Source organism: Eutrema salsugineum, unplaced genomic scaffold, assembly GCF_000478725.1.
Source record: "Eutrema salsugineum unplaced genomic scaffold, Eutsalg1_0 scaffold_9, whole genome shotgun sequence".
Taxonomy (NCBI): Eukaryota; Viridiplantae; Streptophyta; class Magnoliopsida; order Brassicales; family Brassicaceae; genus Eutrema; species Eutrema salsugineum.
In genome coordinates, this window is record NW_006256342.1 from 5,375,043 (window position 1) to 5,491,997 (window position 116,955).

The 116,955-nt window shown below is 38.5% G+C and overlaps 16 protein-coding genes, 1 non-coding gene and 1 pseudogene across 19 annotated transcripts; 12 read left to right on the forward strand and 6 right to left on the reverse strand.

Annotated features, from left to right (window-relative positions):
* Nucleotides 1–12,975: 12,975 nt before the first annotated feature.
* Nucleotides 12,976–14,888, forward strand: LOC18007820. Its single transcript, XM_006391001.2, has 6 exons — nt 12,976–13,503; nt 13,581–13,687; nt 13,854–13,951; nt 14,212–14,408; nt 14,507–14,571; nt 14,664–14,888. Exons 1-6 carry the CDS (start codon nt 13,038–13,040, stop codon nt 14,718–14,720), a joined length of 990 nt encoding a protein of 329 aa, XP_006391063.1. The 5' UTR covers nt 12,976–13,037; the 3' UTR covers nt 14,721–14,888.
* A 57-nt stretch (nt 14,889–14,945) lies between these two features.
* On the forward strand, nt 14,946–18,479 carry LOC18007840 (protease 2). Its single transcript, XM_024159567.1, has 11 exons — nt 14,946–15,378; nt 15,466–15,623; nt 15,707–15,929; nt 16,025–16,169; nt 16,259–16,465; nt 16,543–16,677; nt 16,774–16,893; nt 17,014–17,441; nt 17,600–17,816; nt 17,904–18,097; nt 18,201–18,479. The coding sequence occupies exons 1-11, from the start codon at nt 14,987–14,989 to the stop codon at nt 18,391–18,393; spliced, it is 2,412 nt and encodes an 803-aa protein (XP_024015335.1). The 5' UTR covers nt 14,946–14,986; the 3' UTR covers nt 18,394–18,479.
* A 69-nt stretch (nt 18,480–18,548) lies between these two features.
* Nucleotides 18,549–20,755, reverse strand: LOC18007822 (transcription factor BIM2). Of its 2 annotated transcripts, none has more exons than XM_006391003.2 (7): nt 20,511–20,755; nt 20,236–20,320; nt 19,913–19,982; nt 19,730–19,825; nt 19,172–19,536; nt 18,950–19,079; nt 18,549–18,866 (listed from the first exon to the last, which is right to left on the reverse strand). In XM_006391003.2, the coding sequence occupies exons 1-7, from the start codon at nt 20,617–20,619 to the stop codon at nt 18,768–18,770; spliced, it is 954 nt and encodes a 317-aa protein (XP_006391065.1). In that variant the 5' UTR covers nt 20,620–20,755; the 3' UTR covers nt 18,549–18,767. The 2 variants fall into 2 exon arrangements, with proteins under 2 accessions (XP_006391065.1, XP_006391066.1); XM_006391004.2 differs by having other exon boundaries at nt 20,236–20,323; nt 20,511–20,708.
* A 1,618-nt stretch (nt 20,756–22,373) lies between these two features.
* TRNAM-CAU lies at nt 22,374–22,445 on the reverse strand. The gene has a single exon. It is a non-coding gene; the product is annotated as a tRNA-Met (tRNA).
* A 184-nt stretch (nt 22,446–22,629) lies between these two features.
* Nucleotides 22,630–28,638, forward strand: LOC18007819 (DNA-directed RNA polymerase 1, mitochondrial). The gene is made up of 19 exons (XM_024154117.1): nt 22,630–23,567; nt 23,688–23,921; nt 24,036–24,169; nt 24,276–24,342; nt 24,506–24,564; nt 24,714–24,831; nt 24,933–25,046; nt 25,219–25,350; nt 25,438–25,854; nt 26,145–26,195; nt 26,319–26,389; nt 26,478–26,562; nt 26,740–26,892; nt 27,020–27,094; nt 27,216–27,305; nt 27,414–27,461; nt 27,636–27,750; nt 27,836–27,939; nt 28,047–28,638. Exons 1-19 carry the CDS (start codon nt 22,821–22,823, stop codon nt 28,155–28,157), a joined length of 2,925 nt encoding a protein of 974 aa, XP_024009885.1. The 5' UTR covers nt 22,630–22,820; the 3' UTR covers nt 28,158–28,638.
* Nucleotides 28,639–28,722: 84 nt separating this feature from the next.
* LOC18007818 (pentatricopeptide repeat-containing protein At1g68980, mitochondrial) lies at nt 28,723–30,897 on the reverse strand. The gene has a single exon (XM_006391006.2). It carries the CDS (start codon nt 30,855–30,857, stop codon nt 28,959–28,961), a length of 1,899 nt encoding a protein of 632 aa, XP_006391068.1. The 5' UTR covers nt 30,858–30,897; the 3' UTR covers nt 28,723–28,958.
* Nucleotides 30,898–39,977: 9,080 nt separating this feature from the next.
* On the forward strand, nt 39,978–46,782 carry LOC18007799. Its single transcript, XM_024156787.1, has 3 exons — nt 39,978–40,064; nt 45,626–46,332; nt 46,425–46,782. The coding sequence occupies exons 1-3, from the start codon at nt 39,978–39,980 to the stop codon at nt 46,780–46,782; spliced, it is 1,152 nt and encodes a 383-aa protein (XP_024012555.1).
* A 1,035-nt stretch (nt 46,783–47,817) lies between these two features.
* On the forward strand, nt 47,818–51,878 carry LOC18007832 (putative U-box domain-containing protein 42). The gene is made up of 4 exons (XM_006391008.2): nt 47,818–48,177; nt 48,315–49,487; nt 49,652–49,961; nt 50,117–51,878. Exons 1-4 carry the CDS (start codon nt 48,172–48,174, stop codon nt 51,718–51,720), a joined length of 3,093 nt encoding a protein of 1,030 aa, XP_006391070.2. The 5' UTR covers nt 47,818–48,171; the 3' UTR covers nt 51,721–51,878.
* On the reverse strand, nt 50,956–55,181 carry LOC18009239 (putative pentatricopeptide repeat-containing protein At1g68930). Of its 2 annotated transcripts, none has more exons than XM_024150598.1 (5): nt 52,771–55,181; nt 52,581–52,680; nt 52,218–52,258; nt 51,932–52,077; nt 50,956–51,036 (listed from the first exon to the last, which is right to left on the reverse strand). In XM_024150598.1, exon 1 carries the CDS (start codon nt 55,173–55,175, stop codon nt 52,944–52,946), a length of 2,232 nt encoding a protein of 743 aa, XP_024006366.1. In that variant the 5' UTR covers nt 55,176–55,181; the 3' UTR covers nt 50,956–51,036; nt 51,932–52,077; nt 52,218–52,258; nt 52,581–52,680; nt 52,771–52,943. The 2 variants fall into 2 exon arrangements, with proteins under 2 accessions (XP_024006366.1, XP_006391071.1); XM_006391009.2 differs by having other exon boundaries at nt 52,581–52,683.
* Nucleotides 55,182–55,595: 414 nt separating this feature from the next.
* Nucleotides 55,596–58,588, reverse strand: LOC18007834 (transcription factor bHLH49). The gene is made up of 10 exons (XM_006391010.2): nt 58,482–58,588; nt 58,245–58,366; nt 57,071–57,969; nt 56,762–56,983; nt 56,614–56,679; nt 56,449–56,517; nt 56,298–56,369; nt 56,052–56,216; nt 55,890–55,983; nt 55,596–55,788 (listed from the first exon to the last, which is right to left on the reverse strand). Exons 3-10 carry the CDS (start codon nt 57,836–57,838, stop codon nt 55,751–55,753), a joined length of 1,494 nt encoding a protein of 497 aa, XP_006391072.1. The 5' UTR covers nt 57,839–57,969; nt 58,245–58,366; nt 58,482–58,588; the 3' UTR covers nt 55,596–55,750.
* Nucleotides 58,589–63,946: 5,358 nt separating this feature from the next.
* LOC18007825 (WPP domain-interacting tail-anchored protein 2) lies at nt 63,947–67,130 on the forward strand. Its single transcript, XM_006391011.2, is given in 6 exon segments — nt 63,947–64,078; nt 64,739–65,241; nt 65,332–66,464; nt 66,546–66,698; nt 66,822–66,965; nt 66,968–67,130. Coding segments are annotated over 5 exon segments (1,956 nt in total). The 5' UTR covers nt 63,947–64,078; nt 64,739–64,745; the 3' UTR covers nt 66,998–67,130.
* A 245-nt stretch (nt 67,131–67,375) lies between these two features.
* LOC18007817 (putative defensin-like protein 263) lies at nt 67,376–67,716 on the forward strand. The gene is made up of 2 exons (XM_024151877.1): nt 67,376–67,437; nt 67,527–67,716. The coding sequence occupies exons 1-2, from the start codon at nt 67,376–67,378 to the stop codon at nt 67,714–67,716; spliced, it is 252 nt and encodes an 83-aa protein (XP_024007645.1).
* A 2,003-nt stretch (nt 67,717–69,719) lies between these two features.
* Nucleotides 69,720–70,261, forward strand: LOC112082874 (probable helicase MAGATAMA 3). The gene is made up of 3 exons (XM_024150517.1): nt 69,720–69,758; nt 69,877–69,963; nt 70,061–70,261. Exons 1-3 carry the CDS (start codon nt 69,720–69,722, stop codon nt 70,259–70,261), a joined length of 327 nt encoding a protein of 108 aa, XP_024006285.1.
* Nucleotides 70,262–75,619: 5,358 nt separating this feature from the next.
* On the forward strand, nt 75,620–75,968 carry LOC18009481 (putative defensin-like protein 263). Its single transcript, XM_024156728.1, is given in 2 exon segments — nt 75,620–75,677; nt 75,769–75,968. Coding segments are annotated over 2 exon segments (258 nt in total).
* Nucleotides 75,969–83,572: 7,604 nt separating this feature from the next.
* On the reverse strand, nt 83,573–83,968 carry LOC112082878. The gene has a single exon (XM_024150523.1). The coding sequence runs from the start codon at nt 83,966–83,968 to the stop codon at nt 83,573–83,575; it is 396 nt and encodes a 131-aa protein (XP_024006291.1).
* Nucleotides 83,969–108,238: 24,270 nt separating this feature from the next.
* LOC18009389 (putative defensin-like protein 262) lies at nt 108,239–108,609 on the forward strand. The gene is made up of 2 exons (XM_006391015.1): nt 108,239–108,296; nt 108,371–108,609. The coding sequence occupies exons 1-2, from the start codon at nt 108,239–108,241 to the stop codon at nt 108,607–108,609; spliced, it is 297 nt and encodes a 98-aa protein (XP_006391077.1).
* A 4,578-nt stretch (nt 108,610–113,187) lies between these two features.
* On the forward strand, nt 113,188–113,548 carry LOC18007808 (annotated as a pseudogene).
* Nucleotides 113,549–114,495: 947 nt separating this feature from the next.
* Nucleotides 114,496–114,829, forward strand: LOC112086731 (putative defensin-like protein 263). Its single transcript, XM_024156273.1, has 2 exons — nt 114,496–114,553; nt 114,630–114,829. Exons 1-2 carry the CDS (start codon nt 114,496–114,498, stop codon nt 114,827–114,829), a joined length of 258 nt encoding a protein of 85 aa, XP_024012041.1.
* The last annotated feature ends 2,126 nt before the right edge of the window (nt 114,830–116,955 follow it).

Here is a 116,955-nt window from a genome sequence, read left to right on the forward strand (position 1 = left end):
GAGATAGCTTGTAGTATTTTGATTTTATGGGAATAAAATTTGTACATAATATGTTAAAATGATTGATTTGATTATATGTATCACAAAATATTATATTTTCTGTTTTACTCATCTCCGATATATTTCATAATAGACCTTAAACCATTATCGGATAGTATTTGGACTTCTCCTGATAATTAAGTTTTTTAGTCCAGTCTCATTGTTCATTTTAAGTACAGCATTAGAATTGTTTGAGGGATATATTGTTTTCGTCCCCTAGAGATTGTTTTGAACGTAACATGTTAGTGTTGACAATATTTGTCATTTATAAAGGTAGACACAGCCCCAAGATGACAAGTATTTCAAATTTTCCGAAGCGGTGAACGAAAAGAACTGAACGTGAAGGTCCACAAATGGTGGTAATCGAGGTGTTTCATAACTAGCATGTGAGTTGGATTTAGCAACGATTTTTTTCTAAATTGGTTTCTACTACTATTGTTTTAAATAGAATAATTCTGATATACATCGAGTCAATCAAGAGAGGCTAAATTATTGGTGTAATCTATGCTCAGAATTTTATAGAATCCTTTATTACTTTTACTGTGTAAATGACAGATATATTTGCCCACATTGTCGCAATTCAATACGACACATGGTTAATAATATCTACTATGATTGGCTTCTATAGGTAAGGAAAAATAAATAAAAATTTACATGGATTAACGGAGTGACGAATAGTGAAATAGTTGCCAATATACTATTTATAAAACCCTGTATTGTGTGTGTGTTCGAGGTCGTTGGTCCAAAAGGTTGCTTTCGGAGATCGCAGACAAGGGTTTAGCTAAAAAGAGGATATTTATAAAATATATATAAATGTCCTCCGAATCGAAGTGATGTGAAGGCACCATGTTCCTTATAAGTTCATGGTTTTGTCTTGTCGAGATTCAAGCGCGGGGCTCTATATATCTACACACGTAGATGGCCTAGTCACTACTTAGTCACCAAACTTGGATTTTCCCTATTGTCTTTTTAATTAATCTGGTCAAACTTGAGATTATCTTCTATTAGGTTAATGTTCGTGCATTGTTAGTCTTACTTAATGGTGGAAGTAAGCCTGGGCAAAAAACCCGGATCCGAATATCCGAACCGGAACCGAACCGAAATAGAGGTACCGAATCTGAACCGAAATTTTTAAAAATATGCGATGGATCTTAAACTCTTATACCCGAAGAACCGGAACCGAACTAGTACCGAACCGAGAACCGATTGGGTACCCGAATTATCCAAAATATAATTATATATCCTTTTAAATATTAGTTTTTTTTTGATATTTTTGATATTTGGTATATATTTCTGGTTTTACAGATATATTTTCTTTATTTTTGGGACTTTTGGGTATATTTTTAAGTTTTGATATATATATTTTTGAATTTTTGTTATTAAAAAAGTGTGAGTCGAATTAAAAATTTGAGGCAAAAGATCCGGATCCGATTATCCGAACGGGAACCGAACCGAAATAAAGGTACCGAACCCGAACCTAAATTTATAAAAATACCCGATGGATCTTAACTTCCTCTACCCGAAATATCTGGAACCGATTGGTTCCAAACCGAAACCGAACCGAATATCCGAATGCCCAGGCTTAGGTGGAGGCATGCAGTAGAGACTAGAGAATAGAGATTATTTTTATTTTATCATCTGCTAGAGAGTAGATATTATTTTAACGGTAAAAAATGCAACATGGTTTGAAACCATAAGACAACGGCAGGACAAAAAAGATAACAGAGTTTTAAAAAATTAGTTGATACTAGTATAACAGTTTGAATAATAATAAATAAAAAAAGAAATGGAATTGTAATTGAAAGTTGTCTGGTTACTTATGCCTTTGGTAAAAATGAAAATAAAATTGTCTAGTTACTTCCAAATATTGGTTAAATCAAATAATTATTCAATTAGGTTGCTCTAACTAGAAAAGATAAATGTACAAAAAGGAAGATTCTTAGCGTTACCAACCAAACAACGGCCTTTAGAGTTGAAATGATGAAGAAAATTCTCAAAATGTGTCATAAAAATCAGCTACTGCAAATGGGTTAACATCAACTTCACCAACTAAAACAATCTATTTGGGAAGGCGATAAAACTATGAAGTGACAATTCATAACTAATTTCGAAACCACACATGAATTTTTTTTGAAATTAGTTATGAATTGTCACAACAAAATCACACATGAGAAGTTTTTGAAATTAGTATGAAGAGGAGTAGGTATGGTTGAAGTGTTGAACCATTGTTTCTTACATATGTTTGAATATATCGCCAGATTGTTAAAGTTATACTTATGATCAGTTATAATGTTATACAATAATTATTTTCGCATAAGGAAAAAGGTATTTGGTTTTTGTTTTAACAGCAGAAAAGGGGATTTGGACAATGAAATTAAGGAGCAAAATGTTTGTGGCCGACCTATGCAACATAATTTCCAACCGAATTCATGCAAGTGTGTCACTTAGACCGGCTGTAGTCAAATAATGCAAATACAATAATATACTTAGAGCGACTCGTTTTTTTTGTTTGTTTGTAATGTTAGTATTTAATGGAGCGTAAATTTCATACTGTTTATATGAATTGAGGTGAATCATATTAACACTGACGATAATTTTTTTGTTTTTTTGCGTATTTGAAATGCTGATTTAGATTGACTTTTGTGTATTTTTTCCTGTCAACATTAACTTTTTCCTGTATCTTTAGAAAATTTTGAATTTCTCTAAATTATTTGTCTTAATGACTTGTTATGTGATTGCAAAACATGCTTACGAAATAAGGTGTTTTAATTTTGTTCATTTATATATATATATATATATATATAAACGTGGAATGGTTATGTAATACAGTAAGTTCTGTTTCTTCTAATAAAAAGTTAAGAAATGAATGTACATATGTAAAAAAAAGTTTTGTATACTGCATACCTATAAACAATTCAAAAAAGAATCTGCGCAAAAAAAAAAAAAAAAACAGTTTAGGAAAACAACAATATTTTCATTTTTTTTCCTTACAAACGAGACAGACAAAATGTGAAAATTAAAGACGCCCTACTATATATATTACAAATCCTTTATATTTGACATCTCTAAATCCCTTTTAAAGTTTGAATGTATATGTTTCGATTTTCTTCTAGTACTGAATGTGTGACCGTTCAACAGTTTTCGACAACGGTAATCATGAAGATTTGTTTTTCAATTCGTTATAAGTTATATAGACATTAATTAATTACAACCTAAACTGGCATATGGGTTACATTTATATAGCATGGTCCCCAATCCTAATACTAGGTCACATCAGATCATAGCCTTTTAGGCCTATGGAATCCACCGGATTCTTGGTTCAGTATTAGTAAGTTTTACCAAATATTCTAATTAGCATTTCAACTTATTAATCTTTAACCTGTGAGTTAACTACTAAATAACTGTCTTCCGTTACACTATAACCTAGTTAAGCCATGTTGTGTAGTAGTTAGTATTAGTTAATCAATTTAAAATTTATCTGAGTCAACGGTCAACTACACGGAGACACAACACCGCCCTCTTTTCCTACCTAACTGCATCAAATAACTTCTTTACTAACTAACATAATAGTACTTCTTAAACAAGTAAATTAAGCTGTAATTAATAAATTAATCTGTTAAACTGTCAATAGTTTTAAACACAAAATTTTCCGGGGTTGTGGTTTGCGTCTGCGTTTACAAATTTATCCATAAAAGTTTGACAAAAAAAAAACAAAAATTTGTGATTTTATTAGGAAAAAAAATATTATTATCACAACATAAATACAACCGCTAACAATCAATCAACTAATTAAAGTGCTAAAAATGAAGTTCAGAAACATATATATTTCCCTCTAATTCATATGTGGAATTTGTTAAACTCAAAAACAAGTCTTTCTGGGTTATTGTTTTTAAAATTAATCATTTCCTTTTACTATAATTTAAGCTTTCTTTTTAAAAGACAGAATTAGCGGAAAATTTAAAGCGAAGTTGCACGCGACGTGAGGCAGACCCGTGAGTCAGATTTTCATGTGGAGACAGAGTGGCAGTCACGCACGTGTCACGTGTCTTTCATTTATTTTTCAAAATTTCATTATTTTTAACTGTTTTTTTTTTGTTTTCCCCTTTGTTACTTTCTACTACTATTTTTTTTTTTCTGTCGTACGTATTAAAAAAGCTTCGTAATTGCATTATACACGACTGCTGAAAAAGAAAAGAGAGAAAAAGAAACTAATTCATCAACAAAAGAAATATTCGTTAAAATTAAGAATCCTCAAAAAAGGGAAGAGAGAGAGATAGAGAGAGAAGTCTCTTGAAGAAAACGAAGGGACGTCCGGTACGAGACTAAGGGGTCCACGTCAGACGGAGCTGTAAAAGTTTGGGATTCTGATTTTTTGCTAACGTGCACACTTTCTTCCCCGTTAAACTTTTTGTCTCGTTAAAAATTATTTGTTTGTCTTTAGATTTTAGAAACAATTGTTGTCGTAAAAGTGTTACGATTTAATACACGTATAAAACTAAGGCTTCTGTATTATTCAATTCTGAAATGTTCCTCTCATCACCACCTTTGACACTTAGCTTTAGTGCATAAACGTGAGACCATTATTTATGCGAAATGCCAAAATGTTGACCATTAATGACTAAGGAGTTGTCTCTTGACGTACTTTAATGCTCAATCAATAACCAACTTGTATACACAAAACAGTAAAACGTTGTAAATTACACACTTTTATTAGATTTTTTTGTTTTTGTTTTACTAAAGAGTCGTCTCTTGACGTATACGCACTTTAACGGTATACGGTTCAGAATGGTTTCTTCTTCAGTCTAAAGTTGTCTAGGGTTTGTCAAGTTTTGGCTTGCGATTCTGTTTTTGCCAGTGCTCCGATGTTTATATGCCTTCGGATTTTGAATTAGCTAAATCGCTACTATCTTCTCTGATCTATAGAAAATTCTTAGTTCCAGACTTCTAGGTCTTTAATCGGTTGTTTGATCTAGGACATATCAAGTCGCAAGTCATTTGTTTGGCTGTGTTTTTACAACTTTAGTATTCTTAATTTATCGTTCATGTCTAATTTAGGTTTTATTTCTCTTTTTTTCTTGGGTTGTTGGTTCTTTTTTTTTGGCTTTAATTTCTCCTTTTGGAATGTTTGTTTTGTTTAAAACAATTGCTCTATACTATCATTACCTTAAGGTAAAGGACTATTGATACTTCACCACTACAGGCGATAAATGAAGATTTAAATACATCTTTTTTATATAGCAAACGTAATTTATTATGGTAAAAAAAAATATAGGTCACTTATCAAGAAATGCATTCAGACATAAAAAAAAGTATGAAAACGTAGATTGGAACGACAAGGTAGCGACTGCTAAAATTGAAGTGTACATAACAAACATGTAGCAATCAGAAAAGATTTGGATAAATCTCCAAAGGGATGGGCAACTTGGCTCGCTTCACAATCTGACATCCACCAAAATCTACAAAAACATTAATGGTCCACCCATCATCAACCACGTATAGTGTATTCATCTTTAAACTCGATTCAAATTTATTTATTTATTATAAACTATATGTTTGTTGGCTAATCATGTAAATTAGAATATACGTTTACACGAATTAACACGACTTTATCAATAAAAAACAACATATAAGAAGAATAAGAAAGAGCTTTGCACAAAAAAGAGAAAAAAAAAGAAGAAGAATAATTAAGAAAGAGTCATTGACTATGACTCATAGTTTTGGCGGAGGAGTGGTCCCTTGGGGGCAGAGAGTGGTCTCTTGCTGAATACAAAGATTCGACCACACCCTAACCATATATTCTGTCGTACGTCTCACTCTCAACATCTATCTTTTCTACTATATTCTCAAGTACCCCAACACTTGTTTCTTTTTTATGGTCTTCATACTATTCACCATAACTATTTTGGGTTTGATTGGATACACAAATCGGTAAAGGCTTTTTTTTAGCAGAAAGAGAGAACCATAGACAGTAAGGAGTTGCCAATCAAACATTTCGTAATGTAACATTTTGTTGTTGTTGTTGTTAAAATTAACAAATACATGTAAATGTTGTTGTTGTTGTTGTTGTTGTTCTCATGGTATTGTGTAAAATAGTTTATAATGAAACAAAGAGATTTATAGACATTATGTTGTAAATAGTAGCTTATTGAAAAGAGGAGATCAATTAGTTTGTTGAACTTTTTTAAAATTCTTTGGCATTTATAGTACCAAAATCAACTAGAGAATATGATTTTCATGAGATTATTGTGGTGGTTAACATAAATGTAGAAAATTCGCCATACTATATGTTTAAAAATGATAGTTTTAAACTCACACTTTATTCTACAATCTTGATAAATCAAAACCAAACTTAAAAAAAGTTGGACTAATAGTTCAAACAACCAATTTTCACAGGTTATAGATATGCGGAATTTTGATAATTAGGCAATAATATTAAATTAGAAAATATGATACATTCGCCTCTGAATTAATAAATGAACTTTGGAGCTTTGTATATTTTAGGCTGTCTACGATTTAAATACGGAGTTAACGTGTTATACTTTTGATTAGCTCCTGTGATGTGAGTCAGCACATTAGTTTGTTCGATGATATCATCATATTAACTGAACGAATTGTTGTATGCAGTACCATATATAATATGTTGAATTAGTATTATAGTGCATGTATAGACAGACCGACCATTTGTTGTCATCTAATACGCTCTTGTAGTATGAGAAAACTTACTAACTCCACTAAAATTGAGAATGCTGAAAAAGAAATTATGTAAATGGAATTGTATCAACTATTTATTCGTATTAAATAAATTCACAGCAGCCAAAGGGGATATGTCAAAGAAAGAGCAAATGGTGGGGATAGTTATTTGTACCACATCTCTGATCATTGTTCCAGAGAACAGTTCCTTAATTAGAAGTCTGGCCATCATATATATCCCATTATAAAGTTGATGGATGGATTTTAACTAAATCTGGACAAAATATCGTAACATCATACGTGACAAATTCAGCTGACTCTGTAGCATATGCTAAATTCGATGTGATGCATATGATATAACGTTAAACCATGCAAATTTTGAATGCTCTTCAGTTTTATAAAAGTTTGATACTCCTAATGAACTACTTGTACTAGAGACCACCTTAGGTTAATCGAGTAGAATCCTATGAGGACCATTTCCATTAGATTATCTTGGTTTCTTGTGAATAAGGACTGATAAACTCTTCTAAGGCATTAATTGCTCTTATCCAGACATTCTAAAACACACATAGATAAAATGTATTGTCATGATTTATCGCAAAGCAACATATTTTCTCAGCCCGTCATTTTAACCAATAGATGTGTACGTAATACAACATCTCAACCGAGAGATTTTAGCCTCTTAGATGGATCTTGGAACTTGGAAGACACAGAGGCTGGTTAAGGTTTAACAAAGTTGGACAAGAAAACCAAATCAGCATTATAAGGAGATATGATGGACAATGGAGCTAGCAAACTTTGTTGGCTCGCATTTTGATGCAGTGTGCTTCTACTTTGATTATTCCCTTTTATTAAGTCTTTTCCTTTTCTTAGATAAACATTGGTTTTGTTAGTTTTCCTTTTCTTTCGGGTGTTTTGATTACTTTTAGGAAAATGATTTCATATTTCTTTACCTATATATAGTCGATGCTAAGCCCTTTGTAAGGCACGACTTATTTTGATTTATAAAACAGAGCTTTAAAACTCTATCTTCCTTGTTATCGGCTAGAACAGAGCGTTCTCAACGACATCAAGAAGGCATCATTTCTTAGGTATTCTCAGACTAAATAAGATCGATTGCGTTATCGTAGCTGTTGCTACATCAGTTGGTATCAGATTCCAGCAGCTTTAGTTTCTCAATTAAAGCTCGATCCCTTTCTTCCTTTGCAATGGCTCCACGAAAACCCACAGCTGAGGAACAACAAGACGACCTCCGATGCACGTTGGAGACGTTCACAACCGGATTACAGGAAGCGTTGCTTCACGCAGTTCAAACCGCACTCACCACCGTGCTCCAGCAACAACAGGAAGCTCCTTTTGTTCGCCAACAGCAACGCTCACGCGAGCAGATATTCGACGAAGAAGAAGACGACCTCGCCGAAAATATCTTCGCAGACCCTGATTTTGACGATCACCACCGTTTTAATGCTCGCCAACAACATCCTCGTCACAACAACCGTGACGAACACCATCACGACGGTTTTGATCGCCACCGTCACGACCGCGACGTACGCGAAAACAGAGAAGTGGCCAATCCCTCCTCTCGCTGGGATTCAGGATTTAAGCTTGATATTCCTGATTTTGCTGGTACCCTTAATCCTGAAGAATTTCTCGACTGGCTTAGTTCTGTTGAAGAAATTTTGGAGTTCAAACGTGTTCCTGATGAGATGCGCGTTCCGTTGGTCGCCACACGGTTTAAACAGCGTGCAATGGCTTGATGGCAACAACTCAAAGACTCACGTCGTCGATCTGGCAAACCTCGTATTGAGTCTTGGGAACGTCTCAAAAAGCATATGCGTCGTAGTTTTCTTCCTTACAACTATGAGCGTACACTCTACAACAAACTTCAAGCTCTTCGTCAAGGAAATCGCTCTGTGGATGACTACGCCATTGATTTTTTCTACATGATAGCTCAGACAACGCTTATGGAAACAGAGGAACAATTAGTTTCTCGATTCATTGGTGGACTACGATATCAGCTACAGATCGCACTACAACAATTCAATCCTGTTTCAGTGTCTGAAGCTCATCAGCGTGCTCTGGCCATGGAAATTAGTATCGTACATCTTGGGCACCAACTGGCTCTTGTTCTCGTTCTCAAAATCAGAACGTTGGTGACTCTTCTGCAGCACCACTCGTTGATTCATCCGTCTCTAAACCTGTTCATCCCAAGAACGGAGCTGCCGCGGATTCGATTGCTGCTAATCGTATTCCCCGCACTAATGCACTTCGTTGTTTCACTTGTGGAGAACAGGGACATCGATGACAGACCAGAAGAACTCATTCAGGGGGACACTGGACATCTTTTAGTTCTCCGACGATCTTGTTTCATGCCCCGTGCTTCACAGGAATCTTGGATGCGTTCCAACCTATTTCGCACTACTTGCACCATTAAAAATAAGGTCTGCACCTTGATCATAGATTCAGGCAGCTGCACTAACGTGATTTCGCAAGTGGCAGTGCAGAAGTTGGGTCTTACTACAGCCGCTCATCCTGCTCCTTATAAGTTGTCTTGGTTCAACGATGGTACTGAAGTGTCAATCTCACAACAAGCGACTGTAGATTTCTCAATTGGCTCCTACAACGATTCTATCTCTTGCGATGTCACACCTATGGATGCCTGTCACCTTCTTTTGGGGCGTCCATGGCAGTTTGACCGTGATGCTACTCACAAAGGACGAAGCAACACCTACAGTTTCTCCTTTGACAACCGCATTGTTACTCTCCTGCCGTCACAAGACTCCCCTGATTCCAAGCCAGCGTCATCGAAGCAATCTTTACCGCAACCACCAGTGACTTCGGTTAAGTCTTTGTTGACCTTGTCTAAAGCAGCATTCGAAGCAGAGTTATCTGCGACACAGATGATTTGGGCACTTGTCTCTACCCCCGCAGTTTCTCCTCCACATATGGACATTCCTCTCGCCTTTGAACCTGTTCTTTCCGAGTTTGCTGATGTCTTTCCAGACGATTTGCCTAGCGGATTGCCTCCTTTACGAGATATTCAGCATCATATTGATCTTGTTCCTAATGCGGTTCTGCCAAATCGACCTCACTATCGTATGAGTCCGCAGGAGCATGATGAATTACGTCGTCAAGTTGAAGAGTTGCTCCAGCGTGGTCATATTCGTGAGAGTTTAAGCCCGACAGCTGTTCCTGCTCTCTTGATCCCCAAAAAGGATGGTAGTTGGCGTATGTGTGTTGATAGTCGTGCTATCAACAAAATCACAGTACGTTATCGTTTTCCGATTCCTCGTCTTGATGACCTGCTTGATCAGATTGGGCGTGCGTCTCTATTTACGAAGTTGGATCTCAAAAGTGGTTATCATCAAATACGTATTCGTCCTGGTGATGAATGGAAAACAGCTTTCAAGACTCGGGATGACTTATTTGAATGGATGGTTATGCCCTTTGGCCTCTCTAATGCTCCCAGTACGTTTATGAGGGTGATGAACCAAGCTCTCAGGCCTTTCATTGGTAAATTCGTTGTTGTCTATTTTGATGAGATACTTATTTTTAGCCATGATTTAGCAAGCCACTTAGACCACCTTTCTGCGGTTCTTACTGTTCTTCGTCGCGACAAACTCTTTGCTGCTCGGACGAAGTGTGTCTTTGGTGCTTCAGAGGTTCTCTTTTTGGGCTATTTGATTTCATCGCAGGGTTTGAAAGTTGATCCCAGCAAAGTTGAAGCTATCAGATCTTGGCCGACTCCGCGTTCTATCACTGACGTTCGTAGTTTTCATGGTTTAGCCTCGTTTTATCGCCGTTTTGTTCATCATTTTAGCAACATTACTGCACCATTGACGGATTGTATAAAAGGAACCTCTTTTCTTTGGACCCCGGAGGCGGATGCAGCTTTTGAGGCGCTCAAACAGAGGTTGAATTCAGCTCCTATACTAGCTCTTCCTGACTTTTCTCTGTCGTTTGAGTTGCATTGTGATGCCTGTAAGTATGGCATTGGGGCTGTTTTAAGTCAAGTAGGACGCCCTGTTGCTTTTTACAGCGAGAAAATAGCCGGCTCTAGAGCTCGTTACAGCACTTACGACGTTGAATTTTATGCCATCGTTCAAGCAATCAAGCATTGGCGTCATTATCTTTTTCACCAAGAGTTCATTCTTTATACGGATCATGATGCTTTAAAGCATCTGAACAGCCAAGATAAGATCTCTGCAAGACATGCCGCGTGGATAGCTTTCTTACAGCAGTTTACATTCGTGATCAAACATCAGTCTGGTCGAACAAACAAGGTGGCTGATGCTCTAAGCCGTCGTCACTCCCTTTTCACGACCCTACAGGCTTCGGTTCCAGGCTTTGTGGCATTTTCGGAGTTGTATCCCCTTGATCCTTTTTTCGGCAGGATTTGGTCAACTTTACAAGATGGCCATCTTTCCGACTATGTGCTTCAAGATGGTTTTATATTCCGCGATACTCGCCTCTGTGTGCCTGATTGTAGTTGGCGGTTGCAGATTATCAAAGAATTACATGGGGAAGGCCATATGGGCCGTGATCGAACTCTGCAACTGGTTATTGAGTCTTACTTTTGGCCTACTGTTCGACGTGATGTTTCTCGGTTTGTTGAGCGCTGTAGTGTTTGTCAGCTCAACAAAGGTCATGCGTCAAATGGTGGTCTCTATTTACCTTTGCCAATTCCCACTCAGCCTTGGACAGACATCAGCATGGATTTTGTTTTAGGACTTCCGCGCACACAGCGTGGGTTTGACTCCATCTTTGTTGTAGTTGATCGTTTCTCCAAGATGGCACATTTTGTCCCTTGCAAGAAGACCACTGACGCCTTGCAAGTTGCTCAATTGTTTTTCCGAGAGATATATCGCCTTCACGGCTTACCTTTGTCTATTGTCTCTGATAGAGACTCTCGCTTTTTAAGTCACTTTTGGAGGTCTCTTTGGAAACTTCTGCGTACAAGTCTTGACATGAGTTCTGCTTATCACCCCCAATCAGATGGCCAGACAGAGGTCACCAATCGTTCTTTAGGTAACATGCTTCGCTGTTTGGTAGGCGATAATATCAGATCTTGGGATGCAGTTTTAGGCCAAGCCGAGTTCGCCTACAACCATGCTGTGAACAGGAGCACTCATTTTTCTCCATTTCGTGTTGTTTATGGTCTTGTACCTCGTGGTCCTCTTGATCTTAACAATGCCCCTGACCTTGTCCGCGAACATGGAGATGCAGTTGATTTTGTTGGTTCTCTATCGTCTATTCATGCCCAGGTTCACGATAACTTGCAGGTTTCTTCAGCAAAGTACAAAGCCGCCGTTGATAGGCATCGGCGGGATGTACAATTTTCTGTAGGAGACTTTGTTTGGGCCGTTTTGACAAAAGACAGATTTCCAGCGCGTGAGTACAACAAGCTTAAAGCACGCAAACTTGGACCATTGGAAATAGTGGAGAAGATCAACGCAAATGCGTACCGTGTCAAGCTTCCTCCTGGTGTACGTACTTCCGACGTCTTCAATGTTAAACACCTAGTCCCATTTCAGGCGCAAGATGATGTTGAAGATTCAGGGACGAATCTTTCTCTACCCCGGGTGACCTGATGCAGCGTGCTTCTACTTTGATTATTCCCTTTTATTAAGTCTTTTCCTTTTCTTAGATAAACATTGGTTTTGTTAGTTTTCCTTTTCTTTCGGGTGTTTTGATTACTTTTAAGAAAAAGATTTCATATTTCTTTACCTATATATAGTCGATGCTAAGCCCTTTGTAAGGCACGACTTATTTTGATTTATAAAACAGAGCTTTAAAACTCTATCTTCCTTGTTATCGGCTAGAACAGAGCGTTCTCAACGACATCAAGAAGACATCGTTTCTTAGGTATTCTCAGACTAAATAAGATCGATTGCGCTATCGTAGCTGTTGCTACATCACATTTCCCTTCATAGACGTCATTGTATGATATGCTGATTGAATAATAGACTAATAGTAGAAGAAATGCATTTGTTGAAAGAAAAAAATTAATTTTTTTTGCAAGGCTTCATACTAGGTTAAGCTCTTTTGTAAAACGGTAAAACCTCAACTTTCATTCCTTAATGATGTTTACTCTTAAGCAAGAAAATAAAATCTATATTATTATTTATTAGTATTCAGTCCAATAGCGAGGGTGCGAGTGCGACCAATAAAAATGTAGTGTGTTAAAAATTGAAAGTCTCTATGTGATCGAGAGGCTTTCTCGGTGTTTTTTGGCGGAAGGGGTGCCTTTAATTTCGTCAGTGACGCTGAAATAACAAGATCGGGAAAAATTATTTTGCGCCGAGAAAATGGAGGATCTGTGGAAGAGAGCGAAATCGTTTGCGGAGGAAGCAGCCAAGAAATCTCAGAACATAACCTTACAATCTTCTTCCACGACCTTCGCTAATCTCGTCTCCGAGACCGCTAAGAAATCCAAAGAATTCGCTCTCGAAGCCTCTAAGAAGGCCGATCAGCTCAATGTCTCCGATCTCGTCGCCGAGACGGCGAAAAAATCGAAGGAGTTCGCTGCTGAGGTTTCCACCAAGGCGGATCAGCTCAAAGTCGTCGCGTTGAAACAAGCCGATCAGATCCAGAATATTAAGTCCATCGCCGACATTATCCCTCCTCAGCTTGCGTCGTTTGGGTCCGGATCGGGATCAGGATCTAGCTCTGTGATCTCCGAATCTGAGCTTCTTAGCTTCGGTATCACGGATGATCTGAGAGAGTTCGTCAAAGGATTGACCTCTGCTACATTCCAGGCTTTCCCTGAACAAGGTATGGTTGGGTTGTTTGGTTATCCTTTTTTGGGGGTGGTTCTTAGTTTCGTAGTAAAAAATTTGCAATGTGTATAGATGAATCGTCGGAAGTTTCTGATACGGCAACAACTGCGTCGAATGTTCGGAAGGATCTCTCGGAGTGGCAGGAGAGACATGCCACTCTTGTTCTTGGCTCTGTCAAGGTATACTTGCTCATCTTTCAATTTAGGTTCGAGATTGAGAATGGAATTAGCTTTATATGTTGTACATTGTGGTAAAGCGGATCTTGCATTCTTGTTAACTTCTGGATTCATCTCTTCTATTTTGTTCTTTCCTGTTTAATGTTTGGATTTTGTGTATATGTTGCAGCAAATTTCGAAGTTAAGATATGAGTTATGCCCGAGAGTCATGAAAGAAAGGAGATTCTGGAGGATATACTTCACCTTAGTGAGCACTCATGTTGCACCGTAAGGCTCTATCATCTTTTCTCAAAGTCTACTTTTTAAAAAAAAAGTGTAGGCACTTTAGTAGAGTAATGAGTAAAGACTCAGATTGAGAATCTTGTTAAGTGCATAGGAGGTGGTAAAGATAACTCAAGATTTCTATTATTTCCTAAGACTTAAGTCTCATAGCTTAAGACAAGTGATTAGTGAATTGAGACTATATAGCTGCAGTAATTACCATTTACCCATGTATTAAGCCAAAAGGGTTTGTTTTTTTGGCTCAGATATGAGAGAAAGTACATGGAGGAACTTAGGAGCAAAGCAGAGAGTAAAGATGAAGAAGCTAGGAAGACTCCAACGGTTGGAGGGACAGAAATAGCTGAAAACAGTGTGACAAAGAATAGAACATCGACTGCATCGTCTGAGCAAGATCTTGATACATTCCTCTTGGGAGATCTAGAAGACAGTGACGAAGCTCCTGGTGAGACCCTGACTTGTTGCTTCCCAAGTTTTTCGCTGTGATTTGCTTTTCTTAAATATTGATTTTTGTCTGTGTATTGTAAAACTAAAACCTTGCAGATGATGGTGATGGTGATGGTGATGGAAGCCTGGATGATGATGACTTTGACAAGATTGGCAACTCCGTAAGCATTTCTTTTACATTTCTTCTTTCTGGTCTTGAGAAGATACAACAAGAGAATATTTTGGATTAAATTCTGTTTTAACCTGTTTGCAGGATGTTGAAGAAGAGAAAGAGAAAGTGAAAGAGAAAGAGACAAATGCAGCAAAGTAGAAATATATATAGTTTTGTACAACCCATTTGAGGGAAGTTACCGATGGTATATGACCTTGTCTCATCATCTGTGTATAGCTTTTGCTTATAGCGAAGATGCAAAAGAAGACAGATTTTATTCATTCGATTCGCAGATTATATAAAAAACGAGACTTTATTTTTGTTGTAGACTTGTAGTAAAACAAAGCTTACAACTTTGAAGGTCTCTCTTTGTCTTTGATAAATACACGAATGTCAAATCTTTTTTCCCAAACTATGTCGCCTTTATGGCAGTAACATCTCTTCTCCGGCGTTTCAAGTCGCCGACAATATCGTCTGTTTGGTCTCTAGCGATATGGAAGTCAAATTCTTCTTCCTCCTCTTTCTCGACGCAATGTTTTGTTCGAAGAACGGCCTCACTCACTATTCCGACGGAATCTCCACCGGTTCCGAAGAAGATCCCATTCGCGGTCTCAACTCATGGGATCACGAGGCAAGATCCTTACCGTTGGATGCGTAATACGGACGACGCAGATTTCCTCGAGTTCCTCGAGCGTGAGAACTCGTACGCTCAAGCTTTCATGGCTGACACAGAAACCCTAAGGCGTGATTTGGTCTCCGAGATGAAAACCCGCATGCCTGCAGAGATTTTCACTCCTCCCGAGCGTTGGGGACCATGGTTCATCTCTCTCATCCTGCAACATTTCTGAATTGAGGCAAAAAAAGAGTGAGCTTGATCAATCGGGTTTAAATGTCAATTGAGCAGGTTATATAGGCAATACATACCCAAAGGAAAGGAATATCCTCTTCTCTGTAGGAGACTGGAGAAGTTGGGAACGAATTGGTTCGCTGGTCTATTCAGTGGAGGACATGAGGAAGAAGAAGAAGTTGTTCTTGACTGGAATCAAATTGCTGAGCAGTATGGTAAGTTTCTTATTGGTTCCTTAGGACAATAATGTTGCAGTATTGGTTTGCAGTGAAGGCAAATTCATGTGTGTGTGCTTCAGGTTATGTTCACGTTGGTGTTTGTCGGGTTTCACCTGATCACAACTATCTGGCGTACACGGTTGATCCTACAGGAGGTGAACGTTTCCTTCTCCAAATTAAGGATCTGAGAAGTGGTCGTTTAGTACCGAGGTTGGAAGTTGATGGAGTTGTAAGCCTGGCATGGGCTTTAGATGGAATCACCTTGTTTTACACTGTTACAGATGAGAACCAAAGACCTCACAGGCAAACACAGTGACTCATAGAAGTTGATAACTTTGTCGTTTTTATGAAACGTTGAGGAGGCGTTTGTTCAATTCAGTTGTGGCGTGTTTTTGCAGGGTTGTTGTTACAAATGTTGAATCAGACGAGACAGATGATACCGTAGTGTTTTCCGAAAGAGATTCAAGCTTCTGTGTAGACATAACAACCACAAAAGATGGCAAGTTTGTTACTATCAATTCGAACTCGAGGACTTCATCTGAGGAATTAACCTGTTTCAAACTTTCAGTTTAATTTTCCATTTTAAAAGTTTTCTACCTTTACTGGATGCTCAAGTTGGGTTATCTTTTCAGGTTTATATAGTAAATGCTGATAAGCCACTGACTGGTATGCAAAGAGCTCGTGAGCGAGTCCCCGGCGTGCAGTGCTTTCTTGAACATCACAATGGGTTCTTTTACATTCTTACAAATGCTCCCACAAATGCAATCAACGAGTGGTCTGGTGAAGGCTATTATTTGACTAGATGCCTAGTGGAGGAAATTGAATCATCTGAGTGGCAGGTTTTTGTTCTTTACACTTATCATTTTCTTTAACTTTTTGCAGATAGCGAACGAACACTACTGAATTTTCTTGTCAGATTGTTTTCTACCCAGATGATGATGTTGTGATACAAGATATGGACATGTTCAATGACTACCTGGTGCTTTTCCTTACTAAGAAGGGCTTACCTATGCTATGTTCAATTGATATGCCCATGAAAGCAAATATAAAGGTGTTTAAAGACTTGTGATTAATACTCTTTGTTTATTCATACGCTATCAGCTATTGCTTGACTAACGTATACGCTCCATTCTGCTCTATTTTGCAGCACATGGAGGATCTTAATCCCTGGCACTTTCCTCTTCCAGCTGATCCATGCAGTGTCGCACCGTGTTCAAACCACAACTTTGAAAGCTCAATATACCGAGTGGTGCTTACATCTCCTGTGGTATATAAACCTCCTTTAAGAAATGGGTTCCTCTGTTTGTTGTAGCTTAGATGCCATAAGATAGTTTATTTTCACTTGTACTATTTCTCTGAGTACTTGACTGTTATATTGGGATTGCAGATTCCTGACACTATCATCGAATATAATGTGTCAAGAAGATCATTTTCAATAGTCCAGCAGGAGGAGGGAAGGGTTATAGATAATTCTGATAGTAGTAAGCCATGCTACTCTGCAGATCACTCTACAGACAATAGCAGTGACCGCAATAATAGAATTAATGAGGGACAAAGTGGTCAGTTAGACTCTCAAAAGCCTAAATGGGAAGACTTATCTGATGCATATGTTTGTGAAAGACGAGAAGTTTCTTCGCACGATGGAGTTGAAGTCCCTCTTACAATTCTGTATTCACGAGAATCGTGGAAGAAGAGTGAATCCCCGGGAATATTGATAGGTTATGGTGCATATGGAGAAGCTTTGGACAAAAGCTGGTGCACAAACCGATTGAGTATGCTTGATCGTGGTTGGGTTATCGCCTTTGCTGATGTGAGGTAGTTATAAAACATAACAGAGTCCTCACCTTATCATTTTTGCATAACATGTGATATACTGTTGTCAACTATGAATATGCTTTGGTTTGTCATAACTTGTCATGATTGAAGTGCTTGTTTTGAATGTGCTGCTATAAGAGTTTCATTTTTGGCCTCAGGGGAGGAGGTGGTGGGGAATTTTCATGGCACAAATCTGGAACAGGATCGTTGAAACTAAACTCCATCCAAGATTTCATATACAGTGCCAATTATCTAATCGACAATGGATATGTTCATAGACATCATCTTGCTGCTATTGGGTACAGCGCAGGATCTATTCTTCCAGCTGCAGCCATGAATATGCATCCGAGTCTATTTCAAGCTGCAATTTTAAAGGTTAGAGTCTTAGAGCGTTACAAATGCATTCAGTTGTTTTTTTTTGTGTGTCCATAATAAGCAAAAGCTCGTATCATCATTGGACAGGTTCCTTTTGTAGACGTGTTAAACACATTATCGGATTCAAACTTACCTCTTACACTTTTGGACCATGAAGAATTTGGTAATCCAAACATCCAAACCGACTTCCGATCCATCCTTAGCTATTCTCCATATGATAACATACGCAGAGATGTTTGCTATCCGTCGATGCTTGTCACAACTTCGTTTCATGACTCAAGGCAAGCTTCACTACCTTAACTCCGTGCCTTCTATATATATAATTTTTTGTATAACAAGAATATTAGGATCACAAAGCGCGACTTGCTTGTGTTGTTGGGTCAGGGTTGGAGTATGGGAAGGTGCAAAATGGGTGGCTAAGATACGGGAGAGTACATGCCATGATTGCTCACGAGCTGTGATTCTGAGAACAAATATGAACGGAGGCCATTTTGGTGAAGGTGGTCGTTATGCTCGATGCGAAGAGACTGCCTTTGATTATGCTTTTCTTATCAAAGTTATGTCATCACAACAGTGAATAGATAAATCAATCGTCTATGGTTTTGCTTGAACTGATTTTAGTAGAAAGTCTTTCACGTAAAGTTACAAAACCAGTTTTAAAGATTACCCTTCATCTAAGTCTCTCCTACAAAAAAAAGATAAAGGGGAAAAAATGATTCAATACCTTGAAACCCAATCTGATATTCCACAAGAGATTATAATGATACGTTACATGAATGATGCGTAAGATGGTACAAACTCAAAACCACGAGTACGTAGATTCAACTAACCATAAATTTATCTTAACGACTATAGGAAGCCTCTAGAAGCCGAACAAATGTACACAAAAGAAGAATTCTGTCAATACATTTATATATTCCAGAGCAGTGGAGCCTAAAGAGAGAAGAACTGTCACAGCGTTTTCATCCGCTTTTGAGAATGTTCAGATTCTTCCTCAACGTTTGGATCCCTTATTTGTGTGGCGCCTTCAATATCAGATGATGATGGATTCTGCTTTTGAGAAAATGTAATAAGATCATGATATATAGTTCCTCTCACACTAAACATGAAGCATTTCGAAAATGAGAGAGAACCTTATTCGATGGATTGTCACGAGTTAGTCCTTGATTCGCTCGCTTTCCAAGATCGATCTGCACAGAAAGTTTAGCATGCGACAGATCAATGCCTGCGTTCTGGAGTGCTTGTGTTAATGAGCTCAATAACCTGTTCATATCAGAAGTAATGTAGCGAAGATTAGTAGACATTAATAAGAAGCAGAAATGACGAATAGCTAGAAAAAATCAGGTTTAACTCACTCATGCGAGTAGACAGTAGAAATGCTAATGGTTCCACCTTCAATGACCATGTCATTACTTTGGCCTAGCCCATCATTAGTTGCAGGGCATTCATTATTAGCTTGTTCACCATGTACCAATGGAGGTATTGGTTGTACAGGCGGTAATCCCTTGTCGTCTAACTCAGGTTGAATGTCTATTGGTTTGCAAACCATAGCTCTTCCTTTGTCAGATTCAACCGGATTTTGCATTTCTGCAATAATTGCAGGTGTGGAGACCACTGTGTTTTCATCAAACTTTCCAGGAAATGGTATCACTGGACCAGATCCATTACTTACAGCTACTGGATGGTTGGCTAAACTCTGAACTCGCCAGTGATTATTCCTCTGTTCCAATCAGAAATACGTAAAGATTCAGCTACAAGTTATACAAAACTCGCAGCAGAAAAGACTTTCAGGTGCAAATGGCAGTGGAATGAAAATAGTCAGGGCACCAAAAGAATCATCGGAGATTTTGTGAGAAACCGAGATATGCAACAGCAAAAAAGGGTATAAAGTATAAGAAAGGTGAAAATTTTACCCATGGTGTCAACTTTGTTGGTTCTTGACTCCATCCTGGATATGATCCTTCATACTTTTGCACCTTCTCTTGTAAATACTGGACATAGTCTATCACCTAGAATTGAATAGCAGCATTTAGGCTAACAAGATCTAAACGCCCGAATCTTCACATAAAACATCATCAAAAATATCCATGTGATACCTCTAAAAGGAACGAAGCGGTATCTCTTTTCTGTTCACTGTTGGGAATTAGCTCTCTCAATATCTGAAATCTGACAAGAGATTTACAGATTCAGCACTCACAAGAATAACAAAAGATGATAATGTAACTAAGTCGAATAGAAAAACATGGAAGTGACACACTGATTGTTTTCAATACAACACAAACTGAGGCCAAGCAAATTCCCAAATACAAGTCCTAAGTAAGAGTTTTGGTAGCAAAGTTATTGAATTTCGGGTCAGTTATTGTAGTTCCAAATCAAACTACCTATAAAGCTTAAATTTTTGCTGTTTATTCAACAATACCTTTCATTGATTTTGCTTCTTCTCCGCTGCTCAGTGACCGAATGTTTAGAACGTATCGCACTTGCCTTATCATTTTCCTTTGAATCTGCTTTCAAAATATAAACACCGAATCAGAGAAACCCAGAAATTATTTTCCCTTCCGGATTCATCATCCCAAAACTCTTGAAAACAAATCCATCGCGATTCGAATCGGCATAGCTACAATCAAAACCAAATCGAAGAGCTAAAGCTATGAAAAATGTAAATCCCACAGAATTGGGATCGAACAATAATACCTCTGCTCGCGGCGGTATTACTATTGTTGGAAGAAGGACCTTCCCGTTTCGAGCCAAAGTCTTCTTCTCCATAATCTTCCTCCTCTAGATTTCCCTTTCCGGTTCTCATCTTCGCCGGAGAATTATGCAAAACAAGTGTTCAACTTCAACAGTTATTGTTTATAATTCAAGCTTTTCCAAGTTGTCTTTTTTTTTTTCTCTTTACTTTCCCGTCGACGAGCTATTGCGTTTTTTTTTTTTTTTTTGGCGACTCGTGACTCGGGTGAGCTGTAATTACCTGCGGCAGAGACTCGTGAGCTCACCTCAAGTTTTAGCCGTACGTTTCCTGATTAGGACACGTGTACGAAGCGATGTTGAAACCCGGTTATGCCCAGTTAACGAACCGTAAGTCGTGACGACACGTGGGATTCACGTGATAAGACGGGTTTCTAACCTATCAGGATAAAGACTGTCACGTGATGCACGTGGTCTCAATGTCTCATGCGATCTATTAATCAAATCCCCTAAACAATTTTATTTTTAATTGGAACGGTAAGTTAACACATTCAATTGAACAATCTAATCAAATCACGTGGTTTATGTTTTTTACTGATTACTGATTAGTAAGAGTATTACTTCGAAAGTATTTATCAAATATGAACGTAAGTTTTGAACCTAATTCAAAAGGATCTCCATTGAAGGCTTGAAGCACATTGTTTCCCAATTTTTTAAAATATAGATTACATGTCTCTATACTAGTATACTACACATATTATATATGTTTATTTTGCTAATAACTAATATCAAACATTAGTCAAATTCTGATTTGTGACTATCTCTATCTTCAACCAGGATTTTTTTTGTTTTACATCAACAAACTTATATTGATAAAGCCCGCTTGGGCAATTACAACAAGTGGAAATCGGAAGCCTATTGAAATCCAGTACAAGACCATCATTATTTCCAAAATACTTTAGGTTGAAAACGAAATAAGTGGTTGCTGACATCATCGCCGTCGAACATCATCGCCGTCGTGCTTCACCGCACGGGCACGCTAATTTTCCGAACAAGTCTTCAGTACCACTCCATCTCTTTCTGATTGCTTCCACCTTGATCTTCTCATAGACCTATGGTTCTAAGAGATTCTTCTTCTCCTTAAAGTTGCCGCTATTCCACCAAACTTCATGACCTGTCTCCCTTTGCCATGAAAGGCTTCTTTATCAGGGACAATTAGAGAGATAAAACTCTCGGCCGAAATGAGCAGATGAAATTAGAAGATGAAGAAGTTGAATCATAATTGAACCTCCATGAAATCTAAGAAGATCTACACACAAACCAAATCCGTTAAACGGAAATTTATTAATCCAACTAGATGATATATGAACATGATTCACTAGTTGGAAAGATAGATCCGATTTAGATCGGAAATACAAAAAAAAGAAAATACTCTCTCTCTATGAAAGATTTTTAGAGAGAGAACAGAGAGAGAGAAAAGTCGCCAATCTTCAACCAGAATTATAACGAGAAATTTGTGATATATGAGGGGAAAAAAAACGAGACATTTGTGAAAATGAAAAAATGGTATGAAATGATAGTATGGATGGTCCTTAAATCGAAACTATTCATAAGTCTATAAGCATTGTAAATTTACTTTTCTACTTCAGACTGAGTAGATAGTTTTGTTATCTATAAATTCACATTTTAACAAAAACAAAGGTTGAAAAGGCATCTGATATCATAAAATGAAGGGCAAATGCTCAAGGCAGAGGTGGACTTGATATCAAGAGCTTATGGGTTTGATCGATTTTGGACTATGCTATATGGGTATGGATTTGATCATATTGGGCTGTGCAAGCCCAGAATTTATAAAAGCAGAAAAAGTTATATCAGAGCCAGGTTTCGATCCTGGGACCTGTGGGTTATGGGCCCACCACGCTTCCGCTGCGCCACTCTGATATTGTTGTTAGATCGGGCTACTGTATAACTCTTATTATTACTTCACTAAGAATTGGTGCTAGACTGGGCTTTGAGCCCAAATTAGTGCGACAACGGATCTGATAACCGGGTCGGGTTTGCAAAGATCCATTGAAAATTATGAGGCAGAAACCGAAGGTTTTATGAAGGGTTTATTTGGCGGCTGTACCTCACGGCGCCTACTCTACGTTTCTCTGTTCTCCAGATCTCTCATTTCTTCTCCCAAGTCTCGGTTTTTAAACTTTGATTCTATTTATTTACCCTTCGATTCCTATGCTTGTATCGATTTCTCTGGAAAATCTATTAGTGAAAGAGCCGATTGTGCTCGTTTAATTCTGAGCCACGCGCGAATAAAAAATGTGGAGGAACATTTTCGGGAGAGCTCCTCTGAGAAAGATTAAATTTTTCTCTGCTTTTAGCTCCGGTAATAGAATTCGCGGGATCCTATCGTCGGTTGATCTCGGTGGTGTTCGAAAGGGATTAGCGATAAACCCAGTTAACGAATTGGTGAGATTGAGCTCGGTTCTCCACGGTCAACATTTTGCGTTTAGAGGGTATGCCACAGCTGCGGAAGCGATCGATTCGACTGACCCTGAAGATGATTCCTCTTCAGGGTTTGAAGAAGTCAACGAATTGATGATGGAAATGGAGAAAGAGACTGAGAGAATCCGTAAAAAGGCGAGGCTTGCAGCGAAACAGCCGAGGAAATTAATGGCGGGAATGGGAGAGAGGAAATACTACGCGCTGAAACAAAGACAGGTGAAGCTGGAGACTGAAGAATGGGGAAAAGCTGCGAGAGAGTGTAAAGAGCTTCTTGAAGATATGTGCGAGCAGAAGCTTGCACCAAATCTTCCTTATATGAAGTCTCTATTCCTCGGCTGGTTCGAGCCTGTTCGCGACGCCATTCAAGCTGACCTTGATGCCTTCAAAATCAAGAAAGGGAAAATCCCTTACGCGCCTTACATGGAGCAGTTGCCTGCTGATAAGATGGCTATTATCACTATGCATAAGATGATGGCGTTGTTGATGACGAACGCTGAAGGCGTTGGCGTTGTTAAAGTAGTGCTTGCTGCTACTCAGATCGGGGAAGCCATTGAGCAGGAGGTGGGTTTGATATTCTCGGTGGTTTTTTTATGTTGTTATTCATGATATAGAATCTTTCATTGATACAAAATTTTGTTGGTCCTATGGGTTAATGGTATGTGTATCTGGTTATTGGATCAGGCCAGGGTCATCAGCTTTATGGAGAAACCGCAGAAGAAAAACAATGCAACTCCCAAGACGGTCAATGATGAATCAGAAGCTGTGGATGCTTCAGAAGAGACTTCGACCAAAGAAACGGAAAGGCTGAGGAAACAACTTAATAAACTGATGCAAAAACAAAAGGTCAGGCAAATAAGAGGAATTGTGAACACACGTGACTCATTCAAGTCATGGGGTCAAGAGGCTCAAGCGAAGGTTTGCTTATTACTTCCACGCTTGTTAATGCAAAACGCTTTAAAATATTTCTCATCTTGCTTCTCCTTTTTTTTTTCATCCCTGTGATCTGATTTTTGGGTCTTGCACTTCTAGGTTGGCGCACGTTTGATTCAGCTATTGATGGAAAATGCATATATACAACCTCCAGCCGAACAGTTTGATGATGGTCCACCTGACATCCGACCTGCTTTTAAGCAAACTATGAAAAATGTCACATTAGAACATACGTAAGAGTCTTGTAATTTTGTTTATGCTCATTCACATGAATCTGTCTATGTCTCTCCATCTCCTTGTCCCTGTGCTTATTTACATTCTGTTTTATTCTTTCCTCAGAAAATGTAGCAGGAGATATGGTTGCATCGAATGTGATCCTCTGATCCTAAAGGGCCTTGACAAATCAGTAAGCAGAATTTTGGACCACGTTTTTGCTGTTCTTTAACTGATATCAGCCATGTACCTTTGTGATGTTTGAGTGTGAACAATCTTTTACGAGTATACATCAAGGTATATCGATTTGAGTCTAACACAACCTCTTTTCTCACTATTTTCCTTTGTCTAATCAGGCTAGACATATGGTCATTCCATACTTGCCAATGCTGATACCTCCGCTGAACTGGACAGGGTATGATATGTTTTCGCCAGTAATTAGGACTTGTATTGTTTCCTTGCTTACTACTGCTAGATCCCCTGAAAATTTATCTCATACAAGGGATATCTACTTGGGTTAAGTAGGTTCCTAAAATTGCTATGTAACTTGACAGTATTTTACAGGTATAATCAAGGGGCACACTTTTTCTTGCCTTCGTTCATCATGAGAACACATGGAGCTAAACAACAACGTACTGTAATAAAAAGAACTCCCAAGGAGCAACTGAAGCCAGTATTTGAGGTCTGAGTTCCTTTACCTGTATTACGAGTTAATGTTGCTTGAGCTTAAATAATTTATTGGATGCTTAAAGCAGAAATAACAGATGAGTTCCTTTGTTTCAGGCGTTAGATACTCTAGGAACCACCAAATGGAGAATAAACAAAAAGGTGTTAAGTTTGGTGGACAGAATCTGGTCCAATGGAGGTCGCCTTGGCGGTCTGGTTGACCGTGAAGATGTGAGATCTCTCTCTCTCTCTCTCCCCGCCTTCCTTTTTTTGATCTACTTCTGGATCTTGTCCACCCTTCTTTTGCCATCTACTTCAAAGGACGTTACCTTTGTTCCTACTTCTCATTTACAAATTTTGAGTTCATTTTGATTTTTTCTCACCTCCTTACAAACTCTAAAAGGTACCCGTTCCAGAGGAGCCCGACAGTGAAGACCAGGAAGAAGTAAAGCAGTGGAAATGGAAAGTTAAGGATGCAAATAAGGAAAACAGCGAGAGACATTCGCAAAGGTGTGATGTAGAGCTCAAACTCGAGGTGAGAGAAGACTCCTTGTTGCACTCCTTTTTGCTGCTCTGATTTATGGAACATCATTTCGTTTTGTACATTCATTTGATTGAGCAGGTGGCACGTAAAATGAAGGACGAGGAAGGTTTCTACTACCCTCACAACGTTGACTTTCGTGGCCGAGCATATCCCATGCATCCATATCTTAACCATCTCGGGTCTGATCTCTGCCGTGGCATCCTTGAGTTTTGTGAGGGAAAGCCTCTTGGGGAATCAGGATTGCGGTGGCTGAAGATACATATAGCAAACTTATATGCTGGTGGTGTTGATAAATTTGCTTATGAGGATCGGGTTGCATTTACCGAGAGTCACTTAGAAGATATTTTTGATTCTTCCGATAGACCTCTGGAAGGAAAAAGATGGTGGCTTAATGCAGAGGATCCCTTTCAATGTTTGGCTGCTTGCATTAACCTTTCAGAAGCCTTAAGAAGCCCCTTTCCTGAAGCAGCTGTTTCTCATATCCCCATCCACCAGGTACCTAATATATTTTATCATCAGAAGTAAACATCATGGTGGTAACTGGCTTTTTAAAAACACTGTACATATTATATTGTTGGTTCTGTGGGTTAGAAAAAGGTTTCACATCACAGTGTTTTCTTGTGTAATGTTTTTTTTTACCTGTGCGCATTCATTTTAGCAGAGCCATGCTTGAACATGAACAACTTTCATGACATTCCAGTGAAATTAAAATTTGCTCTGAATTTATCATCATCTATGCTCTTTAAGTAGAGAATCTTACTTTCTGTATTAATCTGTATTGCAAGGATGGTTCATGTAATGGTTTACAACACTATGCCGCTCTTGGTAGGGATCAGGTATGCCATCTAGTTTTACCGTAACTATAGTTTATATATTTCTATACATCCATTCGCACATAGGAAAATATATTTCTCCTCACGGTTCTCTGATTCAGTTGTTGCGATTGGTTCTGTTCATAGTTGGGAGCAGCTGCTGTCAACCTTGTTAGAGGTGAAAAGCCGGCAGATGTTTATGCAGGAATTGCTGCTAGGTACTTTTTCATCTCTCTATCCCCTAATCTCTCTGGCTACAGTAATACTATAATCAGACAATTTTTTATTTGAATAAACTTTAATCAGGGTTCTCGAGATCATGCGGCAAGATGCAAAGGAAGATCCTGAAACATGTCCAAATGCCAGATATGCCAAACTTATGCTCGAGCAGGTTTTTGACATCTCTTACTTGTTAAATTGGACCACCTTCTGCGAAACATATTACCTGATATCCAATTTTATCCTATTACCATACGGATCAAATGTACTACTGCTAAGTAGTTTCACTTTTATACTTGTTTTTGAACATACGATATGACAACAGTACTCTACTATTGAAATTCCTTAGGTTGACAGGAAGCTAGTGAAACAGACTGTCATGACATCAGTGTATGGTGTTACTTATAGTGGCGCACGTGACCAAATGAAGAAGAGGTTAAAAGAACGTGGTGCCTTTGAGGACGATTCACAAACTTTTCATGCAGCTTGTTATGCAGCAAGAGTAAGGAAATGATAATTTATCTGCTTAGTTTAGGAAACCATGTGCTTTGTGTGGTTATGCATTTTTAACCTGTGAATTATTTTTGGAATTTGGTATCAACTATTCACTCTATTGGTTCTGTTTCTAGATCACTCTGAAAGCATTGGAAGAGATGTTTGAAGCTGCTAGAGCCATCAAGACTTGGTTTGGTGAATGTGCAAAGGTCAGTTCTTATATCCGTGACTCTCTTGTTGAGACCTCTGCTTAAGAAATCACAAGTTACAAAGTAACTTCCACTTGACAATTTGGTTACAACAATGAGAGCTGTCTTCTGTGGTGGACAGATGATAGCTTCAGAAAACAAAGCAGTTTCTTGGACAACTCCTCTTGGACTTCCAGTTGTACAACCCTATCGGATTCCTGGAAGACACTTGGTAACGCTCTTAACTTATTGATACATGAAGAAGCACAAATGATCAGCTTCAGAAATGGATTAGTGACTGTTGAATGTGACTGAAATTGAGAGGCATCAATTTTTGCAGGTTAGGACTACCCTTCAGGTGTTGACTCTAGCACGAGAGACTGATAAGGTAACCCAACCAGATTTCATTCACAATCACTTTTCTCCATATTTTCCACATCTTATTTGGAGAAAGAGTAGGGTTTAGCCTTTATCTTATCCTAATGTAGCATTTCGATAGATTTGGAGATTTGATGCAGAATTGTCTTATATTTTTGCACCATATGCTGTATTCTTGGTTCAGGTCCTGGCGAGGAAGCAGATGACAGCTTTCGCACCAAATCTTATTCATTCCCTTGATGGGTCTCACATGATGATGACAGCAGTTGCCTGCAACAGGGCGGGTTTGAGTTTTGCAGGTCAGCTCAAGCCTTTCCATGTGCATTTACTGATAGATTTTTCATGCTATCTTCTTTACCCTTAATGCCAATTATTAATTTGTAGGGGTGCATGACTCATTCTGGACGCATGCCTCTGATGTTGATACAATGAACAAAATACTCAGAGAGAAGTTCGTCGAGCTCTACGAAAAGCCAATCTTAGAAAATGTAAAAGAACCTGCTTATTATATCTTTCAGGGGCACACAATTACCAATTATCTCTTCATTTCTTATATCTAAAATCGTGATGGATGGTTTTGTCTGTGTATTGATAGTTATTGGAGAGTTTCCAGAAGTCCTTCCCAGGCCTAAATTTTCCACCATTGCCAGAACGAGGTGATTTCGATCTGAGGGAGGTCCTACAATCGCCATACTTCTTCAACTGAGTTGCAGTGCACATTCAGGTTACTGCATATCGGAACCTCTAGTACTCCATCTAACATTCAGGCCAGAGTAAGTTTGCTTCTTCATGCCAATATAATAGCCACATTGATCAAAGGAAAAAAGATTCTTTGCAATCAGCAGCAATGAGGAATGTTGATGGTTAACCTCAACTCAGAGGTGGGCTTAGGGTTACTTGTAAATAACAAAGAAAAAGAGTGTTTCAAACCTTGGCATCAGGGAGGGCGTTGGATCGGAGAGTATCGAACCAGTGGCGTGGCACTCCAGACAACTTGCAGTTTCTCATAGACCACAGAAAGTTACCAAAAGATTCAGTTTCAGCCTGAGGAGTAATTTACGGAGTCAGTGGTGTAAAAACTAAAAGCCAGTGCTAAATGAAAATCATTTAGCTGGTCTTAGTAGACAATCAATTTTCGATTGACGTGTAAGATGTGTTTTAGATTATAGAGACACATTATAGTTGCTCACTATGCATTTCATGTTCAAAATGTGGGATCAGCTGAAGGAGTTTAATAATAATGAAGTATATCTATCAACAGTGGAGTTCTTATGTTATTTGAGAGGTTTTCGTAATAATAGAGAAGGTACAAAGTATAAAATTTGAATGATTCAGCTATATGCAAGTTGATCTTTCATTTCAGATTTTCTAACCAATGGCACTACAATTTCTGTCTTAGCCGCTTTTCTAATTAAAAACAACAAAAAAGAATGACCACTCTTGCACTGTGAGATGATGTCCGAGAGAGATCAACAGATAACTTTTGGGTCTGTCTTTTGAGAGCTTTTCATGTGGTAAGACCAACCCAGTTCTTAAAGGCATCAAGGAATAAAATTTTCCTCATCTTCTTCTTCCTCAGCTTTGGCAATCTGAGATTCTTCAGTCTCTCCATGAACGCTGCCTTGTACCTCCACTTATCCAAGAATATCTTCATCTCCTGACATTTCTCTACCACTTGCATCGCCGTGCCAAAGAACCCTCCTTTAACCAACGCATTCAAAAACGCATCCGCAAGAGCATGGTCCAGTTTTGTTTTCCTGTCTTTGAACTCTTTCCACAAAACAACCACCTCAAAATACTCTTCGCAGTTCACATATCCATTGATCAACGACAAGTACGTCTGGTGATTCGGCTCATACCGAAGGAAAACCATTCTTCTGAAGGTCCTCTCTGCGTCTTCTATGCGCCTGGATTTACAGAAGGCATGAATAATCGAATTCCAGTCATGTGACTTCACTTCCACGCGAGGATCTTCCAAAACTTCCTCCACAAAAGCTGCCATTAGCTCAGGTCTCTGATTCTCAAGGAGACCTGTCATTATCGTTAAGTAGCTCCCTTTCAAATCCGATACTCTTGTTTCTCTCATGTCCCTAAACAACGCAAGCGCAGATACAAAATCCTGTTTCGTCATGGAAGCTTCGATCAAAGCTTTGTAGGTCTCGACATCTAGCTGAACCCCAGCGCTGCTGATCTCTTTAACCAGCTGAGTAGCTTCAGCTGTTCTGTTCTCTTGGCAATACGCCTTCAAGATCGGTACATAAACTCCAATCCCACCAGATCCTCCCTGAGCACTCATTTCATCAAGAATACTTTTACCCGAAAATCCAAACTTGACACAAGCATTTACAATACCAAACCCAACTGACTTGTCAGATTCAGTACACAAAGATTCCAACTTGTGAGCTTCAATTATCAGTTTTGCTAAACTCTTTATCCCTTTGCTGTCGATAAACCCTTTCACCAATTCACAGTAAGTTTCCTCACCGAAATTAGAGTCTTCTTTTCCATCTCTTTTAAGACTATGCAGTATAACATCAGAAACACGATCTAAATCACCCATCTTAACATACCCACTGATCATATTGGAATAAAGGATTCTCCTACTTGCAAACCCAAAACCATCCATCGCATCCTCAAGCTCACTTATCTTCTCTCTAAGTCCCTTTCTAGCATACAAATAAGCAAGAAACCCAAAGCTGGACTCGTCAGGCTTCACACCCAAAACAGCCATAGATTCCATCACATTTTCAGCATCAGCTACAGATTCCATCTGCCAACAACACGCTTCAAGAGCCGCGTTACTCGCAACCAAATCCGGTTTCATGAAATCGAGCTTCTCGTCGACTGAAATTCTGCAACTTTCTCTAAACACCTTAAGAAACGCAGCCAAGGTGCCGTTTTCGCGGCAGATATCGATGATCAAATGCCCCCAGAGATCAAAAGGAACGAAATACCTGTTCTTGAACATACACTCCACCAAAGCCAACGCAGGCGCGGCTGCTTTCGCCAGCTTCATGGACTCCAGAAGCGTACGGAGAGTTTCGAACTCAAGCAAAATCGGATCTTTCTCGATGACGTAAGCAGCGGAAACAAAGGCTCGCTTGAGTCTGTGCCTGAGGGAAGTGTCTCCGGCGTGGAAGGAGGACATGTGGGTGATTAGGGAGTTGAGGAGAAGCTTGTCGGGGAGAGAAGAAGCGGCGGCGAATGATCGGAAGGCCTTCCATGCTTGATCAGTGTCGTGGGCGGTTAGGGAATGGCGGAGAGAAGATTCAAAGGAGGATTTTTGGAGTTGGGTTAGGGTTTTGAGGGTTTTGGGCGGCGATTGGGTGATTGGTTTTGGGGAAGTCGCAAAGGAAGAAGAAGAGAAGGGTCTTGGTGAGATTAAAGTTAGAGTTTTTCTCAACATTCGAGGAAGAAGGTATCGTCTTCGTCTGTAAACATAAACATAAAACATATAAATCTTGATCCTTTATGCTAACATGTGCCAATTTCAGCTTCATTTTAGCGTCGATCTCGCAAGGTTTTTTAAATAGAAACACAAACATTTTCTGAATTAAAGTCCAAAAAAGAACTTACATATAGCGGGGATTGCAGATGGGAAGTGTTCGATTTCCGCTCACCGCATTCTTTCGAAGTTTATACAGTACTAGGATTATACCCGGTGCTACGCACCGGTAAAAAATTATTTAATATATAATTTTAGGTGGCCTTGTACGTTTCATTTCCTTATTACATACTACAGCTCAAATATTGACAATATAAAAAACGATTTGATCCAAAAAAAAAAAAACTTATTAAAACATGATCGTTAATTTGAAGAAAGTGACATTATAAAACAAACAAACAAAAGTATCAGATACAAACTTACGATTGTAAATATTGGAGTGGCTTGTTGTTAACTCTTCGGTTTGAATGTTACATGCATGAATCTGGGCTGCCTCTCCATCTTTGTATTCACCACCTTATCTTGCCTTTAGCACCATCTCTGATCTCTTTCGTCAATGTTCCCATGATCTTGTTTGCTTCTTTCATATTTACACATCTATACTTGTCTTCTGAATCTAACCAACCCTTTCCATTTTCACAATGTTAGTTTACTCACAGAATATATACATGGAAAAAAAATTCAGATTCTAGAAAAGATACCCAGAGACTCACACGAGGGACCAATCCAAGCTTCTCAAAGCTTCTCATCCACATCAAAAAATTGCAACTTTCATTGAAGTTTTCGTCGATCACTTTGCATGTCAAACTCGTCCTTGCTCGTGGGACGCCCTTGCTTTAGCATGAAGGAGTTGATGACCTCTTTTTTTTTTCAACAAAAACCTCCGTATTATTAAGTTTGCGGTAAAAGACTCTCCTCAAGAGAAAGCCAGACCGGAACTGAAAAGTTTACATAGGAAAATCTTAAACCTCGTGTTCTTGCACTCTTGGCAAGTTTATCCGCACGGACGTTACAAAGACGAGGAATATAAACTAATTTAAAGGATCTAAATTGGGAAAACATAGTTTTGAAATCCCCAAGTTCAGCTGCAAATGTAGGCCACTCAGCTGGGGAATCCGTCATAGCTAGGAGGTCAAGGCAATCCGTCGCAAAAGTTTCACATTGGATGTTGGCCGAGAGAATGCACTTCATAGCCCAAAGAAGAGAGTCTAGCTCGGCATGGAGGGGCGATAGACTACGCGACGAGCTTCTAAGTCCAACTCGGAGTATTCTGTCTCCCAACGATACCAGCCAACCGTGGCCACTGAGAGGATCTGAATCGTGCCAAGAGCCATCAAAGTAACAGGTCGTGATGGACGTCAAAGACGCACTTCCAAGCTCTCGTCTAACTCCTGTCACCTCTAAGGTATAGTCCTCCTCGTTAGCATTTCTCCAAGTTTCCTCCTCATGTATTGCATGCTCCAGAATATCTGGGGGAAGATCATCTATGTTGTCGAAGACTTTTTTGTTCCTTGACTTCCATAAGAACCACATAATCCAAGGGAAGATACGTAGATTTTCTTCAGATGTTCCAAATTCTTTAGCTCTCCAAAACAGGTAGTCAAGATTACCAAAGATAGAAGCTTGGGGGAAAATGCTTGGTGCCGAAGGGATAGGTGAGAGTGCCCATACTTGCTTCGATGGTGGGCATTCAAAAATAACATGGTTAATAGACTCTTCCTCTGCACCGCACCGGGGACATCTTTTATCCCTTCCAATATGGCGGGAAGCTAGACGTTGGCATGTCGCCAGACAACCCGTAATACATTGCCACACGAAATGTTTAATTTTTCGCGTGGTTTTTAACTTCCAAGCTTGCGCCGACAGTACCGTAGTACTAGGTCCCTGAAGAGGGGGGTCACAAGCAAGACGAGATAGGGATCTCACAATCCAATAGCCTGATTTTACCGTATAATTACCGGATTTAGTGAGGGACCAGCTGTATCCATCTCTCGAGACATTTTGACTCGGACGAACCCCTAGGATAAGGGCTATCTCCTCGGGCGGGAAAAGCTCCCGAAGTCGGGCTGATTTCCATTGTTTTGATTCAAAATCAATCAAGGAGTTGACGAATAGAAGAGGATCTCATTCAACATGTAGTTCTACAGGAGGTCGGGGCGGGTCGTCTGGGATCCACGGATCTGACCACACCAGCGTTTCAAACCCCGATCCAATGTTCTTACGAAGGCCCGAAGCTAGAAGGGGTTTAGCAGCTAAGATGCTTCGCCATCCGTATGACGGACGGTTGGAGACAGTAATCTCTCGGGGACTACAGTATTTGTAGTATCTTCCTTTTAAGACCCGGTTCAGTAGGGAGTCGGGGAACCGAAGGAGGCGCCACAACTGTTTTGCTAGGAGAGCGAGGTTGAATTCTTCAAAAGTCCTGAACCCGAGACCTCCCTCTGCGAGATGGGTGCAAAGGGAGTCCCAAGATACCCAATGGATACCTCTGCTTTCCTCCTTGGAGCTCCACCAAAAATTGGCAATTGCACTTCTAAGTTTGGAGCAAATAGCTTTCGGGAGAAGAAAACACGACATAACATATGTCGGAATCGTTTGAGCTTGGGATTTAATCAAGATTTCTTTGCCCCCTTTAGAGAGGAGTTTTGAGGACCATGAATTAACCCGGTTTTGGAGCCTGTCCCGGACAAAAGCAAAAACTTGTGCTTTGGAACCGTGGAGTTTCTCTGGGAGCCCAAGGTATGTGCCCATGCCTCCTTCTTGGTAGATCCCAATAGTGGTCTTGACTTCTTGACGGGTGATAGTTGGAACATCGTTGCCAAACATAATAGATGATTTCGTAAAATTAATCTTTTGCCCTGAAACCTCGTCGTAGGAGCAGATAATGCCAATAAGTTCACGACTTTGTACGAGTTCAGCCTTACATAAGAAGAGACTATCATCTGCAAATAAAAGGTGAGATGTGGTGGGACTAGCCCTAGCGATCCGGAGGCCTTGTAGTTTCTCTTGTGCTTCGGCTAAACGGAGTTGAGAGACTAAGGCTTCGGTACACAAGATGAAAAGATACGGTGATATGGGGTCGCCTTGTCTGATTCCTCGAGATGGTTTAATACATCCTCTCGGTTCTCCGTTTAGGAGGATCTTGTAGGATACTGACGAGATACAATACATCACCCATTCAATCCAGCGGGGAGCAAATCCCATCTTTCCCATCAAGGCACGGAGGAACGACCACTCCACTCTGTCATATGCTTTACTCATGTCCGTTTTTACTGCCATGAATTTCTTCCGGCAAGCAGGGTTAGAATGGAGGGCATGGAAATTCTCTTGTGCAATAAGGATGTTATCCGTGATCAATCTTCCAGCTACAAAAGCTGATTGGGTCTCAGAAATAAGATCTGGAAGGAACTTTTTCAGCCTAAGGCTGAGAATCTTAGAGATGATCTTGTAGCTAACGTTGCACAAGCTTATGGGTCGGAAACCAGTCATCTCACGTGGCTTATCTCCTTTCGAGATCAGACAAATGTTTGTCTCATTTAGTTGTGCGTCAAAAGTCCCCGAAGAAAACAAATCTCTAATCGTCTGGAGGAGATCCATCTTAATTGTACCCCAAAATTTCTGATAAAACAGTGTTGTTAACCCGTCGGGTCCTGGAGCTTTTCCGGGGTTTAGGGAGAATAAAGCTCGTCGAACTTCCTCTTCCGAGATCTCACGGGTAAGACTTTCATTCATCGCTTCAGTAACCGATGCCGAAACCCGGTGGAGTACCGAGGATGGATCTTGAGGGCACGAAGAAGTAAAAAGGCCCTCGAAATACTGCACGGCCAATTCTTTAATGCCTTCCTCAGTATCAATCCACTCTCCCAAATGGTTGAGCAGACCCAAGATCTTGTTCCTTGCTCTCCGTTGTTTTGTGGTAGCATGAAAAAAACCGGTGTTCTTATCTCCCTCCTTCAACCATAGAGCTCTACTTTTTTGTCTCCAATATGATTCTTCTTCCCGATATGCTGCAACTAACCGCCATTTCAGATCACGAAGAGCCTCTGAGGAAATATTCTCATCTTCTTGGGCTTTATCAATTTTGCTAACAAACTGATCAAATGCATGTTAAAGAGGTCATCAACTCCGGAGCTTAGTCACTAATTCTGAGTTGATGACCTCTTTAACATGCATTTGATCAGTTTGTTAGCAAAACACATGAAGAAGACATAAAAAAATATTAAGAAAGAGATTATTGATGACTTCATGGTACTTGTGAAGCAGGGTGCCTCTTCTACTGTCTAGCTCCTATTATACACAAATCTTGTGATAAGGCTCTGAGAATCTACCAAATTCCTCTAAAACTAACATGTCATTCAGGAGAAAGGACAGATCTAATTAATGAAATTTGACAAAAGTAAATTGTGTTAGCTGTTGATTATCTGGTTTAAATTACGTGATATATGTTTTAACGCAGTAGGCCACAACCGTAGAAGTGGAGAATGTGGGCAGTTTTTTCCACAAAAATCGGATTAAATTGATATTTTTTTTTGTCTTTGATACATTTATTTTTTTTCTAATTTTATTTTTTTCATAATTGGAAAATACTTTCCATATGTCAACATTTAATTGCACAAATGATTTGTGCTTTAGTATATTAAAAATATTTACTTGTCTTTTAACCTAAAAAGCCAAGCGTTATACTATGGTCTATGGCCAAAAAATAATCGTAATTGGACGAAAATAATAAATATGTATAAAGTTTAAGAATTTACAACTAATCTATCAAGTGATTGTGCTCAATATTAATATGTATTTTTCAACATATATAACATTTTTTTCCCGCTTAAGGTTTCAATAAGTCTGTATCTAGTCCGTACATACTTTCAGAACATCTGGTTCAGTTATCAAAAATAATTTTTATTAACTCAAAAAAATATATATATATATATATATATATATTATCCTTATTTATGCGGTAGATTCAAAACGAATGTCAGGCGTAATAATTAACCGTCTTTGATTTTGTGTCAGTTATTATCCTTAGTTCTATGTGGTAGCATCAGAAGAATATCTGTTTGTACTTGTATTGTAGGTTTTATGTACACAGTTAGTAATTGCGTACACAGCTGCACTACATAGCACATATGTTGACTAGGGGAAAAAAGGAAGCTTCATCATAGCGTCGATCTGGCAAGAGCTGAGCATAGTTCCTTATAACTATTATGACTATTAAATTTTCTTTATTGTTTGATCATACTTATTACAACTTAGCTAATTATGTGTAAATACGAATGTGATGTGTTTAAGTTAACAAAAGAAAATTGAAGTTTCTAAGTTGACTACGACTTCAACTGAAAATCTGGAACTTTATATAACTGGAAGATTTTTAACAACTTATTTCATAGTGACACTAGATCAGAACGTATAGTTCCAGACTTCCAGTTATTATTAAAAATAGTATCCTGATTTTATGTCGTAGTAATAGTATTCGACTCGTTTGTACTTATTTATTACATATCGTAGTTATTACTTATTACTACACATTAAAGGCAGCTGCATCCATAACCTAGTTAATATCTCTTATTACTATTCCTTCCGTTTCAAAATTATTAAAAATACTATTTTGCTTTTTATTAATGCATTAAATAACTTTTTTTCTTTAATTAATACATTAAATCAATAGGGTCAAAACTAAAATATTGTTTAAAATTCTGCATTGAAAATATAAAACGACACTCTTTGTGAAACAAAAATAAAACCTTAAAACGACACTTTTTGTGAAACGGAGAAAGTATTAATTGTTTTTTTTTGCTGATAATACTTACTCTTATTTTTCAGGGTGTTTAAGTTTTCAGTTTGTTTCATAATATAAGATATTTTCATTTTCTAATGCAAAATTTAAATGTATATAATAGTTTTTGACTATCTATATTCTGCAATCTTTTTGATGATTGGTTAGCTTGTTTTAAACTAAATATTTTATTTCAAACAATGATAAATTGTTTTAGTCTTTGTACTTCAACACAAAACATTTTATATTATTAAAGAACAGAGGGAGTATTTAGAGTAAAAGCTACTACAACTTAGCTTCTACATAATAAATTATAAATACAGTAAGAATGTAAGATAGTGACACGTTTTGTAACAATACGATATGTTTTCGTGTTTATTTCGAAAACAAGAACTGACGACAGTAAAAGAAATCATTTCATTTAACGAGCTCTCATTTTTAGTTTCAAGTTATCTCACGACTTCTATTATTCTATTCTACATTTTGTTTTCAGGTAGTATTTCAATGTTTCAACTTTCAAGATCCAACCTTAGATATAAAATAGTTATTTTCTTACCTGCGATCATATTCATATCATATATGTTTTGTTTTTATTTTTCAAGTATATAACCAAAAGAAAAAGCAAATTAAAATGCTTAAAACAGATTTGGCTGGTCAACACCTACTACCTTTATTATGCCATATCTTTAGGGTACTCATTATGCAGTAGAAACTTTATAAATTAATATTCGATAAATTAATAATCACTATAAATTAATAAATTTTGCTGGTCCCAAGTCGAGCCAATATAAAAATCCATCAAATTCGATAAGAAATAAGATAATAATTTTTTTTGAAACCCTTATGTATATGTAAATACATGGTCCCAACAAAAATATAAATTAATAATTATATAAATTTATGTAAATACATGTAATTTAATATTCTAAAATATGACTAATGTGTTTGTTTTTAGTTAAAGTTGAAATCTCATTGGTTCTCATCTTTCTAATTATTATATCAGTAGCTCTTATTGCTGTTTTACTATATACATTCAAAATTTATGATGATTTTTTATGTGATAATTGATTTTCTTACATGTAAATATTTTTAAATGCATTGTAGTGTTATTTTCAATTTTATCATCAATGATACTGATAATAACCATAATTTTTTTTATAAATTTTCAACTTATGAACATGTATATTTTTATATGGACAATCCAATATGATAAAAATTATTTTATTGTGATAGTTATGATTTTTAATCATAATATATATTATGAGATTTGTTAAAATTTTAAAATATAACATTATTTCAAATAAATTTTTAGAAAATTATATGCGGAAAGTAATTTTTCTTTATAAATTAATAATTATTAATTTATAGATAAATTAATATCATGATAAATTAATAAAATATCATAGTCCCAACAATATTAATTTATATAATTTATAGAGGTTTACTGTATCTCTGCCATGATTATATCTCTCACTTATCCTCTTAAATTTAAAAACAAAAATGAAACTACATAAAAGAAGCATTAGAGCCGTTTGACTAAGAGATTCCACACACACATTATGTATGTCTGTAAAGATATAAAGAGAGCAAATAGACGTAAAACATATAAATGAAGCAAAAAATACAAATTTGGAGTGTTTCAAAGGCTCTGTCATCGAGTTTGTACCATTTCCGATTATGGAAACGGTGGCCACAACTTTCGTCGCCTGTCTATATAAGAAGGAAGTGTGTGGTTCATCAATGTGTGCAATTTTCTTTTTTAAAAATCACAAATCTTGAAGTTGATTTTGCCTTCGACACCTGAGATAAAAATGAGGAACGCCATAAGTAAGATCACGGTTGCACGGTTTGCTGGTCGTCGACAGTTCTTTGGTGGCCTTCCTCCCACGCCAGAGGGTGACAAGGATGGCTCGAAGGATGGTGACAAGGATGGTGACAAGGATGGCTCGAAGGATGGTGAAGAACAAGACGGTGACGACCACGATGGTGGAGAAGCGAGGAAGACTTAAAGGAGTTCCATGAAGTCCGAGACTTTATTATCATGTTTATTTACATTTCCCTTAAAATATAAGCTCTGTGAGAGAGAGTTTATGCCGTGGTGTTCAGTGTGTGTGTTTTTATTTTATTTTTGCGTTAGTTTTCTCTTTTGGATGTTGTTCTTAGAAATGTTGTAGTTTCTTTCCTCGGACTTATTAAAAGAACAAATGGTGTCTTGTGTTAGTTATTTCTCACCGAATCTGTTTTTTTTTATCTTTGTTGTGTTCGACCATATGGAGATGAATGGAGATAACGTCTCCCCCATGGTAGAGTGATCTACATTATAAACCCTTTTCTTTTTGTATTTTTTTCCCTCACAACAAACCCTATAAATAGTTGCACAACTGATCAGACATTCTCATATTCTTCGGTTTTATCCCTTACAATTTTTCAGGTTTAATTGTATCACTATACTTTTCTAGGTTTTAAAAGAGTTCATAATTTTTTTTATTAGATTTATGGGTAGGCCGAGGGAGAAAATCATGTTTCATCTTCCTAATTAAATAGAGATTTTTTGTTTTGATTTGGGTCAAGACTAATAAATGAGATTATGGAGTACAAAAGAAAAAAGAAAGAGATTATGGATATTTTTGTACGTTATTTACCGAGTCAGTTGTACCCACACTTTACAGAGTTGCCCTCTAGGGCTCTAAATCTTATACAATTTGATCATTTATATATTAGACTTCTTATACCTTAAATACCTTAATTATAAGTAGTGAGTAACTAGAAACATAATAGAAATATGGAGGGAAGCGAAGCAACAGAAGTGGAGCCTTTAGACAACGCCGGAGATTTGTTGGTGATGGGTGGTGAAAAAACCGCCGGAAAGAAGAACGCCGTCGACAGAAGTTTCGATGGTGATGCAGCGTTTCATCTTCAGTGTTGCTACGTGCCCTTGTTTCTTTTCTGTTAAAAACACGTGTAATTGACGTGTATTGTCTTTTACTTGGTGTTGATCTTATTATTGTATTGGGTTTTTAGTGGGCTCGAACACTTTCTGTATTCGCATTTGGGCTTCCAGAAATGGAATGTTGACACAAAAAATAATTATGGAGGGTATTCTAAACTTTTCTTCACAGACTTGCATTTCCCGGATATAGAAACTTGACTTTTTGACCCCTCCCCCCAAAAAAAGAAACTTGACATCCTCTTGGATCTACAATAAATTTGATCCCAAGGAAAGAGCAGCGTTTTGGTGTGTAGGGTTTTATTACTGTCTTTGATTCTCTTCTCTTTCTCTCCATAAGCGATTTAGGGTTTACTAAACAATGTCTCAGCTTTTCTGCCGAATCTCAAAGAAGCTTTCATCAGCCCCAAACAGGAGCCTCTGTTTCCGGCGGTCGGAATTCTCGACAGCGTCGACACCTTATTGAAACAGTAAAACCCGATAAGATATAAAACCCAATCCAAAAGCTCACCTAGAGCTCGGGGAAAGGAGAATAAGGGCTAGAAGATGATCTCAGAAAGAGAAACGATCATCTCGGAGCTCCAGATTCAGGGTGGAAAGGACGATGATGATATGAGAGAGAAGAAGATAAGATTGAAGAATAAATTGTTCTGGATAGATCTTCCAAATGACCGTTAGAGTCGTACATAAGGTGTGACTAGAGCACATGGTCTACACGTGACCGGTACAACTTTACAAACCAAGAGAAATAATCAAAAGGAAACAAGCTAAATAAACCGAGAGTTCAGCTAAACATTATTCGAATAAGAGTAGAAGATAGGTGAAGAGAGAATCCGATATCAATACTCCCCTCTTGACAGCAAGCTTGTCCTCAAGCTTGAAATGTAGGGTACTTGGCCACGAAATCCTTGTAAAACTCCCAAGTCGCTTGTTCAGGAGGGAAACCTTTCCACTGCACAAGGACCTTAGTGACGGCAGCATTCTGGCGCTTAATCATCTTTTTCTCCAAGATAGCTTCCGGTTCCTTAGAGTTACCAACATCGACCCAAAACTGAGGCAAAACAGGGCCAGCAGATGGTGGGTTAGGACAGAGTTTGAGCTGACTCACATGAAATGTATTGTGGATTGCAGCTGTGGGAGGGAGTTGGAGCTTGTAAGCTGCAGGACCGACGGTGTCCTCGATGCGGAAAGGACCATAGAACCGAGGTGAAAGCTTGTGTGGAACCTTTTTACCCTTGAGAGAATTCTGACGATACGGCTGTAGCTTCAAATACACAAAATCCCCGATCTTGAATACTCTGTTAGAACGGTGGGAGTCAGCGATCTGCTTCATTCTGTTCTGAGCTCGCAACAAATGGAACTTAAGAAGATTGATGATCTCCTCTCGCTTCTGCAGATTCCGATCAACCGCTGCAGATGAGCTTTCCCCAGGTAGATAAGGAAGATGGAGAGGAGGGGGTTGACCATAAACAATCTCATATGGGGTACAGTTGATGGCAGAATGGAAGGTAGTATTATACCACCACTCGGCGAAGGAAAGCCACTTACTCCAGGTGTGAGGAGCGTCGGATGTCATACAACGGAGGTATGTTTCGAGGGTGCGATTGGTGACCTCCGTCTGGCCATCCGTCTGGGGGTGGTAAGCGGTGGAGAAGCGGAGATCCACACCGTGAACCCTGAAAAGCTCTTTCCACACATCACTAAGGAAAGTTGGGTCTCGATTGCTGATAATATCTTTAGGCATCCCATGAAGCTTAAACACCTGATCCAAGTACAACTGAGCCACATCCAAAGCGGTATAGGGGTGAGACAAAGGTAAGAAATGCGCATTTTTACTGAGCCTATCGATGACCACAAGGATGCAGTGTTTGCCATAAGAAGGAGGAAGACCCTCAATAAAGTCCATGCTGATGGACTCCCAGACGCCTTGCGGGATTGGTAAAGGATTCAGAAGACCAGGCTTGGCTGCAAGATCATATTTGCTAGTCTGACACACTACACAGTTCCTCACATAGTTTTGGACCTCAGTACTCAGCTTTGGCCAATAGAACAAAGACTTCACTCTGTGTAAAGTCGCATCTCTTCCCGAGTGGCCTCCAATAGCAGAGTCGTGCAACCACTTAAAGATATGGAGTTAAACCTCTGTGCTATTGCCAACCACCAATTTCCCCTTTCTGCGTAACTCGCCATTACAATACGTGAAAGATGGATGAGATTTCAGATCTTTCCCCAAGTCAGTAATGATACGGATTAAGGTGGGGTCAGTTTTCCACAGGAGTTGCAGAGAATCATAAAAATCCTGGTGAGCCTGAGACAATGTAATATGAAGTAGCTCCGAACCTGTGACCCGTGACAGAGCATCGGCTGCAAAGTTCTCCTTACCTTGCTTGTAGAGAATTTCATAAGTATACCCCATCAGCTTGGACAGCCACAACTGTTGAAACGATGTGGAAACCTTCTGCTCCAAGAGATACTTAAGGCTCTTTTGGTCAGTTTTGATCACAAAAGGGAGGTGAGCTAGATAATCATTCCAAGACTGAACAGCGTGGACAACAGCCATGAGCTCCTTCTCATAGACGGATAAGGCTTGATGACGAGGACCTAGGGCACGACTGATATAGCAGATCGGATGGTTCTCCTGCATGAGAACTGCACCTATTCCGGTATTAGAGGCGTCTATTTCCACCACAAAAGTCTTCTCGAAGTCAGGTAAGGCAAGGACTGGGGATGACGTGAGAGCTGATTTTAGAGCAGTAAACGCTGTTGTGGCTGCAGAATCCCACGTGAATCCGTCTTTTCTTAGAAGATTGGTAAGTGGACGAGCAATCACACTATACCCTTTTATAAACCTGCGGTAGTAATTAGCTAAACCGAGGAAACTCCTGAGTTGCTTCTGATTAGTGGGAATGGGCCAGTTCGCAATACACCTGATCTTTGCAGGATCGGTGCTCACCCCTTCTGCTGAGATGAAATGCCCCAAATACTCGATGACCGTGGCACCAAAAGTACATTTGGAGGACTTGAGGTAAAGCTGGTTCGCCCGTAGAATAGAGAAGACCTCCGCTAAGTGAATGAGATGAGATTCCCACGTAGAGCTATATACCAAAATGTCATCGAAGAAGACAAGGATGAACTTACGCGCGACATCACGAAAAACATGATTCATTAAGTTTTGAAATGTAGAGGGCGCGTTTGTCAACCCAAATGGCATGACCAGGTACTCATAGTGACCAGAATGAGTCTTGGAGGCTGTCTTGTAGACATCTGAAGGACTCATGCGCAATTGATTAAAACCCGCACGCAAATCTAGCTTGGAGAAGTATTTGGATCCTCCTAGTTCATCAAGTAAGTCTTCAAGCAAGGGAATGGTATTTATCCTTCACAGTTTGCTTGTTAAGACCCCTATAGTCCACGCATAGTCTCCAAGTACCGTCCTTTTTCTTCACGAGGACCACCGGTGCTGTGTATGGACTGTTGCTGTATTGGATCACCCCTTGGCTGAGTATATCTTGAACCATCTTGTCAATCTCATCTTTCTGGAGTGATGAATAACGATAAGGGCGAAGATTGACCGGATTAGCTCCTACTTCGAGTGGGATTTGATGATCAAAACCATTCCTAAAGGGTGGAAGGCTCGTTGGAGTTTCAAACAAGTCATTGTACTCCCGCAGCAGAGGTTGTATGGAGCTGTCAATGGAGGGGTCGGTACTACCAGCGGATAGGTGAGAGAACATCATATCAGGTGGAAATGGCGTCTCATCGAACTCTCTGACCTGGAGCATGGCAATCTGGGGCTCTTGCAGCAAGAGTTTATTTAGACAACTTCCTTTGACGACCTTCAAACCAGCTTTTGTGACACCACGAAGCTTGTGTCGGATCCCATTGTACGTGAATTCCATCCGTAGGTTCAAGAAATCCCACAAGATAGGTCCAAGGGTGCAAAGCCATTGAACCCCGAGCACCAAATCACAACAGTCCAGAGGAAGAGTGCGGACCTCGGTGGTGAATGAATAGCGTTGTACCCCCCAAGTAAAATCGGTACATTTGAAGGTGGTGAGCAAGCGGTTTCCGTTTGCTGCCGCTACTGTCATGGGTTTGATTTGTTCCAAAAGACATCCCAACTCGTTAGCGACTGCGAGATCTAAGAAGTTGTGAGTACTTCCTGGGTCAACAAGAATGTGGATCTTGCGTTTCCCATACTCACCCACCACACGCATACAATGGAATGTAGAGGTATCACTAAGTGCGTGCACGGAAATGACAGGTGGTTTCTCATTGGCATCGTCGACTTCCTGCACCTGCACTTCAACGTTCTCCTCTTCGTCATCAGAAGGTTCTTCCTCATCCTCATCGCATTCCATCATCGAGATGCGAGCCTTCCTGTGCTTGAGATGATGACCTGGGGTATAAGGCTCCTCACAGAACATGCAAAGCCCCTTATTGCGACGTTCCTGCATCTCATCATACGACCAGGTGGTGGTTCGGGTGGGTGTCGTTTGGTTGTAGGCAGGTTTATAGGTAATAGTCTTCTGGTTATCCGGTTTGGTAGGGGCCGGAAGTAGAGGAGTGGTAGCTGCAAGTTTGTAAGAGTTGGAGGAGTAAGATTTTTGGTATTGTGGATTGAAGGGAGCTCTAGTAGCCTTCACCGGTGTACAAAGGAGAGCCGATTCATGAAGTTGAGCGATTCGAGCTGCTTCTGAAACGTTAGACACCGGGAACTGCCGTGTGTGCAGAGACAAATGTGGTGCCATATTGGAGAGAAAGATACTCAAAGCGTGAGCGTCTGATAAAGGAATTCCAGATGAAGCAGTCTCAAACTTCTCCAAATATACCTCAACCGAATCACTACCTTGTTTCAGAGCAACTAACTCAGCCAATGGATCATCATACAACTTACTAAACCTCTTTGAAATGGCAGCCACATAATCAGTCCAGGAAGGGAAAATACCGAACCTGGTAGCCATGTAGTTACTGTGCCATTGCCAGGCTCTACCCTGCATATGCACAGAAACGAGTCTGACCTTGAGTTCAGGAGGAGTTCCATCAAGGCTGAAGAACTGCTCACAGCGATCGATCCACTCGCGTAACCTGGTACCATCGAAGATCGGAAACCCCACCTTAGTGAGCCGAGATGATAACCCAGCAGGAAGACGAGAAGACCCTTCTGTCGCCAGATCTGTACCGGCCGTGTTTTGAACCCCACTCAAACCCCGAGGATCTGGTGACTGGAACATCTCATGGGATGAGACTCCAGCTGGAGGCAACACGGATTTACCGGTAGAGAAGCGACCCACCCCACTCAGATCTGGCGGATCTGGTAACTGGATCATCCCCGACGAGAGGACTCCAACGGGAGGTGGTGAAGAGCTGGATCCGTTGAGTTGTTGGGAGCTAGATCCTTGGATCTGCTCACGATGAAGATGTGGTGACGCATTATGAGCGAAATGGGTGAGAATCAGAGACTCGAGCTTGCTGAAACGAGCTTCGAGTGTCTCGGTCCTCTGTTGCTGATCTGCGAGCTGTGTATCCTGAAGCGAGCTAAGATCGGTGGTTTGTTCAGCTAACGCTTGCTTCTCCATAGCTTGTTTCTCCTGCAATCTCGTCTCCGGAGGCATAACCTGTGGTTCCCAAAACCGTTTGCTCTGATACCAATGAAACAGTAAAACCCGATAAGATATAAAACCCAATCCAGAAGCTCACCTAGAGCTCGGGGAAAGGAGAATAAGGCCTAGAAGATGATCTCAGAAAGAGAAACGATCATCTCGGAGCTCCAGATTCAGGGTGGAAAGGACGATGATGATATGAGAGAGAAGAAGATAAGATTGAAGAATAAAATGTTCTGGATAGATCTTCCAAATGACCGTTAGAGTCGTACATAAGGTGTGACTAGAGCACATGGTCTACACGTGACCGGTACAACTTTACAAACCAAGAGAAATAATCAAAAGGAAACAAGCTAAATAAACCGAGAGTTCAGCTAAACATTATTAGAATAAGAGTAGAAGATAGGTGAAGAGAGAATCCGATATCACTTATCTGCTCCTCGGCAGCGATGTTGTCGGAGATTCTCCTTGTGGCGATAAATTCGTCAAATTTAACCTCTACGTTCTGAGGAAGCAAGAGCAAGTGAAGAGCGAAAAACAGATTCTACCAAAGGAGCTCCATAAATCTCGGTGGATTGGATCATCAAGAGGATGGTTAGCTTCAATGAACAAGAACGATTCCACTGTGAGTCTCACTAACATTTTCAACAAACCCACGAAGAGTAAGAGGACCATATCTCTACCTCCATTGATCAGAGACAAATTCGAGCATCTTGTCAATGTCTCTGTTTCCTCTCCAAATGAAGAAGAAGACTGTGTAATTGCTGTCAAGTTTTACGGTTCTCGAGTCAACCTTTGTCGACTCGGAAGTGACTCGGAGTGGACTCGCATCGACGTGCCTTGCCCATCTTTCCACTCTTCCACCGTCATGTTCTCGGAGAGAGACCGGAGATTCTACTTGAACAATTGCAATCCTGACTACACCGGTCCAACTGAGTTCACACTACATTCAAATCCCGTTTTACTCACTCCGGTTAGTGGCTACAAGAGATTCGTCTTCTCTAAATTCCTAGACGAGATGCCAGAGTTGGAGAACGAAAAGCGTCTCTCTCGTTTCAAGATCCAACAGCAACTAGTCGAGTCATCTTCTGGCCAATCCTTCATCGTTTGTTGGTACTTCCTCTGTCTTTCTCTCTCTCTCTCTCTCTCTCTTTTCTTTAAACTTTGACGGATTCAAGAGATGAGATGTGTGTTGTGTTTGTCAGGTTTGTGGAGAGGTTTACAGACAAAGGAGAAGCTGTGCCATGGGGAGACACAAGTTATAACAACAAGGACCTTTGCAAGAAGACCCACAAGATTATGGTGTTTAGGCAAGACACAGAGCAAGGGATTGGTCCTTACACTGATGACATTGGCGATCTCTGCATTTTTTTGGGAGACAATGAACCCTTCTGTCTCTCTGCCAAGGACTACCCTGGTCTTAACCCTAACTCGGTCTACTTTGCCGGCCATGGTTCTGGTTTTGGCATCTGCGATCTCGCCTCTCGTACCATACGATATCTCTCCTCTGACTCTACTCCACCACCCGGTCGAATGTTCTGGATTCCTCCCACATCCCAATAGGAGCTAGAGGAAGTTAACAAATTATATCATCTATGATCTCATTCATTATTTAGGTTTTTTTTTTATGTTGTTGGTCTGGTGTTTTGATGAATATCTTTCGAACTTACTTATTAAGTATGAATTTTCTGTCATATCGCTGATTTGGTGTTTGGAAAATCTCCCGAATTTAATGGATTTTTGGTTTTTAGTTACCAAGCCTAAGTCATATTCCTTGCTTTTCAAGAAAAGAGTCTAATCTTTATTTTTAACTAGGTGAATTAAAGTTTAAACTTATCCATGAATAATGTAAATTTGACATGTTCAAAAGAAAAATTGTAAATGTGACATGTAACTTGCTTTTTTCTCGTTATAACTTTTGTTTCTTCTTGATCTTCAAGATGAGTGTTAAAATCCATAAGCAATTTTGAGTTAATCCGTGAGTGTTCAACCAATAGAATGGACTTGCATTACCGACCATAAGTAAACTTTTGTTTTTTGTTTTTTTGTTAAACGGTTTTTTAAATTAATTTGAAACATAAATACTATGTTTACGGAAAACTTCTATATATATATATATATACTATTTTTGCGAAAAACTTAGGCCTTACAAGAATTGAAGAAACAAATTGAACATGCATGCTCCAACAATATCCCTGTGGGAGGTAAAACAATGGAGAAAATTAAGGAAGTAGTTCGACTGATCACATAGGTTTAAATCATGTCAAATATGTATGTATTTTATCCTCAAGTGCTAATGAAGAACCAACGACTCGATCATATATATATAACGCACAAGTGGGAACAACATGGAAAATATATTAATCAATGGCACACCTTACCAATTCCAAAAGACGACTTCTTCTATCATTAAACAAAACCCATATAATAAAAGAAATCAAGACAATGACATTGGAAAATAACCTACCAAATCCGTCTTTTATTACGAAAATGTCAAGAATTGGAACAACAGAAGATTGAGATCAATCTTTTTCTCATCATCATCATCTTCATTCTTCACTTACTCTTTTGTGGGGTTGTGATCCAACCAATCTGTAGAAGAGAATAGAGTGCAAGCAGAACCGAACAAAGTCAACAAAAATCCAGACACGTGTTTTGGTAAAGCAAATGTTTGGTGCTTTATATAGACCAACAAGGCAAGGCTTAAACAAAGGACTCTCTGATTTGACTACTTCAACATCTTTACAGAGTCCCATGGAATCTGACGGTGTCCCCACTTCCTGCTAAAAAGTCTTATCCTCTATCATCACCAGCACAACCAATTTACCTTTAGTGGGTTCCAACTTCTCTGAAACAGAGGACTAAGTGTGCTTTTCAAGTCTTTTGCTAGATGAAGTATTAGTTTGAGACTTGGTAAACAGAGTGAGATAAACCCAGCTTTGAACAAATGGGATGTCGGTAAGACTTTTTTTTTCAATCCTCTCTTGTTTCCTTTTGCACCTTCAAAAAAATTCTTGATCATTGCTTTTTTTGAATCATCTCGGTTTCTCAAGCCAATCAAAATAACTCCCTTTCCCTTTCATTTACGATTTCAGACTCAAGAAGATATCGACACAACTGATTCACTGATTGGATCGTTGTTGGGGTCCATTTCCGAGGTAATCAGATCTTTGGGGTCCTTACAAGCAGAAACAGAGAGCTTCCTTGACTGCGCATGCTACTTTTATCGAGTTTCAGTGGTGTTAATGGAGATCCAGACAGGAGAGAGCGCCGTCATATGTTCAACTGATGTTCTTGAATCACTATCCGAAAGTATAGATGCAGCCAAGAATCTTGTTGAGATATCTCAAGAAAGCAACGGACCAGAGTCAACTACTGATCTGAGAAGCGTTGAGGCAGGTTTGGGAAGCGTTGTGAAGCAGATGGGTGACACTTTGCAGTCCATACCTGAATCAACAATCGACGAGGAAGAATATATAGGAGTGATTATCGAGACTCTTTCAAATGAGATGCAGAATGCTAACATTGGAGATGGTTCTAAAAGTGAGATCATACAGAATGCGCAGCTGAAGATTTCTGCAAGGCCTCCACCGGAATTGGTGTCAGAGCAGATAGAGACAGATCTCTACCCTACTGATCCTGAGTTTTCCTATGAAAGTTACCTGAGTGAATCACAATCACAAATGAGTGAAATACCAGATATCCCAAGCCAGAGCACAATTGCTAGCAGCCAGAGAAAGTATGGACATCTTAGCGAATCCTTGTCAATGTTACCACAGGTGACACAGTTCATGGAGCCTCCATACCAAGCTTTCATCTGCCCGTTAACCAAAGAAATAATGGAAGATCCAGTCACCACAGAAACTGGAGTAACCTGCGAAAGGGAAGCAGTCACAGAGTGGTTTGACAGGTTTGGAGACTCCGATGAGATTAGCTGTCCAGTGACGGGGCAAAAGTTGACCACCGGGTTAAGTCCCAATGTTGTCTTGAAAACCATCATTCAGGAATGGAAAGTGCGAAACGAGGCAGCAAGAATCAAGGTGGCTCACGCAGCTTTATCCTTAGGCGGTTCAGAAAGTATGGTTATCGATGCATTAAGGGATCTGCAAATGACCTGTGAAGGGAAAGAGTACAACAAGGTAAAAGTCCGTGAAGCTGGGATCATTCAGTTGCTTGACAGATACCTGACGTACAGAAGTAAAGATGTGAGGTATGAACTGCTGCAGTTGTTAAAGACACTGGCAGACGAAGACACTGATGAAGGAAAGGTAGGATCTCTTTCATTTTCCTCTTATGCAAGAGCACTATCTTACATGATATGCACTGGTTTATAGAGGTTCAAGATACCAACTACTTAAAACTTGTAGCTTAGACACAGAGCTTTACTAGATCTTGTTTCAATAGACTTTTATATCTCAACGTTATCTTACAGGAAATGATTGTGAAGACGATAACTATGTCATCCGTAATCAAACTTTTGGGAAGCAGTCACCAGCCTGTAAGACATGCAGCACTAGTCTTACTGCTTGAGCTTTCAAAATCTCAACATGCATGTGAGACGATTGGGACTGCTACAGGGGCAATACTGATGTTAGTGACCTCAAAGTATAACAAAGAGTTGGATGCCTTTGCATCAGAAACAGCAGACCAAATCTTAAGAAATCTAGAGAAGATCCCTGATAACATAAAGCAAATGGCAGAGAATGGGCTTTTGGAACCTCTTCTCAGTCAACTAGCAGAAGGTAATTCTCTACTGACTTTTCTATGATTATCCAAACTTTATGAAGCCAATTTGCTACAAAAGCATAAGCTGGAGTGATAAATTAAACAATAAAATGATGTTCATTAATATTGGTTTAATTGGGATTATATAATTGGAGTTCATCTAAAATTGCAGGAAGTGAAGAGACCCAGGTGGCAATGGCTGCATACCTTGTGGAAATTGATATCGGACATGAGAAGAAAACTTATGTAGCCGAGAAGGCTTGCCCTGCGCTCATTGTGCTGGTGAAAAGTGAAAATACTGAAGCTAGAAGAGCAGCGTTCAAAGCACTTGCTCATATTTCATTGTATCACCCAAACAACCAAATACTGGTAGAAGTTGGCATCATCAAGGTCATGGTCGAAGAGATGTTCACCAAGCGAGTTTTCAGTGATCTGATGAACTCCAGGAATGACGCTGCTACAATACTAGCAAACATTTTGGAGTCTGGGGTGGAACATGAGACCTTTGAGGTGAATACACATGGCCACACATTAGGCTCGGATTACTTTGTATACAACATCATCCAAATGCTCAAGAACTCAAGCCCAGATGATCTAAACATTGATTTGATCAGGATTCTCCTATCCTTATCAAAATTACCCAGAGCAATGGCAACTATTGTTTCAGTGATCAAAGAAACCGACGCGAGCTTTGCCATGATAGAACTCATCAACAATCCTCACGAAGAATTGGGGGTTGGAGCATTAAAACTTCTCATAGAACTTACACCCTTCATTGGTCACACGCTATCCGAGAGACTATGTAAAACTAGAGGCCAGCCAGAGAATCTTATCCAGTGCCCAACAGAAGCAAATCAGATAACAGAAAAGCATGCTGTTTCAGCTAAGTTACTTGCTAAACTGCCTCATCAAAATCTCACTCTTAACCTGGCACTGGTCAACGAGAGCATAGTGTCTGAAGTTCTACATGCAATCCATCTGATTCAAAGAAGTGGAACACGAACAAGCAGGTATGCAAATGATTTTCTGGAAGGTCTCGTTGGCATCTTAGTGAGATTCACAACTACACTGTATGAGCCCCAAATGATGTACCTGGCCAGAAACCATGATTTGACATCAGTGTTTACTGATTTATTGATGAAAACATCAAGCGACGAAGTTCAAAGGTTATCAGCGACTGGACTAGAAAATCTATCATCTACAACTATGACTTTATCGAGACCACCCCAAGCTAGGAACACGAAATTCATGGGATCACTGAGTATGCCTAGGTCCTTCTCACTCCGTTCACCAAAAAAGAAGCAAATAGAGATATGTGCAATCCACAGGGGGGTATGTTCTGCAAAAACCACATTTTGTTTGGTTGAGGCAAATGCAGTCACACAGCTTCTAGCATGTTTGCAGAGTGATAAAGTGGAGGTGGTGGAGTCAGCATTATCTGCTATATGCACGCTATTGGATGACAAGGTCGATGTAGAGAAGAGTTTAAGCATGCTGAGTGGAATGAATGCAGTACAACTTATTCTAAATGCAGTCAAAGAACACAAGAAAGAGTCTCTATTGCAGAAAGCATTTTGGATGATTGACAAGTTCTTAATTAGAGGCGGCGAAAAGTATGCCTTTGGCATATCACAAGACAGGATGCTGTCAGGTATGTTGGTTAGTGCCTTCCATCGTGGAGATGGCAACACAAGGCAGATGGCAGAAAATATTTTGAGGCGTTTGGACAAGATGCCAAGTTTCTCTATCTATATGACAGAAAAAAATGAAATGTAACAAAACCCGTAAGGCCGTGAATATCATGATTTATTGCTCTCTTGGTGCTCACTGTGTATAAAGTTTTCAGTTTGAATGTGATTTAACGTTATTATCACAAAAGAAAAACAAGTACTTCATGTAGAGAGTTCTAGATTAACATCCTCCTGACAGCCAGATTTTCAATTCATATATATACCCATATTCTGTCTTCATTACAAAAGGGTCTCACCTCTGTTTCTTGTTCCTTTGTGAAATCTCATCACGCTTGAGTTAGGCGTTTCTGCCTCCAACCTCGCATGCTCGTAGACCTCGGGCATGAGTCTTTGAAGAAAGTGAGAAGAGGGCAAAGTCTGTCCAATTGTCAAACATGCACTCCTTCCCATCACCAATAGAGCATTTGAGGAAATGAAGAAATGTTTCAGCAACATTCTAAATAAGAAAACACTTTGATATCCGTTGTTCACTTTATCGTATGCATCTTAAATGAAAATTTCCATACCCAAATGTAAGTCTACCTTTATTCTCCGTTCCCTTCAACACTGGATGCCTCAAGATTCTGAAGGTGGACAAGCACAAAGCTCCACATTAATTTCTGTGGAAATTAATAGACTAAAATGTAAAAAAAATGTTTGTTTTATCTTTGCTAGAAGAAAAAACAAAATGATAACAGAAATCATTTGTAGTTGATGAAATAAAGTGACAAAAAAATATTATAACCTGACAAGCATCTTAGGAAATCCAATTTGACTATCATCTAAACCCAACGTTAAAACGAAAAAAACTTTTAGCAAACCCTTAACTACTACTTCATCAATGGTTTCCTTGGGAGCCAAAACGAATTCTTGTGTCACCATGATCACAAATCGGATAGGTCTTACCATCTATGTTCTCCATCTTTTTGATCTTGTAGTCGAACTATATGGCCCCTTTAAATTTTCTTAGCCAATTCACCCAATTGGAGTTTAATGCTTCAGAATCCTACTGACAAAGATCGGCAGGCTAAATAAAATTAGAAGCCTAGGATCGGAAACCGAGAACATATTGGAAGCAAAGAGAGAGAAGTCTTACGTGTTCCTCAACTTTATATTAAAGTCTTCATAATAGGTGATGAAACGGCTCCTTGTTCAAGTAAACTGACTTGCAGTAAACTGAATCTTCCCTACTCTGTTCTGATTTTGTCAGACTCGCAATGGAGAATCATCATGCTTAGCTCTGTGTGTCAGAAAAGTCCCAGACGAAACCTACCAGAAGTCTCCGCATGAGCAAGTTCCATCTTTAAAACGGTGAAACCTAACAGCATCTCTAACAATTATCTCTCGACCAGTGACACTGGAGATATGTTTAGTGGCAATGTGGCAATCCCCACACACTCTAAGATTTTTTCCTACTCTAATAGGTAGGCTTGAGGGTACAAATATTAATCCAAAAGCAATTGCGAGTCTTTCACTGTGATATTCAAGCATCTTTATTTTAACTGCTTCCTCGACATCATGGTGAACAAAACTAGTATCCGGTTTATAACCATTATCTATGATTCTTTGGTTCAACTCCTCGAGCTTAGCGTATATCTGATCTAAATATGGACTTGACTCATCATCCGCTGAGAAACTGTACAATTTTCCTTTCCATTTGATCCAGCTCTGTCCAGGTTCTTTTCTCACTTTCTCCTCTTTCATTCCCTGCCTTAACTGTGCCACACAATCCCATTTCCCTTTTGAAGCATATATGCTTGATAGTAAGATATAGCCAGCAGGATGATGAGGATCTAGTTCTATTAGTGATTCAGCCGCCTGTTTACCTATTTCCAAATTGCCTTTATTTCTACATGCGCTGAGTAACGTGGTCCAACCAATTGCATCTGGAGGAAAAGGCATCCCATTTATGAAACTCATGGCTTCCTCTAACCTTCCAGATCGACTAAAGAGATCAATCATGCAAGAATAGTGACCACTACTCGGTACTATTCCGTGTTCATCTATCATTAACTCAAAATATCTTTGTCCTTTCTCTACTAATCCTGCCCTACTACAAGCTGATATAACACCGGTAAAAGTCACTCCGTCAGGTTTTAGCCCATGTTGCACCATTCTGTCAAACAAATGAATGGCCTCCATGGCCTTTCCAAATTGAGCATACGCGGAAACCATTGCTGTGTAAGAGACTACATCCCTGACATTCATCTCGTTGAATATCCTAACAGAATCATCAATATCTCCACATTTTCCATACAGAGTCACCAATGAATTTGAAACAGTGACATAATGTACCAGGCCCGAAATTATAGCTTTTCCATGAAACTGTGAGCCCTCTTCTAAGCTAGCTATGTTGGCACACGCACTGATCGCTTGTCCCAGAGTATAATGATCCGGGTCAATTCCACTTCTTTGCATATCAAGGAATATTTTAACAGCCTCTTCAGCACGGCCGGTCTGGCCATAACCCACAACCATTGCTGTCCACGACACGACATTCTTCTGCTTCATTCTATCGAAAACAGTCTTTGCGTAGTCTATACACTTACACTTGCAATACATGTCAATGAGAGCACTGCCTACATATACGTGATCCTGAAGATTGCTCCTGATTATAGAAGCATGGATTTGTTTCCCTTCCTTTATAGCTCCTAATTCCCCACAAGCAGGTAGTACACTTCCAAATGTATATTGATCAATCGTCAAGCCTTCCGATTTCATCTCTCTGAAAAGCTCAATAGCCTCCTTTTCAAGTCCGTTTTGAGCAAGCCCTTGAATCATCGCTGTCCAAGAAACCGAATCTTTCTCCATTCCTTGAAAAAGCTGTTGTGCATCTTTGATCATTCCACACGCAAGAAGTCCTCCCATCAGCGAGTTGTACATAACCGTGTTTCTATCGTCCAGACCGTAAAAAACTTTCTTTGCATCAGAGATGAAACCAGCTTTTGCATACATATCCAACAGTGGGCTCCCAACTAAAAGATAAGACTCAAACCCTCGTTTGATAACCTGCACGTGAATCTGCTTGCCGAGACCAACATGCCCATTGGTGGAAGAAAGTTTTAACATTGTCATCAAAGTAACCCTTTTCAAATCACCAGAACCATCTCTCATCATCGTATTATAAGCCTTGACTGCTGCACCCACCAAACCAGTCAAGGAATAGCCGGAAATAAGCAAGTTCCATGTGACACCGTCGCGGATTGGAATTCTCTCGAAGGTACGCTCCATCTCCGAGAGGTGCCCAGATTGTGAATAAGCCATGAGGAGGTTGTTCCAGGAGAAGGGGTTTGGTTTGGGAATTTCATCGAACACTCGGCGAGCATAAGTGGAGTTTCTGGTTTTCGCATATCCGTGGACGATGTTGTTAAGCAGAATCGTCTCTACAATGGAAAGGGTTTTGATAATATGCCCGTGGATCGTCTTCAAATGGCGACTCTGACTTCTAGCTCCAGACTCGATGCATTGCTTTATCTGAGCAGAGTAGTAGTTCGACGCCATTGTCTTTCCTCGGACAAGAAAATCAAACGAAACAAAAACTATTTCTCATGTATTAAAGCTCGTCGCATTTATATATTTTCATAGTATAAAAACATAAAAAGAAAGCTTACTGTTTACAGAAAAAAAATATTAATTAGTAATAATATTTTTAGATAAGCAATTGTTATTCTCGTCACAGATTATACTAATTTAATTTAAACCCCGATTATGGGAGAGACCAAAAGGTCCAATATCCACATTATTTTCAACATTCATTTCGAATTTTTTTTGAAACGAGTTCCAATTTCTTACTTAAACAAAAATCAGGAATCTTCGGTGGTCACAAGGAATCCACAATACAAGTAGTCAAGTACTAACTAAAAGAACTAAAAGAAACTAAGAGATTATATAGAACAATTTGGCATTGTTGATGTACACAAATTTTACTCTTCTTTTCCTAATTTTTTAAATGCTTAGTAATAGTAGTAGTTTCGTATTCGTTAATAGTAACATCATTATCATATAGTACAAAGTAACATTAAAAGAAAAAAAAAAGATTACAAGAATTTAATATTTCTATCTAACAAGAGGAAATCTCAAGGCTCAATCTTCATGTTTGCAGCTGGAAGAGATGCTGTAATAATAATAAAAAAAAAGACAAAATTTAGCAACACAAATTATTATCTTCTGGTGAAAAAAAAAAGTTAAAAAAAAGAGGTTTCAGTTTTTTTTCACCTGTATCTGCTGCTTGAGGGTCAGGTGGCACATCACCAGCTCCATAGTTAATGTGGATCACATTTTGCAGATCACCTTCCCATCCATTTGTTTCCTAATTTACAAAACATAATCAGATTATGATCTCGGATTTCTTCGTTTTCCAGACTCGTTTACACGTACCTGTCGCTTGAATCCACCATTCATAGGAGACAATGGAGAGCTAATGGTTCTTCCGATGTTGGAAAGTGTCTGTTGCATGAATCCATGTGGTAAAGGAGGATAAACCATTGACACATTTTGCGGAAATGGTGCTGCAGATGACGAACCAGCTCGTAGTTGAAGTGCCTGTGTACAGAATTTGGTTTATAAGTAATCCTATGATGACTTAAAATGATTAAGGAAAGAATTTTAGTAAAAATATCTTACATCTTTTGCAAGAAGACCTTCAAGATTAAAGTCCATTTGTGGGTTCACGGTTGCAAGTTTCATTGATAAAAACTGTTTTAAAACAGAAGCAAATTGATTACAAAGCAAACACAAAAGAACACATAGTTGAGAGAATAAGGAAATTTCATACCTCTACTTGGCGTTGTAGCGATTGCACATAGTTTATGATTTCGTCAAGCATAACTGCCTTCCCAGTCACCTGCACACACACACACACAGAGATCCATTTCTGCAATTAGCTTTGTTTCTCTTCTTTAAATATTCATATTCAAAGGCACTTTATAAAAGACTCTACCTTGTTGCAACCCGGTACAAGATCTTGGAGAAACTTCATTCTTTCACTGATTTTTTCTCTCCTCACCTATAATCACAAAGTTAATTAAAAGAAAACACCAGAAGAGACTGCTTCTATGAAGCTTCCAAAATGGTTACAGTAATCGTACCCTTTCTGCAAGACTATGGCTGTTTGTGGCCTGGCCTCTACGTGCCCGCACATGAATATATCCATCTTTTGGATCAGACGTTTGTTTGCCCTGTTGTTTCCCACTATTTGTTTTGTTGCCAGGTGAGTTTGGACTTTGCTCGTCATTCCCCTTTTTATCACCATTGTTGTCTGGTTCTTCCTCAGATTGCTGATTTCTGTGTTGTTGATCTGCTTCAGAATTCTACAAACAGATATACTAACAATGTTAGAAGGAAGATATAAAAAGGCCAGAGAGAAGAGTTAAGAGTTCACTTCAAATCTTCTTCACCTGTCTATTTCTTTTCCTCTTCTTTGAGTCAAAGCCTTTGGAAGAGGTTTCTCCGCCTTTCTGACCATTACCACCACTAGACTGAGTATCCTCGGATACGTTTCCCGATCCAGGAACATTCGGTTTAGCTTGTTCACTAGATCTAACATTTGGTTCTTTCACTGCTCTAGATGCATCATTATGAGCTTCACCAACATTTATTTCATTACTACTTGGACACTGACCTTGCACTTGCATAGCTCCACCACCTTGAAGAAACAACCCAATTGACTCTGGATTCCCAAGTGGTTGATTCACCATATCACTAAAGTTCCCACCGCTAAAGAGAGAAAACCTCGCAGCACGCTCTATGAAGCCTGAATCAGCCGGGAACTGAGCCATGCTCGGAGGGAGAAAGCTACCAGCGTTTGGCAAGAAAAGACCATTATTGCCTTTAGGAGGCAACAAAGTAGGCAGATTCCAACTCATCTCAAGAGATCTATCGATATTACCCCTAAAGGAGGAAGAGGAGGCGTTACCACCACCATTGAAACCTCCATAACTCTGAACATTTGTGGGATCATACCAAAGAGTTTGCCCAAACGAATCCATCATCTGAGATGGAGAACAAGATGAGGCACAAGCTGAAATCAGATTCTCTTGAGGATACGTATTAGAACCAGAGACTCGCCAATCTGTTTGCTGATTATTAACCGAATCATAGTTCACAGTAGTATCATCACGATTCCTCTTCTCTGCTGAAAACTCATCTTTCTCACTTATATCCATCTCTTCTAAATCCGATGAACAGCACTAATCTAAGCCTCCAGGATCAAATTCAAATCACTACAAAGCAAAACGACTTGCCACACAAACACACTCACTTTCGTCTTCAGAGATGCAGTGAAGGCACAATCCACCTGGAATAAAACCAAATTGATTTCAATGAAGGAACAAGAGACAGACCAATCAATAGATTTGATGGTACAAACACACATCTTCCTTAAAGACGAGTCAAGTACTGAGAAATCAAACTTAAGGAATCTCAGAAGAAAAAGGAGAAGAATCAGTCAACGGAACAGAAAGTAAGAAAGGATCATGATTTTTCTCCGTACAAACCCCAAAAACAGCTTTTCAAAAACCCTAACCCAGATTTAAGCAGATAATCGAGTGAAAAGAGTCAGGAGAAAGATACCCATTTACAGAATCTGTGCCACTTTCTGTACAAAACTTCAAACTTTTCCTCAATTTCTCACTAAAAGCTTTATTGAAATGGGTCCTTGGGTCAGATAATAAACCCCTTTCTCTGTTCTTCCGCTGCAGAGAGAGAGAAAGATAGCAAACGAGTGGCTTTTTAGAAATGAAGAAAAAAAAAAGGAACTGAAGAAGAAGAAAGGAGAAAAAAAAATCGCAAAAGGTTCTGGATTTATACCCACGCTTGCATGAAAAACAGAGCTTTTGATCATTAAACATAAACACCGCCATAGCCAAAGTATCCAAGCATTATAATTTGCAGGGGAATTGTTTTTTTTTTTAGAGTGGTTTAGTAAGATTGGTTAAAAAATTTTAATCGATTTGTATAATTAAATCTATATGGTTTAACACGTAATTATTCTAATTTGAGCAATCGGCTGACAGTGACAACTTTCATTTTGGGTTATCTTATTCTTTTTCTTTGCTATATATTAAAATATCGAAAAACACAGGCTTCCATGATTTTCTTTCTTGATTTTATAAAATTAATGAACTAGGTTTGTCTGGTAAAAAAGCTTCCCAAAATCCATCTAGCTTAAGCCTAATTTATAAAATTGTTAATTTCTATCTTTTGTATATCACATACAGTATATTGGAATTTACCGACATAAGTAATCATTAATTCACTTCTACTATTATTATGGAGTTCAGCTTAATGTTTGACATACTTATTTTTAGTCAGTCATGTGCATACTTTTTTATCAGCTAGTTTCAATGTTGAATAAGTTCAAGTTGCCATATTCAAATATTTTATATATATTAAATATGTTAATCTTTCCATTGTCCAGTGTTTATAAATTATATGGTATAATGCTTGCGAATAATCATAACAATTATTGGTTTCATGTTCAATGTTTTGGATTTTGTACCGAATCATAAGTAATTCTTTAAACAAATGTTTTTATCTCATGCACGGTTTGTTAAAGATTTATTAAATAGAAAAAAGTTATTTTTGTGTCTTTTGACCGCTTGCTTTCGCTCAGGAATATTTTTGCAGCTCAACTGTAGTTTGTAAACCGTACTGCTAAGACTTACTAAAAGATTCATAGCAATTATAATAATATATCGATAAGAAAAGCTGAAAAGAATATTTCAATATTGGACATAAAATTAGATCTTTCACTGTCGCTTGGAATAGTTTAACTAGATATTTCAAGTTGTTCGATTATGTCAGCTTAGGCAACTTGAGACACTTTATTCAAATAAAAATTGTTCGTACATCTTGGTTAGTCAAATAATCTACGAGATATCCGTGATTGATAGTGGTCTTAAGTTACAATTATTTTCTCGACAAGAAAAAATTTACTATCTTTTTTTTTGACGTAAAATTACTTCAGGCAGCTGTTCAAAAAAAAAAAAAATTAAGTTTTTTGGAATAAATCTTTAGGCTTTCTTAAAAACTGACTCTTCTTTTATGGACAAGTAGTGAAAATTTTCCACGTTCGTGTTGAGGTTTTCATCACTGATGATTCTTTTTTTAAATGGAATGAGATATATAGACGTTTGTAGTGTAGTCAATATCTAGTGTTGTCAAAATATCAATAACATACATTTTTATCATTCAATAAATAATATAACTGAATTTTCTAATCATTTACTTATATTTTAGAATAGTTGAAGTTATGTATATGAAGCTATGTAAACGCTAAGATGACTGACTTGATCATTCTCCAATTACTTAGTAACCGAGCTTAAGTCTGCTCATAGTTTAATCAAAAGATCTAGTGGCGTTCTCGATATTGGAATCTTCTGCATTTTCACTTCCCTTTGTGTAATGATATCTTTGTTGAATCGCAGTTCATATATGATAGTGTTGTGCTGTTATCAGTTATTCGTGTCTATTGTTGAGTCTAGGTGTCTTTAAGTGTTTTCATAATTTAAATATGTGTTAGTGTCGACAAAAAAATTATATGAGTTGAGTAGATTGTTAAATTTAGTTTTAGGGCTTTCATCAATGGATAGGTGGATTTGATGTTGGTTATGGTGAATTATTCTTGGCTCTTAAACCATAGTACATAGGTTTGCTTAATGCTAAATTGTGGAACTTATAAATGGATTACAAACGAATTTGGAACTTGCGGAAAATGACACAGCTGAAATGTTAAAAAAGCAAACTAGCCGATTTTTATTTTTATTTTTTGGTGGTGATTGGGTGAAAACAAAAAAAAATCTTCGACCGTCATACAAATGCAATAAATGGCCTAATAATTTTAGCCTACCAATTCTATTTTGCATATTCCAACGCTCCTGCGTATGATACCAATGAACTGATAACGATTTAATTCAGTGCATTTATACTAGAGCTAATCTCTTAATTAGCTTGCGATGGGGTCAAAGATCAAAGCACACGCAAGATCTGTCCCAAAAGCTAAAAGAGTACATTGTTAATTTTCTAACAATAATACTATACTAGTACATTGTAAATTTTATACAATAAATGTAAATAAAAAACAAATCTCTATAAAAAAATATTAGAAAATGAATTGAACAGTCTGTTACCTCATCCAAAAACTACCATTCAATGGTCAAATTAACTTGAATTTCGTTTAATAAAAATAACAACTTGATGCATTTTATAAACTAGGTAAATGATTATTGATGGAAATTGTTTATACTTTTTTCCTAACCCAAATTAACTTCTTTTTATTTTGTATTGGTCAGGAACAAGTGTAAACGTAGGAAATGATTAGAGTAAAATATTTAGGAGGAAAATAAAGGAAGAGTAGATGGACGGTCTGGTTAGCACAAGGATCGAGGTCATTATTAGTTGGCCTCGGGACTTGCAATTTTCCAAAGACCTAAGAAAGAAACCTTTATAATAATAGAATCTCCAGCCCACACCTTCGCTTTATCGTTTCTATTTTTAATTCCCTAATTATTATCAACCTTAGTTTTACACTTTTTTTTTTCTTTTCCTTACAACAGCCATTTTTTTATTTTCTCTTTTGACCGATAGCTTAACCCTATGCTATGTCAAATATTATACGTTTGTTTATTGCTACTATGTACCAACTTCCTTTTATTAATTCAACATATATATAAGAGCTCGAAATAATTTGAGTTGATCGAGTTCATTTTACGAACTAAACTCCATCCATCATCACCACATGTGTAATACTTTTTCCATTTCAACTTATTTGAATACGCCTATACTATTAAAAAAAATATTTTTTATGTCCAACTAAATTTTCTTTCATTTAAAATTATTCTGTTTTTGAATAAATATTATTTCTATAGCCAAACAAATTAATTTAATATAATTTTAATAAAAAATTATATTCTAATTTATATTTGAAAATAATTCTAAAAATTTTCATTTTAATTTAAATTAATTTTGATTTCAATAAATATAGATTAGATTAATTATTAAAAATCATTAAATTAGTTATTATTATATATATATATCTTTTAAAAAATAATAAAACATAACATTAGTTTTGAATTAATTTAAATATTCAAATTTAAATAACATTTTTATGATAATGGATGATAAACGATATGTTATTGTAATATGAACGGATGAATTAGAGTTATGTTTTTATAATCACAATATTTTTCATATTAATAGAACAGATGGATTATAGTTATACTTTTATAATTATGGTCATATTTAATATTAGAATTTAAAAAAAAATGCATAAATCTAAACATAAAAATAAAATTTATCACTTATTGAAAAAATTATATCTATAAAAATATAAATTATATAATAAATTTTGATTATAAAACATAATTTTCGTGCAGATGCACAAAATAAAATTTAGTTCTAGCATTATTTTGGACTTTGTATTAATAATTTAGGTGAAAACACATACTGAAATACATATGAACTTTTTTGATATATAACGACCAAATAATTATAGTTATTGTTTTAGTAATAACACAAGTAATATAATTTCTATTTAACGAGAATATAATTTAAACACTATTAAAAACTCTTATTACCAAATTTATCAGCAATATTTTTTTATAAAATCTGTAAAACGATTTTATTATAAACACAATTTAGACACCCACGTAGATTTTTAATTATGCTCTAAATGGTGTCAACTAGGATTGAATAATTCAGTTTACGGTTTAACTCTGGTCTAGTATATATTTTGGGTTTTATTTGATCGAGTTTCTAAAACTGAAGGTACATAGTAAAACGGTGTTTTAATTATTAATATTAAAAATAGAAGTGAATATAGTGGGGAGCTAGCAAATCATTGGGTAATTATCTTTGTATATACCGACATGAAAACATTATCTTTTCGAATAGTAGACTAATTGACATTATATAGTCTCTCTGACTAATTAAAGCAAAGGCTTAAGAGAATCCCGAACATGTCAAGACCGTAATCATTTAACGTACTATTCTCGTTCATTTTTCTTAGAAACGCAACATTTCTTTACGTACCATAAAGGCATAAACCAAAACTTTAATATAAAATAGAGGTGTACGACATAAAATTAAATCAGCTAGATCATCTCAAAGCTTATAACAATTGTACATGTTTTTCCTGGAATCTGAGACAACCTTGACACGTCCTATTGTCCTAATAGTTTTGTAACTCGTGCGGATAGAGATATCGACCGTCATATACTCATATTCTTAACATGCAAGGTCATAAGCTAGCTAGCCAAAAAACAATGCTTAGTGAGACGATCATTATTAATATCTTTAGCATATAAAAGTTGTATAATACAAGTATACAACCAATCTAGTTTACACACATACTGATCACATTAAGTAAACAATCAAACTAGCATGGTTCTTATTACTCTACACATTTGCGATTCCATTGATAGCTAGTACACACGGTCAATCACTCTTGTAACAACCATATGTCCCCAAATATTAACAAAATAATTGAATAGCTCATTTATTACGCGTAACACTTACTCGTAACGCGAGACCACGCTATGATGTCTTAGAACTTGGATTTTGATGTTACCTCCTGTACGATTACCATCACAATCAAAACCATGGTTAATTAAACTATTTGTTCTTTATTTGAATTAGAAACACGTTGACACTTTATAAATACAGGGTTCGTATACAACATATACTGTATACTGATTTAAGTTACCTTTCTGCATATTCTTAACATTCACCACACTATGAATATGAAATATGAAAATGTTTAGTAAGAAGACAACCACTCCCAATTCATTTTTACTATACACAATTAAATACGCTACTTAAGCATATAGCTGACCATTATTAATTGAAAATAGACTGAAATGAAATTATAAACATGCCATTCTACATAAATTTGTTTCGTGCATTACAAAATATCACTATTTATAAATAAAATCATAATCTTAAATGCGAGTGTATCATGTTATCTAGACGTTAAAGAACAAAAATATTCTACAATCAAATATTTGTTTTAAATTTTAAAAATCTGACTCTTAAATCGTCTAACCAAATATCAAGGTTTGTTACTGTTATCACGAGAGGAGAAAGATTTTTGTCATTTTTAGGCCTTTTTGGCTGTAACCAAATAAGAAGCTGAAAAGTTGTTCTTCTGCCTCCAATCATTCAACGTCCACCACAAATCACCCACACTAACGTGCGCATGACCCCACTCTCAAGTCTACAACTATCATGCGCGCGTTCTTTTTAATCGTTAGCTGACCTGTAAACAACCCGCGCATTTTAGCATATCATTCCGGACTCTTGGAATTGGAATTTGGAAACCCCCAAATTCAAGTTCGTTGACGGAGAAAGGCTCTCTGTTTTCTCTGCCTAATCGGTTTATTCATCTAAGCTCGTCCAGATTTTCGTCGGTAAGTTTTTTTCTTTCCGGATCTTATTTGACATCGAAGAACTCTCTCTGTCTTGTCTGTTTCAAGTAAACGAGATCGACCATTTTTTTTTGGTTTGTTGTTGTTTGTTTCGCTTGTTGAATTTTGATCTTCTATGGTAAAGTTTGAATCTTTGTGGTAGTAAATTAGGAATAGTTGTGGGTGGATCTCTTTGAAATGCTGAGTTTTACTAGTATATAGCAAGATTACAGTATCTGACAAGTGAAACTTACTTCTCAAGTTGAGTCTTTGTCCTAAAGTAGGCATCTTGATTTGATTGCGCATGTACTATAATGTGTTTTTCTTTGGAAACATTTTGAGTACCCGGATAACATTTCCAATTATGGGATTAAGTTTCCTTATTTACTTGGATGTTCTGGTTTTAGATGATGAATGATTGGTTTCATTTAGAAGATATAAACTTGTGGCAATTGTGTGAGAGAAAGAGAGAGAGAGAGGGTCTTAACTTGCTAGAGAGAAGAAAAGTGTTTATAAACTCCACTGGAAAGATAGTGCCTTTACTTGAGTATCTATTTTCTTATATAGTCACAAACTCACGATGTAATTGTTTTTGATTTCCACTTTCTGGATTGAATATTTCCTTGTTCCTAAGCAAAGCTTTGAAATTTTTTGAATTTCCAGGCCAAGAATGGAAGAAAGCATTCGGGAAGATGTGGATAATCACGGTGAAGCCTTGTGTAGTAGGAGTGAGGAGGAGCAAGAGATAGATGGGATGTTGAAGATGCTGACAAAACTAGAGTTAGACTCGGCTTATACTAGTGAAAAACTGCTGAACCTGCATGTTCTCCTTATGCACCTTTTGGCTTGGGATAATGATCTTGAAGGGATGGGGACACTTGATTCTTCTGCAGCATCGTTTGAAAAGGCTTTGACGTTTGATCTGTTATGCGGTGTATTGGAGTCTGAGTTAAAGGAGGTAGACGAGGTTTTGGATGAGCTGGAATCCCAAATCGTTGACACTTCTTATAAGTTATCTGCTTGCAAGCACGCAAATTATATCGTTATGGAAGGAAAGTTGGGTGAATCTGCAGAGTCATTGAAGCAGTCTAGGGGGCAAGTCTCAGAGATCACTTTGCAATTAGCCCAGCTCCGAAGAACACTTCATTACATAAGAAATGGAACAAGTAATCACTTATGATTGATGGTTTTTTGTTTTAAGTTTTGTGCTTTGAATCTCTTAGCTTTGTGGCTATTATTGACAAACATGTTGGCAGGTGAAAACGAGGAGTCAATGGAGCTTTCAGGAAACAGTCAAGATTTAAGGCAGAAATATGCGTTGAGACCATCGGATTTAAGGCATAAAAATGCTCTGAGGATGCTGGAGAAGTCATTGTCAAGAGAGCTAGAGCTTGAGAAGAAGTTGATGGAATTCCAGCAAAATGAAGAACAACTGAAACTCAAGCTACACTACACAGAGGAGGTATCTTCTCGGATGGAAGAAGCATCAGAGTTTATATGGGGACGGTTTTTAGAGGCAGAAAATTCTTCTGAGGTGTTAATGGGTATTTCAAAGGAACTTGTTGGTCGTCTTCAGATCATCCAGTTTAGTCAGAATGGATCAGCTCAACGGGAATCCGAACTTAAATTTAAGCTTAAAGACTGCACTGTACAACTCGAAGCGAAAGATCATTTGGTGCAAGAGCTTGAGGGAAGAATTGCAGAAAATAGAGAGATAGTCTCAGAAGTACTCTCTTTGAGGGAAAATGTGAAATCAGCTGAACAAAAGCTGAAGAATACCGAGCTTGAGCTGAAAAGTGTCAATGCATCTAAACAAGAAATTCTGGTACATCTTGCTGAAATGGAAAATGCGAATGAGTCGGTCAAAGAAAACCTTTTCGAGGCTGAAAGCAGAGTTGAGAGTGGAGAAACTAAGATTCAAGAGCTAACTGCTGCAAATCTTGAACTTACTGAGGAACTTGGTTTTCTCAAAGACGCTGATGACAAAAAGACAAAGAAGGTGAATTCCCTCGAGAAACAACTCAGGGAATTAGAAGTTCAATTACAAAACTCCAAGGTATCATCAGAAGCAAGTCAAGAACAGCAGAACATGTTGTATTCAGCAATATGGGATATGGAGACCTTAATCGAAGATCTGAAGTCTAAAGCCTCTAAAGCTGAGAGTAAAACGGAGACAGTTGAGGAGCAATGCATTGTGCTTTCTACCAAAAACTCTGTACTTAACAAAGAAGTGACCTTTTTGAGGCAAAGAGCTAAATCCTTGGAAGCATCATTGGATCTAGCAAACGATGAAAAAGAGAAAAATGCACAAGAAATAACTATGAGGAACAAGCTTTTGATGGATATGGTGATGCAATTATCAAGTGAAAGGGAACGTATACAAGAACAGGTACTTTTGGCTATGTGCCTAATTGTTTTCTTTATACAAGCAAAGGGACACACAAGCCAACCATTAATGTCGTTTTTGCAGCTACATTCTTTGGCGAAGGAAAATGATAAACTGAGAGTGAGTCAATGCTTAGCGGGAAATAAATACCAAATAAATGGACCTTATGCTGGTGAAAAAGAGCCGCCTCTTCACACAGATGGTCCCGAAATCGAGGCATTTGCTGAAAGTCTGCAGGCAGGTATTCAGTTTTTTGCTTCAGAAGAATGATGGACGAAGCAAAATGTAGATAATTATGGGATGTGAAAACCAGAACATCTCTTGTACTAATCTTATGTGTTATTTGCTCTCTTTGAACAGGGGGATGAGAGAACAAGGGAAGTACCAGAAACTGATGTTGAACCAGAGGACCATTATACGTCTGAAAATAGTAGCATGAACGCAGAGATGAGAAGAGCAAGCAAAATGAGATGGATAGCAGTTTTGGCCACAGCTTTTGTGCTGTTTCTTTCATTCTTTGCTATGGCTATTGTTAAAGAAAAATATAGTTCAATTTGAAGATATGTTTATCTCTCTCTTGGCAATAGCATTAACCATTTGTATATTGTGTTGTAAATACTCATTATGGCTTGTATTCATTTCAAGCAATGTATCTCCACTGTTGGTTTATTTCCCTCTATAGAAACAAATCCGTCACCAATGAAGTTTTCCTAAAATTGAGAGATCTCAAGCTGGAGTAGTAACGCACAATGCGTAATCAAATAGTATCTGACTAAACTTGGTAATACCTTCAAACAAAACATTTGTTTTCGTTTAAATTTATTCTATAAAAGAAGAAGACAATCCGTTTCTCTTATCATCATCACTTACACAATCAAATAATAAGTAAAAGATTTTGAGGTTCCAAATTAGAAATGGAGAAAACGTCTCTCAAGCTTGTCTTCTTGTTCTCCCTCACAATCATATTATTTTGTATGCTTCTTCTATGATGACTTCTTCTTTACTATATATAGTTTTTGCTATGGTCTTTTTTTTTGATGTTGTTGTGGTGTGTTTTTGCAAAAGTTCATCTTTGGGTGATGCGAGAGAGATGGTGAATTGCCTTGGTGGTTACTGCTTGCTGCAAGTAGCACATACAATGGACATTTATGAGACCAATGCATCTTGCCATAGCGACAATGACTGCATCCAGTATTGTCCTAAGGGCTGCAAGATTGTTAATTGTAATTTTGGAACTTGTTTCTATAAGTGTTAAGAAATTGGAAACCACCATAATTTCTACCTATAAGACAGAGAGGAACAAAAGATTTCAAATAGATATATAAAATTGTTTAAATCTTACTATTCTCTTGGAAAATAATATCTCTGCACTACTCAAAACAGTTGGGATTATTATATACAATTAAGTACTGAAGGCCTGAAACATGTTCCAAAACATGTTTTCTTGTGGCCACAAATATCATCTTTTTGGGAGGTAAATTTCAAATCATCATTTAGATCAACTAAATTACTAACATTATCCCTGTTGACCGATTGCCACATGGGGTCAATCGTTCCTAAATTTTGGTTTCTTAGCCGCATGCAATACCCATGTATCAGAGAGAATTTTAATTCCTCACTATAGCCATGTTATGGCTTTAGCTGACAGCACGCTTCTTATATTTGGTGGGATAAACGGTAAGAATATCTATGTTTTCACCGTAGATATTCTTACTGTTTATCCCACGAATATGAGAAGTATGCTGGCCTAAACTCGATTTCTTTAGGCCTAAAACTCAAATTTTTTTGAAAAAATTGTTGATTTATAATTGAGCCCAATAGTAAGCCTACAATTTCTTTGAGAATAAAGAGTGGATGATGATTCTTATTTATAAGCAATTTTCCTTCTCATTTTTTTGATTTCATCGATGTGGGATAAAGTTTCATACAATTTTTTTTATAAAAAATTGGGTTTTTTTCGCTGCCCCTAAAAATATTGTTATATGGGCTGTCGTAAAGCCCATGAAGCATGGACTTTAGCCTAGGGCCAGCTCTGGAGAGAGTCACCGAGATTTTTACCATCTCAAAAACCTTAAAATGCGATTAGAGGCAAATCTTCTTTGGAATCTTTACCTCAGGAACTTTAGAAATCGGGATGTTACAGTTTTGATCTCTATCAATTTTGGGAAGACCTTTACTATAAACGTAGCTCCTTAGATTCTAGAGCAAAAACCATCAAGACGTTGAAGCTCTTCGTCTTTGGAGCTAAGATCAACCACCTCATTTTGAAGTCCTATGTATGTACGCCGTCTAGAATATGGCTAAGTCTTTGTTGGCTGCAGAACGCTCCTCCATCCTCTTTAGCAACATCATCTTGAACTGCTTCGAGTGCTAACAATTTGTTTCTCATGACCGGAATATTCTCCTCTAGCTCACTTATACGTTTTCTGATAGACTCCAAGTCCCAATGGCTTTTATGTGAAGGAAGAAGAGAATTAAGAGTAGAGGAGTCGAGAGAGAGCAGAAGGTGGTTGAAAGTGGCTTAAGTGTCGTACAAGGGTTTTACGTAAGAATGACGATTTAATACACTAAATTATTCTCAATACTATGTGGTTTAATTTCAAGAATACTTATGAGTGTGTATTTACATTCCCATTTTAGGGTTCCTTATCTAATGTCCAGAACACTCTAACCTCACTCTCTTCTTATTCTTCTCTTCTCTCTACAAATATTCTTATTTGTTTGGCTTGATCTAACATTTTGCTTTTCCTCATCTTTTCTTTTGACAAAAAAACTCATGTTGTTTTTTTCTTTTAGAACCAATAGCTTGTTTTCTTTCTTTCTATTATATAGTTAAACAAATTATTTTGTCATGCACTATAATGTTCAAATATTTTGAAGATTCGTCACATTTTACTTAACCAAATACTTTATTTTGGTAGTACTCCGCCATATAAGCGTTACTCTGGCTCAGCTTTGATCCAAAATCTGTGGGGGGGCCTTAATATTTTCACATACCCAACAAGGATTCGACTGAAACGTGTGAACCATCTACTAGCTTGCTTCATAAACTCTAACTGAGGAAGGGCTCTTTTCGCCAGTTTTGAATAAGATCAATGGTGCTGATAAACAAACTAGATTGTGACTCAGCTTGTAAAGAAGACTTACAGTTTTCATTGTTTTTCATGGTGAAAGGGAAGGGAGAAGGAAGTTGCAATATTTTCATGCGTCAGAGCTAATGATAAAGGAGAAATCGGATTTCCCTCTAATTCTCGGCGGATGAATGTTGGAATTACACGAGCTAAGTCTTCTGTATTGGTAAGAAAACATAAAAGAAACATTTCATAGACACTTTTCTCTGGCTTCTCTGCATATTTTATACAATCTTTCTATGTTATATTTCACTGATACATTCTCCACTGAAACTTGCAATCAGGTCGTTAGTTCAGCTGCAACATTAAAGAGCGATCCGCTATGGAAAAACCTCGTAGAAAGTGCTGAGAAGAGAAACCGGTTGTTCAAGGTAAAAACCTTCATTGCGTTTATGTTAAAAGTATCAACCTTGCTGCAACATATAGGGATTAAGAAAGAAGAATCTTTTTTTTTGGGATGTTTTGTAGGTATCAAAGCCATTGACCATTTTCTTCAGCGAGGAGAATCTGGAGACGATGAAAGTGACGGAGAAGGACATGGAGATTCCTGATGCACCAGGTTTTGAAGATGAAGCTTCTCCAGTTGCAAATCACGGTGGAGATGATGACAACGACTTTGGAGATGGTGATGCTGATCAAGACGATGCAGCTTTCGCGGAAGAAGACTAAAAAGCTATAAAGACGCATGTTGGGTTCTAATTTTTGTATGGTCTTTTTGGTTTAGATTAGTTAAGTTGACAATAAATATCTTTACTTTCTGCTACAATGATCTCATTATATTTTCACTATTTAAAGAACACATGCACAATTATTTTAGGTATAGAAAACAAAAAGATGATATTTCTAGAATCCATTATCATAATTTGGATAAAACTATAAGATATTATAACAGGTTTTTTTTTTGGGTATTTTACAAGAAAATCTGTTTTATTACTTCAAGTTTTCTATACATTTTTAATCTGGTTTCACATATATAGAAGAGAAACCAAACTGCATATATACCATCATATTAAATGAGATGTTTTACGATTCCAGAGCTAAAACGTTGGCTGAGGAACTAGCTGCCAAAGTAAGTCGAGCAATAAAAACATTCTTCCACCAGTAGAGATAATTTTTACTAAACATCAAATAAAAGATAACTAAGACATTTTGAAAAGCATTTCCATGGAGTATCCACAAGCCGCCTCTATATCTCTTCTCTCACAGAGACAGAGTTAGGTTTTCTCCTGTTCCCACATTGTAATGTGCAAGTGACATGTTCTCGTCCTCTAAAAACCCTTCCTTTCCACTTAACTTGAGGCTGTCTACAGGAATTTGGATCTCCCCAGCTATTTTCTCCTTCAAACTTGCCACGTTTTTTTAATAAAGACTCCACTGTGATCCAGTGGCGGAGCCAACCCAAAATTCTACCAGGGTCAATTTAATTTACTCAACTGATTAAACAAATATTACGAGGGTCAATAAACTGATTTTACAATATTTAACTAATTTTTCTTTTCAAATTACAAGTAAATATTTTTGGTAACAAAAATCCACATAGGTCATTTGACCCCCCTCCAGAAGAGCTACCTCCGCCACTGCTGTGATCTCAATGACATTGGAAACAGACACCCTAATTGTAGTTGGACCCTGAAAATGTAAACTCCAAAATATTAGATCCAACTCATAGACGAAAGAAAAAAAAATGACGTACAAGAAAACATCACCGAGTGTTGAGCAAGAAACTGATTTTCTGGAACAAGGCCTAGCTCGTCAAACTTTTGTCTCTTTGGCTCTAGTAATTCATCCTCAGTTCCAGGTGGTGACAGGTCTTGACCAGCCTCCTTGCTAGCAAAACCCTTCTCCACAGAAGCATGCCAATCAGTCATAGCCTTCTCCACTCCCTTGGTCTGCCAATCAAACTCTTGGGAAGCATCCCATTGAAGACAGATGAGAAAACCATAAGTAATGGCCGCCATATAAGCATTACTCTGGCTCAGATTTGGTCCAAAATCTGGTGGGGGGGGGGGCTTAATATTTTCGCATACCCAACAAGGATTCGACTGAAACGTGTGAACCATCTACTATCTTGCTTCATCAACTCTAACTGAGGAAGGGCTCTTTTCGCCAAAATAGTACTTTATTTTGGTAATACTATTGAATAATTTATGAAAGTAGATATAAGCGTATTATATAATACATGACATAATTTTCATAGTTAGGTTTATAGCATACACATAACATTATATGGATTATATATTATGCGAGAGACAAAGAGATATGAAGCAAACCTAACTTCTGAAAACCTAGAAAATAAAAAAAGATTTGACTTATTTTTCCTATTTTGTTTTGACCAAAAAAAAACTTGCATTGCTTAATCTGTCTTTTACAAACAATAACTTGTTTTTGCTTCCCGCCCAACAAATGTTTTGTTTCAATTTAAGTGTCAATATCTCTTTCTCCTTATTTATTATTATTATTAATTACCAAGTGGTTGATCAATGCTTTTAATTCCGCTCCAATTCGAAGCTTTAGAACTTGTCGTATTAGATCATTGAACCTTGTATCTTCATTCGTTATCTTTTGAATTCACATCTAGGATTTTTCTCTGTGATTGTATGAGCTTTAACTCGTCTTTTTGTAAATCTCTTGAATTATTATAAATTGATTTCATGAAAAAAATATCTCAAGTTGGATTAATTAATCTATATATTTATTTGTATAGTGATTTGCTTATGTGTTGGGTTCACAGCGAGTTTAACAACCTTTCGCTTACGTGTCAGCTTCAAAATAATTTTTGGCTGTAAAAATACCATTTAGCCCTATTTTGCAGTTACATGTCTTTTTTTTTTATTGGTTCTTATGTGAAGATGTGTAAAAAAAACTTAAAACCAACCAGTCTAAATTGTTATGATTTACTGTTTAATTTCATAGTCAATCAAACCGTTTTTAAAATTATATTTAATCGAAATTATTTTTTTTAATAAAAACGTTTATTAATAAAAAATAGAATTTATATCTCTTAGTGTTTACCATTTCTTATGTTTCTGAAATTTAGAAAAAATCTAACAAAAATATTAAAAATGACATACAAGAAAAAAATGACGTACAAGAAAACATCACCGAGTGTTGAGCAATAAACTGGTCTTCTGGAACAAGGCCTAGCTCATCAAACTTTTGTCTCTTTGGCTCTGGTAATTCATCCTCAGTTCCAGGTGGTGACAGGTCTTGACCAGCCTCCTTGCTAGCAAAACACTTCTCCACAGAAGCATGCCAATCAGTCATAGCCTTCTCCACTCCCTTGGTCTGCCAATCAAACTTTTGGGAAGCATCCCATTGAAAACAGAGGAGAAAACCATCAGTAATGGCCGCCATATAAGCGTTACTCTGGCTCAGCTTTGGTCCGAAATCTGTGGGGGGCCTTAATGTTTTCGCATACCCAACAACGATTCGACTTGTGAACCATCTACTATCTTGCTTCATAAACTCTAACTGAGGAAGGGCTCTTTTCCCCAAAACAGCTCCTTCGATCTATAGAACAACATCCAAATTCCATTATCCACATTATTAAACAATGTTGAGTTTATGACAAAGGGAACCCACCTTGTTGCTACACCTCAAAGCTATGTAAAGTGCTATTTTTGCTCCCATGGAATACCCAACTATGGTAACTTTCCCAGGAGTGATTTCGTCAATCAACTTATACAGTGTCTTTGCTATCATATACATTGAGAAAGTCGGAACCTTCAGGGTCTCACTAGCATGACTTTGTACCCTTGAGTTTCCGTGGCCAGGATTATCAACTGAAATGCATCTCGCGGATCCCGAGATACCTTTCATGATGGGGATCCATTTTTCACCAGTTCCAAGAAACCCATGAAGAAACAAAGCTACACCTCCTTGAAATACATTGCATCAGAGTGAAAAACAAGGGAGAAATGGAACAAGAACAACAAGTTCACAAACAATGACAAACTTACTTCTGCATTCTGCCCAATGTCATGGATTCTTATAAAATGAGATTAACCATCTACATCAACTCTCACTTCATATCTCCGGACAGGAACTCCTTTACTGGTTCTAAAAATAACATCGTTGTTTATCTTAACATCCTTTAGATTTTTACTAGCATCGGAAACAAATCCTTCCTCAAATCCACTGTACGGGCTATGAAATATTCCTCGACTATTCAACATTACGTTTTCATGAAGCCATCTGTAGGTTCCAAGACCATGGGCTATAAGAGGGGCCATCCCTTGCTTTTTCTCTCTAGTTGTTTTGACCTTCTCCATCTCCAAATATGGTGCAAACAAAATATATGCTGATAAACCTAGGCCACTTTCGTATGCGACACTTATAACAGCCATCTTTCCATGATGATGTGCCCAGCGAGCAATCAGTGCTGCATTCTCAAACCCTCCCACAACACTTGGTTTAATAACCTTAGGAATTTATAGTTTAATAACCACTAATAAAGTTTTCCTAAAATTGAGAGATCTCAAGCTGGAATAGTAACGCACAATGTGTAATCAAATAGTATCTCACTAAACTTGGTGAAACCTTCAAACAAAAGATTTGTTCCGTTTTAACTTTCTTCTATAAAAAAAGAATGAGTCGGTCAAAGAAACCTTTTCGAGGCTGAAAGCAGAGTTGAGAGTGGAGAAGCTAAGATTAAGGAGCTAACTGCTGCAAATCTTGAACTTACTGAGAAACTTAGTTTTCTCAAAGACGCTGATGACAAAAAGAAAAAGAAGGTGAATTCCCTGGAGAAGCAACTCAGGGAATTAGAAGTTCAATTACAAAACTCCAAGTTATCATCAGAAGCAAGTCAAGAACAGCTGAACATGTTATATTCAGGAATATGGGATACAGAGACCTTAATCAAAGATCTGAAGTCTAAAGCCTCTAAAGCTGAGAGTAGAATGGAGACAGTTCAGGAGCAATGCATTGTGCTTTCTACCAAAAACTCAGTACTTAACAAAGAAGTGACCTTTTTGAGGCAAAGAGCCAAATCCTTGGAAGCATCATTGGATCTAGCAAAGGATGAAAAAGAGAAAAATGCGCAAGAAATAACTATGAGGAACAAGCTTCTGATGGATATGGTGATGCAGTTATTAAGTGAAAGGGAACATATACAAGAACATGTACTTTTGGCTATGTGCCTAATTGTTTTCTTTATACAAGAAAAGGGACACACAAGCCAACCATTAATGTTTTTTTTGCAGCTACATTCTTTGGCGAAGGAAAATGAAAAATTGAGAGTGAACCAATGTTTGGTGGGAAATAATTACCAAAGAAATGGACCGTATGCTGGAGAAAAAGAGCCGCCTTTTCACGCAGATGGTCCCGGAATCGAGGCATTTGCTGAAAGTCTCCAGGCAGGTATTCAGTTTTTTTGCTTCAGATGAATGATGGACGAAGCAAAATGTAGGTTATTATGGGATGTGAAAACCAGAGCATCTCTTGTACTAATCTTATGTGGTATTTGAACAGGGGGATGAGAGAACAAGGGAAATACCAAAAACTGATGTTGAACACGCGGACCATTCTACGTCTGAAAAGAGTAGCATGAACACAGAGATGAGAAGAGCAAGAAACTTGAGATGGATACCAGTTTTGGCCACAGCTTTTGTGCTGTTTCTTTCATTCTTTTTTTTGGCTGTTGTTAAAGTAAAATACAGTTTAATTTGATGATATGTTTATCTCTCTCTTGGCAATAGTATTAGCCATTTGTATATTGTGTTGTAAATACTCATTATGGCTTCTATTCATTTCAAGCAATGTATCTCCACTGTTGGTTTATTTCCCTCTACAGAAACAAATCCGCCACTAATGAAGTTTTTCTCAAATTGAGAGATCTCAAGCTGGAGTAGTAACGCACAATGTGTAATCAAATAGTATCTGACTAAACTTGGTAATACCTTCAAACAAAAGAATTGTTTCCGTTTAACTTTCTTCTATAAAAGAAGAAGACAATCCATTTCTCTTGTCATCATCACTTAAACAATCAAATAAACAAGAAAAGAATTTTGAGGTTACAAATTAGAAATGGAGAAAACGTCTCTCAAGCTTGTCTTCTTGTTCTCCCTCACAATCATATAATTTTGTATGATTCTTCTATGATGACTTCTACTTTACTATATAGTTTTTGCTATGGTCTTTTTTTTTTGATGTTTTTGTGGTGTGTTTTTGCAAAGGTTCATCTTTGGGTGATGCAACAGAGATGGTGAAAGAAGTGAATTGTCTCGGTGGTAACTGTTTGCCGCAAGTAGCACCTACAATGGACACTTATGAGACCAATGCGTCTTGCAATAGAGACAACGACTGCATCCAGTACTGTCCTAAGGGCTGCAAGATTGTTAACTGTAATTTTGGAACCTGTTTCTGTGAGTGTTAAAAAATTAGAAATTATCATAATTTCTACTCATAAGAGAGAGAGGAACAAGATTTCAAATAGACACAGGAATTTTTTAAATCACTTTACTATTCTCCTTGAAAAGAATATCTCTGCACTACTCAAAACAGTTGGAATTATTATTTACTATTGAGTACTGAAGGCCTGAAACATGTTCCAAAACATGTTTTTTGTGGCCACAGATGTTGGAGGTAAATTTCAAATCATCGGTTAAATCAACTAAACTACTAACATTATCCCTTTAGCTGATTGCCATATGGGGTCAATCGGCCAAAGGGGATAATGTTAGTAATTTTGGCCTCAGCTTTTGTGCTGATCATTAAATCATCTGCACATTGCTCTAATAGGACAAACAATTTTTTTTTCCTAAAATCAATTCTTTAAAGCATGAAATTGATTTTTTTTTAAAAGAAATTATTGAATTATAATCAAGTCCGATAATAGGCTTACATTTTCTATGAGAATAAAGAATGGATAATGACTTTTATTTATAATATAACTTTTCTTTCTTATTTTTTTTTGATTTGGTCGATGTGGGACAAATAACATTACACACTTATTTAAAAAAAATTGTAAACTTTTTTTGCTGCCCCAAAAAATATTGATTTTTGGGCTACTGTAAAGCCCTTGCTTCATGGGCTTTAGTCCAGAGCCGGTCCTGCTTCCCAAAACTGCTTTTTCTTTGCGATCATTTTTGTTATATAATAAGTTTTCCTTTCTCAAGTTAGCCTCAAAAGAAATGTTAGGTTATAGCATTTGTGAATATACCATATGAAAGAGCAGAAAAAAGCTCCTGAGTCTCCAGCGTTTTGGAGGTATATATCTCGACGCCATGAAACGTTTGAAAAAAAAATCTTCTGAGTCTTTTTTTTTGTGATCTTGTCTACAAAAGGAGAGAGTCACTGAGTTTTCTACCATCACAAAAACCTTAAAATGCGATTAAAGGCAAAGCTTCTTTGGAATCTGTCATTTAGGTAGAATCGAGAGGAAGAAGACGAAGGAAAAATGATTTGTGTTATTCATTATTATCAAATGTTGTTACAATGTGGGTTTATAGTACATATGACTCCGGTACAATCCGGTCTAACAAAATAACCGGTATATCTTAATATTCCCCCTCAAGATAGTGAGAATATAGAATTTAAACTCATCTTGTCAATAAGAGAATGAAACTGAGTAGAAAACAGAGGTTTTGTAAAAATGTCAGCGAGCTAATTTCCCGTCTTCACATGCAAAAGCTTGACCAACCCATTCTCCACTCGATCTCGAACCATATGGCAGTCTAATGCTATGTATTTGGTTCTTTCATGGAACACATAATTGGATGCTATATGCATTGCCGCTGTTGAGTCACAGTAAAATGCCACTGATTGAGCTTGAGGAGCATCAAATTCGTTGAGCAAATGATCAGCCACGCAATTTCTCGAACTGAAAAATCCATAGCATGATACTCCGATTCAGCCCATGAGTGAGATACAGTCGACTGTTTATTTGACTTCCACGATATCAAAGAAGAACCCAAAAACATGCAAAAACCAGATGTAGAACGCCTAGTATCAGCACACGAAGCCCACTCTGCATCTGTGAAACCTTTGAGTGTTAAATCAGAGTCCACTGAATAGAACAAACCAAGTCCAACAGTGCCTTTCAAATAGCATAAAACTCTGTAAGCAGCTTGGAGATATGAGTTCTTTGGAGAGGAAGCAAATTGGCATAATCCGTTGACAGCATATGTGATATCCAGTCTCGTTATAGTTGGATACATAAGCTGGCCAACAAGTCATCTGTAAGCATAAATGTCATCAAGAACAGGTTCTGGAGAATCCTGGCAAAGCTTTACATTAGGATCTGTTGGAATATTAGATGGTTTGCAAGCTAGAAGAACAGCATTGTCAAGAAGCTCCAAAATATACTTCCGTTGACATACAGAAATGCCTTTGCTCGAGTGAGCTATTTCTAATCCAAGGAAATACTTCAGAGAACCTAGATCACGAAGTCGAAAAGCAGCTTGTAAATCAGACTTCAGTTTTGCTACCTCATCATCATCATTGCTAGCAATAATAATGTCATCCACGAAGACTAAGACAGCAACATACTTGCCAGAAACATTTCAAATGAATAAGGTGTGATCAGCTTGAGAGTTTCGAAAGCCAAGACGAAGGAGTGTTGAGCTGAACTTCAAAAACCACTGACGAGAGGCTTGTTTCAGACTGTATAGTGATTTTCGAAGCTTACAAACAGCATTTGGTGGAAGTGATTCCCCCTGGGTGTATATCCCAGTGGTAAGTCATGTAGATTTTCTCCGTGAGGTCACCTTGTAACCTGCAGGGTAACCAAGAAACACACAAGGTCGTGAGCGAGGTTGAAATTTATGGCGATCCTTTGAAGAAGTAGAACAGTAAGCCAAACATCCAAACACTCAAAGACCATTATACTCTGGCCATTTAGAAATTAATACTTCATAAAGGATCTTGTCTTGTAGCAATGGTGTGAAGAATCTATTTATGAGGAAGACTGCTGTTAAAACACTGTCACCCCAGTATTCAAGAAGAATATGTGATTGAAACATCAACGATTTGGCCACATTGAGGATGTGTTGATGTTTTCTCTCCACAACTGAGTTCTGTTCTGGTGTTTCAGGACATGAATGATAAGCAACAATGTCTTTGGTCTTGAACAGATCAACAAAATTTAGCTCCGGTGCATTACCAGACCTCACGCCTTTAACAACTGCTTTGTATTGTTTCAACCATCTTCAAATAATCAGGAAACACTGTTAAGACGTCATCCTTTGTTCGTAATAAGTAGACCCATGTAACTCTTGTGTGATCGTCCACAATTGTTAGAAAATATCTGCAACCCTCAACAGTTGGCACAGAAAAAGGATCCCAGACATCTATGTGGAGCAAATCAAAAGCATTAGCACAGAGATTATTCTTGGAAATGAAAGGTAAGTGCTTCTGTTTTGCAAGGGGACAAATAGCACAATGAAATGAACCTTTATTTCTTATTTTAATTCCAAGTACATGAGTATGAGTCTCAGTCTTTTGAATAGACGGATGACCTAGCCTACTGTGCCAGATGCCTGAATCTACTATTACATTCGAAACAAGAGGAGAAGATACCAAAGCAGAAGCTTGAAAAGATGAATAATCCAGCACGTAGAGATTTGAAATGACTTCACCCTGACCAATCATCGATCCCCTGGTAGGATCCTGTATCACACAAGCAACCTGATCAAATATCACACCGAGTTGATAGATGGTTTTAGCTGAGCATTGAAATAGGCAATGACTTCTTGTATCTGGTCCTTAGAGATTATTCACTACATCTGTAGGAGACTGAGCATTCGGGGATGCATCTGTGAGTGAAAGCTGAATAAAAACCGGTTTAGATGATCTAGTGATTTTGTCTGCAGCTTTATTCTTGTGCTTAAAACTCAGAGGATAACCGTGAATCTTGTAGCATTTGTCGATGGTATGACCATTGTAGCCGCAGTGAGAGCAGACTGGTCGGTTTTTTTTTGGAGTATAAGAAGATTGAGCAGCATTGATACTGCCTTGATTAAGATCAAACGCAGAGACAGCAAAAGCCATGGCATTCTGAACCAGACTGATGTTGTGTTGGCTATGGTCTTGATCGAGAAGATTGTAGATCTCTGATAGGTCTGGAACATGTTTCTTCATTATGATTTGGCTTATAGTGGTGGCATATGAATCATTCAAGTCGGCCAAAAACTTAATGACTTTATCATGTCCAGCCTTATTTTCCATAGCTTTGCAACACGAACAATTGTGACAGGTCTTGATGCAATTAAAACAATCTAATTCATCTCTGAGAGTCTTCAATGTGGTATAATAGGTGGCTAAATCCATCGAGCCTTGACCTAATGACCAAATCTGCTGAGACAACTGGTACGAACGTGGTAAATTGGTGATGTGAAATCGGGTGTGTAGATCTTTCCATATCTCCGATGCATCATTAAAACGAAGAGTACTTTTGTAGATCTGCTTTGAAACCGAATTCAGCAGTCAAGATTTCACCATTGAACTGCATCTAGACCATATCCTAAAGTTCTGATGAGATTTACTAAGCCTAGCAACAGATCCATCGATAAACGCCATTTTATTCTTAGCATCTAAGGAAATGGACATCGCTAGGCTCCAATTATCGTAATTCGTACCATCAAGAACTTCGGAGATGAGAGAAATACCAGGATTGTCACCGTTCGTCAAATAGAATGGGGAATGTATACTATCTGGCGATTCAATCAGTGAAACTGGAGAAGGTGGAGGAGAATCTTCAGGAATAGAAGATCTACGAGCAGATGTTGTTCCTCTAGCTTTGCGACGCGTAGATTGCGAATAACCACCATTGTAGAAGATGTGAAGCTCAGATTTTGAGACATTACTGATTCTTGACGGAATGACCAAAAATTGATCTACGAAGTCGGGAAAAGAAGATTAATCGTGAGAAACAACGATTAATCGAGGTCAAAGAGAGTGGAAGAACGAAGAAACGAGCTAGAGCAATTGAGTTTCGCGACTCAAAAAGCTCTAATACCATGTCTGTTAGGTAGAATCGAGAGGAAGAAGACGAAGGAAAAAGGATTTTTGTTATTCATTATTATAAAATGTTGTTACAATGTGGGTTTATATATGAGTACATATGACTCTGGTACAATCCGGTCTAACACAATAACCCGTATATCCTAATAGAATCTTTATGCTACTGTACCGGTAGGAAGCAAAACCGATCGGTGGTGAAGAAGCGTTTGGAGATTTCAGCGACGGGAGGTTCTAAGCGAGACAAAATCCGTGCGATTCCTTAAATATCGTTGGCTAAAGTCGCTAACAAGGTTGTTGAGACAGAGATGAAGAAACGAGTCGTTTCTTGAGATATTTGGACTGTGGATATGTCAGTGGAATCTGCCATGTTTGAGAAGTTGATCTGCTCAAAGTTTAATCCCTAAGCTACTCTGCAAGAGCATAGACGTGCAGTTGTAGTATTGCAGGGGTCGAACCACAGAGACAAGAAGTCACTCAATAAACCTATTAGAATTCGAATTACGCTAAGCAAAACAATGAGAAATAAAAACAGCGATGGAGATAAAATAAATAAGCAACAGAAAAAGGATGTAAGTTCGATTGGAGAAAGATTAGGTCTAGGGCGTTTTTCAGGAAATCAGTGAATGCAGATCAACTTGACTAATCAGAGTTCAGGTTTAAACACGGTTCTAGAACTCGAAACACAGAACTATAACTAACCAACTTCCGTTGTGAAAATTATCTAAGTTAAAATCCTAGAATTCCAAATTCCTTTGCAAATCCTACAGATTTAAACCAGCTTTAATGCACAAGTTCGATATGTTCACAAAGCATCTAAACTAAATTCTTTTGCGAATTGCTGCTTTGCTCATCCTAGGTTCTTTCCAGTTATTCAATTACACTTCCGTGTCAATTAAGCAACCTCAGATCTAAGTTATAGGTGATCAGTCCAGAATTAGCATTAAGAACAACCTAAGATGAAGAACTAACAGATACGAACCCTAACTAGCAAGTTAATCAAACATTCAAAGAAAACCCTAATTAAACCCTAAACTTAACAGGTGATCTACTCAGACATGATTATTGGAACAACAAACATGATGAATAGAAAGCAATAGATTAAATCGAAATAGATAAAGGGGTTCGAAATCTTCTCTCTAAACGGACAGAGTTCAAACTTGTCTCCCCTAGCTCTCAAAATCGCCCAAAGCAAAAAATCAGAGTATCTCTCTCTCAAAAATCTAAGGTATCGATAAAAAGGGAATAAAAATCTTATATATATATCTCTAAAACACGTTCTGGGCCTTCTTGGAATTATTTGAGAACTTCTGGGCCCAACTCCTTCTTCAAACAGGAAACAAAATCGCTTTTTCCTTATTTTTTTGACAAGTGTCGAGCGTCACTCTTCATGGTGTCGAGCGACACCGCGAAACTAAATCACAAAATCCATCCTTGACGAATTTGATCCTGATTAAGCTCCAAAGTGCTCCAAAATCTTCAGTTAAGCTCCAAACGTATCTAAGACCTGTAAAGACTCCAAAAGACTCGAACAACACTAGAAAGACTCTATAAATAAGACCTATACCATGGTTTAAAACCATAAAAACCATGATATATCAACTCCCGCAGACTTAGCATTTGCTTGCCCTCAAGCAAACAGAATACCAAATAAGAGAAAGAGGTTTGAAAACACGGAGACTCAACCTTTCACTGGAACATCGCTTTTGACAGATCACCCTGCAACTCAACTACTGCTTCATCATTCCAAATCGAACCACCATGTACTTCTCCGCAGATATTCACAGCTTCCCAGATTAAGTCCAAAATTCCACAACATTGTCCATAAACCCTCATCGCTGGGTCTCACTGATGATTCAGATGCCAAGAACCTTCTAAACTCTTTCCCGTACTATACTCAAACAAATCAGCCATACACACTTTGATACTTTTTCTCTCCCCCAGACTTATTCTTTTCGCACACTCATCATCTTTTTTTTATGGCATATACTCGATAAGGGTAAAGCTGCGAGTACTGATGGTGTTTGCCATCAAGTCCCCGAGTTGTCCCCTTACCTTGTATCAAAGGTTTTCAGCGAATAGTGGGGTCATAGGAAACTTTCCTACCCCTCGCTTCCTTCCTTTGTGTGATCATTCCAACTTAGAAGTGAAATAATGGGATCCTTGGAAATTTTCCTAACCCTTCACTCCTAAGAGAAAATCATCTCAATCTTTTCGCCCTTTTTCTTTCTTTCTTCACTTATTAGCTTGTCACAGGGAGAGAAACACCAACATTAAATTTCACACAGGCTTTCATTCGTTAAGTATGAACGAGTAATCAAGCTCTATTAACATCGGTCACATCAATGAGGTAAAAGAATGAGTTCAGAAATTAGCTCAGGTTAGTGGATTCTGTTGGAAACATGGACGCCTCTAGTCAACTGGTCAGCCTTTGGATTTTTCATTCGTCGGATCTAGACTGAATCTGCAGTAGTGGTCACTTAGATGAAAGGTCAGCACAATAATTCCAGGAAAAGCATCATAATCTCCATCAAGTTTTAACTCAAAAACGTTTTGACACGACTGAATCTTACGAAAAACAAGCACAATGTCAGCGACTACCTCCCCCAGACTTGAACAACACTGTCCCCAGTGTTATCGAATCCGAAGTTGGTGAAACAAAAGAAAAGAAAAAGAGAAACACAGGAAAAACGGAGAACTTACCTGGCTGCAATGATGGTGTCGCGCGACACTGATGATGGTGTCGTGCGACACTTGTTCTCTTCGTACCAAATTGCAGCAGACCAATCCGAATTTCTGGTTTGACTCCGGTTCCCTGATTTCCTAATTTTTTTTTTTCACAGAAGCAAATGACAAGCGACACCACAATCGGTGTCGCTCGACACCAGCCTCTGCTTCACCTAAAACACGAAAGCCAAAAACAAAAATTAGCTGAAACAAAAAGACTTATGTACAGACTTACCAGTGGATTGCCTTCCACCTAGCGCTTGTTTAAAGTCATTAGCTTGACTTGATGGTGATTCAGGCAGGAGGTGCACCATCTAGAGGAACGATGTGTCCATCTGGTATCTCAGCTTTGGCCCAGTAGTGTTTCACCCTTTGTCCATTCACTGTGAACTCCATGCTGCCGTCTGGTGTGAGGAGGACGATGGCACCATAGGGTCGAACTTCCTTGACTATGAAAGGACTTGACCAACGAGAACGCAGTTTACCAAGAAACAATTGCAACCAAGAGTTATACAGAAGTACCTGGTCATTTGGTTCGAATTGCCTGAAGAGGATTTTCGAGTCGTGATATGCCTTGGTCCTCTCTTTGTACAGCTTCGAATTCTCGTAGGCATGATGCCGGATATCGTCCAACTCATTTAGCTGTATCAGTCTCCTCTCTGCAGCAGACTTGATGTCGAAGTTCATCATCTTTATCGCCTAAGCTGCCTTGTGTTCGATATCCACTGGAAGGTGACAGGGCTTTCCATAGAGCAGGTGGAAAGGCGTGGTGCCTAGAGGTGTTTTGAACGCTTTCCTGTACGCCCAGAGTGCATCGTCCAACTTCGCAGCACAGTCCTTCCGAGTTTTACCCACTGTCTTCTCCAAGATCTCCTTGATCTGTCGATTCGAGACTTCGACCTGTCCACTTGTCTGAGGGTGATAAGGAGTTGCAACTCGATGATGAACTCCATGCTTTCTCAGGAGTTTTTAGAAAACCTTGTTAATAAAGTGAGAACCACCATCACTTATAACAATTCGAGGCACTCCAAATCGAGGGAATATGATGGTCTTGAACATCTTAAGAACCACTGAAGAATCGTTGGTGGGGCTGGCAATGGCTTCGACCCATTTAGAAACATAATCAACAGCAACTAGGATGTATTTATTCCCATAAGAAGAGGGAAAATGACCCATGAAATCGATACCCCAGCAATCGAATACTTCAACCTCAAGGATGAAATTCTGTGGCATCTCATGTCGCTTGATAATCTTCCCTCTCCTCTGACAAGCATCACACTGCGAGATAAAGGCATGCGCGTCGCGAAACATTGTAGGCCACCAAAAGCCTGTTTGAAGAACCTTAGACACTGTTTTGAAGGTCGCAAAGTGTCCAGCATATTCATATCCATGACAATGAAACAGCACCTCTGGAACTTCTGACTCTGCAATGCATCTTCTGTAAATCCCATCAGAACAGTGCTTGTACAGATATGGCTCGTCCCAGTGATATCTCCTCAGCTCTCTCAGGAACATTTTCTTCGCGTACCCCTTAAAGTTCTCTGGTTCAGCCTCTGCAGCGAGATAATTGGCAATATCAACATACCAAGGACGTTGGGTGGCAGATACAGCAGCTGAACTGATCTCAAGAAGTCTGCTTCGAATTTGAGAAGTCTCTGTGTTCTGCTGCGCAAGGTGTCGCGCGACACTAGTGGTGGTGTCGCTCGATACTAACGTTTCTTCAATTCGAAAAGCCTGCAATTCTTCGCCAAATCTGCTTTGAAACCCAGTTTCCACATAGTATACATTCTCCTCTGGCAGAAAATCGTCTATGGGTACGTCTCTTCAACCCTGATGCGTGAGAGATGGTCTGCAACACCATTCTCAACACCCTTCTTGTCTCTGACCTCTATATCGAACTCCTGAAGAAGTAAAACCCATCGCAGTAACCTTGGCTTTGCATCCTTCTTCTGCATCAAATATTTGAGTGCAGAATGATCTGTGTGCACAATAACCTTCGATCCCACAAGGTAGGGTCGAAATTTCTCAAAAGCAAAAACTACAGCCAACAGCTCCTTCTCAGTAGTGGCATATTTTCTTTGAGCATCATCCAGAGTTCGACTAGCATAGTAGACTGCATGAAGCTTCTTGTCCTTCTTCTGTCCAAGAACAGCACCAACAGCAAAATCACTAGCATCACACATCACCTCAAAAGGAAAATTCTAGTCAGGAGGCTGCACAATAGGGGCGCTTATTGATAACACCGGATTTTGACCATTTTTATGGATCACTTTAATATCTTTTACAGGTGTTTTAACTCCATTTTCAAAGGTTTTCAAAGGATTTCTATGTTTCCGGATTTTAAAAGACTTTTCAGGTAATTTTGGATAAAGAGGCACAAAATGGAACAAAAAGACTCTTTTGGATAAATGCAGACCGTCAGAACTCTCATGGAGAGATGAAGACCTTCTCACCGTCTGATCACCCTCAAAATTGGATAACTTATAGAAGAATCAACCAACTTATCGACATACACATCTAGGACGTCTTTTACCTTCACTTTTACCACTCTTTGTCGTCCTAGATGACCAGTTATCTTTATCTGGTACCATACCCTAAACCCGAAATCCTTGTTTTCAATCTTCATGCATTCTCTCTTTAGTTTATATCAGCAGATATGTGCAAAAACGTCGGAGAGAAGAGGAGCGACGCAGTTTTCAGTCACTCACAAAGGAGACTGAATGGAACTGGGAAGGAAGAGTATCAGAAACATCATGAAGCTTTACAAGACAGATATTAACTGGTAATATCGTGCTCTCTAAGACTCTATATCTAAATGTGTTCCCTTTCTTTAAAAAAAAAAAAAACGAATGAAAGAGAAAGGGAGACAAAAAGCCTAATGAGTCTTAGATTGTCGAAATTTGTGGAGCAATAAGCAACCACTATTCGTTTAAGGAGCTATGATTTTGAAAGATTTACAAAAATCTAAGTCTGGGGGAGTTAGGAGAGAACCTGAGGAAGAAGACCAGGAATCTATGGCAAGAAGAAAGTGACTGAAAACTGTGGATACCAACAGCTTCACTCTCTCTTGCGGTTTTGCATAATATCCTGCATCCGCCAGATCTTCAGGTAACCCGTAAACACTTTAAGCCTCACCCCTAGAATAACCTTTTTGACACCTAGCCTAGATTGCCTTGCCTAGACTTTCTTTGATGAAAACCACCGAGATTTTTAATGAATGCTAAGAGCTAGTTGACTGGAAGTTAGATCTTAGTGCATAGATTTCTGCATGACAAATTAACGGACTAGTTATGCCTGTATTGCTAGTGAGAATTTTCTATGCTATTCCCGATTGATGCACACTGATCGATATTGGTCTAGAAGTTTGGTCTCTGAGATTTTGTTTAGTTCCTGCGTTTTCAAACCTCTCACCGAGATTTAGCCTTTGTTTTGTTTGAAGACAAACAAAAGACTAAGTCTAGGGGAGTTGATAACACCGGATTTTGACCATTTTTATGGATCACTTTAATATCTTTTACAGGTGTTTTTACTCCATTTTCAAAGGTTTTCAAAAGATTTCTATGTTTCTGGATTTTAAAAGACTTTTCAGGTAATTTGGGATAAAGATGCACAAAATGGAACAAAAAGACTCTTTTGGATAAATGCAGACCGTCAGAACTCTCATGGAGATATGAAGACCTTCTCACCGTCTGATCACCCTCAAAATTGGACAACTTATAGAAGAATCAACCAGCTTTCAAATGCACTTGGTTTGGAGACATTCCAACGGTTAGATCTCAAGATATTCCATTAGCCCCGGAGCCACTCGAAGTCGGCCAGCAAGTCACGCGACTGCGGCCAACAACCTATTTCCAGCGGTCAGAAGCTTCCCGACCACGGCCAACCAACCAATCCCCGCGGTCACGACACTCCCGACCGCGGCAATCAAACTCCAAATTAAAGCCTATGTATCTGAAGCCCAAAGTCATTTTCAGCCTCAATTCAGGAACCCTAGAGACCATGGAGTATTGGAGACTATAAATACATGTCATTTAGGTCGTTTTTAGAAAAGAACCCTTCATACTTTACATAAACCCTTTTCCTTTAGCCGTTTTTATGAGATTTTTGTAGAAGATTGTTCAAGTCCGAGTTCTTCAATAGAGAAGATTTCTTTATCTCTTTTCTTTACTGTTTTTAATTACTTTTATTAAAACCGATGATGATGTCGACCTGAGCCATATCTGAATAGATCCCGAGTTGGGCTTAGGGTTCCCAAAAGGGGCTCTCATAATCGATTAAGACATATAGGTTTATAGATCTGGGATTTCGACCTGTTCTCTGTTTATTCTTGTTCTTATTGCATGTATGCTTGATTGATCACCTAGTATCTGATCTAGATAGTTAGTGTTGCGAAAGTTTTCATTAAGTATCAGCCCTAGAACGAAACAGGCGATTTTTTCGTAGGAGTGGAAACCTACCTGCGGCGAGATCGTGAGTATTGACGAGTCTTGTGCAGCTCTTGCGTTCTCTCCCTTCCAGGGCCAGAGTGGAAACCTACTGGTCAGGGTTGCGAGAAACAGTTGGTTATGATCACGACAGTGACGTAGTCATACCGCCGTACTCTAGCTCTAGAACCCATATATTGTTATCCGTCAATCCCAATCTATTTACCCTAGTGTTAAAACCGATTATGATCCCTTAGAGTCCCCAAAAGCTCAGCGTTTTTAGCCATAGTTTACAATTCCATCGATTTTTATTTGCTTACTTAAACCTGCATTTCAATTCCCTTAGTTCGATATTTTACTTGCTTTACTAGTCTTTCATTCGATATTTTACCTGCTTTATTAGCCTTTCATTCGATTTCTATACTTGTTTTTAGGATAGATTTATTTGCTTTCTTTTGTTTTAGTTTAATTCGTGACAAACAAACAACCTTTAAAAAAAAAAATCTAGTCTAGACATAAAGTTAAAAACCGTAGAAGAATACCAGGCACACAAATCTCTGTGGATTCGATCCCTAAATACTACAACTGATTAGCTGTGCACTTGCGGCTTTCATTTGTTTTGTTAAGGGTAAAACTTGTTCCCTCACGCAGTTGACACGACATCAAGTTTTTGGCGCCGTTGCCGGGGATTTGTTTCGCTGCCTTTTGCTATTTTTCTTGTTTTAACTTCTGTTTTAGACACCTGATCTCTAGTTCTTTCTTAAAATTTTGCTGAATTATATTTCCCTTCTTTTGTTTTTCTCTGAATTGCATGAATACCAGGCGCAGACCTGTAGAAAACATTCCAATTCTAGACGAGATAGACAGACACGAAAGAGAACTTCGATGACTTAGACGAATGCAAGGAATGGCCAACGACGACCAGCCTGGAGATCCTTTTAACCGAGCTTTAAATATGGACCAAGACGGGTCCGAACATGGAAAAAATGAAGAGAATGATCACAGAGGAGGTGATCATGCTCGACAAGATGGAGAGGAGGATGAGGTTCCTCCAAGAAACCACCAGAACCGCGAAGGAGAGGAAGTAAAACCTCCAGCGACGGGAAGAGATAAAGGCACATCGAGTGGAGTGCCATTCAAATCAGCCTGATTCTTCATGCCTACGTCAAGCTAAACGACTTAAAACAAAAGCGCTTAATGGGAGGCAACCCATTTAGGTACTCTTTATTTTAGTTTTCTTTTCTTTTTTACAATTTATGCTTTCTTTTTCTTTTAAGTTTCAGATATTTTATAAAACAAAAACACAAAAAAATCAGAAAATTAGTAAAACCAAGAAGAAAAAGGTAGGTTTTTAGCTGCTCGGCCCGGCAAAGACGAGAAGATTGGACAAAGGCCGCAGGAGGAAGAGCCGCAGTCGCGACCGACCGACCCGCGGCCAAGGAAGCATCGACCGCGGCACCGTGAATGTGACCGCGGCCGACCCCTCGATCACCGTGGTCGCGCGTCTCCTGACCGCGGCCGTTGGTCGTTGAGGCAGAGACTCGGATTTCCGCCGTTTTGCAAAAGGTTCCCGGTGTTGCCTGGTGATTCGCGGTGTTGCCTGGTGATTCCCGGTACTGCCTGGTGATTCCCGGTGTTACCTGATGTTTTCCCGGTGTTGCCTGGTGATTCCCGGTGATTCCCTGTGTTTCCTGAAATATTCCCGGTAAAACCCGTAAAGATCCTCCGTAAGTTTTAAACTTTCCTAACGTGCAAACAAGAAAGGTACGTTCCCAGAAACTTAAAAATTTCCAGAAATTTTCCGTTTTTGCTACAAAAACGCTTTTTAAAGAAAAGAAACAAACTTTTTGGATCAAAACTCCATCTTCTCTTCTCTTCCAAAAGACTTGGAGATTTAGGAGAAATAACACATTTTTCAATTCTTAAGCTTTTTAAAAGATTCTTGGCTCAAACCTCACTCTTTTTCCAAGCTGATTTTAATTCTGCCATTAAATCTCTCTTTCCAGCAAGGTATGAACCTCAAACTCGCCATTTTTAATTGATTTCAGAACTTAGGGTTTTCTTAAAAAGCCCAAATCGCTGTTTATTGATGGTGGAAATAGCTTAAGAACAATAGATTATCCTTTTAGGTTATCTAAAACTCGTTTTTAACAGCTAGGTTAAGAGAAATAGAGATTTTTGAAATTTGGATTCTACATGCTTCATAAAATCGAATTTGGAACAGCAAAATTGATGAATTTGAATGAGTCTTGTGTGATTAGTGATTAGTATTGGGTAATCTTTAGAATTTACATGGAAATTGCTCATCAAAACCGATTTTTAGAAGATTTCCATGTTAAGAACATCAAATATCCAAAATTTAGTCATGAACTACTTGAATTCTCTGATTCAATATCGATTCTGCTTGCCAATGGTTTTAATTAATCTCTTTATACTAGTATTAGTATAACAGATCTTAATGTGTTAAAATCAGCATCCATATTTACTCTTTTTTCAAGAATCATTTCGTTTTGCAGAAAAATGGAACAAACCATATCCCGAAGAAGCCGTCGCACTGGTGGCAGCTCTGAGGACATTCCCGATGATGCTACTCTAGGAGAGTACATGCTGAACCAAGCCAGACCGAGATGAAGAAACTATGTGATGAGATTGCTCCAGCATTCAAGAGAAACACGAGCAGCTCCTGAGCTACCACAGATTCGATACATTGGGAGGGAGACAAACCCAAGAGTGGACTATGCAAGACGTTTCAAGAAGCTGAACATCAATCCCACGCCCTGCATTGATTATCACACACTCGAGATGCTTGGAATCAGAGAGGATGTGATCTGGTACATCGATGCACTTAAGCTGAGACCCTACATGGAGCTGAACCTTCCGACTTATCCTGAGCTAGTCCGTGAGTTCTTAGCGACTATTACACTCCACCACACGAAGAGGAGGAACCCTAGAGCATCAGATGGCATCTTGTCATTCTCTATCCACGGACAGCCTTACTCTCTCACCATTTCTGAGGTTTGTGAAGCTCTTAAGCTTCCATACACTGATGGCATTTACCTTGAAGATGAACCTGATCTTAACCTGTGAAGAGAGATGGGTCATGGAGTCTATGATATCGGAAGATCGAAGTCAGCCCTTCTTACTCATCCAGCAGTGAGAGTTGTGCACAAACTCTTAGCACACACGATCTTCTCTAGAGCCAACATGGGAGGTGTTTTGAAGACTGAGCTCATTACACTTCAGATTCCACGACTTGCCTGCTTTACCTGGATCATAGCGCAGAATATGGTAAAGGTGAAGCATGATTTACATGGTTGCGAGGACGCTACTCCAGCTTACGGGAGTGCTATTACAGCGATACTACAGGCTGTAGGATTCGATTTCTCATCTGATGAGCCACTTCCCGATGTCTGGTATGACCTACTTTATCTCTCTCGCGATCACACTATCTCTCGTGCCGCTTTCGATCCAGACAGGTTTGGTTACAAGTATTACACTGGCACTGAGGAGCACCGAGTCAGCCTGCCTTCAGCATCTATTCCGAGATTGTGTAACGGAGGACGTCCGCGATGGACTCCGGAATCCGATGATTTTCTGCCATCTGTACCTCGACTACCATTCACCATTGTCCAATACATAGTGGCCAAGGCGAGGCGTGATGCAGCTGCGGCCCGTGCTCACTTTCAGCCATCTGTTTCGACCGGCCACACCTCATCATCTACATCATCGCACACTCATTCCGATCTGGAGCGCAGAGTTGAGAGACAGGGACGACGCTTTGAGCGCGTTGTCACCTTCCTACAAGAGCAGCACCAGTTCGCAGACGACACATCGGAGGATGAGTGATTGATCGGCACTTCACTACCATCACGGATCTATCATCATTTTCTTTTCTTTTATCTTATTTTATTTCGCTTTTATTCACCATCTTCTCACCAACTTTTTCACACTGGAGACAGTGTGATTTAAGACACCGTACTAATCATTTTCCTGCTTTCGCTTTTAAATTTCAAGTACTTTTTGAATTTTAATATGTAACCTATTCGACATTAAGTATTTTTCAGGAATGTTTGACACAAAACTATGATGATTTAGACCTGCATACTTCTACACTATGCATGATAGCTCATTTGTGGTTAGCACTAGACTAGGCGGTAGCTAGAGTACTGGCACTACGAACTCCCACGAGAGGACTTTTATTCATGGAGATTCTTTCTGACAGGATATACTAACTCATTTTATTTGACCTTAATATTGACATTTAATTTTCTCATCATTGATTTTAGGCAGGCATCAACATACACATCTAGGACGTCTTTTACCTTCACTTTTACCACTCTTTTTCGTCCTAGATGACCAGTTATCTTTATCTGGTACCATACCCTAAACCCGAAATCCTTGTTTTCAATCCTCATGCATTCTCTCTTTAGTTTATATCAGCAGATGTGTGCAAAAACGTCGGAGAGAAGAGGAGCGACGCAGTTTTCAGTAACTCACAAAGGAGACTGAATGGAACTGGGAAGGAAGAGTATCAGAAACATCATGAAGCTTTACAAGACAGATATTAACTGGTAATTTCGTGCTCTCTAAGACTCTATATCTAAATGTGTTCCCTTTCTTTAAAAAAAAAAAACGAATGAAAGAGAAAGGGAGACAAAAAGCTTAATGAGTCTTAGATTGTCGAAATTTGTGGAGCAATAAGCAACCACTATTCGTTTAAGGAGCTATGGTTTTGAAAGATTTACAAAAATCTAAATCTGGGGGAGTTAGGAGAGAACATGAGGAAGAAGACCAGGAATCTATAGCAAGAAGAAAGTGACTGAAAACTGTGGATACCAACAGCTTCACTCTCTCTTGCGGTTTTGCATAATATCCTGCATCCTCCAGATCTTCAGGTAACCCGTAAACACTTTAAGCCTCACCCCTAGAATAACCTTTTTGACACCTAGCCTAGATTGCCTTGCCTAGACTTTCTTTGATGAGAACCACCGAGATTTTTAATGAATGCTAAGAGCTAGTTGACTGGAAGTTAGATCTTAGTGCATAGATTTCCGCATGACGGATTAACGGACTAGTTATGCCTGTATTGCTAGTGAGAATTTTCTATGCTATTCCCGATTGATGCACACTGATCGATATTGGTCTAGAAGTTTGGTCTCTGAGATTTTGTTTAGTTCCTGCGTTTTCAAACCTCTCAGCCTTTGTTTTGTTTGAGGACAAACAAAAGACTAAGTCTGGGGGAGTTGATAACACCAGATTTTGACCATTTTTATGGATCACTTTAATATCTTTTACAGATGTTTTTACTCCATTTTCAAAGGTTTTCAAAAGATTTCTATGTTTCCGGATTTTAAAAGACTTTTCAGGTAATTTGGGATAAAGAGGCACAAAATGGAACAAAAAGACTCTTTTGGATAAATGCAGACCGTCAGAACTCTCATGGAGAGATGAAGACCTTCTCACCGTCTGATCACCCTCAAAATTGGACAACTTATAGAAGAATCAACCAGCTTTCAAATGCACTTGGTTTGGAGACATTCCAACGGTTGGATCTCAAGATATTCCATTAGCCCCGGAGCCACTCGAAGTCGGCCAGCAAGTCACGCGACCGCGGCCAACAACCTATTTCCAGCGGTCAGAAGCTTCCCGACCACGGCCAACCAACCAATCCCCGCGGTCACGACACTCCCGACCGCGGCAATCAAGCTCCAAATTAAAGCCCATGTATCTGAAGCCCAAAGTCATTCTCAGCCTCAATTCCGGAACCCTAGAGACCATGGAGTATTGGAGACTGTAAATACATGTCATTTAGGTCGTTTTTAGAAAAGAACCCTTCATACTTTACATAAACCCTTTTCCTTTAGCCGTTTTTATGAGATTTTTGTAGAAGATTGTTCAAGTCCGAGTTCTTCAATAGAGAAGCTTTCTTTATCTCTTTTCTTTACTGTTTTTCATTACTTTTATTAAAACCGATGATGATGTCGACCTCAGCCATATCTGAATAGATCCCGAGTTGGGCTTAGGGTTCCCGAAAGGGGCTCTCATAATTGATTAAGACATCTAGGTTTATAGATCTGGGATTTCGACCTGTTCTCTGTTTATTCTTGTTCTTATTGCATGTATGCTTGATTGATCACCTAGTATCTGATCTAGATAGTTAGTGTTGCGAAAGTTTTATTAAGTATCAGCCCTAGAATTTAACAGGCGATTTTTTCGTAGGAGTGGAAACCTACCTGCGGCGAGATCGTGTGTATTGACGAGTCTTGTGCAGCTCTTGCGTTCTCTCCCTTCCAGGGCCAGAGTGGAAACTTACTGGCCAGGATTGCGAGAAACAGTTGGTTATGATTGATAACACCGTATTTTGACCACTTTTATGGATTGTTTTGAAATACTTTTTCTATGTTTTTAATTGCTTTTAAGTACTTTTATTACGTTTTTCTAGTATTTGTAGTTCCAAAACTCTTTTCAGGTAACTTAGGGAAAAGCTTAACAAAATGGATAGAAAACCAGATTTTAGCTCAGAGTCAAACCGTCAGAATTTCACCCCTGATTGAAGGCCTTCTCACTGTCTGATCCAGCTCAAATTTGGAGACCTTAAAGATGGAAGTATCAGCTTTCCAGTGCACTTTACAGCTTGGCAATCCAACGGTTCAATCAAAAGATCACGAAGAGCAAGATGTCCCGTAAACCAGCCGGCAAGCACTTCCACCCGCGGCCAACAGACAATTTCCCGCGGTCAGGAGCATCCCGACCGCGGCCAAACACCTGTTCCCCGCGGTCACACTTGTCTCGACCGCGGCAAGCCAACTCCAAGCCCAAAAAGCCCATTTCTGAAGCCCACATTTGGAGAAACCCTAAGTGACGTCCAGAGAGGTCTTGAGCACTATAAATACATGTCTTAGGAACCCTAAATGATAGAGAACGGATCACCACCGAAATATTTACTTCATACTTTTATTGTTTTTGCTTTAGCTTTTAGGGAGAGAGAGATTTGTTCTCTTGAACCCTTGTTCTTTCTTTTTCAATTTCGGTTTTTATTATACTTCTTAATATTATGTCTTTGATTTCGTTCATTATGTCTGAGTAGTTTTATTGTTGGGATTAAGGGATTTTCGATGGGGATTTATATGTTCGATGAGGATTCCATGAGCTTTTGAGCCGAATCTTAGAACTTTTTCTTCTGAATTCGTTTTTACTGCAAGAAGGTAGTGTCATGAACTACAATCTGATCCAGATGCTTGGTGACACGAAAGTGTTCATCAGGTATCAGATCTAGTTTGGGAGAGCAAAACAAACATAGGAGTGGAAACCTACCTATGGGCGATTTGTGAATTAGGACGAGTCTTAAACATAATGCATCTCTTCTCTTCCAGGGCCAGAGTGGAAACCTACTGGTCAGGGTTGAGAAAGATAGTTGTCTATGATCACGACAGTGGCGTATTCATACGTCCGTGATTCCAGTTCGAAAAGTTTAAGCTAAGATCTTATCAATTTACTCTCTAGCAATGTTTTGAATCGTTCGTACCCCTGAGAAAACTTCCCTGAACCCCAACGCTTTCTTCCTTATTGATTTACACCGATTTTCTTTAAGCTCTAGTTCAATATTGTCTTTCCTTTTTAGTTCATTTTCATTTAAGCAATTAGAATATCCGTTTTTATCATTTTTAGTCATTTTCGTTAAGTTTAGTTATTACGTCATTTAATTCCCGTATTCTCTTTTAATATTTCGTTTTTAGATTTTAAACACACTACCAAACCCCTACAAAACCGTTTTTGTTCTAGACTTCCTTACTTTAACTTATTTCAAAGGCTTTTTGCAGGAAAAGATCCTCCTTCCCTGTGGATTCGATCCCTAGGTACTACAATTGATCAGCTGTGCACTTGCGGCTATTGATTTCAATTAGGGTAAAACTTGACAACCCTCGACACCACCACATCAAGTCACCACACGATCAAGTTTTTGGCGCCGTTTCCGGGGAAGGCACGCGTTTTCTTTTCTGCAAAACCCCGAGAAAGGTTAGTAAATCGACTCTAGAACCCCCTTTTCTGCAACTTTCCATTTTTCGGTTATTTTGTTTCCATTTCAGAAGATATGGATCCTATAAATCGAAATATACACTATGAGAAAGGTTTCTATAACACTCCTCAAGCCACAAGACGCAGAGAAGAATACCAAGGCCGAAATCTTAGCTACATGGATCATACAGCCAGCCAAACCACCCTTACCAACGGCGCAGAGAGACTGTTCGACGCCGGGAAGATCCTTATGGCCCTCCTCCAACCTACTTCGAGCCACACGCCTATAATCCTCCACTTCAGAACCCTAGTCAGCAAGAGGATAACTTGAGGATCAGCAGACGTTTGGGACGCCTCGAAGGGATGATAAACCAATTCCTTGATCAGCAGATTTTCACCGAAAACACCCTGCTCAAGAAAATTGATTCAATCTCTGAAGAGTTCAACAATAAATTCGATGATATGGCCAACCATGTTCGAGTTTTGGAAGAGCAAACCCACAAGGACTCACAAACACTAGCTGGGATGATCCACCAAGTCGCAACAGAGCAGACAAGACAAGGGTATGACATCATACAAAACTCGAGTGATATTGTCGAATCAAAACAGGAGATTAAAGAAGTCAGAGAATCCGCCTCCTGGTATAGAGAGAAGACAGATGAAGAGTTGCAAGAGATCGAGCACAGGCTGAACAAACTCGAGCTCAAAGCACGGGAGATTGATGCAAGAATGGAGCAGATGCCCAACATTGAGCAAATTGAGAGATTTTCTAAGAAATCTCCCAAAAATCCTGATGAAGATGCACATCAACGCCTAGGTATGAGTTGATATGATGCTAGTCTACCCAATAAAGAAGCTGGAGAGTTTCGTATCAAGTACAAGAAGGAAGAGACGGACTACGAGCAGGTTACATCCGGTGCCGCGGGTCCAAGCGTTCCGACCGCGGCCAATGCCTTCTTTCCCGCGGTCACGACCCCTCTGACCGCGGGAGTTGGTCGTTCAGATGCTCCTCCGGGGTTTGAGAGGAAAATAGTACACCTTCTGTCCCAACTTCAGCCTCCAGCACCTAAAAAAGCAACTCAGGAAGAAGAAAACCAAGTTTCAGATGAAGAACCAGATTGGCATGAATCATTACCTTGTATGATGGCAAAGGAATGTGTTGAAGATTCAGCTGATTCTTCAATCCAAGAAGACCAGACGTGCAGCGAGATAAAGATGCCATACATTGATTCAATCATTGAATATGACGCTGCAGCTTTCTTTTGTGAATCCTATTCTGCGTTTGAGACACCAGCCAACACCTACAGAGAAAGGCAAGTTCGAATTTTCCATAAGGTCAAGACTGCAGGTCAGTTTCTTATCTCTTGTTCTATTAGAGGAGAAATGTTTAAAAACGTGCTATGTGATTCTGGAGCTTGTCTTAACATGATGTCCAAGGCAATTGCTTTGAGACTTGGTATTAGACACCTGCGCAGGACTAGAGCAAAGATTAGCCTAGCTGTTGATTCCAATGCAACACCTCAAGGAATAGCTCATGAAATTCCTTTGAGAATAGGAGATTGCATAGTGCATGTCGACTTCTACATTGTCGAGACGAGAGATGCAACATATCCAGTGATTGTGGGATGGTCTTTTCTAGCAACTTCCGGAGCTATAATGGACTGGCCAAACCGGAGGATTTCATTTGCTAATATCGACAAAGATGTCTTCACAGAAGCTGTTCCATACAACAGCAAAGCAGGAAAACCACCTGCAACAGAAGAGTTTGAAGAAGAACTTTGGAGTGACGAAAGAACCTGCTAAGCAAAGCAAAGAGATGTCGAAAAAGACTTGTCTCAGGACAAGGTCTTCTTCATTGGAATAAGTCACGTCCAACACCAAAAGTCGAGCTAAACGACTTAAAACAGAAGCGCTTAATGGGAGGCAACCCATTTAGGTATTGTTTTCTTTAGAATTTTTCTTTCTTTTTCTTTTGATCTTTTTCTTTTGATCTTTTTCTTTTTCTTAGTTTCAGGTGTTTCTTATAAAACAAAAAAGCCAAAAAAATCAAAAAACCCGAAAAGACCAAAAACAAGGATGGTACCTGACTGCTCGGCCCAGCAGGAACCAAGGAGAAGCAGGAAGAGGCCGCGATATAAGCCCCCGTGGTCGCAGACGTTCTGACTGCGGGAAACGTATGATCGACCGAGGTCGCGTAGTCCTGACCGCGGCCAAGCAATGGTTCGCCGCGGTCGTGCAGCCCCTGACCGCGGCAATTGGTCGTTTCGATCAAACCCGACCCCAAACCAACCACTTCACCCCATTCCACCTCACCAATCATCCTCCACCTCATTCATCACCCTCCACCACCTTCATCACCACCTAATCACCTTCCCAAACCCCTTCGAATGAATCCGGTTTATCTTCACCAGCATCCCGGATCCAGGTAAGTTCTCTTTGTCCTTACCAATTCGATTATCTATGAATTTTTCTCATCCAATCTCGACTTGTTTCACACTGAGGACAGTGTGATTTAAGTCTGGGGGAGGATTTCATCCCTTTCTAACCTCCTTTCTTTCATGAGTCTTGCATTATCTACATTTTTTCATTTTCCTTAAAGTTTTTCAAAATCGGTTTTCAAAACAAAATACGTTTTAAAGGGAATGGTGAACATGAATCAATAATAGTTGACTGTGTGCTTTAGACTGTTCCTAGTGACATGCTCATTCATGATTTAGGACTAGACTAGGCGGTAGCTAAGCACATTTGAAACAAAGTACCCCAGAGGAATTTGAATGATTTTGATTTAGATGAAGGGATCACTAGCTCTGTTTTATTTGGACTTAATTTGGTACTTAATTTTCTCATTGAAGCATTAGACTAGGGAAACGAATCATACATTCAGGACTCCTTTATCCTTTTACCACTTTCTGTTGATCCTGAATGGCTAGTTCATCTTTAGATAGTTCCCCATCTTAACCAATCCTCTTTCAAACTACATGCACTCTTGTTTTCTATTGTCTTATATGCAGATAAGTGCAAAAACGTTGCAGAGAAAGAGGAACGACGCAGTTTTCAGTCACTAAGGACAGAGACCTGCGATTTGCAGGAAAAGTTCCCGGAAGGATTCAACACAAGAGGAAGCTAAGTTTGCCTTAGAAAAATCTCAAATTTTGGTACAATCTCGTCCTCTAGTCTCTCTCTCTTTAAAAGGCATTTCCTTTCCAAAAAAAAAAAAAAATCCGAAAATAAGAAAAGAAAAGAAATTAAAGCCTTAGAGAGTCTAGAGAGGTCGAATTTTAAGTCCCAAGGCAACTGGAGTTTGATTTTATGGAGTTTTGGAGATTGTTTTCTGATTCCCGGAAAGAATCTAAGTCTGGGGGAACAGTTGTTTACAACAAATGAGGAAGGATTATGCAACAACCTTTGGCAAGAAGAAGTGACTGAAAAACTGTGGTCATCAACAGGTCCTTATCTCTCTTGCGGTTTTGCATATTATCTTGCATCCTCCAGATCTTCAGGTAATCCGAAACACTTTAACCCCACCGCTTAAATAGCCCTTTAATGCCAAACGCTGTCTACCCTGGATGATGTCTTTAATGAGAACTCACTATTGAACTTAATGAATGTAGAGAGCTAGTTGACTGGAATCAAGATTTAATTTGTTTAAGTTTTGCATGACGGAAAAAGTGGACTAGTATCTCTTGTGCTTTGTGAGAATTTTCTAGACTAAGTTGTGGATTGATGCACTATCTTTGGTCCTAGTTTATGAGTTCATGTCTATGAGATTTGTGCATTCCCTATTTTTGTTGTCACTTAACCAGTTTAGGCTTTTGTTTTGTTTGAGGACAAACAAAGGTTTAAGTCTGGGGGAGTTGATAACACCGTATTTTGACCACTTTTATGGATCGTTTTGAAATACTTTTTCTATGTTTTTAATTGCTTTTAAGTACTTTTATTACGTTTTTCTAGTATTTGTAGTTCCAAGACTCTTTTCAGGTAACTTAGGGAAAAGCTTAACAAAATGGATAGAAAACCAGATTTTAGCTCAGAGTCAAACCGTCAGAAGTTCACCCCTGATTGAAGGCCTTCTCACCGTCTGATCCAGCTCAAATTTGGAGACCTTAAAGATGGAAGTATCAGCTTTCCTGTGCACTTTATAGCTTGGCAATCCAACGGTTCAATCAAAAGATACACAAAGAGCAAGATGTCCCGTAAACCAGCCGGCAAGCACTTCCACCCGCGGCCAACAGACAATTTCCCGTGGTCAGGAGCATCCCGACCGCGGCCAAACACTTGTTCCCCGCGGTCACACTTGTCCCGACCGCGGCAAGCCAACTCCAAGCCCAAAAAGCCCATTTCTGAAGCCCACATTTGGAGAAACCCTAAGTGACGTCCAGAGAGGTCTTGAGCACTATAAATACATGTCTTAGGAACCCTAAATAATAGAGAACGGATCACCACCGAAATATTTACTTCATACTTTTATTGTTTTTGCTTTAGCTTTTAGGGAGAGAGAGATTTGTTCTCTTGAACCCTTGTTCTTTCTTTTTCAATTTCGGTTTCTATTCTACTTCTTAATATTATGTCTTTGATTTCGTTTATTATGTCTGAGTAGTTTTATTGTTGGGATTAAGGGATTTTTGATGGGGATTTATATGTTCGATGAGGATTCCATGAGCTTTTGAGCCGAATCTTAGAACTTTTTCTTCTGAATTCGTTTTTACTGCATGAAGGTAGTGTCATGAACTACAATCTGATCCAGATGCTTGGTGACACGAAAGTGTTCATCAGGTATCAGATCTAGTTTGGGAGAGCAAAACAAACATAGGAGTGAAAACCTACCTATGGGCGATTTGTGAATTAGGACGAGTCTTAAACATAATGCATCTCTTCTCTTCCAGGGCCAGAGTGGAAACCTACTGGTCAGGGTTGAGAAAGATAGTTGTCTATGATCACGACAGTGGCGTATTCATACGTCCGTGACTCCAGTTCGAAAAGTTTAAGCTAAGATCTTATCAATTTACTCTCTAGCAATGTTTTGAATCGTTCGTACCCCTGAGAAAACTTCCCTGAACCCCAACGCTTTCTTCCTTATTGATTTACACCGATTTTCTTTAAGCTCTAGTTCAATATTGTCTTTCCTTTTTAGTTCATTTTCATTTAAGCAATTAGAATATCCGTTTTTATCATTTTTAGTCATTTTCGTTAAGTTTAGTTATTACGTCATTTAATTCCCGTATTCTCTTTTAATATTTCGTTTTTAGATTTTAAACACACTACCAAACCCCTACAAAACCGTTTTTGTTCTAGACTTCCTTACTTTAACTTATTTCAAAGGCTTTTTGCAGGAAAAGATCCTCCTTCCCTGTGGATTCGATCCTTAAGTACTACAATTGATCAGCTGTGCACTTGAGGCTATTGATTTCAATTAGGGTAAAACTTGACAACCCTCGACACCACCATATCAAGTCACCACACGATCAATGATCACGACAGTGACGTAGTCATACCGCTGTACTCTAGCTCTAGAACCTATATATCGTTATCCGTCAATCCCAATCTATTTACCCTAGTGTTAAAACCGATTATGATCCCTTAGAGTCCCCAAAATCTCAGCGTTTTTAGCCATAGTTTACAATTCCATCGATTTTTATTTGCTTACTTAAACCTGCATTTCAATTCCCTTAGTTCGATATTTTACTTGCTTTACTAGTCTTTCCTTCGATTTTTTACTTGCTTTATTAGCCTTTCATTCGATTTCAATACTTGTTTTTAGGATAGATTTATTTGCTTTCTTTTGTTTTAGTTTAATTCGTGACAAACAAACAACCTTTAAAAAAAACAATCTAGTCTAGACATAAAGTTAAAAACCGTAGAAGAATACCAGGCACACAAATCTCTGTGGATTTGATCCCTAAATACTACAACTGATTAGCTGTGCACTTGCGGCTTTCATTTGTTTTGTTAAGGGTAAAACTTGTTCCCTCACGCAGTTGACACGACATCACTTATCAAAGCTTGTTTGATTTGTTCAAACGCAGCAAGGCATTCGTATGTAAACTCAAACTTGACATCTTTGCATAGCAGAGCAGTAAGAGGACGTGCAATCTTGCTGAAGTCCTTGATAAATCGACGATAGAACCCTGCATGACCCAAAAAGCTTCTAACCAACTTCGCAGAATCAGGTGGTTGCAGACTCATCATAACGTCAATCTTCGCACGATCCACTTCGATACCAGCTTCAGAAACTTTGTGCCCAAGAATAATCCCATCTCTGACCATAAAATGACACTTTTCTCAGTTAAGGACCAAGTGTTTCTCTTCACAGCGAGCCAGAACCTTGCAGAGATTGTCCAGACAGTCTTTAAAAGTTGATCCGTAAACTGAGAAATCATCCATAAAGACCTCCATGAAATCCTCAATCATGTCAGTGAAGATGGACATCATACATCGATGAAAAGTTGCAGGAGCATTACAAAGTCCAAAAGGCATTCTGCGAAATGCGAAAGTGTCGTATGGACATGTGAAGGTGGTCTTCTCCTGATCATCTGGGTGAATCGGGATCTGGAAAAATCCTGAGTACCCATCGAGGAAGCAGTAGTAGGGATGGTTTGCAAGTCTCTCCAGCATCTGATCGATAAAGGATAGTGGAAAGTGATCTTTCCTGGTTGCTGCATTCAGCTTCCTGTAATCGATACATATCCTATACCCAGTCACTGTGCGCGTTGGAATCAGCTCATCCTTGTCATTCTTCACAACTGTAACTCCTCCTTTCTTAGGAACCACGTGCACAGGACTGACCCAATCACTATCTGAAATTGGATAGATGATCCCAGCTTCCAACAGCTTCATGATCTCCTTCTTGACCACGTCTTTCAAATTAGGGTTTAACCTGCGCTGGTGTTCGATCGATGACTTCGACTCATCCTCCAGGTGAATTCGATGCATGCACAGATCTGGTGAGATACCTGAAATATCATCAAGAGAATAGCCAAAAGCTTTGCGATGCTTGCGCAGCTTGCTCAGTAGTAAGGTAATCTCTGCATTGTTCAAAGAAGAATTGATAATGACTGGATAAGTGGAATTAGATCCTAAAAATGCATACCTTAGTCCTGCAGGGAGCTGTTTGAACTCGATCTTGGGCGCCTTCTCCTCACTCCAGTCGGAGAATTGCTTGGCCTTTGCAGGAGCCACAAGATGATCTATCTGCGCTGCCAACTGCATTACATGCTCACTGGAATCCAACATCTTCAAGTAAGATGTTGAAATTTCGTTCAAGTGCTCAGCTTCGGTTGCATATGTGGTCAAAGCTCTCTCCAATGGGTCTGTGGGTAGCATCTCATGGAAGATCTCCTCTGCAAATTCTGTGAGTGTGTCGACGTAGAAGGTCTGACCATCGATGGTGGGCTTCTTCATCAGCTTGTCCATGTCAAAGTTCATCACCAGATCTCCAACATTCAGAGCGATCCTGCCCTTCCTGACATTGATGATAGCACCTGCTGTAGCTAGAAAAGGTCTCCCAAGGATAAGAGGATCCTTAGACTCCTCTCCATACTCCAGAACCACAAAGTCAGTCGGTATCATGCAGTCTCCAATCTTGATTGGAACATCTTCCAACACTCTTTCAGGTATCCTTGTCGATCGATCAGTTAGGATAAGAGATATCTTTGTTGGCTTGAAGTCAGTCATGCCGAGATTGACAGCGACTGAATATGGCATGAGATTGACACTTGAACCTAGATCACACAGCGATCTCTTGAATCTCTCCGTGAAGATGGAGGAGTCCAAGACAAAGCTTTCTGGATCAGACAGCTTCTCTGGAATTCGGTTCTGAATCACAGCACTAACTTGCTCAGAAATCATCATCACTCCTTGTTCATGGCTGAGATTGTTGGTCACCATTCGATTCACATAACGCCTGATAACAGGAGTGATTTTCACAGCATCAACCAAAGGGATTTCTATCACAAGCTTTTCGATCAAAGCTTTGCACCGTGCATCATCTAGTTCTTGCTTGGACTTCCTAGGGCTCCTTGGGTAGGGGACCTTAGGTTTGTAGACCTTCTCCTCAGCAGATTTCGGACTTGGAGCAATAACAGCTTCGCTCTGCGATTGCTGACGCCCGACACTGGTTGTGGTGTCGCTCGACACCGGCTCAGCAATTTCAGGAATTTCTTCAAGATCTTCCAAATCCACGACTTCAGCTGCAGGAGGCGTCTTCTTGGGCTCAGAACTCAGATTTTTACCACTCCTCAACGTAATGGCACTGCAGTGGTGTCTTGGATTGGTGTCAGTCTTCCCACTTCTTGCCTTTTAACAGAACCTGCAGTTTGAGCAACCTGCGTATCGAGCTGCTTGACATGGGTATTCAAAGCTTTGATTTTTCCATTCAGATCAAGGTAGAGAGCATCCATCTTTCCATTGAAGTCCACGGTGAGCTTCTGCTGTCCTTCCAGAATCTGTTCTAGCATAGACTTCATCTCATTGTCAGAAGTTTAAGGTTGAGCTGAAAGAGTGCCGTAGTTTCTGGAAAAACTGTTGGTGGAATAAGGCTTCTGGTATTGAGGCTTAGGCGTGTAACCAGAGAAGTTCTGATTGCTGTTGAAGGTGCTTCTCTGATTGTTTCCACTGTAACTTATGTTACCTTGCTGATTACCAAACCTTTGACCCTGAAACCCTGATCCATTGACAAAGTTGAAATCTTCCTCCTCAGCTTCATCCTCGGGTTCGAAACTCTCCACTTCCTGTGCGAATCTAACAGACTTCTTACCCACTAGAAGGCTATGCACAGAGTTAAGCTTAGCTTTCACCTCAGCAATCTGCGATCTATCCATGTTCCCAGCTTGCTTTTTCCGCTCAAGATCAGCATTTTTGGTGCTATTGCTAGACGCCAAGTTTTCGATGAGCTCAACAGCTTCGTCTGGGTATCTGGTGTTGAAGTTTCCATTGCTCGCTGCATCAAGAGCCATCTGATACCTCCAATCAATACATCTGAAGAAGATACCTAACAGCTGCACATCGCTGAAGCCATGATGGGGGCAGTCACCCAAGAAGCTTTGAACGCCTCAATTGGTTCTTGAGAGAATGTCGAGATTTTTGTTCTCAATTCCTCAGACCTAGCATCATCGAAGAAGTTGTGCAGGAAGGCATTCCTGGTCTCCTCCCAAGTAGTGAGTGATCCTAGTTCCAACTGCTTCAACCAGTTAGCTGCTTCTCCAGCAAGAGAATAAGGAAACAGCTTGTAGAGGAGGAAATCATTGGACACTCCATTGTATTTGATGCTGGTGACCAAGTCCTCAAACCTCTCGATGTGATCCATAGGGTGCTCATGAGAGTGACCATGAAAGGGATGCTGACCCACAAGAGTGTAGTACACATGTTTCAGCTCAAAATTGTTCATTTGAAACACAGGGGCGTGAATCACAGACCGATTTGCATAGAACTGCTCAAGCCTGTTGTAATCTCCAAGTGTTCGTCCACGGCCAGCTGCAGGTGCAGATTCCCTCACATTCTGATCTTCTAGAACGTTCCTCTGATTTGGAACAATCACAGCATTACCACGCGGTGCAGGTGGTGGATTCTGGTTAACAACATCCACTGGTAAAGGTGCTGGTGGAATGATGTTACCATCTCCATCAAGTCTTTGGCCTCTCTCATTGCACACATGACCATCTTGGTCTCTCCAGATACAATCATCATCGCGCACAAGTCAGTTTGCGTTCTCCATCTCTGCTGGTTGCTTTGCCTTTCTGTTCGTTCTATCTAAATCTGCTAGCTCTTCATTGCTCAATTTCACTAACGGGATTTCTTTGTTGCTTCTGGTTCCACGAGTATGCATAAACCTGAAGCACAAAAGACAAAGAGAGAAAACGAAATAAGTAAATTAGGTTATAAAAACGAAAGGTGTCGCGTGACACCACAATCGGTGTCGCTCGATACTAAGAAAAACTTAGTCGAAACTCAAAAACTAGGTTTAATGGCCAAATCAAGTCCCCGGCAATGGCGCCAAAACTTGGTCTGCTCAAAGTTTAATCCCTAAGCTACTCTGCAAGAGCACAAACGTGCAGTTGTAGTATTGCAGGGGTCGAACCACAGAGACGAGAAGTCACTCAATAAACCTATTAGAATTCGAATTACGCTAAGCAAAACAATGAGAAATAAAAACAGCGATGCAGATAAAATAAATAAGCAACAGAAAAAGGATGTAATTTCGATTGGAGAAAGATTAGGTCTAGGGCGTTTTTCAGGAAATCAGTGAATGCAGATCAACTTGACTAATCAGAGTTCAGGTTTAAACACGGTTCTAGAACTCGAAACACAGAACTATAACTAACCAACTTCCGTTGTGAAAATTATCTAAGTTAAAATCTTAGAATTCCAAATTCCTTTGTAAATCCTACAGATTTAAACCAGCTTTAATGCACAAGTTCGATATGTTCACAAAGCATCTAAACCAAATTTCTTTGCGAATAGCTGATTTGCTCATCCTAGGTTCTTTCCAGTTATTCAATTACACTTCCGTGTCAATTAAGCAACCTAAGATCTAAGTTCTAGGTGATCAGTCCAGAATTAGCATTAAAAACAACCTAAGATGAAGAACTAACAGATATGAACCCTAACTAGCAAGTTAATCAAACATTCAAAGAAAACCCTAATTAAACCCTAAACCTAACAGGTGATCTACTCAGACATGATTATTGGAACAACAAACATGATGAATAGAAAGCAATAGATTAAATCGAAATAGATAAAGGGGTTCTGACTTGTCTATAAACGGACAGAGTTCAGACTTGTCTCCCCTAGCTCTCAAAATCGCCCAAAGCAATCAGAGTATCTCTCTCTCAAAAATCTAAGGTATCGATAAAAAGGGAATAAAAGTCCTATATATATATCTAAAACACGTTCTGGGCCTTCTTGGAATTATTTGGGAACTTCTGGGCCCAACTCCTTCTTCAAACAGGAAACAAAATCGTCTTTTCCTTATTTCTTTGACACACTCTCCATGGTGTCGAGCGTCACTAAAGCACAAAATCCATCTTTGACGAATTTGATCCTGATTAAGCTCCAAAGTGCTCCAAAATCTCCAGTTAAGCTCCAAACATATCTAAAACCTGTAAAGACTCCAAAAGACTCGAAAAACACTAGAAAAAACTCTATAAATAAGACCTATACCATGGTTTAAAACCATAAAAACCATGATATATTAAAAGTTAGGTTGTTTCCAGGGGTTCAAAAAGCAAAATACGAATCAATTATGTTGAACATGGGAGATAGTAACAAATTAACAATTCAGGAAGGAGGAAAGTGCTAATTGGTGAGATCAATGGATATATATAGATTGGTGAAGATGGATAAAGAAAAAATGGTGAGCGACAATATTTAGATGGAAGTTCAACAGTTCAATGAAACAAATTATCCAGAATATCTGACTTCACTCTAACCTCACTCTCTTCTTATTCTTCTCTTCCCTCTACAAATCTTCTTATTTGTTAGGCTTGATCTAACATTTTGCTTTTCCTCATCTTTTCCTTTGACAAAAAAACTCACCTTGTTTCTTTTTTTTAGAACCAATAGCTTGTTTTTTTTCCTATTATATAGTTAAACATTTTTTTTTGTCATGCACTATGTTGTTCAAATATTTTGATCATTCATCACATTTAACTTAACCAAATACTTTATTTTGGTAATAATCTATTGAATTTATGAAAGTAGATATATAAACGTATTATATAATACATGACATAATTTTCATAGCTAGGTTTATACATGTTGTAGATATATGCATACACATAACATTATTTGTTTATATGTTATCGAGAGACAAAGAGATATGAAACAAACCTAGCTTCTGAAAATCTTAAAAAACTACAGAATAGAAAAGAAAAAAATGTGATTCACTTTTCCTAAAAATCACATTGCTTAATATTTCTTTTACAAACAATAGCTTGTTTTTCCTTCCCGCCCAACAAATGTTTTGTTTCAATAGTTGTGTCAATCTCTCTCTCTTTATTATTATTGTTATTATTATTATTATTATTATTATTATTATTATTATTATTATTATTATTATTATTTTTTTTTTTTTTTTTATTTATTTTTTTTTTTTTATTATTATTTTTATTATTATTAGTTACAAAGTGTTTGATCAATTTTTTTAAATCCGCTCCAATTTGAAGCTTGAGAACTTGTCATATTGGATCATCGAACCTTGAATCTTCATTCGCTATCTTTTAAATTCTCATCTAGGATTTTTCTCTGAAACTGTATGAGCTTTAACTCGTCTTTGCTGTAAATCTCTTGAATTGTTATAAACTGATTTTCTGGAAAAAAAAAGAGATAATAAAGTTGGACTAACTTTTTTTTATATATTTTTGGTAAACGTTGGACTAATGAATATGTAATCAATAGTATCCGACTCAACTTGGTAAAACCTTCCATCAAAATATTTGTCAACTTCTTTTCTATAAAGAAGACAGTCCAACTTCTCTTCATCACTTGTACATTCAAAATAAACAAGAAAAGATCTTGAGATTTAGCAATGGAGAAAACGTCTCTCAAGCTTGTCTTCTTGTTCTCCCTCACAGTCATAACATTTTGTAAGCTTCTTCTTTGTTATATAATTTTTTTGGTTTGGTTTTGTACTAAAGTTTGTGGTGTTGTATGCGTGAAGGTTCGTTTTTGGGTGATGCAAGAGAGATGGCGGAGGAAGAAGTGAGTTGCCTAGGCAGCGAATGTCCCGAAGGAAACAAGAACTGTAACTGCTTGCCGCGGGTAGCACCTATAATGGAGTCCACTGGTGTTTGCGAACATGAAAATGACTGCAAGAAGTACTGTCCTCTGGAATGCAAGTCTAAAAATAGAACCTGTGTCTGTGCCTGTAATGGTGGACACTGTTTCTGTCAGTGTTAGGAGTTTCAAAAAACCACTGTATTTATACTTATAAGACAAAGAGGAACAAACAATAGACACATTCAAATCAATTTCTTACTCCCCTTTGATAACATGTCTCTGCAGCCCCCCCTAGTACAATTGGAATTTGAGAAAATTTAAGTACTAAAAGGCCCTGAGACAGGTCCAATCATGTTCAAACAATGTGTTCAAGTTCCGAAACGTTTCTCAGTTTTCCTGCAGCTTTCTATGTTTCTTTCAGTGCTAGCAAGAGCTTCCGAGAAAGCTCCGTCTCTGCAGAGTTTTTGCGATTCTTGTTAAGAATTTCTAAGAGCGAGGATCACTCGCAGAGGGCTCTCGAGATGGACAGCGTGACCAGCTTCTGGGATTTCAACCATCTCAATGATGTTGTTTTCGCTTTTCTTGCTTTTACTCATCTCGTGGAACATTCTAGAAGCGATTTGTTTGAATTTGACATCTTTCTCTCCGAAGACACGCGAGATATTTGTATCTCAATCCTCCAGCTCTTCCCATAATGACCTATTTTTCAAAGGATATAACATCATCATCGTTGTCAAAGATCATCATCAGCCATGAAAAAAAGGTTTCAAAGATGAACTTACGGTTGTCTCCCATTGCTTAGATGTGAGAGGAGCTTTGCAACACTAAGGACATCATCATGTACCAAGCGGCTTGCAACTATTTTTCTAAAATGAGGATGACTACTCATTGCAAAACTCACTCATATGAGTATGAAATCCAAGTCCAGATAACAAAGTCATCAAATTACAGAAAGTAACCTTTTTGAGGCAAAGAACCAAATCCTTGGAAGCATCATTGGATCTAGCAAACGATGAAAAAGAGAAAAATGCACAAGAAATAACTATGAGGAACAAGCTTTTGATGGATATGGTGATGCAATTATCAAGTGAAAGGGAATGTATACAAGAACAGGTACTTTTGGCTATGTGCCTAATTGTTTTCTTTATACAAGCAAAGGGACACACAAGCCAACCATTAATGTCTTTTTGCAGCTACATTCTTTGGCGAAGGAAAATGAAAAACTGAGAGTGAATCAATGCTTAGCGGGAAATAAGTACCAAAGAAATGGACCTTATGCTGGAGAAAAAGAGCCGCCTTTTCACGCAGATGGTCCCGGAATCGAGGCATTTGCTGAAAGTCTGCAGGCAGGTATTCAGTTTTTTGCTTTGGAAGAATGATGGACTAAGCAAAATGTAGATGATTATGGGATGTGAAAACCAGAGCATCTCTTGTACTAATCTTATCTGGTATTTGAACAGGTGGATGAGAGAACAAGGGAAGTACCAGAAACAAAAAAGAGTAGCATTAACACGGAGATGAGAAAAGCAAGCAACTTGAGATGTATACCAGTTTTGGCTGCAGCTTTTGTGCTGTTTCTTTCATTCTTTGCTGTGGCTATTGTGAAAGAAAAGTATAGTTCAATTTGAAAATATGTTTGTCTCTCTCTTGGCAATAGCATTAGCCATTTGTATATTGTGTTGTATATACTCATTATCGCTTGTATTCATTTCAAGCAATGTATCTCCACTGTTGGTTTATTTTCCTCTACAGAAACAAATCCGCCACTAATGAAGTTTTCCTAAAATTGAGAGATCTCAAGCTGGAGTGGTAACGCACAATATTGTGTAATCAAATAGTATCTGACTAAACTTGGTAAAACCTTCAAACAAAATATTTGTTGCCGTTTAACTTTCTTCTATAAAAGAAGAAGACAATCCATTTCTCTTTTCATCATCACTTACACAATCAAATAAACAAGAAAAAGATTTTGAGGTTACAAATTAGAAACGGAGAAAACGTCTCTCAAGCTTGTCTTCTTGTTCTCCTTCGCAATCATATTATTTTGTATGCTTCTTCTATGATGACTTCTTTATTATATAGTTTTTGCTTTGGTCTTTTTTTTTTTTTTTGGCAAACTCTTTTGTCTTTTTTTTTGATGTTTTTGTGGTGTGTTTTTGCAAAGGTTCATCTTTGGGTGATGCGAGGGAGATGGTGACAGAAGTGAATTGCCTCGGTGGTAACTGCTTGCCGCAAGTAGCACCTACAATGGACACTTATGAGACCAATGCGTCTTGCCGTAGAGACAACGACTGCATCCAATACTGTCCTAAGGGTTGCAAATTGTTAACTGTAATTTTGGAACCTGTTTCTGTGAATGTTAAGAAATTGGAAACCACAATAATTTCTACTTATAAGACAGAGAGGAACAAGAGATTTCAAATAGATATAGAAAACTGTTTTAATGAATTTACTATTCTCCTTGAAAAGAATATCTCTGCACCACTCAAAACAGTTGGAATTATTATATACAATTAAGTACTGAAGGCCTTAAACATGTTATCTTGTGGTCTCAGATGCCATCCTTTTGAGAGGTAAATTTCAAATCATCACTTAGATCAACCAAATTACTAACATTATCTCCTTTGGCCGATGCCACATATGATCAATATTTCCCAAAAATTTGGTTTCTTAGCCACATGCAATACCCATGTATCAGAGAGAATCTTAGCGGCTAAAAAACCAAATTTCTGGGAAAGATTGACTGACCCCATGTGGCAATCGGCCAAAGGGGATAATATTAGTAACTTTGGCCGCATCTTTTTTATCTTCAAAGCTTAAAGACCCGCCACTAGCAGAACTCTTGGACACTGATGAATCTTTTCCACTACCCATCTTTGTTAAATCTCATCTGAGAATAACAAATCATGTAAAAATAACTTTCGAACTTCGAAAAACTTGATGAACAAGTATTTTGAATATCGAATAAAAAAACTATTAGGTCTCAGAATTTAATATCTCTGATACCATGTAAATTTAGATATCGAACTGACTTGATTTCATTAGATGCACAAACTTGTGCTTATATACTAGACAATGTGGAGTTAATACAACACTATTTTCCGATGTGGGACAAAAGTAATATAGCATTATTAACATATCATTAAATAATATGGGCTTCATATTATGGGCTTAATAAGGTATATATCTCGACGCCATGAAACGTTTGAAAAAAAGCTCATGAGTCTCTTGTTTGTGATCTCGTCTACAAAAGGAGAGAGTCACCGAATTTTCTACCATCACAAAAACCTTAAAATGCGATTAGAGGAAAAGGTTTTTTGGAATCTTTACGCCACTGTACCGATAGGAAACAAAACCGACCGGTGGTGTAGAGATTTCGGCGACGTGAGGTTCTAAGCTAGACAAAATGCGTGCGATTCTTTAAAAATCGTTGGCTAAAGTTGCTAACGAGGTTGTTGAGACAGAGATGAAGAAACGAGTTGTTTCTTGCGATCTTTGAACTCTGGATATGTCGGTGGAAACTGCCATGTTTGAGAAGTTAGGTTGTTTCCAGGGGGCTCAGAAAGCAAAATACCAATCAATTATGTTGCACATGGGAGATAGTAACAAATTAACAATCCCGGAAGGAGGAAAGTGCTAATTGGTGAGATCAATGGATATAGATTGGTGAAGATGGATAAAGACAAGATGGCGAGCAACAAGATTCAGATGAAAGTTCAACAATTCAATGAAAGAGGTACGGGTTGTTCCTAAAAGCATTTTGTTCAATGAAAGAGATACGGCTTGTTCCTAAAAGCATATTGTTCAATGAAAGAAATAAAAATATTTAAATACAATATAAAAATCCCTATCTAAAAATGCTTCCAAAATATGTATAGATATTTAAAATTTTCATTTTTATTATAAAAGTAAATAAATGAGTAGACCGGAGATTTAGATGAAACTTAAAATGAGACTATTGCATTAGGAAATTAATTTATTAGGTTTAAATGTCTTCAAATCTTTAGTGAAAATATGCATGGGGTCAATAATTTGGATCTTAAGAGAATAACATTGGTTATAAGATTTTAAGTGTGCACTTGCCACCTCCTTAATGCAAGTAGATCCGCCATTGCATATTCATAACATTATTGTTTATATATTATGGGCGAGATAAAGAGATATGAATCAAACCTAGCTTCCAAAAACCCTAGAAAACTACAATATAGGGAAAAAAAAAGAGTTGACTCACTTTTCAGAAAAAAAATTCACATTGCTTAATCTTCTTTTACGAACAATAGTTTGTTTTTGTTTCCCGCCCAACAAATGCTTTGTTTCAATTTATGTGTCAATCTCTCTAACTCTCTCTCTCTTTTTTTTAATTACCAAGTGTTTGATCAATGCTTTTAAATCCGCTCCAATTTGAAGCTTTAGAACTTGTCATATTGGATCATCGAGCATAGAATCTTCATTTGCTATCTTTTGAATTCTCATCAAGGATTTTTCTCTGAGACTGTATGAGCTTTAACTCGTCTTAACTGTAAATCTCTTGAATTGTTATAAACTGATTTCCTGAAAAAAGAGAGATCTCAAGTTGGACCACTTTTTATATTTTTGGTCAACGTTGGACTAATGTAATCAATAGTATCCGACTCAACTTGGTAAAACCTTCCATCAAAATATTTGTTGACTTCCTTTCTATAAAGAAGACAATCCAACTTCTCTTCATATATCACTTGTACAATCAAAATAAACAAGAAAAGATCTTGAGACTTAGCAATGGAGAAAACGTCTCTCAAGCTTGTCTTCTTGTTCTCCCTCACAATCATAGCATTTTGTAAGCTTCTATCTTTGTTATATAATTTGTTAGGTTTGGTTTTGTACTATAGTTTGTGGTGTTGTATGTGTGAAGGTTCGTTTTTGGGTGATGCAAGAGAGATGGCGGAGTTGCCTAGGCAGCGAATGTCTCGAAGGAAACAAGAACTGTAACTGCTTGCCGCAGGTAGCATCTATAGTGGAGTCCACTGGCGTTTGTGAACATGACCATGACTGCAAGAAGTATTGTCCTCCAGAATGCAAGTATAAAAAAAGAACCTGTGTCTGTGCCTGTAATGGTGGACACTGTTTCTGTCAGTGTTAGGAGTTCCAAAAAACCACTGTAATTTATACTTATAAGATAGAGAGGAACAATCAATAGACACATTCAAATCAATTTCTTACACCCCTTTGATAACATGTCCCCGCACCCGCTCAATACAATTGGAATTTGAGAGAATTTAAGTACTAAAAGGCCCTGAGACAGATCCAATCATGTTCAAACAATCTGTTCAAGTTCCAAAACGTTTCTCAGAATTCCAGCAGCTTGCTATGTTTCTTTCAGTGCTAACAAGAGCTTCGAGAAAGCTCAGTCTGCGCAAATTCAGTGTGACTTTGTGTAATTTTATGACTTTATTATCTGGACTTGAATTTCATACTCATATGAGTGAGTTTTGCAATGAGTAGTTTGAGAAGGCATCCTCATTTTAGTAAAATAGTTTCAAGCCGCTTGCTACATGATGATGTCCTTAGTGTTGCAAAGCTCCTCTCAGATCTAAGCAGTGGGAGACAACCGTAAGTTCATCTTTGCAAGCAACTTGAGATGGATACCAGTTTTGGCCGCAGCTTTTGCGCTGTGTCTTTCATTCTTTGCTATGGCTGTTGTTAAAGAAAAATATGGTTCAATTTGAAGATATGTTTATCTCTCTCTTGGCAATAGCATTAGCCATTTGTATATTGTGTTGTAAATACTCATTATGACTTGTATTCATTTCAAGCAATGTATCTCCACTGTTGGTTTATTTCCCTCTACAGAAACAAATCTGCCACTAATGAAGTTTCCCTAAAATTGAGAGATTTCAAGCTGGAGTAGTAACGCACAATGTGTAATCAAATAGTATCTGACTAAACTTGGTAATACCTTCAAACAAAAGATTTGTTTCCGTTTAACTTTCTTCTATATATAAAAGAAGAAGGCAATCCATTTCTCTTGTCCTCATCACTTACACAGCAAAATAAACAAGAATAAGATTTTGAGGTTACAAATTAGAAATGGAGAAAACGTCTCTCCAGCTTGTCTTCTTGTTCTCCCTCACAATCATATTATTTTGTATGCTTCTTCTATGATGACTTCTTCTTTATTATATAGTTTTTTTGGATGTTTTTGTTGTGTGTTTTTTGCAAAGGTTCATCTTTCGGTGATGCGAGAGAGATGGTGAAAGAAGTGAATTGCCTCGGTGGTAATTGCTTGCCGCAAGTAGCACCTATAATGGACACTAGTGAGACTAATGCGTCTTGCCGTAGAGACAACGACTGCAGCCAGTACTGTTCTAAGGGCTGCAAGATTGTTAACTGTAATTTTGGAACCTGTTTCTGTGAGTGTTAAAAAATTGGAGACCACCATAATATCTACTTATAAGACAGAGAGGAACAAGAGATTTCAAATAGATATAGAAAATTGTTTAAATCAATTTACTATTCTCCTTGAAAATAATATCTATGCATCACTCAAAATAGTTGGAATTATTATATACAATTAAGTATTGGAGGCCTGAAACATGTTCCAAAACATGTTTTCTTGTGGCATCAGATATCATTCTTTTGGGAGGTAAATTTCAAATCATCACTTAGATCAACCAAATTACTAACATTACCTCCCTTGGCCGACTGCTACATGGGGTCAATCTTTCTCAAAAATTTGGTTTCTTAGCCGCATGCAATACCCATGTATCAGAGAGAATTTTCATTCCTCGCTATGGCTATGTTATATGGCTTTAGCTGACAGCACGCTTCTTATATTTGGTTGGACAAATATTCTTACCTTTTGTCCCACCGAATATGAGAAGTGTGCTGTCAGCTAAAGCCATATAACATGACCATAGCGAGGAATGAAAATTGAGCTCAATAACAAGCCCACAATTTCTATAAAAATAAAGAGTGGATGATGACTCTTATTTATAAGCAATTTTTTCTTTCTATTTTTTTGACTTCATCGATGTGGGACAAAGTTTCATACATACTGTTAAAAAAAAAAATTGGGTGTTTTTTGCTACCCCTAAAAATGTTGTTATATGGGCTGCCTTAAAGCCCTTGCTTCATGGACTTTAGTCCAAGGCCGGCCCTGAAAAAAGTCACCGAGATTTTTACCATCTAAAACCCCTTAAAATGCGAGTAGAGGCAACGCTTTTTTGGAATCTTTACCTCAGGAGCTTTAGAAATCGAGATGTTACAGTTTTGATCTCTATCAATTTGGGAAGACTTATACTATAAACGTAGCTCCTTAGATTCTAGAGCAAAAACCATCAAGACGTTGAAGCTCTTCGTCTTTGGAGCTAAGATCAACCAACTCATTTTGAAGTCTTATGTGTACGCCGTCTAGAATATGACTAAGTCTTTGTTGGCTGCAGAACGCTCCTCCATCCTCTTTAGCACCATCATCTTGAACTTCTTTGAATGCTAACAATTTGTTTCTCATGAGTCATGACCGGAATATTCTCATTTAGCTCACTTATAAGTTTTGTGATAGACTCCGAGTTCCAATGGCTTTTATGTGAAGGAAGAAGAGAATTAAGAGTAGAGGAGTCGGGAGAGAGCAGAAGGTGGTTGAAAGTGGCTTAAGTGTCGAACAAGGGTTTTACGTAAGAATGATGATTTAATACACTAAATTATTCTCAATACTATGTGGTTTAATTTCAAGAATACTTATGAGTGTGTATTTAAGGCTACATTCCCATTTTAGGGTTCCTTATCTAATGAAGAAAATTATCCAGAACACTCTAACCTCACTCTCTTCTTATTTTTCTCTTCCCTCTACAAATCTTATTATTTAATAGGCTTGATCTAACATTTTGCTTTTCCTCATCTTTTCTTTTGACAAAAAAACTCACGTTGTTTCTTTCTTTTAGAACCAATAGCTTGTTTTTTCTCCTATTATATAGTTAAACAATTTTTTTGTCATGCATTATATTGTTCAAATATTTTGATGATTCGTCACATTTTACTTAACCAAATACCTTCATTTTGGTAATACTATTGAATAATTTATGAAAAGTAGATATAAGCGTAATATATAAAACATGACATAATTTTCATAGCTAGGTTTATACATGTTGTAGATATATATGCATATACATAACATTATTCATTATATATTATACGAGAGACAAAGAGATATGAAGCAAACCTAGCTGAAAACCTTAGAAAACTATACAATAGAAAAAAAGATTTGACTTACTTTTCCTATTTTGTTTTGACGCACAAAAAAAAACTCGCATTGCTTAATCTGTCTTTTACGAACAATAGCTTGTTTTTGCTTCCCGCCCAACAAATGTTTTGTTTCAGTTTATGTGTCAATATCTCTCTCTCTCTCTCTTTTTGTATTATTATTAATTACCTAATGGTTGATCAACAGTTTTAAATACGCTCCAATTTGAAGCTTTAGAACTTGTCATATTGGATCATTGAGCTTTGAATCTTCATTCGCTATCTTTTGAATTCTCATCTAGGATTTTT

Coding starts and splice junctions, on each gene's coding strand:
- LOC112082874 (XM_024150517.1), top strand. CDS start 69,720: ATGAATGTTGGAATTACACGAGCTAAGTCTTCTGTATTG. Junction 69,759..69,876: donor GAGCTAAGTCTTCTGTATTG/GTAAGAAAACAT, acceptor ACTTGCAATCAG/GTCGTTAGTTCAGCTGCAAC. Junction 69,964..70,060: donor AGAGAAACCGGTTGTTCAAG/GTAAAAACCTTC, acceptor GATGTTTTGTAG/GTATCAAAGCCATTGACCAT.
- LOC18007819 (XM_024154117.1), top strand. CDS start 22,821: ATGTGGAGGAACATTTTCGGGAGAGCTCCTCTGAGAAAGATTAAATTT. Junction 26,196..26,318: donor CCGCTCTTGGTAGGGATCAG/GTATGCCATCTA, acceptor TTCTGTTCATAG/TTGGGAGCAGCTGCTGTCAA. Junction 27,462..27,635: donor TAGCACGAGAGACTGATAAG/GTAACCCAACCA, acceptor TTCTTGGTTCAG/GTCCTGGCGAGGAAGCAGAT.
- LOC112082878 (XM_024150523.1), bottom strand. CDS start 83,968: ATGATGAACTTCGACATCAAGTCTGCTGCAGAGAGGAGACTGATACAG.
- LOC112086731 (XM_024156273.1), top strand. CDS start 114,496: ATGGAGAAAACGTCTCTCCAGCTTGTCTTCTTGTTCTCCCTCACAATC. Junction 114,554..114,629: donor CCTCACAATCATATTATTTT/GTATGCTTCTTC, acceptor TTTTTTGCAAAG/GTTCATCTTTCGGTGATGCG.
- LOC18007832 (XM_006391008.2), top strand. Junction 49,488..49,651: donor AAGACACTGATGAAGGAAAG/GTAGGATCTCTT, acceptor GTTATCTTACAG/GAAATGATTGTGAAGACGAT. Junction 49,962..50,116: donor TCTCAGTCAACTAGCAGAAG/GTAATTCTCTAC, acceptor CTAAAATTGCAG/GAAGTGAAGAGACCCAGGTG.
- LOC18007817 (XM_024151877.1), top strand. CDS start 67,376: ATGGAGAAAACGTCTCTCAAGCTTGTCTTCTTGTTCTCCCTCACAATC. Junction 67,438..67,526: donor ACAATCATATTATTTTGTAT/GCTTCTTCTATG, acceptor TTTTTGCAAAAG/TTCATCTTTGGGTGATGCGA.
- LOC18009389 (XM_006391015.1), top strand. CDS start 108,239: ATGGAGAAAACGTCTCTCAAGCTTGTCTTCTTGTTCTCCCTCACAGTC. Junction 108,297..108,370: donor CCTCACAGTCATAACATTTT/GTAAGCTTCTTC, acceptor GTATGCGTGAAG/GTTCGTTTTTGGGTGATGCA.
- LOC18009239 (XM_024150598.1), bottom strand. CDS start 55,175: ATGGCGTCGAACTACTACTCTGCTCAGATAAAGCAATGCATCGAGTCT.
- LOC18007818 (XM_006391006.2), bottom strand. CDS start 30,857: ATGTTGAGAAAAACTCTAACTTTAATCTCACCAAGACCCTTCTCTTCT.
- LOC18007799 (XM_024156787.1), top strand. CDS start 39,978: ATGTCTCAGCTTTTCTGCCGAATCTCAAAGAAGCTTTCATCAGCCCCA. Junction 40,065..45,625: donor GGCGGTCGGAATTCTCGACA/GCGTCGACACCT, acceptor AGTAGAAGATAG/GTGAAGAGAGAATCCGATAT. Junction 46,333..46,424: donor CAATCCTTCATCGTTTGTTG/GTACTTCCTCTG, acceptor TGTGTTTGTCAG/GTTTGTGGAGAGGTTTACAG.
- LOC18007822 (XM_006391004.2), bottom strand. CDS start 20,619: ATGAGAACCGGAAAGGGAAATCTAGAGGAGGAAGATTATGGAGAAGAA. Junction 19,826..19,912: donor CCGCTTCGTTCCTTTTAGAG/GTATCACATGGA, acceptor ATTCAATTCTAG/GTGATAGACTATGTCCAGTA. Junction 19,080..19,171: donor TCTACTGTCTACTCGCATGA/GTGAGTTAAACC, acceptor TGATATGAACAG/GTTATTGAGCTCATTAACAC.
- LOC18007820 (XM_006391001.2), top strand. CDS start 13,038: ATGGAGGATCTGTGGAAGAGAGCGAAATCGTTTGCGGAGGAAGCAGCC. Junction 13,504..13,580: donor CCAGGCTTTCCCTGAACAAG/GTATGGTTGGGT, acceptor CAATGTGTATAG/ATGAATCGTCGGAAGTTTCT. Junction 13,688..13,853: donor TTGTTCTTGGCTCTGTCAAG/GTATACTTGCTC, acceptor TATATGTTGCAG/CAAATTTCGAAGTTAAGATA.
- LOC18007834 (XM_006391010.2), bottom strand. CDS start 57,838: ATGGATATAAGTGAGAAAGATGAGTTTTCAGCAGAGAAGAGGAATCGT. Junction 56,217..56,297: donor AAGGTCTTCTTGCAAAAGAT/GTAAGATATTTT, acceptor TTCTGTACACAG/GCACTTCAACTACGAGCTGG. Junction 55,984..56,051: donor ATGGTGGATTCAAGCGACAG/GTACGTGTAAAC, acceptor TTTGTAAATTAG/GAAACAAATGGATGGGAAGG.
- LOC18007840 (XM_024159567.1), top strand. CDS start 14,987: ATGGCAGTAACATCTCTTCTCCGGCGTTTCAAGTCGCCGACAATATCG. Junction 15,624..15,706: donor TCAAATTGCTGAGCAGTATG/GTAAGTTTCTTA, acceptor TGTGTGCTTCAG/GTTATGTTCACGTTGGTGTT. Junction 18,098..18,200: donor ACTTCGTTTCATGACTCAAG/GCAAGCTTCACT, acceptor TTGTTGGGTCAG/GGTTGGAGTATGGGAAGGTG.